This window comes from Euprymna scolopes, chromosome 25, assembly GCF_053919585.1.
Source record: "Euprymna scolopes isolate OS-2025 chromosome 25, ASM5391958v1, whole genome shotgun sequence".
Classification (NCBI taxonomy): Eukaryota; Metazoa; Mollusca; class Cephalopoda; order Sepiida; family Sepiolidae; genus Euprymna; species Euprymna scolopes.
The window spans coordinates 87,610,882-87,733,381 of NC_136506.1; the positions used below are offsets into that span (position 1 = coordinate 87,610,882).

At 34.4% G+C, this 122,500-nt stretch overlaps 1 protein-coding gene and 1 non-coding gene across 2 annotated transcripts; both read right to left on the bottom strand.

The window, feature by feature from the left end:
• Positions 1–53,024: 53,024 nt before the first annotated feature.
• Positions 53,025–104,235, bottom strand: LOC145247233 (beta-hexosaminidase subunit alpha-like). Its single transcript, XM_080108858.1, has 9 exons — positions 104,130–104,235; positions 100,372–100,473; positions 99,069–99,207; positions 92,331–92,523; positions 87,851–88,013; positions 83,275–83,470; positions 78,426–78,516; positions 66,368–66,472; positions 53,025–54,226 (listed from the first exon to the last, which is right to left on the bottom strand). Exons 2-9 carry the CDS (start codon positions 100,465–100,467, stop codon positions 54,067–54,069), a joined length of 1,143 nt encoding a protein of 380 aa, XP_079964984.1. The 5' UTR covers positions 100,468–100,473; positions 104,130–104,235; the 3' UTR covers positions 53,025–54,066.
• A 3,683-nt stretch (positions 104,236–107,918) lies between these two features.
• Positions 107,919–107,991, bottom strand: Trnar-acg (transfer RNA arginine (anticodon ACG)). The gene has a single exon. It is a non-coding gene; the product is annotated as a tRNA-Arg (tRNA).
• Positions 107,992–122,500: the final 14,509 nt, after the last annotated feature.

Genomic DNA, 122,500 nt, shown 5'->3' on the forward strand with positions numbered 1-122,500 from the left:
ATGAAATCTGCATGAATTAAAATATATTTAAGCGTATTTTACCACCGGGGGGGGGGAAACCCCAGACAAGGCCACCACTCTCCCCGCTAGTATAATAGAATAAAAAGGTGAAAGTAACAAATAAAAAGAAAAAGGAGAAAAGCAAAAGACAGCAATGACCATGGTCTGACCCCCAATAAGAAGGGTAGAGGTGGAACGCACCCGTGAAAACATTTAGAATAATTTACAGACATTTCAACTGCTCGGGAAACATGTAACCAAAATGGCTGCGAAAATGCTTTTATACATACTGAACACATTTTAAATATATTTTAAATATTTTAACCTTTGAATAATTTCTGAACAGGACGCTACACAGAACGTTTGAAACGCGTAAAAACTATTCCAATGATTTCAAAACATTATTACAATGATCTAAATATGATACCTTTTTATATAAAAAATCAAAACACGGAATAATAAAATAATGTTAAAAAATGCATACCAATTGTTGGTGACCCTTCTTATTTATATATACATACTAGCAAAAGTACCCGTCGTTGACTGGGTTCAAAAACAGCCTACAGAAAATGGACTCTGATTTATGAAAGTATGATAGGTTATGAAAAGGAAGGGTTGTAAATTTGGATTGAATTTGGGGGCATCAAAACCAAAGCAAAATATGTTGAAAGTAAAAATAAAATAGATAAACCCCATCATTTATTATACCATACTTGTTCACACTGAAACACTTATCACAATATTCTGTGGATCTATATTAAAAAACCTTGTTAAACTTTGTGACATATTTCCATTCTATGGAGGTCAGGCGCGAACGAACACCCCATGATTTTATTATATCATATTTCTTCAAACTGAAACGTAATTATCAAAGTATACTTACGCAGATAGATATGAAAAGTCTTTATTAAAGTTTGTGCTTATTTCCATTCTATGGAGGTCAGGCGGGGACGCAGACCCCACAATTTTATTATACCACCCCTATTTAAGTTAAAACATAATTATCAAATATTCTCATACACATCTATATCAAAAACACTTGTAAACGTTTTTTTTTTAATTTTTAAATTTTTTATTTCCATATTTTGTGGACTAGGCGCAAACGCAGACCCCACAATTTTAATGAACCACCGTTCTGCCAGATCAAACATACCCATTCCTGTGCCTCGATGCATCTTCTATCATTATATGTAATCAGTTTATTAAAATAGTCAACCATATAGAAGCCTATTCGTGACCACACACGCACACACACACACACACACACACACACACACACACACACACACACACACACACACACACACACACACACACAGAGCTTTTTATATATATACTAGCGGGGGTACCCGGCGTTGCCCGAATGTTTGTTTCCGGGACGGGGGGGGGAGTTTTAAAAAATGTTATGGTAGGTAAGTAGGAAGGATCAAACCCGGAGTCATGAGTAAAAGTAGGAAAATAAAGTGAAAAAAAAAACAAAAAAAAAACATCTGCAACGTTAACAGTTCGGCCACCAAGAAAAGTCCATTCCAATTGTTTAGGAAAAAAAAACAAAAAAAAAACGACTACGGTAGGTCGGCGCGAACGTGAAAATATAATGTGAATTGTCCAGCACGCTAACCACTACGCCACAGAGCACTGCAGCTTAGTTTAGTGATTTTAAATAACTTCATATGAAAGAACTACGAAGCCAAACCGGTGTTCTCTTCTCAACTGTTCCTTGTGAACGATCCCCAAACGGTGTTAAGTGGTGGCAGGGGGAGGAGGAATTTATTAGAGAGAAAATATTTTACCACTTCCATTGATCTTAACCGATTTTGGCCGTGACTTCTCAGCAGAAAAAGTATAGAAATCTAAGATTATCGAGGAATTTGAGAAATAATAAGCCTATAACACACCTCAGATATTGTTCTGCCGTTTGTGCATATTATATTTGCATGAAATATCTTGATTTTTAATCCTATTAATGTCAAAATCATATGGGGAAAAATGAGTTCATTTTATTTATATAGATAGATAGATAGAAGAAGATAGAAGATAGAAGAAGAAAGATAGAAGAATAGATAGAAGATAGAAGAGAAGAAGAAGATAGAAAGAAGAAGAAGAGAAGAAGATATATATATATATATATATATATATATATATATATATATATATATATATATACTAGTAGGACCCGTTAACCAGCGTTGCCCGGTGGAAGCATGCCTCCACCCGCGTAAAAAATATAAGTATGGCTGTTGTTGTTGTTGTTGTTGTTGCTGTTGCTGTTGCTGTTGTTGTTGTTGTTGTTGTTGTTGTTGTTGTTGTTGTTGTTGTTGTCCAACCCCCAAACTTTCTCATGTTCAGATCGACTTTCGGAATGGACACCGCTAACCTCCCTATGTTAAGAATGACTTTCAGAATGGAGACCCTATTTTGCGAGTGGGGTGGGATTTTCGAAAAATTTGCCCGAAATGTAATCTTTATAATCGCTGTCAGGAATCCCTTGCACAAATTATCTGAACAAACAAACAAACCAATGAACAAACAAACAAACAAACACACAAACAAAAGGTAATCATTGCAGTGTGTAAGTTAAAAATTTATATTAAAAAAAAGAACTGGTGTAAATGCAAACATATAACAAAAAAGTATTATCTTATGCAAATTAAATAAGTTTGGAACCTGCATGCATAAAATATTGGGTACAGGGTATGTATATATTGATCAAAATACAATGTGCGTGTGTGTGTGTGTGTGTGTGTGTGTGTGTGTGTGTGTGTGTGTGCGTACGTGCTTAAATTTACACAATTACGCGTGCGTTAACATGTTAGCACCTGGGACCCAACATGTTGTAGATTCAGTCGCAAAGGAGACAAAGAATAATAATAAAAAAAAAAAACTTCAATCTCTATTTCAGGTTTTAAGAAAAGATCTTTATTTCCGGGTACTTTCCCGAATAAAACGTGATTGCGCTCCTTGTCACTGACCTCTATCCTCTTGAACGTCCTTATCGGCATGTGCACACGTTCTTTTTATAGTCTTTTTCTTTTTCCTTACGGTGACGTCACTTCGCACATGGCTCGGTATTTGCATAAAGCCGCCATACCTTGTCACACACACACACACACACACACACACACACACACACACACACACACACACACACACACACACATATATATACATATATAAGTAAATCGCGATATATCCAGATAGTCATGCGAGATGGGTCAGGGGTAAGAGGTTTAGGCTCATTACCATAAGGTCCCAATTTCGAGTCTCGATAGATTCAGCCACTCTTATGAGTCGCAGATGACGAAACACGTGTCAGTTGATATGTATATATATATATATATATATATATATATATATATATATATATATATATATATATATTATCCAATTTGGAATAGTATCTCACAAGTGAGATTTTTACAATTGCTGACTTGAAACGGCTGGTATCAGCTTTTTTTTAACTTGGCCTTCGGCAACACTATATATATATATATATATATATATATATATATATATATATATATATATATATATATATATAGGTTAAACATTTTATTTAAACGTGTTTAATTTATACCAATCGTAATGGATTAAAAAATCATTTTTACCTAAATAAATCTTTTTATAATGAAAAAAAAAAAATTATATACATTTGAAAAATTTTGAAAAACTCTAAGCTCAATGAATGCATTTTTTTTTATTTTTAGATGTCAGAGCATATATAATGTTGCATAATAATTCTCCAAGTTCCAAATATCAAGTTTTCTTGGTTGGTCATTTATTAGTTTTTAAAAGGTTGCCATTAAATTATTGTTTCGTATTACGACTGACAAGCTTGCAAAATTATGTTATTGCTACATATTTAGTCACATACTCTTCAGATGTTTTCTTAAAAAAAACTTACAAACACGCCACTATGTACAACTTACATGATTAATGCAACCGAAATTTTCCTTCTAGCAAAATTAATAGATATATATATATATATATATATATATATATATATATATATATATATATATATATATATATATATATATATTAATTTTGCTAGAAGAAAATTTCGGTTGCATGAATCATGTAAGTTGTACATAGTGGCGTGTTTGTAAGTTTTTTTAAGAAAACATATTTATCGTTTGAAAAAAACAAAAAACATATATATATATATATATATATATATATATATATATATATATATATATATATATATATGTTTTTGTTTTTTTCAAACGATAAATACGGTTAAATAGTGGCTTTGCCTCGAAGCTCATTTTTATATTTATTTTGAAAGTCGCCCATAATTTGTTTGGACGTATATAACATTTTATTCATTTATTATTTGTAAAACAGTAATCTACGTACACGCGTGTTTCAAGGTAACTACCTTTCATCAGCGTAGCTTGACTGTTTCTAGGAATCGAACTCCAGACCCTGTTTACCACAGTTCGGCGCGTTTACCGTTGCCTGGTCGTAAATTACGCTTAAATATGATATTTAAATTTATTCAGATTTCGTGTTTATTATTATAGAGCAAATTCTCTATTAATTATTATATTATACACAGTACATAGAAGTGGTTCTAAATGTTGCACAATTATCCATAATGTAGAACATATGCACCAATAGAACCGAGTGTCATAGTTAAATGAAACCAATCATTTAATAAGAAACCATAACAAAATGTAGAATCGATCAATTAAAGTTCGTTTTTTTAAAACATGTACAAATCAGTTAACCTTTATGAAATCGCCCGCATATTCACGACTGAGTATATTAAGAAGTTCATTTTAATAAGACACTCAAGTTAATAAATATAGAGCAAACTTTTTTATACTAAAGCAATTTTTTTCCTACTTCCAGAGTGCCCCTTCCTGACGAGCTGGTTTCCCACCACATTAAAAACGACCTTGTATTGCATTTTGCTCTTGTTGGGAAGCAATTTAATAGCAATAGAAAAAGTAGACCGAACCTTCAGGCTAAGATGAGAGTGTAGTATCTAATCTGATGATACAATCAAATTAATTTATCCTCAGTCTCGTGGGAAAGCAATTATGCACAATGTAGAAACTACACATAAATAGAATTAAGTGTAATAGTTAAATGAAATCATCTAATAAGGTACCATAAAATGAATAATTAATTAATGAACGCTAGTTTTACAAATGAATATACAAATAAGTTAACATTCACGTAGTCGCTCGCATATCCATGACTGAGTATATTAAGTTTGTTTTATTAATTTGCAAATAGAAAAAGTAGCGTTTGGCTTTCGCACTGAGATCCGAGTGTAGTTTCTGTTCTCATGCTAAAGTTAAGTTAATTCGTCCTTAGTCAATGTAGGGGAAACCCTTCTATACTATGGCCATTTTTATTTTTGCCTACTGCCAGAGTGCCCCTTTTTAGGGAGCCACCCCCCCACACACATTAAAAACGACTTTCTGTCATATATTGCTCTCCTTGGAAAGCAATTAAATGTTAATTAAAAAAAAGTGGGCTTTTAATATAAATGTTTGTATGATAAAAAAAAAACACTCAATTTTATAAACAAAAATAGTGGAAAAAAAATAAAATGAGGCTGAAAAAGAACAAAAAAAAGGGGGAGAGAAAGGGGAAGAGGTGCTTGCTTAGAGAGAGTCGACAAATTAATTTTTTTTAAATATATCGTTTTAAGCAAAAACAATGTTACGTACTTAATTGTCATGTCGAAAATAGTAATATAGCCAAAAATTACGAAAATTGAGAACAACTGCTGTTGTGTTTTAGTAAAAAAAAGTCTATAGTTAATAGACAACAAATATTGCAGGCATGACACAAGTAATCTAAAATATTCGTTCCGAGTTATGTCCCCTGTGTGTGAACTCTTCATCGTCTACTTTATAACGTCTAAAAAAATGTGATTTTACCCAATTTTCCGTAAAATTACTTTTAACTATAAACAGCTTTCTACTCGATGATTTTTCAGAATTTTTGGATATATTACTATTTTCGGCACGGCAATTAAGTAAGTAATATTGTTTTTTGCTTAAAACGACGTATTTAAAAAAAGTTCGATCTGTCGACTGTATTATAACAAGCAAAAAATAAAAATAAATAAAAAAGTTGGAAGGGGTGTGGGGGGGAAGAAAAAGAAAAGAAAGAAAAACTTTATAAATATTCACCTTTTCTGATCAGATTGAAGGTTTTCTTCCATGACAATCTCAGCGTGGCTTGTGTATTTTTGTGTCCTGGTGTGAAGTAGGTATTACTGGGAAAGTGCGCGTTTTCGGGGATACATTATTCCGCGTCTCGTAAGCGTTGAGATGGTTTGAAAAGTGTTTAATAGTTGTAGCAAGAGCCCAAACGAAGAATGACACGCGCCATCTGTTTTCATTGTTATTATTATTATTATTATTATTATTATTATTATTATTATTATTATTATTATTATTATTATTATTGTTGTTGTTTGTTGTTGTTGTTGTTGTTGTTGTTCTTCTTCTTCTTCTTATTATTATTATTATTATTATTAATAATAATATTATTAACTTTGGATATTTTAATAGAAGTAACTGGTTCTTGCGGATTTAAATCGTACAATGAAGAAGCAGCAAGGTAGAAACGCTGGGCTGGGGTTGGGTTCGTATGTGTGAGGATTTCCACTTATTGATCTGTATAGATTAAACGAGAAAACTAATGGACATCCCCCTTTCTTTCCCTTTCTCTCTCTCTCGTTCTCTCGACCCCCTCTCTCCATAAAACCTTGTTTCTTCCCAGTTTCTTTCGCCTCATTTTTTCTCCTCTCATTTCTTTCTTTCTTTCTTTCTTTCTTTCTTCTTCTTCTTCTTCTTCTTCTTCTTCTTCTTCTTCTTCTTCTTCTTCTTTCGCTCTCTCATTCTCAATTTCCCCCTCTCTCTCTGTATGTCGTCCCCCTTTCGATTTCTTTCTTTTATCTCTCATCCCTATTTTATCCCTTTAAATTTTTTTTTTTATTATACTTTATCTCTTTCCTCGTTCCCTCTGTCTTCTTTTTTCCTATTTTCTCTCATCCATCATTTTTTTCTTTACTTTTCCTTTCTTCTTCTTCTTCTTCTTCTTCTTCTTCTTCTTCTTCTTCTTCTTCTTCTTCTCCCTTTCACTTTCTTTTCCTTTTTTTTTTATAATTTATTTTATCTCATCCTTTCCCACCTTACTGATCTGCGCAGTCTGTCACATAAAACAACAAAATGACATACGTAAATAATTTGATTAATTTACAATTCTTTGTAATGGATTTGCTTACTGGTAGGGAACCCTGCCCTTACCTGGGAATGAGTGACAACCTTCTCTGCACTCTGCCTCCACTCCTCAACCCAATAAAACCATTTAATTTAAAAAGACAAGAACAGTTTTCAATTAACTCCCAAACAAGGCATATCACTAAGACATAAGGGACTAATGTGATGAACAGAAATATTTATTTATAGAGTTGTGTAAATAAACAAAAGGAATTTTTTTTTTAACTTTTAATATATTGTTACTATCTTCCTGTGTGCAGTCCTTATGTGTGAAGTCCTCCTATGTGAGTATGTCAATCACCCTCGTTACAACCTCTTTCATCTCCTCAGTCATCTCATAACGACAGCCTCTAAGGTTTTCCTTGAGCTTAGGGAATAACCAAAAGTCACAGGGAGCAAGGTCTGGACAACAGGGAGGATGAGGAACGCATCTTGTTAAAATAGTTTGTGATCTTCTATGAGCACCCTTGGGACAAAGTTTGCGCAAATCTTCCGCATCTCTGGTGTTCTGACTTCCTTACTCCTCCCACACGTCTCATCATCCCTCTGAGACTCCCATCTGTGACAATCAGGCTTTAGTAGGATGTATTCCAATTCTTGCTGTAGCTGTTCATTTAATTTCAAATCATAAAAATTCGTCAGTCATCTCATAAGATGTGTAGCCATAGTATATTGAATTTTCAAGAGTCGACAACAATTTTAAATGCCTGTACAAGAAAAAAAAAGCCCTGGAAACTTATTATTAACGTACCTAACTTATATATATATATATATATATATATATATATATATATATATATATATATATATATATATATATATATATATTAATGAAACTTTATTGATCCCACAAGCCCGTTGCTTTGATGCTACACATTATAAAAAATAAATTTCTAAATTATTTATTCAAAAGCTTATGTAATGATTATAAATTACACCCAATACTAATTAGGTATGAAACGAGGATTTTAATCTATATATAATACTCCCTATGTCTGTCTGTGTGTCTCTATTTTTTCTTCAAAGTGCTCTCCCTTCAACACACAAAATCGCGAAACGGCGCGAGGCGAGTCAAATGATTGCATTTCTTGTGAACCATCGTTTGATTACTTTTTAGCCAGTAAAGCAGTTTAAATTGAAATGAATAAATAAATAAATAAATAAATAAAGAATAGAACTTAACAGGCGTAAGTTGACTAAACGTGTTATTTGTATATACATTTATACGTTAAAGTCGGTTCATTTTTAACCATTTCTTATCCGTCTAATGATAGCTTAAACGATAAAAGCTGAAGCGCTGTATGCTTTGGTTCGAGTCTGACTGATGGCACCCAAGTAATATATATATTTTTTAACTTTGGAAACCACTACTATATATTGAGTACAACATAATATTCAATAGATTATTCTCTATAATAATAAATACGGAATCTGCATGAATTAATAATATCATATTTAAGCGTATTTTACGACAGGGCAGTGCCTACACAAATAAAGCAGTAGATGCATGCATGTGTCTGTGTGAAAATATTTAACCGACAAACTCTTAAACTACTGGTTGTTATAGAATGGATTGAGAGAGAGAGAGAGAGAGAGAGAGAGGAAGAGAGAGAGAGAGAGAGAGAGAGAGGTGAGTAAACGTGGAGTGTAGACACATTTATCAGAACCGAGGGTCAGCTGACCAGATTACGTATGAGTGACGTGGTCAGGTTGGCTAGATCAGAGAGACTGGATTTGGGCGTTGAAGAAGACGGACGGCTTAATAGCTGTTCCCTCCCCTTCACTGGGAGTGGGGGACGCTGACGTGTTCAAAGCAAGCAAGATTTACTTCCATATTCTGTGTCGACATCTGGGAGGTAAATAAAAAACTATAACACCCATTCATCGTCTTGGAGTGATAAATCTTCGTCTAACAGGTACCAGTCTCCCGCTCAAGAGAAGATGAATTCCAGATGGATCACATCGACGACACATGAAGTAAGGTATGTCGAAGAAAATGCATGTAACACACACACACAAAAGCATATGAACAATTAGAGATGAACACACACAACCGCATATGAAACTAGACGATCATACGCACACGGAGTCCTTTTATGTTGTACACCAAACGTCAATTTGGTGCCCCTCTATGATAACCCTAGTGAGAACTTCAATGAGAACTCTATGTAACACTGGTCACATAACACCGAAATTAACAGGGAATAGTAATCATACACCAAGGACGGTTTATAATGAGAAAAATCTTTGTTTGGATGGATGAATAAAGCATACAGAAATATGTGGCATCTTGAAATGTAAAATATTCATTTCAACTTGCCGACATATTTCTATTACTTTTGCGTATACGTAAATCCATTCATAGTTTGAAATCTTTCTTGTTTATCTGTCGGTAGATCAAACGGTAGGGAACGCAGCTGGAGCGCTAAAAGTTTTGGTTACGATTCTAGCTGATAGCACCCAATTCATTTTTTTAAATAAGCATGTTAAATCAATATTATATATTAGGTGCGATATAATATTCAGTTGAGAATTGGCTCTGTAATAATAGGACCAGGCGAGCTCTAACCCCGCTAGTATAATATATAAATAGAATTGGACGCATAGGAATTGTAATAATTTCATCTCATCATAAAGGTGAGAAAACGTGTATTTACAATTTTATAAGATTACATTAAAAACTTCATAAATTGATACAATTATACAAACTTATAGTACCATATTTAAAAGTCACAATTTTATCAGATGCAACGATTTCATCGGAACATATATATATATATATATATATATATATATATATATATATATATATATATATATATATATATATATATATATATAAAGCACTTTGTACAGCACAAATGTACTGCAGGTGTCTGGTAGTGTTCTTAGAAAGGTTTTCTACCGGCATACCTCCGATAAGTATTAAAAATCGATGATCTAAAAAATCCCATTAAAAAAGGGAAGCCCGATTTTGATCAAAGTTAAGATTTTTGTACAGCATAATATGACTAGTGCATTTTAGAAGTTTTATCACCTAACAAGTAGAAGGGCCTGGCGTACAAAATCAACAGCAGATTCATTGATAAGACAGGGATACGTTCTAAATGTTTGTGTTTAGAGCACAGTTGAGTAGAGAGGGTGCTAGATAACATAATAGGGACGCGCTGTCAAGCGATAGTTGCATTGGGAGCGAAATATATATATATATATATAAGGCTGAATGTGTGTGTGTGTGTGTGTGTGTGTGTGTGTGTGTGTGGTCACGAATAGGCTCCTATATGGTTAACTATTTAAAAAAACTGATTACATATAATGATAGAAGATGTATCGAGACACAGGAATGGGTATGTTTGATCTGGCAGAACGGTGGTTCATTAAAATTGTGGGGTCTGCGCTTGCGCCTGGTCCACAAAGTAAGGAAATAAAAAATTTAATAATTAAAAGAAAAAACGTTTACAAGTGTTTTTAATATAGATGTACATAATAATACTTTGATAAGTATGTTTTAACTTAAATAGGGATGGTATAATAAAATTGTTGGGTCTGCGTTCGCGCCTGGCCTCCATAGAATGGAAATAGGCACAAACTTTAATAAAGACTTTTCACATCTATCTCGTAAGTATACTTTGATAATTATGTTTCAGTTTGAAGAAATATGATATAATAAAATCATGGGGTGTTCGTTCGCACCTACCTCCATAGAATGGAAATATGTCACAAAGTTTACCAAGGTTTTTTAATATAGATCCACAGAATATTGTGATAAGTGTTTCAGTGTGAGCAGGTATGGTATAATAAATGATGGGGTTTATCTATTTTATTTTCCCTTTCATCATATTTTGCTTTGGTTTTGATACCCCCAAATTCGAAGCTATCTCTTAACAACCCTTCCTTTTCATAATCTATCATACTTTCATAAATCAGATTCCAATTTCTGTAGGCTGTTTTTGAACCCAGTCAACGACGGGTACTTTTGCTAGTATATATATATATATATATATATATATATATATATATATATATATATATATATATATATATATATATATAGTCTAAGTGCTTCCACTGCATTGACTGGGCTTTGGTCTCTGGATCATAGTGATGGACCCAGGTTTTGAAAAACTTTGACATCTTCTTAGCACATCTCCAAATTCATCCTCGAGCACTCGACGCGTTCTCGCTTCTGGAGTGGTGTAAGCAACCTGGGAATCTATCTGGCAGACACCTTATACATATGCAAATGGTCATGAATGATAGTTTCACAGACCCTGTACTAATCTTGACACCTTGGGCTATTTGGCGAATAGTAATGCGCCGATCTTCCAAAATGGCAGCCTCAACTTGACGGACAGATGCCTCATCAATGACAGAAGGGGTGAGGCGACAAGGTCTGAGAGCTGTCTCCACAGATTTCCGGCCATGTTTGAATTCACGATGCCAGCGTTTTACAAGGCCATGTGATGGGACATTATCACCATAAGTTTCTTTCATTGCATCAAAAGTCTCCTGTGGTGCGCGTCCTTTCAAATACAAAAACCGGGTCACTGCTCGACAATAAACAGGCTCCATTTCACACCTGACTCAGTTCAAACACCTGTAAAACAGAAACCACAATTAGTTCAGAGCTGTAATTTGCTACATAACCCGTAGAGATATTAATCATTGTACATGCAAAATTTCAGCTAGATCAGACAACTGGAAGTGGGCCAGGGGTATTACTTATTGCACGCCCCTCGTATATATAATGGTTGTATAGATTGGTTTCCTAGATGTAAATCCAATGAAAACCGCACGATTATTAAAGAGTGCTCAATGTAAGACTGTAGTCTGTTTATTATACAAACGTTATGTGTTGCATATGTGCATACGTGTTTCAGCGGAATCTCAATTCAAATAGACCACCTCATCCGGCATACATTCGTATACTTGGGCAGCATTCTTTCATTTATACAGGTCTGGTTGAAGATCAGCGTTAAGCTCTGCATATTCTTTTTTTTTTTTTCAATATGCCGCATCATCTTATCAGTCAATTTATCAATGAACATTCACTATGCCATTGTACATGAAGACGACCCATGCAGGTTGAAAACATTAGTACGTTTGGCGAATTTCTCTACTCTCTTGCGGAAAATGCCAGAAAGTTAGCCCGTCAAATTGAAAACATGGACAAAAAAAAATAAAGAAAAATATACAGGGCTTGCCGCTTAAATTCACACACACACACACACACACACACACACACACACACACACACACACACACACACACACACACACACACACACACATGTATATATAGTCTGTTTATCATACAAACATTATTGGTTACACATGTGCATACATGTTTCTGTGGAATCCCAATTCAAGGAAAACACCTCATCAGACTAAAAAAGAATCGATATTGAAATGAGAATTACAGTGGTTTTATAAGCTATTTGCGTGTGATTTTGTATTATAAACAGGCTATATAAAGCTCTGTCCTGCATTGAGAACTCTTGAATAATCACGTGAGTTTCACTGGATGAACATCTAGGAAACAAATCGATACAACCATCACACACACACACACACACACACACACACACACACACACACGTATTAAGTATTAAGAAAACTACATAAATCTCTTGTTTCTCTCTGTCATTTATGACGCGACGAACACTCTTGTATATAAATAAATTCACAAGTGATATCCGAACAGATGGAATTACCATTGCGAATAGGCCAATAAAATCAGCAATCGATTCATTTTACGCCCTAAAGAGATCAATACGCGAGAGTAAAACATATTGATTCTCCTCATTCATATTTTATTTGTTTACAAAAAACTTCCTCTTGCTTGCGTTGCCATGTTTAGACGACAAGACAAAGGTTTATTTACGTCAAACTTTTTTTTTCTAATTTTGCGTCAGTGTAGTCTGGTGAAAGTTCCTTATCGTATGATATTTCGGGAAAATGTCACTTCTTCAAATATGTGTCCGATTTAGATCCAAGCGTGCATATGGGGGACTCTTGTAAAAAAGAGCAGTACTTGAATCGGATATGGAATTATTATTTTTTAATTTTGTTTTAAAGTCTTTGTGCCTTAATAATGGCGGTCAGTGTTTATATATATATATATATATATATATATATATATATATATATATATATATATATATATATATTATCTCACTCATTTTTTTCTTTATTTTTTTTCGTATTTATAATTTAACCATTTTTTTTTTTTTACATCAAATAGTAATTAAGAGTTACTTTACTGGTAGCGGTTTGTTTCTTAGGCGAGACGGATTTTTGCGTAAAGCTCACGAAGATTGTGCCTAAGGATTGCTGGTCTGCATAAAGTCATCCTCCGTATCTCCAATATCTTACAACCAGTATTGGAGCATTATAGTAAACACTGCCTAAAAAATTAATTTTATTTTGATAATCTTATTATGATTATAAATTTATGTGTTCCTACAATATTAGTAACCTATTTATTTGTGTTCCTATTTAAGAAACTATATATATCTGCTGAGGTTTAAATATCATAAGCAGTTATCGGCTATTTTCATTCCTGGAAGAATATTCGTTGAATTGATGAAATTTGCTATTACATCCTTTGAATTCAGTTTTAACGATGTAAAAGCAAATTAGATCATGTTTGTTTGTTTGTTTGATCGTGCACCAGGATGGTATGGTCTGCATGAACTACTCCTCATTGGTCGCGACTGTTCGTTAAACCTGCAGAATTACGGGTGTTTATCACTAACACAGAAAAAAGCTTTTTGGTAGCATTTTGTTTGTTTGTTTGTTTGTTAGGCGAGTCGTAATTCTGTATAGAGTTCACGAAGTTCGTGGTTTAGGATTGATTTGTCTGCATTAAGTCCTCTTCGTTATCTATAATATAAATCTCACCTGTCTGTTTAAATGTATGTATGTATGTACGTAGGTAGGTATGCTTGTATGCTTGTCTAAAACTTTCGACAGAGGCGATGGATTTTCACGAAATCAGTATCGTTTTGAAGCTTGACCCTTCGAACGACAAATGTCGAAAAGTTGGCTAAAACCATTAATTCCTTCACCCTCAACTGGGCACTTTTCTAGAAGGAGGGGTCGCCTTTTTCGCCGATATTTTCGAAAGTCATCCACTCTTTTCGATTGACTAGCCTTAATTTAAACCTTCGTCACTTCCGGTTTGGCGATGGACGCAACAGCAAACACATAACGTTTTTTTTTTTCATATTCTTTGCCTCCTTCGCGGTACGGGTTCGAGCCTGTCTGCCGATTTCCACTTTTTTTTGCTCAAACACCCGGGAAACGCCGGGCATCCAAGCTAGTCGTCAATATTTTACAACCAGTATTAGAGCATTGTGGTAGATACTGCCTAATAGATTAATTTTATTCTGATAATTTTATTTAAAAATCTTAGGTTGCTAATAAATGTATGTGTTCTAACGATATTCACTTGTGTCACTATTAATACATACTAGTCTACCTGTTGGCCCTTAAAGGGTAAGATGAAAAATGTTCAAATTGAAAAAATGATTTTGAGATTATATTTGTCTTTTATTGTCTTGAGAAAACGTTTTTCTAAATGATGAGTTTGAAAAAATAAAACCCAGGAAGCCCCCAGAAGACTGCTGCAAGCACTAATTAAAATTAGGGAGGCCCTACCAAAAACACTACTAAAACCAAGTTTCTAATTCCCCTCCTTAGAGAGAAAATATTTTAAGTATGGGCTGAAAAAAAAATCGTCAGAATCCACAGGAGCGCTACTAAAAGCAGTAAATATTGTTATAAATATGATTATAGTTATGTATTGTATATTTATATTTACATCAGTTATTTTTTTTTTTACTCAACAGGGTTAAATTACATTTATCTGTAAGGAAAACACGTTAAAATAAGTTAAATCAAAAAAAATATTGACATTGTGTATGTTTTGAATAGCATCAGTGGCTTTTAATATTAGACTTAAGACAGGGCGGCCATGAAATAGGAAAGCAAACGAATTTTTTGAAACCGGAAGTCAGAAACCGGAAGTCAAAAACCGGAAGTCAAAAACCGGGTACACGGTTTAAACGCCCAAGCAAGCAAGCTGATCTGAGTTTTATAATTATATAGATTTGTGCTGATTTTATATATTATAGCTAATTATCACCTCCTCTCCTTCCTGAAAGCATATGCGTTGAGTTGAATGAAATTTGCCACTACATCCGTTGAATTCAGTTTCAACGACGTAATGCGTATGTAATTCATTAGTATTTATGAGCTATTTCTTGGCAATAACAGTGGCGAATATATTTGTGGGTTTCTATGTGAAACAATTATTATCTTGTCTCATGCTTGTTGATTTGTTAGTGGTGTGACCCTGGGAAAGGCGTGATAGAAAGAATATATTGTATACATAATCTAATATATAAACAGTCATATGTTTGTCTGTCGGTCTGTCTGATTGTCGGTATGTCTGTCGGTCTGTCTGTCGGTCGGTTCCCTTATTTTCAAACTCTATCTGCTCCGAAACTAAAAGTCGCAGAGCTGCGTTAGGGCCCTCAAATTATTGGATTTTTTGACGGCCCGTTCTTTTAATTGTTTTTAAGGAGTCAAAAATGAGTAAAAATTGAAAAAATCGTTAAACATTTTTGGTACAGTGGTAACGTCACCAGATTTGAATGCCTCGCTTTCGATTTTAGCTTATGGCACCTAAATACTTCTTTTCTTTACTTTTGAAAACACGACTCTATAATAATATATACAAAATCTGGACAAATTAAAATATCATATTTAATCGTATTTTACGCCCGGGTAAAGCCCATCCCCGCTAGTCTATTATATAAATTTCACCTGTCTGTTTAAATGTATGTCTGCCTAAAACGTTTGACAGGGGCGACGGATTTTCACGAGATTGGTGTCGTTCTGAAGCTCAATCATTCGGACGACAAATATCGAAAAATTGGCTAAAAACATTAATTCTTTCACCCTCAACTGGGCACTTTTCTACAAAAAGGGATCGCTTTTTTCGCCGATATTTTCGAAAGTCATCCCATTTTTTTTGATTGACTAGCCTTAATTTAAACCTTCGCCACTTCCGATTTGGCGATGGACGCAACGGCAAAGAAGTCACGTTTTTTTACGTTCTTTTCCTCCTTTGCGGTACGGGTTCGAGCCTGCCTGTCTAGTACCTTTTTTTTTTTTTTTTGCTCAACACACACTTCCAAACACCCGGGCAACGCCGGGCACTCAGGCTAGTGTAACTATAAAGAAAGGTTGTCGGTATTTCTGACTGTTAAGTTAGATGGTCTGTAGTCTTGCGTCACGTTAAGTCGCGATATCTCCCACCCCTCTACGAGAGTATTAATCTCGTAGTTTATATAATGTTTAGCAGAATTCACTGTGAGTGAATCCCATAACTTGAAATTCTGCATAGAGCTCACAAAGATCGTGGCTCAGGATTGTCTGGTTTATACCGTTTGCCTCGTGTTCAAAAAGCAGTTTTTTTCGTAATACCAAGTGTTCCAAGTGGAACGATAAAATTGTCGCCCTAGAAAAGACGACATGATTCCATTTCTGTTTGATGAAAATCGGTTTTCGTTGTTTGTTGAATACCATCTACTAGCCGGTCAGTTGTGTACCAATTCCAAGAGAGATAAGAGCCTTCGATCATGTCTGAAAGTAACACAATATTCAACGAGCGAGATCGGAGATGTCTCGCTGTACAACTCATGTGCTCTACCGATCTAAGTTATGACAATAGGACCATTGCCAGCACCCTCAAAATGCAAAACCGGTGGGTTCAACGCTTGATGGACACAGCTCAACGTGTCGGACGACCTATGGTTATGGTTTTGGTGTGGTTTCAAGTGATGGCTACATCATGCCACCTCACATCTGCTGAAGAGTGTGGCGATACCCTGGTGCAATCAGGTGGCCGCTGAATGACCCTGGGTATAGCAATAGGACTCGGCACCGTCCCACAAGTCCATAGAGACCCAAACGTGGCTTCAGAAGGACTTTGTACCTTTCTCTCACTGACCCACTCCCCCTCCCTGCTAGACTACTTCATTTGGTCATCGAGAACATCACTAGCATGACCTCCCACAACAACCTGATCGACGCCATCCACCGAGTATTCGCCGAGCTCCCGTCGACGTTTGTGGAAAAGGCATGCTTCCATTTCCGGACCCGTATTGAGGCGGTGATTGAGACTGAAGGCGGCTACATTGAAGAGATGTCAGTTCTACTACATACTCAAGTTACTTGAATTGACTTTTTCAATAAAAGTTTTAAAATAAAGCTGTAGTGTTGTTTTCTTTAGGGCGACAATTTTATCGACAATCTGTATTTTTCCCATTCTTTTTCGTTTCATCCATATAGTATTTAATACTTACCAGTCCTTTTCTTCCTTTCGCCCCTTCTTACGTAGAGTCGATACATTTTGTCGTTCGGGTGTAGTGCATTGTACATACTCATTAATTTCCTAGTCTTCTCGTGAATATACTTAAGTTCTTTTCTTTTGGTCCAACCTATGAATGGACCAGAGTATATTTCTTATGATGCTGTCGAGGCATTGATTACTATTATTAAATTTCTACTATATAATTTAGTTTCTAAGAGTTTTCTTGTTCTTTTCGGGTATTCTTTTTCTAATCTTCTCTGTTATTTCTGTTAATTTGATAGTGTCTGTTTCCAAACCCCCCCACCTATTAGTTGAACACTTCCATGCTCTCCGATGTCTCTAATTTCCCCTCTTCATTTCAATAATGCACATTTCTCCATTCCGAGTTCCATTTGAAGTCACTGTCTGAAGATTCTAGAAAATGCTTATCAGTTTTTCTAATTCTTTTTTCCAAACAGATCTAGGTTCTCCATATACATTATATTGTTTATTCTTTGTTCTGTGTTCACAAACTTATATCTGACATCAAATTTCCTAGGTATATTGTTAAGTGGCACCATGGCGATGATTAACAATAGTGGGGATAGAAAGTCGCCTTGGAAGATGCCCCCCACTCTCTCTCTCTCTCTCTCTCTCTCTCTCTCTCTTTTATCTCAGTTAGGTTTTGTTTTCCAGCTGTCAGTTCCAGTCTCCATGTTCTCACTGCTTCCTTAATAAAATTAATAATCTTGTGGAATGTTTTCTAACTTCTCAAGCACTTAAATATCAAAAGATTATATCGTAGAATTTCTTGTGGTCAATCCATGCCATGGCTATGTTCTTTGATCTGCTTTTTACTTTCTTCAGCAATCGTTTGGTCAATGTATAACATTATGCGTCACTAAAAAGGACATCATGTAGTCGAGGAGAAACAGTCGACGCCAAAAGAGACGTACATGTAAAGTGAAGAATGGGCTGGCTGTGGTGAGCATGCGGTCGGAAGAAATAGAAACGCATGCTAGGTATAGTGCAGCAGAAGCGAGATACTTTTAAACTGGTGTCGAGACGGAGAGAAAGAAAAACGGTAATAAACGACTTTAGTTACAAATAAATGAAAAGCCGACTCGGATTTTCTTTCTTTCTTTTCTTTTGTTTGTTTGTAACGGGCACGTTGCACTTGTAGGTTTCCCTATATTTCGCCTTAGAAGTATTCTGCTTCTGTCTGGTTTGGTTGTTCTGTTCATTTCTTCATCCGTTTATGTCTTTCATTGTTTTATTTATACTGTCCAGATTTGTATCGGCATCGTCTTTTTTTCTTGTTGTTTTTGTCGATATTTTTTGTTTTAGTTCTTTGTCTTTCTTATTTAATATTTATTCTAATTATTGATCTCCAATCCCCAGTTTCTGACAGTTCCGTAGTTTCTCATTCTTTTTGCATGCTAAGTTGATGTTATTTGGGCAAGCCGCAATAATTTGCCATTCATTAGTCTTTTTGTTCACAACTACAATATCCAGTTTCCTGTGAGTTATCTCTTGTTCACACTGAACCATGAAATCTCAAAGAATCTTAACGTCCTCATTTATCACTAACATTTCTGGGTGATGTTGGAATCACTTGTCCGTCACTTGAATTTAAAACATTTAGCAGCACTCGCCACGTCTTTTGATAACCTTTGCAAATGAATTTGCCTTATTGCAACAGCTGCTTATCATTGATTCCTCATTGGCAATGACCATTGGTCTTCACTGGAATTTGGATAGCAATAAGCCTCCCCAGGGTCCCAATCTACTTTGGACTCATCCAGCGGAGGTCTAGCTAGTGATTTCTCTCCTAGGTCTTTCTATTCTCCTTGACCCTTCTCGTTTATTTGGTGTGGTATCAGTTTTTAGTGACACACAAAAAAAGGGGAGGTAGGGACAAAGGGTGTGTGTAACTTACAATTTCAGTTTTCATGATTCCATGTGATGCTCCTTTGCGTTTCACATCTGTAGCATTTTCTGTATTTCTGTATTTTGTGCCTATAGCTTATGTGTGTTAGTTTCCGCATTCAAGGATTTTCCTTAATATTTCGGTCGTCATTACTGTCATCCGTTGTATCTTGTCAGCCGCCCCTTTGATCTCAATCTTTCCCATACTTTTTTCAAAGTTTATTATTATTATTATTGTTGTTGTTGTTGTTGTTGTTGGTGGTGGTGGTGTTGTTGTTGCTGTTGTTGTTGTTGTTGTTGTTGTTGTTGTTGTTGTATACGGTATAATCATGTTGACACATCGGTTCTCGTCAGATCACCGAAGTTAAGCCACGCTAATCATAGTCATTACTAAAATGGGTGACCAATTTGGGAATTTCAGGCGCTGTATCTGGGAGGGCGTCGACACCTCCATGCAAGAGCCGCAAAAACCTAACGTCGTCATTTACCCTAACGGGGATGTACATGTGACTGGGGGAACGCTCGTGAATTTCATACTCCCATGGAACTTCCTCCTTTGGAGGAAGCCGGTTAAAACGCATAAGGTTAGTGCCGTTTTCATTTTCATTATTATTATTATTATTATTATTATTATTATTATTATTATTATTATTATTATTATTATTATTAAGTGTAATCAGTTTTCTAGTTTTAAAACGCATAAGGTTAGTGCCGTTTTCATTTTCATAACTATTATTATTATTATTATTATTATTATTATTATTATTATTATTATTATTATTGTAATCAGTTTTCTACTGATACTGTGTTGGGTGAAAGCGCTGAGTCATTCAATTTTGAAGCTTACGTTTTAACGTAACTCTTTAATTCACTGAGACGAAACTAAACGCGTTCGATTTTCATTTGAATGTCATTCATTAGTTAGATGAGTTGATGAGTGTTTCGTCTTGACTTCTTTTGCTGTTGGTAATTGATCCTTTGTTTTGATGACGTCAGTAGTTAATTATTCAAACTTTTTCCGATATAATTTTTCTTTCTTTCTTTCCTGTTGTTAATTTATGTCTGGTTTTCCTATTTCGATTTTCTTTTCTTTTTTTTTTTTTTTTTAATTCTTTTTCTATATTTGTTATTCTTCAACTTTGTCTATTTCTATCTTCGTTTTCCAAGTGTTTCCTCTTTTTCCCTTTTTTTTTTTAACTGTCTTTGTTTTCATTTTCCAACTTTTCCATTTTCTTCTATTTTTATTTATTGTCTTTGTCTTTTTTCTTTTTTTTTCTTATTTCTTCCTCTTTTTTTCTTCCTATCATTAAAAGTGTTCATTTTATTTCCCTATCTCTCTTTTTAAAACATTATTTATCTTTTCTTTCTTTCTCGATTTCTAGTCTTTGTTTCCTTTGTTTCCCTTTCTAATCTTTTTTTCTCTATTGCCAATTTTCTTTATTTCGTTTAAAATTTTTTTAAATATTCTCAAAATGTTTTTTAATGATTCTTTTAACTTCGTTCTACAGAATGGAACGATAAAATTGTCGCCCTTAAGAAAACAACACTACAGCTTTATTTTAAAACTTTTATTGAAAACATCAATTCAGGTAACTCGATTATTCGATATATCCGCCTTCAGCCTCAATCGCCGTCTCGATTCGGGTCCGGAATTGGAAGCATGCCTTTTCCACAAGCGCCTGGGGGAGCTCGGCAAATACTCGGCGGATGGCGGCGATCAGGCTAGTTTTGGTGTTGTGAGAGGTCATGTTGGTGATGTTCTCGACGTATGACCAAACGAAGTAGTCTAGCGGGTTCAGGTCGGGTAGGAAGGGGCCAGTGAGGGAAGGGTCAAAGTCGTAGCACTCCTTCTGAAGCCAAGCCTAGGTCTCTTTGGATTTGTGGGCCGACGCCGAGTCTTGCTGCTACACCCAAGGTCTGCCAGTGCTCCCCTGATTGCACCAGATCACCACAATCTTCAGAACATCCAGGCACACTTTGGTGTTGACTTTCAAACAGACTTCGAAGATGTGAGGTGGCATGATATGGCCCTCACTTGAAACCACACCAAAACCATAATTATGGGTCGTCCGATACATTGAGCTATCTCCCTCAAACATTGAAGCGTCCGGATTCGCATTTCGATGGTGCTTTCTGTTGCATCGGCAGAGAGCAAGAGTTGTAAAACGGCGCATCTCCGATCTCGCTCGGTGAACATTGTGTCACTTTCAAACATGATAGAAGGCAGGAGCCTTGAAATTTGTAGACAACTGACAAACTAGTAGATGGTCTGCACCCCCCCCCCAAAAAAAAAATCGGTCTTCATCAAACGGAAATAGAATCATGTCGTCTTTTATAGAGCGACAATTTTATCGTTCCACTCCGTATTTTCCATTTTTTTTATCAATTTTATTTTTTTTTATTCCGTTTTATTATTTTTCTTCATTTTTCTTCATTTTTCTTTGATTTAAATTCTTTCTCAATTTATATTTTATATTCTTCATTTTTCATTTTCTTTCTCATTTTTTTTATTATTACTATTAACGTTTTTTAATCATTTTTCTTTCTTACTTTATTTCTCAATTTCAATTTTCTTTTCTCTCTTTCTTTTTGTTAGTTCTTCCTTCTTCGATTCTTTTCTTCTTAATTTTTTGTTCTTTTTCATTTATCTTTCTTCCTCAATTCTTATGTTCTTCCCCCTTTCTCTCGCTTTCTCTTTCTTACGTTTGTCTTTTTCTCTTTTTTTTAAATTATTTCTCTTCCGATTCTTGTTTCGTTTTCGACGGTTTTCTTTTTCTTTTTCTATTTTAATTTTTATTTTTCTACGTTTTCTGCCTCTAATTCCTATTTTATTTTCTCGCGGTTTTTTTTTCTTTATTTTTTTCTCTTTTCGTTCTTTCTGTCTTGAATGTTGTTTTGTTTTCTCCGGTTTTCATTTCCTTTTCTTCTTTATTTTTCATTCTTTATTTTTTGTTTGTTTTTGTTCCTTTTTCTTTTTTCATTTCTTTTCTTCATCATTTCTCAATTCCTATTTTATTTACGCCTTTTTTTCTTTTTATTTCTCCTCCTATACTTTATCTGTTCGTTCTTCCTTCCTCAATTACTTTTTCTTTTTTCTTTCCTTTTTCTTTCGTATTTCTTCTTTCTTCTTCTTTCATTATTTCTTCTATTCATGTTTTCTTTAAGGTTCTTTTTCTTCTCTCTATCTTTTTTCCTTCTTAATTTTTCCTATCTTACTTTTTTCTTCCGATTTTTTTAACGTCTTTTTATTTTCATATTTTCCCTTTTTTCATCTATTCTTATTTTTTTTCTGTTTTTTCTTTTCATTGTAAAAAAATATTTTCTCACGAATCGAGTTTTTGAGTTTTTACAGATATATTTTTTTCTTCTTCAACATTGTCATTTTCATTCTTTCACTTTTCAATCCTTTACATTTATGTTGTCTTTTTTTCTTTTTTATTTTTCTTCCGTCTTTCTCTCGTCCTCTATTTATCAATGCACAGCTTTTGTAGTCTTGGATTATCAAGGGAGATAATCTATATTCAAAACACCACCATTTTGTTTTTAATTCTAACTCGACAGGCTTTATATTTAAGTAAAAAAAAAAGCGTTAAATAAGTTAAAATACTAAAAAGAAAACTTATCCAAGTAAGTAGAAAAGTTAGTCATTGTTACAGACCTGTTAAAGGATTACAAAGAAAAACAAAACGTCAAAATTAAGTAACAACATGCATACAATAGGTGGGTTATTCGTCGTAGTGGGCAAACGACTTAGATTGGTCCACCGAGTATCGACTGGTTATTTATTTGTTTCCCCACGAAAACAAAAATGTGACACAACGTCGTTTTTAATGTGGTAGGAAACCAGCTCCCCCAGAGAAGGGCACTCTGGCAGAGTGCAAAAATAAAATCGTCTCAGTATAGAAAGGTTTTTCCTGCCACTCCGTCTGTTCTGTCAGTCTTTTTCGACTGCACCCAGATATAACTGGTTATTTATTTGTTTCCCACGAAAAAATATGTGACACAACATCGGTTTAATGTGGGAGATATCCAGCTCCCCTCAAAAGCGGATTCTGCAAAAATAAAATTGCCTTATTATAGAAGGGTTTTCCCTTCCATTAACAATTGATTTGAGTGCAGCATCTGTGCAGACATCACACTTCAGTGTCCAACCCAGTACAAGTACCGGGTGTCGCCTGACACTTTATGGCTTAATCTTCTGGTAATTATTGAGATTGGAATAGTCTACTAGTAGGTAACACAGGTTAATTCCGTCACAACATCTTGTTTTATTGTTTTGAATTAATTTTTTTTCCTTATTTATGTTTTTCTATCTCATACTTTCTTCCTCGTTTCTTATATTTTTAACTTCTTCTATTCATATTTTTCCCTTATCTCTTAAATTTAGGCCAAAGTAAACACCTTACACAGCCTAACATCACAAGTGCATCTGAGATGTTTTATTACTACACAAGCTGAAATGCCAAAACAAATAAAATCAACAGTAGTTTTTGACATTACAGGTGCGCGTTTTGAATGAATGTGACACAAGGCGTAATTTCACAGTGATACTTTTTTCATTTTAAACTAAAGTTCAAGCCATTATCACTGCGCACCCAGTAATGCCAGGCCTATAAAATCAACAGTAGTTTTTCATATGACAAGGGTGCGTTCGAAACGAATGTTTCTGTTTATATTACAATTGAACCATGATACTTGACTTTTGCATTTTAAACTTTAATGCAAGCCAGTATATACAAAAATAATTTTATAAAATCAGCAGTAGGTTCTCTACAGTGCAATGTAGACTACAATATATTGTGAACTTAATTACTGTGAGAGGCGTGTCTAGATTCATCGCGATGAGTTTTCAATTATAGTAGGCAATCAATCGATTTGATTGAAAAATGGGTTATTTCATCGATTTCGATGACGATAAACATATAGGAGTGCAGAAATATTTGCTGATCATCATTCAATTCCAGGTAACGTCGGCCACCTTGCTTTTTTATAAGTTCTGGTTTTTGGTTCCTTCGTCTTTTCATTCTTTAATTTAAAAATTTTTATTACATGAATTGAGATTTTACATCTATTTTTCTTTTTCTTTTTTCTTTTTCTTTTTTCATTTTTTCTTTTCCTTTTTTCTTTTCCTTTTTTCTTTTTTCATTTCCTTTTTTTCTTTTCCTTTTTTCTTTTCCTTTTTCTTTTTTCTTTTTTCATTCCCTTTTTTCTTTTTCTTTTTTCATTTTTTAACTTTGTCTTTTTCATCCATTTTATTTTTCATTCTTTTTACATTTATTTTTTTCCTTTTTCTTTCTTTCTTTTTTTTTTTTAGATTTTTCTTTTCTTACCTTCTTTAATTAATATTAGCGAAATTGAACATCGACCATAGGGAAATGGATTACGTGGTGAAAGTAAGGAAGAAAGTGACTTACACAAACGCGTATCATGTCAGGTGATGGAATGAGGGAAGGAAAGCGAAAGAAAAAGGTTTTCCTTTGTAATATGCATATGGCATAAAGTAATAAAAAGTCTAGTGTTATAAGCACCATTGATATGGAATGTAAAATTCAAAATGTAACGGGTTTAAAGACAAAAAAGCAAGTACATATTTTTTTTTAAACATATATAAACATATTTATTTATTAAAATTAAATTCAACATTTCGATTAATAATAGAACTTTCATCAAGAAAAACAAGCATTAATTTACATAGGAAGATAGAAACTGCTATGAAAAGGACGGGTTGGAAGCACGAGGTGGTTTTTAGCTTTTGTTACGTTCATGGCTTAGTATCAGAATGAAGACGACACAGATCTAAGTATAATCGCAGCTTTATTAAACGCCCATCTTACAATAAGAAATTCACCTCTTTTTATTATAGGAGAGTTATATAGAGGCTAAGGAGGGCAGTGGAATTTGAACAAATATTTTTCTTCATTTAATTTCCTTTTCCCCCCTTTATTCACTTACTAATCTATTTCTTTTCTGCGTTACTTTCCCCCTATCTTTATTTCCTTAATTTAATTTTCTTTATTTTTTTCTTTTTCACCTTTATTCTTTCTTTTTTATTTTAATTTATTATTTATTATTTATTATTTTCGCATGGGCGAATTTTGACTTTGTAAAGATATAGGATACTTGCAAATGTAAGTAATTTTCTAGCACGATAGAGGGATCCCAGCTTCTTTGCAGCAGCCTTGGTAATGCCCTCAATGCTTTGTTCCAATTCATGTGTCGATTTCTATTTTCTTTTTTCATTATTTTCCTTTATCTATTTTTATAATTTTACTTCTTTCGCACTATTTATTTCTTTCTATCTGATTATTTTCAATTCTTTTTTTTATTTTCGTATTTATTTAATTTTCTTTCTCAATTTCTATTTTCTTTTTCATTCTTTTTCTTTCTTTAGTAATAAATATTTTATTTCTATTTTCTTCCTTTTTATCGTTTTTTTTTTTACTTTCCTTAATTTTCATTTTTGTCTTATTTTGTTTCTATTTTTTTCCGGATTTCCTTATTATTTTACGTTTCTTCCTTTCTTTCTTTAAAACTTTTCTTTCGTCCTTCCTTTCTTTAAAACATTTCTTTCTTCCTTCCTTTCTTTAAAACTTTTCTTGCTTCCTTTCTTTCTTTAAAACTTTTCTTTCTTTGTCATTTTTACTTTTTTTTAAAAATTCTTTTTCATCTTTTTTTCGTTTTTGTTTCTCAATTCCTATTTTATTTTTCTGTTTATTTTCCCTTTTTTTCTGCAGGATTTTGAGGTACACTTTTTTGCAGCATCATTGGCAATGTCCTCAATGCATTTACTCCAGTTCATGTGTCAATTTCTATTTTTCTTATTTTTCATTCTTTTGAAATCTCTATTTCATTCTGATTTTTTCAATTAATTTTTTAACTTTCGTATTTTTTCTCAATTTCTAATTTCTTTTTCATTATTTTCTTTCTTTTTTTCTTAATATTTATCTTCCTTCTTAGTTTCTATTTTTTCATGTTTTCGCTGTCTTTTCTCCTTTCCTTTTTAATTTCTTTCTTATTTTGTTTCTTTCTTATTCATTTAAATTCTTTTCTTGCTTGAAAACGTTCATTTTTGTTATAACTTTTTTTATTGTTTTTTTTTTAATTGCTTTTCATTGTCCTCTTTGGCATTTTTATTTCTCAATTTCTATTTTATTTTCCCGTTTTTCTTCTTTTTCTGCGGTATTTTGAAGCACACCTTCTTTGCAGCAGCCTTGGCAATGTCCTCAATGCATTCCCCCCAATTAATATGTTGATTTCTATTTTCTTTTTATATTATTTTCCTTTCTTTATTTTTATATTTTGTCCTTCCTTTGCAATTTCTACTTTTTTTTTCTGTCTGAATATTTTTAATTCTTTGAAAATTTTATATTCTTTTTTTTTTCTAATTTTATTTTCATTATTTTCCTTTCTTTATTTTTTAACACTTATCCTTTTTCTTTCTATTTTCTTTCTATTTTCTTTCTTTTTTCTTTCTTTCTTTTCTTTCTATTTTCTTTCTATTTTCTTTCTATTTTCTTTCTATTTTCTTTCTTTTTTCTTCCTATTTTCTTTCTTTCTATTTTCTTTCTTTCTTTCTATTTTCTTTCTTTTCTTTCTATTTTCTTTCTTTTCTTTCTATTTTCTTTCTTTTTTCTTTCTTTCTATTTTCTTTCTTTTTTCTTTCTATTTTCTTTCTTTTTTCTTTCTATTTTCTTTCTTTTTCTTTCTATTTTCTTTCTATTTTCTTTCTATTTTCTTTCTTTTCCGGTCCTGGATATGACCTTAAACTATATCCGATGGTGAGGTCCTAACTTGCGGGCTTTGGGGAGTGTGGAGCCACCCTTTAATTGCCATTGCTCCAAGGTCCACTCTGACCCGGACTGGTAGTTAAAACTATGGGTTAAATAGAAACCGACTAAAAACAAAAAAAACAACAACAAATATACTCTTTTAAAAAATTGTTCTTCAAAATCACTGGATTCGGCATTAAATAACCTGAAAAGGGTTGATATGCCATAAAACAAAAACAACCACCCAATCTTTTTTTCTTCTTCTTTTTTCTTCACTTTCCTTAATTTTCATTTCTTTCTTATTTTGTTTCTATTTTTTTTTTTTCTGATTTCTTTATTATTTTTACTTTTCCTTGTTTCTTTCTTTAAAACTTTCCCTTTTATTTGTCATAACTCATTTAGTGTTTTTCTTCAGTCCTTTTCATTTTTCTATTTTTCTTTTCGTTTTTATTTCTCAATTCCTATTTTATTTTCCCGCTTTTTCCTCTCCTTCTTGTTCACCCTTTCCTTTATTTCCCGATCTATTTCATGAATCATTAATCAATCGGATATCTCCGTGCGATTTTGTCTACAAACGAACCCTAACAGGTCACGACTTGTTACTCCTACCTTTCAACATATCCATACGCCATATTCATACGCAAGACCTACTTTCATCCGATCGATTTTACTGATATTATTCACGAAAGCATGTGAAACGCGTTTCCGCCAATAAAAACTAATATATATATATATATATATATATATATATATATATATATATATATATATATATATATATATATATATATATATATATATATATAATTCAACTTTCACCCAAAACAAAGCACAGTGGTTTGTTGAAGTAGGGGCTACTATCGGGGACATAAGTTGCAGGGACATTATGAAGGGGGATGAGTAGCAAGATGTCTGTTCACGTTACACTTGAACTTCTGCATGTCAGTACATCTGGGGAAGCAGCATCCCGGAAGGGAGTTCCAAAGTGTAGCAGTTCTGGGTAAGAAAATATTGGAGTAGAAGGGTTTCATACACCTAGGGATCTCTACTGCGTAGGGGTGGGATTTAGCTGCTTGTCGGGTTTGACGGAGGTATTTCCGTCGAGGAGGTACCAGTGCTTGTAGTTCGTCAGAGCATTCACCATTAAAATACTTGAAGAACAAATAGAGGGATGCAACATTTCGTCGATGGGACAGAGGTTGAAGCTTAGATGACAGTTCAGGACCTATCAGGTTGGCAATTCTCTTTTGAACCCTATCCAGGAGAGGAGGGAGAGACTAGTAGCCGATGCATCAGCCCAAATGTGACAACAATACTACACACACACACACACACACACACACACACACACATATATATATATATATATATATATATATATATATATATATATATAGTAAGTTATGAAATATTTTTTTTACATGGAGGCAACCACTTATCAATACCCAGAAGCCACTCGGGGAAAAGGGTTATTGTGTGTACAGTAATCAATGGGATAGTATCGTAGTAATAGTTAGTATTGGAGATTTGATAAAGTGTCATTACTTAAGGGGGTGGTTCATCAGGAATTTGTTTGTGTTGGACTTGAAGACATCCAAGTTGAAGTCGGGAGGGAAACAGGCAAGTGGCAGAGAGTTCCACAGGCGTGCAGTTCTAAGAAAGAAGCTTTGTTCATGGAATCCACGTTTTGATTTAGGCACAGATAAAGAGTGGGGGAAATTTTTCACAGTGGATTCAGCTAGACGGGTGTTTTTCGTGAAAGATTGGCGAGGGGGACCAGAGAATGGAGCTCAGACGAGCACTTGCCATGGAAATAACGATAAAACAAGGATAGGCTCGCAACGTCTCTTCTGTGGGAGAGAGGTTGCAGGGAAGAGAAAAGGGCACCCCCTCACCAAGCCACGAAGTCTATTTTGTACTCTGTCAAGGCAGGATAGGCTGTTTTTAGCAGCTCCTGCCCAGATGTGGCAGCAGTACTCCATCCTTGGACGTACTTATACTTGTTGGCTTTTATATAGATAAAGAATTGCACCAGCAGTGAGATATCTTCTGGAGCCACAGACTTGATGTATGTGTTCCATTTCAGATCAGGAGTAAAGGTCAAACCCAGAAGCTTATCAAAACATGGGGCCTCCCCTAGAAGAGAGCCATCCATTTCAATTGATGCCAGATGGGGGGATCAGAGCGTTTATGATGTAATGATAGGAGCTTGGTCTTCGATGCATTAAAGGTAACTAGCCACCTTTTCCCTCACTGTACCACGCGCTCAAGATCTGAGGAGAGAGAAGCAGAGAGAACATTGTCATTTACGGCCTTTGATGTGTTGCCATAGAGAGTCGTGTCATCAGCATAGATGTAAACGAATGATTTTAGTATGTGTTTTGGGGGATCATTAATGTAGATCAAGAAGAAAGTTGGGCCCAGGATGGACCCTTGAGGGACTCCAGCATTAATACTGTGGGCCTCTGATTTCTGCCCATCAACCACTACTCTTATGAGCCTATCAGAGAGAAATGATTTAATAATTGAGAAAACATTTCCAGTTATACCGTAGCTGGAAATCTTGTGAAGTAGGCCCTTATGCCATACCTTATCGAAGGCCTTTGATGTGTCAAGAGCAATTGCCCTAGAAATGAAGCCTTTGTCGAGAGATTCGCTAATCCTATGAGATATAACCGTTAGAACATCTGCTGTAGATCTAGCAGTGCAGAAACAATATTGCGTGTCACTAAGAAGATTATTTCTGCAGAGGTGGTTAACTACTTCTCTATTTAATATGGATTCCAGCAACTTACTCATAACACACAGGAGACTTATTGGTCTGTACTGAAAGGGAGATGACTTTTCACCTGAATTTTTAAATACGGGGCATAGTGATGAGGTTTTCCAGGGTGTTGGAAAGCACTTCTTAAGGCAACGCTTAAACAGTTTGGTAAGTATGGGGACAAGTTCTGGTTGTAGCTTTTTTTAACACTATAATTGGAATACCGTCAGGACCAGTTGCTTTACTGGAATCAAGGTTCTTGATTAGCTTGGCGACCTCATGCACAGATATTTTTATATTACCTAGCGTGTTGTGTGTTTTAGGAGGAAATACGGGGAGTTGATGGCCTTCGTCGCATAGGGTAGAATTTGCTGCAAAGTTCTTGTCAAATAGTTTGTGACCAACAGTTTAAGAGTTTATCGGTTAAATTTTACACATATAAACGCATCTATTGTTTTATTTATATAGAATATGTTTATGTACGTATCTTTTTTTTCAAGTATTTATTTATTATCCCTGTGAAATTGTGTCTGTAAATAAACATATTAAAAATTTACGTAAATAAAGATTTATTTGGGGGAAAAAACATATATGTCAAAAATTTATAAATTTAAATAAACATATTTATTTCAAAAAGGGTGGGGTTACGAATATTCTTATTTATTATATTTAAAAACAATATTGAAATGAAAGAAACAAGAAATCGTGGAACGTAATTGGGCGGAGATCCCCAACTTAAATAACACCGTTTATTTCTTATGGCATGTCATGACGTAGACAACAAGCAATGACTCGGGTAAATTAATATGCGTGATTGCCAATGCATGCTGTATTTGGGGTTGTTTTACAATGCACATTGGTACGAAAAATGGTAAAAAAAAAAAACAACAACACATAACAAATAAATGTTACCAAAGGCAAGATAAGTTACTCCTCTACCTATCTGGAAGAAGTTTTACGTGGTTTTACTTACTTTAAAACGTTTATTCGATTCGGAAAACAAAGAATGTTTCGCGTTAAGTGAGAACAAGAAAAATATTTGCCAATTGATACCTAAATATTTAAAATTTTAATAATGACTTAAAAAAAAAAAAAAAAAAGAAGCATACTCATAGAAACCCACCCAATAAAATGCATGGTAACATTTATTGGTTGGGTTTGTAGCAGTATTTTGGTTTATGTTTATTTTTAAGTCATTATCAAGACTTCAATTATTAAGGTGTCAATTCGCGGCCACTTGTTCTCAAATCACGCTCGACATTATATGTTTTTCGAATCGACTTAGTAAAACCACTAAAAACTTTTCCAGATAGGTAGAAGAGTGACTTATCTTGCCTTTGATAACATTCATTTGTTATTTTTCCCCCCAGAAAATTATACAACAAATACTTTCTAGCAAACAGTAATTTTTAAACATTTTCGATCGCCCTGTATAGTTTTAAACTTTTGAAACTGTTTGTAAGTTTTTGTTATTTCGAAATTAGTTTCGTTCCTTTCACTTAGTCGTCAAACAAACATGGAGATCGATACTTTTTAGACGGTCGCTAAATTTAACTGAAAACATTGCAAAATAAGCTTACCCCAATCCCACTGGAAATCACCGTCAGATTTAGCGTTAATATTACCGTAAGTTTATGACTTATTTAAAAGTATCTTTGAAACCTGAAATTTGTGAACCACCTCAAACAAAAAAAAAAAAAAGAAAATATAAATAAGCAGACAGAAAAAATAGAGATTGTAAACGATAAAAAAAAAAATAGAGATTGCAAACGATAAAAATGAAGAAAGAAAAATAATGAAAAAAGAAAAATGAACATTGCCATTTCGATACAATTACCGATTCCGATACAATTACCGATTCCGTGCTAAATTCCCGATTCCAATACAATTACCGATTCCGATTCCAAATCTCTAATTATTTAATTATAAGATTGTTATTTTCCCCGATTTTCGTAAAAACACATGTTAAATATGCAGATATTTTCCTGAACGTTAAAATGCACTTGTGGAGGATGACATATCGATTTTAGCTTTTGACTTGTATGTTAAAATTAATGAATATTTATTAATTTATCAATATTACTAGCAATAGAAGATTTTACTTGAAACGAAATCAGGTAATAAAAAAATTAAAAGAATCGATTTCGTAACGGAAAATAAGTACCAATGATTCCACCAAATCTTCCGATTTTTACCATTCCCGATTCGGATTCCGATTAATCGTTCCCACACTAATATATATATATATATATATATATATATATATATATATATATATATATATATATATATATATATATATATATATATGAACCTAGTCAACGACGGGTACTTTTGCTAGTATATATATATATATATATATGTATATATATATATATATATATATATATATATATATATATATATATATATATATATATATATATATAAACACTTTTACATACACAAGCCTTCACCATTATAAACAATTCATCTGTGTGTGGACTTCATAAGTTTAAAATCTACACACACACACACACGCGCGTGCGCATATATATAGTTTAGTCTCATTAATATATATATGTATATATATATGTATATATATATATATATATATATATATATATATATATATATATATATATATACTAGCAAAAGTACCCGTCGTTGACTAGGTTCCAGAACAGCCTACAGAAAATGGAATCTGATTTATGAAAGTATGATAGGTTGTGAAAAGGAAGGGTTGTAAAGAGATAGCTTCGAATTTGGGGGGGGGGGTATCAAAACAAAAGCAAAATATGATGAAAGTAAAAATAAAATAGATAAACTCCATAATCTATTATACCATACCTGTTCACACTGAAACGCTTATCACAGTATTCTGTGGATCTATATTAAAAAAAACTTGTTAAACTTTGTGACATATTTCCATTCTATGGAGGTCAGGCGCGAACGAACACACTATACTATACCATTTTCTTCAAACTGAAACATAATTATCAAAGTATACTTACGCAGATAGATATGAAAAGTCTTTATTAAAGTTTGTGCCTATTTCCATTCTATGGAGGCCAGGCGCGAGCACAGACCCCACAATTTTATTATACCATCCCTATTTAAGTTAAAACATACTTATCAAAGTATTATTATGTACATCTACTTGTAAACGTTTTTTTTTAATTTTTGAATTTTTTATTTCCATATTTTGTGGCAGGCGCGAACGCAGGCCCCACAATTTTAATGAACCACCGTTCTGCCAGATTAAACATCCCCATTCCTGATCCTCGATACATCTTCTATTATTATATGTAATCAGTTCTTTTAAATAGTCAACCATATAGGAGCCTATTTGTGACCACACACACACACACACACACACACACACACACACACACACACACACACACAGAGAGAGAGAGAGAGAGAGTGAGAGAGAGAGAGAGAGAGACGTTCAGCTTTATATTATATATATATATATACATATATATATATATTGAGAGAGAGAGAGAGAGAGAGAGAGAGAGCGATAGATAATAAACCCCACATCAATGATATACGAGTTTTTTTGTTTTTTTTTAAATAAAGCATTTCGAACCCTTTGATACCAGCTGTATCACACTATCATGATGTTGCTTCCCAGCTGACTACAGTATGGTCGATTTCAAGTTCATTATAAACAAATTCTTGTAAAGTCGTCTTCGTAAATCTTAGATTCCCACATTTGGCCCAGTTTCAAAACTTCATTAACCTTTGCCCTCGTGTGACCTTTGGGTATTGATAAATGACGATTCATTGGCACATAAAAAAAACGGCAACAATGGCAACGGCAGCAGCAGCTCAAGGAGGAGAATACAAAAGAAGGGGAGGTAATATCGCTTAAACACGCCATGCATGAAAGCAGCGAATTAATCGCTTCTATAAATAGACAAATTCTATGTTGACAAACATTTGAAGTAGATTAAAGTTAGTTTTGCATTGTCCAATAATTGTTAATGAGTTGTTATTTTATTCATAGACGGAAATTAAAAAAAAAAAAAGAAGAAAAAGGAAACTAATTGTAATATTGTTGATAGGAAAAGGATCCGGTTATTCAGGGTAGGGGAGAGAAAATAGGACCATTAAAATAAAGAAAGCTGGTTATTGAAGCAATAATGGTATCAATATGAATAGAAGAGATGAATAGACTATTATTACTGGTTTTATAGGTAACGTTAGTAATTCTACAGGGTGAAACGATAAAATTATAGGCATAGAAAAGAGGACACGATTCCATTTCCGTTAGATGAAAATCGGCGGCTTTTTTATTTATTTTTTGTTTTTTGTAGACCATCTACTAGTTGGCTAGTTATGTACAAATCCCAAGAGCAATAGGAGCCTTCTATCATGTCAGAAAGTGATACTATGTTCAACGAGTGAGATCGGAGATGTGCAGCTATACAACTCATGCTCGTTACCGATCAAGGTTATGGCAACAGGACCATTGTCAGCACCCTCAAAATGCAAATCCGGACAGTTCAACACTTGAAGGCACAGCTCAACAAAGTTTCCGGCCACGGTTATAGTGTTTGGTGTGGTTTCAAGTGAGGACCATATCATGCCACATCTCCGAAGTCGGCTTGAAAGTCAAAACCAAAGTATACCTGGATGTGCTGAAGAGTGTGGTGATCCCCTGAGGCAATCGGGTGGCTGCTGGCAGACTCTGGGTATGGCAGAAGTATTCGGCGCCAGCCAACAAGTCTAAAGAGACCCAGGCTTGGCTTCAGAATGAGTGCTCCGACTTTGTACCCTTCTTTCACTGGCCCACTCCTCCCTCGACCAGAACCCACTGGACTACTTCATTTGGTCATACGCCGAGAACATCACCAACATGACCTCCCACAACACCGAAGTCAACCTGATCGCTGCAATCCGCCGAGTATTCGCCGAGCTCCTGCTGGCGCTTTTGGAAAATTCATGCTCGCAGTTCCAGACCTGTATCGAGGCGGTGACTGAGGCTGAAGGCGGCTACATTGAAGAGATGTCAGCTCTACTACATAATCAAGTTACTTGAATTGACTTTTTCAATAAAAGTTTTAAAATAAAGCTGTAATGTTATTTTCTTTGGGGCGACACTTTTATCGTTCCACCCTTTATCCAGATGTGTGCGCAAATGTAGAGAATGTGCCTCACATACATCGCACATATTTGGAGCGAAACGGTAAGAGGAAATAAACAGAATTTCTCTCTGTTTTAGCTCAAAAACAAACACACAAAATTAATGTTAGGAATCCACCAAATAAATATCATCATGAAATCTTGTTGCGTGGGCGGGGGGGGGGGAGAAGGGGTTTCTGTTTATATTGCGCCAATGTTTACTTTACGGCACATCAGCCCTTTTGAGGGGTTTATAAAAACGAAGCAGAACTTATCTTTTATATCTTCTTCGCATCTCTTGACTGTGTCCTCGCGTAGTTTGCGTCCCGACGTCGGCTCACCTGGAACAAAAGTTCTCTCATTCTCTTTTTTACAAAGGAATCACCACTTATCAAGGCCAAGAGGCCACTTGAGGATAAGGGTTAAAGAGTGTACTGTAGTCCAAGGGACAATATCATAGCAATCGTTAGTAATGGAAATTTGGTAAATTGTATTACTTAAAGGAAACGGCTCATCAAGAACTTGTTTACGTTGGACTTGAAGACGGCCATATTGTAGTCAGCTGGAAAGCAGGCGAACGAAAGAGAGTTCCACAGATGTTCAGTTTTAAGAAAGAAACTTTGTTCATGGAGTCTCATGCATAACAACAGACGCAAGTCTCATTTCTCTGGACAATTGAATCTTTATTTAGTTGCATGGTTGAAGTTATGTCCCTATTCTAGCGTCATTCTTAGAAGGAGGATGGGAATTTTCTGCCATCCACTCTCTCTCCTGTCGCTTTTATGAAACGTCTTCTATCTTCTCGGAATTGTAACAGACTAACTACCTGCGATTAACTGTAGACTGTCGAACTCTGTCTGACTAGAAAATGCATGTGCGACCCAATTTTTTTAAGGTGTCTGTGTGGGGCAGTAACCCCCATTAACCTGCTTGTACTCAAAACACACTGACCTGCCTCGTGACCTCTTGCTGCATGCAGGTGCACGCGTTATGAATGGAAGTCAATGGGTTTGAAATATGTCAGCCTTAATCCTTCCACCTCTGTGCACTTAAGTTAGAACACAAACCAGTTGCGTTCAACTCGTACCGCGTTAATCACATTATTGACGCAACAATTTATTGGATAAATTTCTATCAGTAGTTTGTTATATCTTTGAGTTTTGAACAACTTTCAAGATTCAAAGGTGACAATCCAATATCTGCCGTTTTTGTTTTCATTTGAACTTAAGTGCTCGGCACTACTTGCGTTTCAAACTTAATAAAGATTTTAAAATTAGTTTAAGTGCCAAAAAAATATCCAGTTAGGTAGAAGAGTAACCTATTTTTCCTTAGGTAACATTTAGTTGTTATATTTTTTTTTCTTGACGATTTTCAGTTTGTTGACCATAGTGAAACATGCACGAAAAATATTTAATATAGATTCATTTTCAATGTAAGATATTGCTTTTAGATATTGCTAAGATAAAGAAATGTAAAGTGTGTCGATTAGTATTTATTTGTCATTCTGTAATTCTGTTATTCTGGTAAGCGAGATTCACAAATGCAGTCATTGGTCAAAGGAAAAAAAGAAATGCTAATTATCCAATGAAAACGTGGCTCGAAAAGAAAAATGTATGTGGAAGAAGCGTTTCATATGAAAATATGATGTATTTAAGGTAAAATCGCAACATTCAAATACGGAATAATAATAACAACGGTGTTACAGAAATATGTGTCTTAAAAATATGTTCCCGGTGTATATTTGTGACAGTGCATTATTTTAATGTTATTAACGAGGATTTTTCTTAAATTGGAGGGATGAACAGTTATGTTTTTATAGATGTTAGTAAATTGTCCTAGAATTTATAAGATGCATTGTGAGGCGGTGGGAAAGGTAGTGTTCGTAAAACCAATGTAAGTATAGGCTTCAATATTATTATGAGTTTCTTTGAGTTCCGTTCTTGGAACGACTTTTAGTGTGGGAGTGAAAAATCTTTATGCACTAACTTTTTTTTTTAAAGAAAAATATCACACATGACTAAATAATAAAAATGGAAGAAAGCAATAAAAACTAAAATTTCATTCTCCAAAAATCATCGTCCGCACTGAGAATTGAACCTTTAATCCGCAAAAGCGTATCACTTCCAACTGAATTTTACCGTGACCCAACGGACAAAGTAAATTCAGTTTTAAGTGACACTCTTCTAGAGGTTGAAAGTTCAATAATCCGGTGTTGGCGATACTAAAAAAATTACTTAGGACTTCTATCCGGTTACAACTGACGGAATAAGAACATGCGACTGCCGAAGAATTAAGCAAAGAATTCCATTAAAAATTGCGTACAGATTCCCGTGTTTGACAGAAACATTCCCGCGTTCAATAAGGCGCAACTGAAGAAAGTTGGAGGTTACATCGGCTGAAACGTTGTAGGAATGATATCCACGATAAAAAAGAGTAGTTGGAATAATACAAATAATACAGATTATCAATCCTTATCTAAAAAATCCGAAACGCGAAAAAGTTCAGGTATGTGACTTTCGTTGTTAACCCCCCATGTAGTGGTGACAACTGTGTATATGAGATATCAGCAGGGAGACCTGACGTTGCCTGGGATTTAATAAGGATCAGCGAATGTTCCACACTTCCAATACTTTTATTGTCACCGAAATCAGTGAAATCGAACAGTTTCCAATTAAATCGATTGATTGCCTGCTCTAGTTGGGCACCGACCATCATGAACCGGGAGAAAGCTTCACATGCCTCCTTGCATTGACTTAGTCCACAGTAGATTGTAGTCTATATTGCACTCTTGAAAACCTACTGTTGATTTTATAAAATTAGTTTTTTTATATATATAATGGCTTAAATTAAAGTTTAAAATACAGAAGTCAAGTATCATGGTTCAGTTGTGCTCTAAACATAAACAATCATTTCGAACGCGCCTCTGTCATATCAAAGAACCCACTGTTGATTTTATATCTCGGGCCTTTCGACCTTTGTAGTAATAAAACTTCTCAAATGCCCTGTTAATGTTAGGTTGTATAAGGGTGTTAAGAAATTTTCCTATTTTAATCGAATTTTTTTGATTATCGATTTTTAATACTTATCAGAGGCATTCCAATACAAAACTGATCTAAGAACGTTGCCAGGCACATAAAATATCTTCATGTGAAATTTCACAGACACAAAAATATCAGCCTAACCGTTTCAGAGATCATAGAGAACGAATTCGCACACACACGTAGAGACTAAGTGGCTTTTATATATAAACTAGCAGGAAGACTCGATGTTGCCTGGGATTGAACGATGATCAACGAATGTTTCACCCTCCCATATTTTTATTGTCATCGTAATCGATGAAATCGACCAGTTTTCAATCAAATCGATTGATTGCCTGCTCTAGTTGCAACCCATCGCGGTGCACCGGGAGGAAGCTTCACATGCCTCCCCATAATGACTTAGTTCACAAAACATTGTAGTCTACATTGCACTGTAGAGAAGCTACTGTTGATTTTATATGCCTGACATTACTGCTTGTGCGGTAATAATGACTTGAATTTAAGTTTAAAATGAAAAAAGTCAAGTATCATGGTGCAATTGTGCTTTAAGCAGAAACATTCATTTCAAACGTGCCCCTGCCATATCCAATAATCTACTGTTGATTTTATATGCCGGGCCTTTCGGCTTGTGTGGTAATAACTCTTCTCAAATGCACTTGTGATGTTGGGTTGTGTAAGGTGTTAACTTTGATCAAAATTGCCTGTTCCTCCTTTCGTCGGATTATTTCGATTATCGATTCTTATCGTAGGCATTTCGATACAAAACCTATCTTAGACCACTGCCAGGCGCATAAAGTACATTTGTGTGAAATTTCATAAAAATTGGCTCAGTCGTTTCGAGTCCATATGTTACAAGAAAGGTCTCCCTTTTCTTGTAAGAAAACATTAGATAAGTAAAAATGAGATTAGATAGACTGAGAATCGAACCTCGTAAGCAAGGTTCAAGAATGGAATTTTCGCATTGTTCAGTTTTCACATGAAATAGTTTAGATATGTTGTTTGAAAAGGAATTTAATTATTCAATTCTTTTTATGAAAACTGAATTAAAATAAGGTCAGTTAGAAGAACGAACAATAACAAATATGTTGAAAAATAAGTTAGGTCGAAAAATAGGTTAGAGAAAATTCATTGTCTGCAACATTGGGTTGGAAACGTGCCAAACAAAGTATTTTTAGGCCACGTGAGTTCTCCACGAGGTCGAGCACGTTTTGAACATGCGTATGACGTCATGGCAGAAATGAATTCTCAATATAGGAGCTAGAGAGAAGACAGCGTTGGACAGACGGGAGCCAGAGCTGATATTGGTCAGAAGAGGGTCCCCCTTTGGAAGCGAAGGGTTAGAAAGTTTTAATGATGTAGTCAACTTTTGAATTCCTGGATGTCATCATGAGAAAAGAACACATCATAATTTTGTAACTGCGTCTTCGTGTTGTGTCATTCTTCAACAATTAAAAGTAATCTGAAACATCCAATATATGAACATTGTGTCCACTCATCGTTATAATGAACTTTGTGTATAAACCATCTAAGTAATGTGTCCCCCTCTCCATCTAAGTAATGACTGTCCCCTCCTGTATCATAAGAACTGATAACCCTCCTCTCTAAATATATGTTATAAGAACCATAGACAGTAAAATGTATAAATGTCTCTTCTTCCCCTCATCAATATGTACCCCGTCTCACTCCTCTCTCTTCTCCCCCTCATCAATATACATGTCCGCCGTCTCTAGTAAATATGAATGTCCCCATCTGACTCTCTCTAATAATGTCACCCTATGCAACACATAGGGAACGAATTCACACAGACACACATACACACAGGCACACACACAGACAATATTCCTTTTTTTATGCAACACATAGGGAACGAATTCACACAGACACATATACACACAGGCACACACACACACATACAATATTCCTTTTTTTATAACAGAATATAATGCAGTCATCGGTCAAATGAAAGAAAAAATGTAAATTATCCAACGAAAACGCGGCTCAAAGGAAAAATTTATGTGGAAGGAGTGTATATTTTTCCATATGAAAATATAGAGTATTTAAGGTAAAGTTGCAACATTCAAATACGGAATACTAATATTCTCCGTATAGATATATTTTATGGGAATACGGTTTTTGCTTCGTCATATATAGGATCAGTCATTAATAACGACTTGTTAGTTACTCAGAAAAGCAACATTGATTAATATTTTATCAATGGTTTCTTTTTACCCTCGCTCTTCTCGGTAAACAATTGTTTACAATAGATTAACATCTCTGGCATTAAAACTAAGCAAAGACTCTCGTGCAAACGTCAGTCCTCATTTTTTAAAATGTAATAATCGAAGTGTTTTGCTTGTGTAGGAAAAACTATTCGAGAATACAGCTGGGACAAGGTTTCAATATTTTTACTGCACGGGTCTATACCCAATGCGTAGATGTCAAACCAGTCTTGGTCTTTTAAGGTAATTATCAATACCAAAGCAATGGAATATATAACAAATATGCATTAGCAAAAGTGTATGACAAAAAATATGCGTGCGGTTCTGGGGCTATAACTGCAATCAGTAACGACGCTTACTCATAAACTAGCAGGGAGACCCGACGTTGTCCAGGATTGAATGACGATCAACTACGTATTCATTGTCATCGAAATCGGTGAAATCGTTTAATTTTCAATTAAATCGATTGGTTGTCTGCTCTAGTTGGAGACCCATCACGGTGCACTTAGAAGAACCTTAACATGCCTCCCGAGATATATTAGTCCACAATACATTGTAGTATACATTGGACTGCAGAGAATCTACTGTTGATTTTATGAAATTATTTTGAATTTAAGTTTAAAATGCAAAATTCAAGTATAATTCTTCAATTGTGCTTTAAGAAGAAACATTCATTTCGATCGCGCCCCTGTCATATCAAAGAACATACTGTTGATTTTATATGTCGGGCCTTTCGGCGGGTGTGGTAATAAAACTTCTCAAATGTATATTGATGTTAGGCTGTGTAAGGTGTTTACTTTTATCGAAATCGCCAGTTCTTTCTTTCATCAGATTATTTCGATTATTGATTATCGATACTTATCGAAGATATTCCGAAAAAAAATAAAATCAGCCTCGCCGTTTTCGAATCCTAGCAAACAAACTCAGACGCACAAACACACACAGACGAAATTCCTTTATTTATTTATTTTTATTTATTTATTTATTTTTAAATAACATTAGAGATTAGAGATGTATTCATTATGCTTGGATTAGTGCATTTATTACCAAAATCGGTTGATCAATTTACACGATAACACCTATTTCTTAAGCCTTGTTCTGTACGAATGGACATTTTTTTTTCTCTTGGAATTGACTTCTATGAAGTCGGTATATTTTCTATTATTTTTAGATGCACAATTTTTGACAAACTACAAGCAGAACTGGTAATTCGAACACAGCTAACACGATGTCCAGCAATTCTTCTTCTGTAGTACTGTCTTATATAGCATCGGAATATCTTTTCCTGATTTGGTTTAAAAGTCTATTTATAACGTTGAACACCTTTTTAAAAAAAGAAAACGGTCATTAGATTTTAACGAATCCAACAACTCTGTCGTAAGGAAACAGAAGAAAGGGGGGGGGGGGAAAACAAAAAAAACTTGACCCACGTTCTTTTTTTAAACAAAAGCCTTTATTTCTGGTATTTCCAACAACTAATTTTTTTATAAACCTTTTAAGCAGTAACATTTCTTCTTCTCTGGCCACGTGTGAATTTACGCCTTTTCTGTGGCGTCACCCACGTGTCTTGAACCCGTGTTTTTCCGGACACTTCTCTTTCTCCAGACACGTCTTGAATACCTTTGCTTCTCCGAACACGTCTTCAACATGCGCTTCTCTGAACACCACTTCTTCTTTATCCTTTTATCTCTGTTGTGGTGTCACTTCGCACAGCCGGCTTGGTCATTTGCATATGCTGCTGCCGTTCCCATCGTTGTTTATCAATTTGTTCCACCAAGAATTCATATTTCACTTCTTTTAGTCTGTAACCATAATCTTGAATTCTCTGGAATATTTAATGTATGTCGCTCCGCCACTTTACTAATTATCAGTAGTATATTCGCTTTCAACTCAAATTTTGCAATTATTTTGTAGCCTCTACCAAACCCACCAGATAGAAAAGAAAAATAAACTTGTGAAAAATTCTTTCAATTCTTTTACGTTTTCTACTATGGCATATTTAGTTTTTACATCTGGCAGAAGGGATTTATCGATAAATCCCCCAGGTAGAACTTCTCTATCCAATCTGTGCTCAGCAGGTGACTTGAATTAATCATCACAAATACTTTTAGTTTTAGCGTTTTTTTTTCTTCTACAGTGACTGTCGATATAAGTTCACCTTCGAATTTTATTTGCTATTCCATGGCGTTTTTGATTATTTTATTAGGTTGTATTGACGATTTGCTTTCATTTTGCAGATTTATAAGAGACACATCGAGTCCTGGGTCGATCTGCATTTTCCATAACCCTAACCCTAACGCTTACCCTAACACAACCCCACACCCTTACAATAACCATTACAATAAACCTAACTCTAAACTTCATCCTAACCTCAACACTGACACTAAACCTAATCCGTACACTAACCCTTACCCTAATCCTTACCCTAAACTTTACTTAAACCTAATCCTAACCCTAACTATAACCCAAATCATTACCCTAACTCTAACCCTAACCCAAAGTCTAATCCTCACACTAACCCTAACTTAACCCTAACCCTAACCCTAAACCCTATCCCAACCCCTAACCCTAGCTCTAAAACTAAACATAACCATAATGCTAACCCTAACACTAACCCTAACACTAACCCTAATACTAACCCTCACCCTAACACTAACCCTAACCCTAGCCACAACCCAAACCTAACCCTAACCCTAACACTAACCCTTACCATAAGTATAACCCTAAGAATCCTAACAAAAACTCTTGACCCTAACCCTAAACCCATACCTAAGCCTAATTCTCAGCCAGACCCTAACCCTAACCCTTACTTAACCCTAACACAAACCTTAACCCTAGCCCTTACGCTAACCCTAACTCTAACACTAACACTAAATTTAACCCTAACCCTAACCCCAACCCTAACTTGACACTTCCCCAAACCACATCTCTAACTCTTACCCGGACCCTGACTCAAACCCTAACTTAACCCTTACACTAACCCTACCTTAACCCTAACCCTACCCTAACCCTAAGCCCGACCCTAACCTGAAACCTAACTATAATCCTAACCCTAACCCTAACTCTTACCCTAACCTTTACCCTATTCCTAACCCTAACCATATCCCCAACCATAACACTAACCCTAACCCTAACGCTAATCCTAACCCTAACAATAAACCCTAACCACAACCATAACCCTAACCCCAACCATAACCCTAACCCTAAGCTTAACCCTTACACTAATCCTAACTATAAGCCTAACCCTAACCCTTACCCTATCCTACCCCTAACCCTAAAACCTAACCCTAACTCTAACCCTGACCCTAATCCTTATCCTAACCTTAACTCTAACCCTAACCCTGACACAAAAATCTAAGCCTAGCACTAAGCCTTACCATAACCATTACCCTAAACATCACACTAACACTAACCCTAACCCTAACCCAACCATACCCCTTATCCTAACCTAAAATCTGCAACCTAACCCTAACCCTTACCCTAACCCTAACGTAACCCTAACCCAAACCCTATCTGTAAATCTTAACCTTACCATAACCCTAACCCTAACCCTAAACCTAAAATAAACACTAAGGCTAACCCTAACCCTAATATTACCCCATAACTGTAACCCTCACAGAAACCCTAATGCTAATTTAACCCTAACACAAACCTCAACCATAACCCTAACCCTAACCCTTACCCTAACCCTAACCATAATCCTAACCCTTACACTAACACTAACCCTTACTCAGAGTGAGGGTTAGGGCTATTGTTAGGGTTAGAGTATGTGAACCTTACCCTAACTCTAACCCTAACACGGAAACCTAAGCCTAACCCTAACACTAACCCTAACCTTGACTCTAACCCTTATCCCCAACACTAACCCTTTCCCTTACCCTAACCCTAAACCTAAACCTAACTTAACCTTAAACAAAACCCTAACCCTAACTCTAACACTAACCCTTACCCTAACCCGTACACTAACCCTAACTTGAACTCTAACCATAACCCCAATGCTAACCCTAACCGTAACCCGTATCCTAGCCCTAACCCTAACAATACCCATAACCCTGACATTAACCCGAACCCTAACCTCTAACCCTATGCTGGACCCTAACTCTAACCCTAACCCTTACCCTAACTCTTACCATAACCCTAACCCTAACCCTCTAACCCTAAATCTAATCCTAACTCTAAACCAAACCCTAATTCTAACCCTTAACTTTAACCCTAACCTAACCCCAACACCAACTCTAACACTAACCCCCTAACTCTAACCCTAATCCTAACCTGAACCCGAACCCTAACTGTTACTCTAAACTTCATCCTAACCCTAACCCTAGCCCTAACCATAACCGTAATCCTAACCCTTACTTCATTATAACCCTAACTTCTCCCCAACCCTAACCATGACACTAACCATAACACTAAACCTATCCTTAACCCTAACTAACCCTAACCACGATCCTACCACTAACTATAACCCTAACCCTAACTTTACCGTAACCCTAACCCTAAAAATAACCCTAACTCTAACCTTCGTCCTAACACATACTCTAACCCTAACAATAGCCCTAACCCTCACCTACCCCTAAACCCTAATTCTAACCCTTGCCCTAATCGTAGCCCCTGAAACTAACCCTAATCCCTAACCCTAACTCTTATGATTACCCTAGCCCTTACCCTAACCAAACCCTTATTCTAACCGTAACTGTATCCCCAAATCCTAACCCTAACCCTAACACTAACACTAATCCTAATCATAACCCTTACCCTAACCCTACACATAACCCTAACTCTTACCATAACCCTAACAATGAATCTAACCCTAACCCCAACCATAACCCTTACCCTAATCATAACCCCTAACACTACCCATAACCCTAACCCTCACCCTAAACCCTACTCCTAACAACAAGCTTAACCCCTAATCCTAACCCTAACCCTAACTCTAACCCTTACCGGAAACCCTAACTGTAAACCTAACCCTCACCCTAACCATCACCCTTGCCATAACACTAACCCTTACCCTAACCTTCATCCAAACGCTAACCCTGATCCTAACCCTAACCATATGCCTATCATTTAGGTCGGCCGTGCAATGTGGTAACGCCCCTTCCGTAAATACCTCTACGGCGCTCAGACGCCAAGTTACACCATCCCAGCCAGTGATGGTGTTGCATTTGTTTTTTTTTTTCATTTTCTTGTTTATTTTCCTTTACCATGTTGCACATTAATTCTCTAACCTTCATCCTAACCCTAACCCTAACACTAACACTAACGCTAAACCCTAACCGTAACCGTAACCCTTTAACCCTAACTCTCAACCCTAACTCTCAACCCTGACCTTAACCCTAACCCTTCATCCTAACCCTAGCCTTCATCCTTACCCTCATTCTAACCCTAAGCCTAACCCAAACACTAACCCCAACCCTTAACCTTAATCCTAACCCTAATAATAACCCTTACCGTAACCCTACCCATAAACCTAACCCTAACCATAACCCCAACCCACATCGTAAATCCTTAGATTGCCATCAGACTGTATATCGAACAATTCAGATCTTTTGGCGACAAGTTTCGGGCTGAACAAGCGTTCCATAATCCGTACTAAAATCAAATCAATATTAATTAAGTCAATATACCTAGCAATATGAAGAAGAGGGTGAAGGAAGGTGTGTCGACAATAACCAAGATCAGGAAACAAAGAAAACTAATCCCGTAAGAGAATTAACGAAACTCCTGTAATGATCCAATCTCGGTTCAGTTGTTCTGCTCTCTTAGTTATCAACAATTTAACTTCTTCATATTTGTCTTTCTTAAAGTTGTTTTCCTCATACGTGCATAAATTCCAGCTACAAAAATTTAACTGAAACACGCAGGAGTAATAATAATTGGAGAGAGAGAGAGAGAGAGAGAGAGAGAGAGAGAGAGAGAGAGAGAGAGAGAGAGTTGGGAAGAATATATATAGGGAGAGAGAGGGAGGCGAAATAAAACTAATGTTGACGCTGTGAAATATTTGTTGATTGTTCTTCGGCATAAAAAGAACATTACACGCTAAACAATATCTACACCGGTTTTTATTTCCTTTCTCTCTCTTTGTGCCCCTCTATCCCCCCCCTCTCACTGTGTCTATTTTCCCAACTCTCTTTCTCTCTCTATCTCGCTCGCTTTTACATTTATTTTATGCATAAGAAAAAAAATTTGATGGCGAACAATATGTACACCAGTTTTTATTTTCTCTACTTGCCCTTTCCCTCTCTCTCTATACATATTCTTCCCAACTCTCTCTCTCTCACACACACACACACACACACACACACACTCATATTCGAAAACCTATGTGGACAACGTAAGTAACAGGATTGAAATCGTAGGAAAATATGTAAACAATTGTATGGTCCACATTAAAGTAAATGCAAAAAAGTATAAAACGATTAAAAAAAAAACCCGCCCCGCTATAAAACAAACAAACAAAAAACATACATAAGCCGCCCCGAATTCGAAAAAAAAAAAAACGATTGTACCGGTACATATTTTTTCAGTGCTTGTTTTTTCTTGGGGGGAGGGGGAGGCAGTAGTATATTGTTAATGTGTGCATAGGTAAGTGTAAGGTTATTAGTATTTTATTTTCTGTTTATGAGCGGTTGTATTTGGTTTATTTTTAAACGATTGCCTTTGCAGAGAGTGCCGCCATATTTTAAAAGTTCTGGGGGTGTTCGTTTATGTATTAAGAGGTAGATTCCAGAATAATCGAATTGTCAGCCCTCAGCCAATAAGAATGGGTGGAATTTGAAAAGGGAGAATTTATTATTTTTGGAATCGGAAAATGGAAAGATCATGTTATGTCTATGAGTTTATGATCCAGTCATGAATGATGCAAACACAATATTTGTAAAATGTGTATATTTCCTCCCGATCTTGACTGGGAGCGGTAGGAGGACTTAATATTTAGGGAGAAAAATAGGAACTGATTCTTCTAAAGATGCTTCGATTGTGATGGTGTTGCTCCTAGAAAACAATGTAGGATTTTATTATAACGACTTAATGTGTCTTAAATGTCGTTCTAAAGTTACTTAAGATAGTGACTAATAGTCTAAACATAATAAATGTGGCAACAGTACTCCATCCTTGGACGTACCTGGCTCTTATATAGATAGAGAATTGCATCAGCCGTGAAATATCTACTGGATCGATAGAAGAATCCCACCACCGGCCTTTGCAACAGATTTAATGTACGTGTTCTTTTCAGATCAGGAGTAAAGGTTAAGCCCAGAAGCTTGTCAAAACATGAAGCCTCCTCAAGACGAGAGCAATTCATTTCAATTGATGCCAGATGAGGATCAGAACGTTGATGATGTAAAGATAGAAGTTTTGTTTTAGATGAATTAAAAGTAACCAGCCACTCTTTTCCTCATTGTACAACGTGCTCAAGATCAGAGGAGAGAGAATCAGAGACAACTTGGTAGTTTACTGTCTTAGATGTGCTACCATAGATAGTAGTGTCATCAGCATAAATGTCTACGAATGATGTAAGGATGTGATTTGGAAGATCATTAATGGATGGACCCCTGAGGAACTCCAGCATTAATACTGTGAGCTTCTGATTTCTTCCCATCAACTACTACTCTTATGTACCTATCAGAGAGAAATGATTTAATATTTAAGAAGACATTTCCAGCTATACCATAGCTGGAGATCTTGTGAAGTAAGCCTTTATGCCATACCCTATCAAAGGCCTTTGATATGTCAAGAGCAATTGCTGTAGAAAGGTTGCCTCTGTAGAGCGATTCGCTAATCCTATGAGATATTACAGTAAGCACATCTGTTGTAGATCTAGCAGAATAGAAACCATATTTTGAGTCGCTAAGAAGGTTATTTTTACTGAGATAGTTGATTACTTCTCTATTTAACACAGATTCCAGCAACTTACTCATGACGCACAGGAGACTTATTGGCCTGTACTGAGAGGGAGATGAGCGATCACCTGAATTCTGAAATACAGGGCATACTGATGAGGTTTTCCAGAATGATGGGAAGCAATTCTCCTTAAGACAACGTTTAAACAGTTTTGTAAGTATGGGCGCTAGTTCTGGTTGAAGTTTTTTGAGCACTATAATTGGAATAGCGTCAGGGCCGGTTGCTTTACTGGAATCAAGGTTTTTGATTAGCTTGGCAACATCACGAACAGATATTTGTATATCACATAGTCTGTTTTCTGATACAGGAGGAAATATTGGAGGTTGGCGGTCTTGGTTTCAAAGGGTAGAATTAGCTACAAAGTTCTTGGCAAAGAGTTTGGCTTTGTCTGAGTCTGACGAGATTACCTCAGGTCCATTGATGATAGTTGGGATAGAGTACACGTTTCTGTTCAGAAATCTGTTTGCTATTTGCCAAAACTGGTGGGAACCAAGCCGCTGCTCAGCTACTTTGGACTTTACGGACTGAGCATACGACTCTCTTGCGCTCTTTATTACTTTTTTTTACAGTGGTTGCTGGCACTTCTGAAAGCGGCTTTCATCTCAATACATTTATTACGTTGGAAGCAATGGAAAAAGTGATTTCTGTGTGAAATGGCAGCAGCACATTCTGGAGAGAACCATGACTGGCTGTTAGTTTTTTTTTTTATAAAAAACTTTCGTGAACATTTACAATAGTGTTAGCAATGATGGGAAAATTTGGGTGATTTAATATTTAAGATTTTGTAAAATAAAATGGCATTCTAAGTACATTAAAAAAATCGTTATTTAATTGTGATTTAATTTTTTTTACCAACAAATGTGTCGGATATATATATATATATATATATATATATATATATACGTGTGTGTGTGTGTGTGTTTGTGTGTGTGTGTGTGTGTGTGTGTGTGTGTATGTTTACATGTTTCAAAGCTGGTAAGCCTAAATTTTTTCACTATTGTTTAATTAAGTAATTTTTCCCTCGTCTATTTGCTAAACAACGCAAGTTTAATTTACAAATGTTACTTATTTTGTAAGGACCACATCCCTTGTTCGAGAAGAAGCGCCGTAGTTTGCTTGAGCTGTGTTAGTTAATAGACTTTCTTGTGTGTGGTGCATTTGCACAGGTGGCAGAGTGCTCGCTTCGCATGCAAGAGGCTTGAGTTTAGAATTCCGCGTTCGGACATGTCTAACCGATGAGCCCAAATGAGGGCGAAACTCGAATCTTGGACTTCCGGTTTGTTCGCGATCAAGGCGCTTGTAAGCTGCGGCGTTGCTTGACTCTGGAAATAATTATATAATCTCTCACATTCTGAATATATATATATATATATATATATATGTATGTGTGTGTGTGTGTGAGAGAGAGATTTGTGTGTGTGTGTGAGATTTGTGTGTGTGTGTGTGTGTGTGTGTGTGTGTGTCTACATATTTCACAGCTGGTAAGCCTTAATTTTCTTCTTTATTGTTCAAGTAGGTACTTTTAATCCTCGTTTATTTGCTAAACAACGCAAGTTTAATTTGTGAGAACCAGCAAAGTACTTTTTTAAAAATTAACGCGGTTAATAACAAACTCAAATGATAAATTCACTAATCTATATAATAAAGTAAAGCCAGTTTGTTTGGCAATTTTTGTCATCGATAGCTTTCTTCCTACAAACTAAGTACGTAAGTTTGTTTTGATAAAAAAAAGATCCGTGTTTAAATAAAATTATATTTAGTAAAAAAAAAAAAAAAAATTACAGAAAAGTTTATATGACGTACATAGTTGTCATGGAACAAAAAATGTCATATACTAAAAACTATGTAAATTGACCGGATAGTTTATTTTTAATTAAGAAAATTATAATTCAAATTCATAAGGAAGTGAGGAGGAGGCTGAGATCGGGCATATTGATTTAGTTTTTCTCAAAATTCAAGGGCGACAATCCAGTTTGAATAAAGAGCTTTTGTTTGTATTTTTAATCGCTACAAATCGTAAAATTATATTTTCCTTATTAAAAAATTACTTGATTAATTTACGTTCTGTGATGAATACATACGTCATAAAGATTTTTTGGTACCTATGCATCCTTTGAACTCAGCGTTTGGCTCGGCTTTTCTCGAAACACGACGTTAACAGCTCGGGTTTAGTTGCTGTCTTACGTAATATAGCGATCAGCCAATCACAACGCGCTGAATTTCAACTCAATGCGTATGCGCACACCTGAGGAGCAGACGAGAATTTGGAAGAGGAAAAAAAATCCACCATTTCTTACATTTGCCAGGAATTCAATGATGCATTTCAACTTTGGACGCACATCCATGACAGAGGTTACTTTCTTGGAGTCTTACACCGCCAATATCTGCAACAGAGATATGGAACTGTGAAATCATGATTGTATAAGTTCAGTCATCACAACAATGCAATTTGCAATCCCCTCTGATCGATTCGGATGGAATAAAAAAATAGGAGAACGCCCCTCGTACTATTCTGTTACCTGATATGCACTCTCATCAACCATTCTTTATAAACTATTGTATCTGGGAACGATAATACTGTTTACACGGTACAAGTAGCAAGGTCTGGATTGATATCGTGTTTGCTATTTGTATCACGTAAATAGTCCAGACCTGACTTTAGCAGACCAGGCTCAGACCTGACTTTAGCAGACCAGGCTCAGACCTGACTTTAGCAGACCAGGCTCAGACCTGACTTTAGCAGACCAGGCTCAGACCTGACTTTAGCAGACCAGGCTCAGACCTGACTTTAAAATGTTTAATATAAAATAGACATATGCGTGTACTGAAGCCTGTAACCTGATCCGTCTCAAGTGCAAGGGATGAAGATATTTCATCGATCGTTTTCTTGGGACGCGGTATTTTATTGAAGAAGACAGCGACATTCTTTATTGAGGACTAAATTTTATTTACTTAATTTGATGGAGCTCTAAGTTTTTAAGCTCAGAGTTGGTTCACAAGAAAAGACAAAACACCGTTATTTTTCGTAACCTTACATGACGTGTGTCTTCGATGAAATTCTAGCAGCAACTTTATTTAATTTTAATTTTCAATTTTATAACTCAATGTTACACAGAGTCAGATGAGAGCAAGATGGAAATTAAATGCAAATTGAGAAATATGAAAAAAAAAAATTATTACGTTTTTAATTTTTCGTATTACATCATAGGTTTCACTATCCTTTTCTCAAATAAAAATATGGAAACGATCTAAATAGATAATTATTCTATTAATAGGAAGAGGTAATGCGTGGGAATATGTCCTCCTTAGACAGAATAAATGCTGCATATAATATTTCCATTATATTAACATTAAAATATGGAAACAATTTTAATGGATAATAGTTCTAATAATTAGAGGAGGTAATGCCCGGGAATATTTCCTCCTGAGACAGAATAAATACTGCAAGTACTATTTCCATTTAATCAAATTAAAATATAGGGACACTAAATAGATTATATATCTGATAATGGGAGGAGATAATGCGTAGTACGTCCTTCTGAGACAGAATAAATTCTGCAGATACTACACATTGATCCTAACTCGAAGGCATGGCAGGGAAAGTCTAACAAAGCATTTCCTTTGTAGTATTTAGATTATTCGGACTACTAATCTCATTTTGTGTGTTATCCCCTCAACGTTTTGACCGATGCAACCTCCGATTTTTTTTATTTTTTGTGGCATAACAGCTACGGTACTAAGTAAAATTCTGTTCTAAGTTGAAGGTTCGATTCCCTGTCGGGGCGATACTAAAAATACAATAGTGAATTACTTGAAATTTCTACCCAGTCATGTCTTATGAATTAAGAGTATGCTACATCTGTGGAATAATGCCATTCAAAATATTGTACAGATTCCCGAGTACAACAGTCAGATTATCGAAACAATAACAGCAACTATGAAGATGAGGATAACAGTCCGCAAATAAATAAATAAATAAATAAATACACAAATTACTTATCTCAAAGATTCCAATAAAAGAATAAGATAAAATAAATAAAATCTTATATATAAAAGGCGATATGTCTGTTTGTCTGTCTCCATACTTTCAAACTCTATTTCTTCCGAAACTAAAAGTCGCAGAGCGGCGCCAGGGGCTTCAAATGATTGGAATTTTTACGAACCGTCCTTTTATGTGTCTTTTGCCGGTTAAAATAGTTTTTAAAAGGTAAAAAATGGATCAAAATTAAAAAAAGTCGTTATATATTTTGTACATTCATCTCAATTTATTTTCAATTTAAAATTTTTAACCAGTTCATATGCGAATCACGTTGGTACAGTGGTAACCTCACCAGCTTTGAATGCTACAGTTTTGTTTTTGGTTTCGATTCTAGCCGATGGTACCTAAATACTACTTTTTGGTGTCCCGACAGGAGGATGGACCTGTAAATTCACCATTGTCCGTGCGTCCCTTCGTCAGTCCACACTTTTCTCAATAACGCCTTGGAATATTTTTGAAATTTTGCACAAATATTAAACATGATATGAGTAAAAAAGTAACAGAACGGATTTTCTGGGGAAAACTCTGCCCCCCCCCCACCCCCCGGGGGTGTCTTTCGGGTTAAAATGGCTAAAATTGACACTTTTGTGCTTATTAAAAAAAAAAAAATTGATGCCTTGGATTTTTATAAAACTTTCTGAAAAGTTGTAACTAACTGATTTTTATATAATTTTGTTTGTCTATACTTCACGATAACTCTTGTGTGTCGCAGGGGCTCTTTTAAGGCTAATAAAAACACTCCATTTTTCGGACTATTTTACTATATTTGTACAAAAATTTCTGTTTATGTCTATTTAGCAATTTTGCATGGTGTTGAACTCAAATTTAAATATGTTAAGGGCCTTGGGAACTTTTGGGGCTAAATGGGGAGGGGGGTAGCAAATGATGGAGTTAGTCATTTTTTATTTTTTTTTTGCATGGTGCAGAACTCAAATTTACATATGTTAAGGCCTAAAACTGGACTGTTTGTTCATTTTTACCAGGATTTGACGTCCCCTGGGACTTGTTTATGCCTCGTTCACAGTGCACTCACGGGGGACCATGCATGCTTCACTTGTTTTTCCTTTGAAATCATGATTCTATAATGAAATACGAAATATAGACAAATTAAAATATCATATTTAAGCGTATTTCACGACCGGGAAAAACCGAGCCCCCCCTTCCCCGCTAGTAATATATAAGATTATTGAGTTTGACAAGATGCACCTGAAGATGGTCGGAAGTTGCATTGGCAAAGACGTTATGCGAATAACACTCAATACGAAAATAGGAGTTTGAATAATCCAAGTCACAACAATTATCGATACTCGTCTAAAAAAAAATCATAAATATAAAACAATATCTATTTACTTTCTTTTTCACGGTTCAGTTTTTAATGTGATAAATATGTGTGAGAAAACCAGCTCTTAAAAAGGCCATTCTGGATCGGAGAATTGTTTTTTTCATTTACTTAGTCGAGGATTTCTCCTTCAAGAACATATACTACGTATCGATCTTAACCCAAAGACCAGTATAACAAAAAATAAAACAAAACAAGACAAAGACTATCTTCTTCTTCTTCTTCTTCTTCTTCTTCTTCTTCTTCTTCTTCTTCTTCTTTTCCAAAACAACATTGTCATACTTCTTCCTCTACCAAACAGGCTAAATAATTTAATTGCCGATGAAAACGAAAGCAAACATCACATGAACTGATGGACTGCAAGAATGCTGAGAGGTGAGAAAAGACTGATGCTTGTGAACCGATCGGCGCATGACCAAACAACCGCCATTTTCTTGGTGGTATCTGTTCCTCTGTCTTCGCAGTATCCGTTCAAAATTGGCTGCGCAGGAATTCCTCTTCTGAAACAGGAGAGTAAACACAAAATTAAAAAATTACACCACGTGTAGCAATATTTAGAAAATCGAGAATTTCTCACGTGAGGTTAAAATCAAGCAGAGAATGGAAAATTCCATGGTTAAGTTAAAGGTTTAGAAGTGCGACTGTTACGTTGCGAGTTCCATATTTATAATAGAAGCAATAGACAATGGAGATGTGTAATGGACGTCATTTAAACATGGAGTGAGGTGATGCATTATCGGGGGTACGGACAACCTTTGGAAGGAGGCTTTCAATACAAAGTGCATTATATGAGACGATGTAAAACAAAACACATTACCTTGCGGTTGATGACAAATATCAAATGTTAAAAACAAAACTTGCCAAGAAATTTCTAGATCTTATCGAAAAGAACATTACCGCAACCAACCCCTTACACAAAATTTTCAATAAAAATACCCTGAAGTTATCTTACAGCTGCTGCGAAAATTTAGAGAGTGTAATTAAAGCACATAATAACAAAATATTAAATAAAAACAATGTAAGCAACAACAAAATATGCAATAAAAAAGTAAACACGGTGACAAACATAAAACTAACACAAAGGACACATATATTTTTTTACAAGGTAGTCACCACTTAGCAAGGCCCGGAAGCCACTCGGGGATAAGGGTTATTGTGTGTACAGTACGTTAGTTTTGGAGATCTGATAAAGTGTCTTACTTAAGAAGGCGGTTCATCAGGAATTTGTTCACATTAGACATGAAGACATCCAGGTTGTAGTAAGGTGAGAAACAGGTAACTGGAATAGAGTTCCACAGGCGTACACTTTTAAGAAAGAAGCTTTGCTCATGGAATCTACCTTTTGATTTTGGCACAGATAAGGAGTGGGGAAAATTTTTGACAGTGGTTTCAGCTAGACGGGTGTTTTTCGTGAAAGATTGGCGAGGGGGGGGGGACCAGAGATTGAAGTTGGACGAGCACCTGCCATGGTAGTAACGATAAAAATAAAGACAGGCTCGCAACGTCTCTCCTATGGGAGAAAAGTTGCAGAGAAGAGAAAAAGGCATCACCCACTAAGCCACGAAGTCTATTTTGTACTCTGTCAAGGCAGGATAGGCTGTTTTTAGCAGCTCCTTCCCAGATGTGGCAGCAGTACTCCATCCTTGGACGTACTTGGCTTTTATACAAATAGAGAATTGCATCAGGGGTGAGATATCTTCTGGAGCGGTAGAAGGATCCTACCATTTTTCCAGCGATTTTTGCAACTGACTTGGTGTACGTATTCCATTTCAGGTCAGGGGTAATGCCCAGAAGCTTATCAAAACATGGGGCTTCCCCTAAAGGAGAGCCACCCAGATCAATTGATGCCAGATGGGGATCAGAGTGTTGATGATGTACAGATAGGAGCTTAGTTTTAGATGCATTAAAAGTAACCGGCCACATCTTCCCCCACTGTACCATGCGCTCAAGATCAGAGGAGAGAGAATCTGAGAGAACTTTGTCATTTACGGCCTTTGATGTGTTGTCATAAATGGTCGTATCATCAGCATAGCTTTCAACAAATGATTTAAGTATGTGTTTTGGGAGATCATTGATGTAGATCAGGAAGATAGTTGGGCCTAGGATTGACCCCTGAGGGACTCCAGCATAAATATTGATAGCCTCTGATTTCTGCCCATCAACTACTACTCTTATGAGCCTATCGGAGAGAAATGATTTTATGATCGAGAAAACATTTCCAGTTATAACTGTAGCTGGAAATCTTGTGAAGTAGGCCTTTATGCAATACCTTATCGAAGGCTTTTGATATGTCAAGAGCAATTGCCCTAGAGAGGAAGTCTTTGTCAAGATATTCGCTAATCCTATGAGATATAACATATGCTGTAGATCTGGCAGAACGGAAACCATATTGCGTGTCCCTAAGAAGGTTATTTCTGCTGAGGTGGGTGACTACTTCTCTATTTAATATGGATTCCAGCAGCTTACTCATGACACACAGGAGACTTATTGGTTTGTACCGAGAGGGAGAGGATTTATCACCTGAGTTCTTAAATACAGGGCATAGTGATGAGGTTTTCCAGGGTGTTGGGAAGCACTTTTCCTTAAGGCAGCGCTTAAAGCAACGCTTAAAGAGTTTTGTAAGTATGAGGGCAAGTTCTATAACTAGCAGAAATAATAATAATAATAATAATAATAATAATAATAATAATAATAATAATAATAATAAACCAACTCCGGACAACAACAACCATACTAGAAATAAAATAAAAATACTAATAACGAACAAGATAAATACAACTGTAGATACCGCACATTTTGCCCACTTCAAAATAAATGTCTAACCAAAAGCATAGTTTACCAGGCCACAATATTTGCGAAAGAAAACCCGAATAACAAGAAATATTATGTAGGTATGACTTCCTTAGATTTCAAAACTTGATATTATGACCACAAAAGTACATTCAACAATAAAAAACACCGTTCGAAAACAAAGCTTGCAAATAAATACTGGGAACTCAAGGAAAGCGGCCGTTCGCCCGTAGTCGAATGGAAAATAGTAAGACAAGCAAACACTTCAATCTATGGTCCCCCCTCGCCAAACTTTCACAAGAAACACTTGTCTAGCTGTAAACACTATCAATAATTTCCCCCACTCTTTATCTGTGCCTAAACCTAAACGTAGATTCCATGAACAAAGCTTCTTTCTTAGAACTGCACGCCTGTGGAATTGTCTTCCGTTTTCCTGCTTTCCGGCTGACTGCAATATGGTTGTGTTCAAGTCTAAAGTAAATAAGTTCTTGATGAGCCGTTCCATATAAGTTATTAAATTTACCAAATTTTCATTACTAATGATTACTATATTGACCAATTTCTACTGTACACTCTTTAACCCTTATCCTTGAGTGGCCTCTGGGCCTTGATAATGTGGTGATGCCTTTGTAAAAAAAAAAAAAAAACCACCTGTAGAGACCTAGACAACCCATGTATATTATGCCTTCATGAAAAATTTGCTATCCTGTACTTTAAAGAATCCCAACATCTATTACACTGCAGGAGAGAAATAGCGAACAACTGTGTTCACAGGATAAAATTTACTCTAGGATAGAGATAAAAATAACTTTAAAGCTAACAAAAACAATACAAAATAAACAAATAAATAAATAAAATAAATAAACATGCATATACATAAACTATCATACACACACAAACAAAAAACCTAACCTTGGTTTAAAACAGGGCAAGACACTAGATATCCAGGCTAAATAGAACACACACAAGGAATCAGGTCAGCCAGAGGTCAAATGGGTCTTTGATCCTGTAAGTCCATGTTCAGTGGCTGATAGAAAGGGCGCATTTGATACTAGAGTTGGATAGGAACTTTAAAGCCTCTCATAGATATAATAAAATATTCAATAAGTATACAATCAAAGTGTCTTACTCTACTATGCCAAAGCTTCATCAAAAAATAATTAGTTCTAACAATAAAAAAATAATAAGCTACAAAATACAATTATACAAAATATAGCAGGCTGTAACTGTAGAAGAAAAAATAAATGTCCCCTACATAAATATGTAAAATAAAAAATGTAGTCTATAGCTGCACAGTATCAAAAACCCTGAATCTAAATGAATTTAATAGCAATCATAACTCAACCACCCGATTAATTAATTACACCAACTTTAACCAATCTACCAATAAAATACAGACCAACCCACCATATAATAATCCAACACCAAAGCTACTGGAAAATAATTACACTAAACAAGAGGCAATATATTTTGGTTCCACATCTGGCTTAATAAAACATAGAATTTCAACGCACAAATATTCATTTAAAAATCACTCCCTGTTAAACTAAACTACCCTATCCAAGCATATTTGGCGACTCAAAGATAACAATATTTCTTTCAATTTGAAATGGCAAATAATAGGATCTTACAAAGCATACAAGCCAGGAGATAAATTCTGTGCACTTTGTACAAAAGAGACCCTAAAAATTTTAAAATATAAAGTTATAAAAAATAGAACCACCCTATTAAATTCAAGAGAAGAACTTATTTTCGCATGCAGTCATAAACGTTGGTTTAAATTTAATAAATATAAACCACCTTTAATTATAAAAATGTTACTTATTAATATTCAATATTAAAATTAAACTATAGCTTGACATGCTTATTAATAAAAACTTTTGATCATCAATATTATTGTTATTAATTGATCTGATATATCGACCATTATTATATATTATTAAAATATATTCTTAACCTTAACCTATGATATATTTTTAATTTCAATAAATATATAAATTATCAAATATTAAATTCAATAATTTCAAAATAGATTATAATATATTTGTTGCTTGATTTATTATTCCTTAATAATAAATTAAGTTAAACACTAATTATCTCCCTTGCATTGTTTAATTAAAGAAATAAGATTATCTTCCCTTTTCTTTCTTCGGTTTTAAATTTAGCGTTTTAATCAAACGTATGTTAACCGATATAAAATATTCCATTAGCGTTCTTTTTGAAAATTTATCATTTCATAAGTTGAAAAGCTACAATAAACATCCATATGAATGCTTTGACCTTAATTGCTGATTTCAAAAGGCGAAGAATTAAAAGGTAAATAATTATATATATTTATATATATATGTATGTATGTGTTATATATATATATGTATATATATGTATATATATGTATATATATGTATATATATATATGTCTATGAATTTTATTAGAAATATATTATAATATTATATTTAAACCAAATTCAGATTTATAATTTTATTCTATTTTATTTCTATCTTTAACCCATATTAATTTTCTTATCAAGTAAATACATACCTTTATTTTAATTTTTTCCAGATACATCTGCCTTACTTTTAATGCTAAGTGTATTATGGTGCCATTTACATATATTAAAAACCCTTCCCGATACTTTTGCTGATGAGGAAACTTTGTTTTTTTTTTAAATATTATATGTAAAAATTATTGTCCGTGGCTTAATGTCTACCACAATAAAAACATTGTTTTCCGAAACGATCGTACAAATTATTGATTTTGTTGTTGTTCCTTCTTGTGAAACAGATTTTCAATTTAATTCTAATTAGAATTTTAAATTATCAATCACATTACTGAATATTAAATTAGCTCTAGGATATTTACCTATCGAGCTTATTATATATCTAAATTGCACCGAACACTTTTTCTTTCCCTGTATTTTAATTAAATTAGTAATTTTACTATTACATTAAAATACACTCTGCTCTTTAGACTATTGTTCTAATCTCCTTTATATATATATATATATATATATATATACATATATATATACATACATATATATACATATATATACATATATATACATATATACATATATATATATATATATATATATATATATATATATAGTGCAAAATTTTGTTGAAAATTCGAAGATTCACGTTTTCTTTTTCATACGTAACACCAAAAGATGGAGGAAATGAGGAAGCATGGCTGTGGAAATCTTTTTACCCGAATACGATGTCCATCATGTTAAAAATATACCATTTGTTGTAAAAATCTAATGGATAAAGATCTGAAGAAGTTGATGAGGATAGGATATTTTTACGGAAAAATAAATCGCAAAATTGCCAACCTATTAATGATACAGCTGTAATGGAAAACTCCAGGAAATAAACGAAGGTTATAAAAAAGAAAACGTGAGTCTTTGAATTTTCAACAAAATTTTGCACTATATATGCTCTGTCCCTATTAAATAGACATCTTGAGCTTAACTCAAAATTAACGGTGAATGGTTTTAAAATAACAATCTAGACCCGTTAAACGAAAACGGTATACATTGAAAGTAACGATATTTCAAAAACAAACTTCAAAATATATATATATATATATATATATATATATATATATATATATATATATATATATATAATATGTGTGTGTAAATATATACATATCTATATGTAAATATATATATGTAAATATATATATATATGTAAATATATATATATATATATATATATATATATATATATATATATATATATATATATATATATATATATATATATATACAGTGATGATCATATTTATTGGCACGGTAAAATAAAAGTTAAATTTTGTCTAATAAATTCTAAAAAAGGGATTAAATTAAAGAAAATAACAAAGTATATTATGTATTTTTAACTGGCCTTTCCGATGCAGCAATCGGATTTTAGAAAAAATAAATAACAAAGGAACAACAAACATAATTGCAAAAAACCCCTGTTCAAAATTATTGGCACGGCTTTGTTTTTCTTTTAGTATCAGTATAATATCAATCAATTTCCGGTTTACGTGCTTTCTGAACTTTTTTATAGCCATATTATGCTTGTTTAACGCTAATTCAGTGAATAATTTTTTTCAGATAATTTTTAGATAGCGATTTATTTAAACTATTATAAGTGACTAAATTATAATTTTCAATCGCCATGGTTAAAACTAAGGAACACAGCGAAGATGTCAGGAAGCTTGTTGTAGCATGCCATACCAATGGGGAGGGCTATGATAAGATTTCAAAGAAGCTAAACCTTCCACAATCCACTGTTAGAGCCATAATAAACAAGTTCAAATCGCAAGGCCACGTTATGAGTTTAGAGGGTAGAGGGAGAAAAAGGATTCTTTCCCCAAGAGATGAACGGAAAATTGTTCGACAAGTAAAACAAAACCCAAGGATCTCTGTTGGGGAGATTGTTGATGAACAGAGCACCTCTGGAGTGAATGTATCTCGACATACAGTTGGTAGAGTTTTGAAGAGAGCTGGTTTAAAAGCATGTCGTCCGAGAAAGACTTCCTTATTGAAGCCTATGCACCTGAAAGCAAGGCTAGCCTTTGCAAAACGTCATATTGATAAAGATGTTGCATTCTGGAAACGTGTTCTATGGACTGACGAAACGAAAATAGAGTTATTTGGCCATAATAAAGTGTCTTATATTTACAGAAAATCTGGCGAAGCTTTCCTGCCTAAGAACACCATACCCACAGTGAAGCACGGTGGAGGCAGTTTGATGTTTTGGGGATCCTTTGCTGCCTCTGGACCAGGGCGACTTGTTAAGGTCACAGGTAGCATAAAAAAGGAAGATTATGTTAAAATATTGGATGAAAACCTGAAAGACTCTGCTAAAGAGCTCTCACTTGGTCGTCGTTGGTGGTTCATGCAAGATAATGACCCAAAGCATTCGGCTAAACTGACTAAGAAATGGCTTGAGGACAATCATATTAATGTTTTGGAGTGGCCATCGCAAAGCCCAGACCTTAATCCAATTGAAAATTTATGGAGAACATTAAAATTGAGGGTAATGCAAAGGAAGCCTAAGAATCTTATTCAATTGGAGGATTATTGTCAGGAAGAGTGGGCTAAAATTACTACTGAAGAGTGCAACAACTTGGTTGTAAACTATGAAAAGCGACTGAGGAAGGTAATCAAGGCCAAAGGCTATACAATTGATTATTAAATAGATCGTGCCAATAATTTTGAACAAGGGTTTTTTGCAATTATGTTTGTTGTTCCTTTGTTATTTATTTTTTCTAAAATCCGATTGCTGCATCGGAAAGGCCAGTTAAAAATACATAATATACTTTGTTATTTTCTTTAATTTAATCCCTTTTTTAGAATTTATTAGACAAAATTTAACTTTTATTTTACCGTGCCAATAAATATGATCATCACTGTATATGTAAATATATTTATCTCTCTCTCTCTCTCTCTCTCTCTCTCTCTATATATATATATATATATATATATATATATATATGTGTGTGTGTGTGTGTGTGTGTGTGTGTGTGTGTGCGTATATATATATATATATATATATATATATATATATATATATATATATATATATATGCGCGTGTATATGCAAAAGTAAAAAAGAGGGAAATACTTTATCGTACATCAATAGTAACACTCGTCATACATTACCGAACAATTCATGGTCCAGTAAACCACGTAAAAACGCTCAGAAACATTTCCAAAATATGTTTTAAGACCTAATCAGCAAATTGCATGAGGCAAACCAAAACAACTTTATGGCGATATCGAATCGATATTCTCATTTCCTTCTTAACGATATATTTTTTTCTTTTGTTATAACGAAATATTGAAACGGTGAAGGCTCTACTAAACCATTAATTGGTTTAAAAAAACGCGTTAAATGTGCAAAAAGTCCATATAAAACTAGTTACCTTAATGTTTTTTATATATTTGTATGCATAAGATTCACTCGTAAACTAATCAAACGACCACTTTGAACACAGCTGCTGGACGTAAGTGTGGATAATGCGGACTATATTTAGATTAATTTAGTTCTATACAAAGGAGGCAAAAGAAAGGTTAAATAAATATATATATATATATATATACATGTGTGTACATATATATATATATATATATATATATTATACACTGAACCAATAACTTGTATAGTACTAGCCTATAACACACACACACACACACGCACACACACGCACATATATATATGTGTGTTATGGCTATATATGTTATAGATATATATATGTTCTTGGTTATGTTATGTATGTATGTATATATATATATATATATATATATATATTATGGGCTATATACGTTATAGCTATATGTTATGGGTTATGTTATGTTGTGACGGGTGTGTGTGGATTTAACACACACTCGAGGAGAAATATTTACGGCACTGATTCGTGGTTCGATGGTTACAGCTACCGACTGTCATCGGGACGGTTGTTGGTTCGATCTACAGCTGGGGAAAGGTGTATGTCTAACCGCACTGATGAGTTGTGATACAACGAAACAGTACTGTATGTTGATGATGATGATGATGATGATGATGATATATATATATATATATATATATATATATATATATATATATATATATATATATATATATATATATATAAGAGCAAATAGTTAATAAAACATGTTAAAAACACTTTGAAAAAGAGTTAAAAACATATTTAATCTGTTAAGGAAACATTTAATAAGTGGATAGTCCTTAATCCACGGAGTTTCTTTACATATATATGTATATATATATAAATACATATATATGTATATATATAAATATACATATATATATATATATATATATATATATATATAAACCTTATCAAAACACTTAACAACAAATAAATAAATAAAAATATAAACAAATAAAAAATAAAAATCAAATAGAAAAACCGAATCGTAGCCCCCCCGCCTCCCAGCCTAAGCGAACACCGACCAGGTCAAGACATACTTACCAAGAAATCATCTCACTAACGAGACGACAACAACCTAAACCTAAGAACCCGAAATTTAAAGTAACCCCCTCTGTTTACCCCTACATATTTCCCTCCCCCTCCATATATCCCTATGTCATTAGCCACACCAGAGAAGAACTTCCCAGACCCCCCCCGAAACCACCTAATGTTCTTGAACTCCATAACTAAAGCATTACCGACCGACCAAACATCCCGCCTCCAACCTTCCCCCTTTTCTCTTTCCGCTTTTCTCGCATCCTCCCCTGACATCATTCATTCTTTCATTCCACCATAAAGAAACTTTTCTGTAAAATCTTAGAAGGCTACATAACAACCAAAAAACGGTCGTGTATCTGAAACAAAAATGTAACTGAACAGAAAAAAACCGTAATAAAAAATAAAACGTATATATATATATATATATATATATATATATATATATATATATATATATATATATATGCATATATATATACATATATATATATATATTTATATATATATATATTAAGAAATCCTTTTTATACCATCGTTTTAGGGCAGGTAATTAATTTACATGCTTATATAATATTATTGTAGTTTTATATGCATATATAATATTATTGTAATTTGATATGCATATATAATATTATTGTAATTTGATATGCACATACAATATTATTGTAATTTGATATGCATATATAATAATATTGTAGGTTGATATGCAAATATAATACTATTTTAATTTGATATTTATATATAATATGATTGTAATTTGATATGCATATATAATATTATTGTAGGTTGATATGCATATATGATATTATTGTAGGTTGATATGCAAAATAATATTATTGCAATTTGATATTAATATATTATATCATTGTAATTTGATATGCATATATAATATTATTGTAGGTTTATATGCATATATAATATTATTGTAGTTTGATATTTATATATAATATTATTGTAATTTGAAATGCATATATGATATTATTGTAGTTTGATATGCAAATATAATATTATTGTAATTTGATATTTATATATAATATTATTGTAATTTAATATGTATATATAATATTATTGTAGGTTGATATGCATATATGATATTATTCTAATTTGATATACATGTATACTGTTATTGTAGTTTGATATGCATATATACTGTTATTGTAATTTGATATGCATATATGATATTATTGTAATTTTATATGCATATATGATATTGTAGTTTGATATGCATACATGATATTACTGTAGTTTGATATGCATATATAATATTATTGTAATTTTATATGGATATATGATATTATTGTAGTTTGATATGCATATATAATATTACTGTAGTTTGATATGCATATATAATATTATTGTGGGTTGATATGCATATATGATATTATTTTAATTTGGTATTATATATAATATCATTGTAATTTGATACGCATATATAATATTATTGTAATTTTATATGCATATATAATATTATTGTAGTTTGATATGCATATATAATATTATTGTAGTTTGATATGCATATATAATATTATTGTAGTTTGTAATGCATATAAAATATTATTGTAGATTGATATGCAAATATAATATTATTGTAATTTTATATGCATATATGTTATTATTGTAGATTGTATATGCAAATATAATATTATTGTATGTGCATATATGCATCTATGCATATATGATATTATTGTAGTTTGATAGGCATATATAATATTATTGTAGATTTATATGCATATATAATATTATTGTAATTTGATATGCATATATAATATTATTGTAGTTTGATATGCATATATAATATTATCGTAGATTTATATGCATATAGAATATTATTGTAATTTGATATGCATACATAATATTATTGTAGTTTGATATGCATATATAATATTATTGTAATTTGATATTCATATATAATATTATTGTAGTTTGATATGCATATATGATATTATTGTAATTTAATATGCATATATGATATTATTGTAATTTTATATGCATATATAATATTATTGTAATTTAATATGCATATATAATATTATTGTAATTTGATATTCATATATAATATTATTGTAGTTTGATATGCATATATAATATTATTGTAATTTGATATGCATATATGATATTATTGTAATTGGATATGCATATTTGATATTATTGTAGTTTGATATGCATATGTAATATTATCGTAATTTGATATGCATATATAATATTATTGTAATTTGTAATGCATATATAATATTATTGTAGTTTGATATGCATATATGATATTATTGTAGTTTGATATGCATATATAATATTATTGTAATTTGATATGCATATATAATATTATTGTAATTTGTAATGCATATATAATATTATTGTAGTTTGATATGCATATATGATATTATTGTAGTTTGATATGCATATATAATATTATTTTAGGTTGATATGCATACATGATATTATTGTAATTTGATATGCATATATGATATTATTGTAGGTTAATATGCATATGAATGCATATCGAACTACAATAATACTTAAAACAACTTCAAAACAATGAAACAATAACATTTTATTTATTATTATATGCAAAAAATATTTAAGTATATTTCGAATTTTTTTATTTGACAACGTTTGCAGCGAACTTCAAGTCACCTAATCTTCTGAATCACCAAAATTGTTTTACCACCTTTTAATGCGATGAGGAAAAATCGTTGTATATAAATATCTGAAAAATGATACTCTTTTGTTTTGCTTTGTTTTGTTTTTTGTTTGTGTGATCGGTACAGAACAAGTGTTTGGAGAGATGTTAAAATATGACTCTCTTCATTCATTTTGTGCACCGAAATGACATAAAAAATATATCAACATCCATTAAATCAGACGGACGTGTTATTCTCACCTGAGTAAACGACACCTTTGTTGGTCCAACCGGAACTGAGCATCGTTGACATCATTCACTTCCGGTCTACTCCATAATCGCTCCGCAATGGCCGACGCACGAGGCCTGCAAATTTCAACCAGATCATAAAGATAAACAAAGCCGGTTGCTGCATGATCAGATATAACAATCGAATCAGCTTAGAGTTACCTCCCTTGAATCAAGTGAGGAGTGTCTTTATTTCTTTTTGTACAATAGAAGATAAACCGAATCAATAATTATTTAACACACACACACACACATACACACACACACACACGCACACACGCACGCACCCACACAAATGCGCACACATACACGCACGCATATATGTATTATATTAATGTTAATATTTTGTGTTTCTAATGTTTGTAAGTCCATTACATTTTTCTTGATAACTACTGGGTCGATTTGGCTTATATTTTGCATGGATATTTAAGCGAACTAAGTAGTATCGTATCCGTTCCCTGCACAGTTAGAGATTACTCTGAATAAGTCACCACGATACCACATTTATTGCAGACGTTTTTGTCTTTTTAAATTGTTTTCAGGAATTATGAACCAACCTGGTTGAAATTTTGTACGGGCCTTTGTTATGATAAGGTGCAGCGAATCAAATATTATAGTATCCATCTGGTGCATAAATAGTGATTAATAGGAATTAATCAACCAACATGCTAACATAGTGAGCAATTAATAATAGAATTTTCAGAATGTGAGAGATTATATAATTATTTCCACAGCCAAACAACGTCGCAGCTCACAAAAGCCATGATAGCCAACAAATTGGAAGTCCAAGACTCAAGTTTCACCCTCATTTGGGCTCATCAGTTAGACATATCCGATCTCGGAATTCGGAACTGGAAACCCGAGCCTCTTGCATGCGAAGGGAGCACTGTGCCACCTGAGCAGACGCGCCACACACATGTTAGTTAACTAACACTGTGCTAGATAATAGACTTTCTAGTCTATTAACTAACACAGATCAAGCAAACCGCGGCGAAATCCGGCTATGGAATGGACCTATTTCTTCTAGTTCTAAAAAATGCTCCTTCTTAAATGTTAAAATAGAATTTTTTTTCTATATTTATCTATTAAAATAATATGCGTTGTTCGTTTATTGAATACAAGGTTTAATTCTTGCAGCGAACGATCCAAGCGCCGATAACTCTCTGGGGAAATTCCTTCTACTAATGATGGCCAATGACGCCAAGAACCCGATAGAAGATCTGAAGAAAAAGACCCGTCAAGCATACGTAGTCGACGTCATATCAACCCCTTGATCTAAATGAGGATGTGTCTCCCGTTATATCGTTCATTCCCCTGGGGAGCTGGTTGCCGTGCCTAGTATGTAACAGCCTTTCAAAAGACGTCCCCATGTTGCTCTCTCTGGTAAACGATCTCATCATAATGCTAGTTTTTTTTAGAACTGTGAAAATTAAAGGATTTATCTTTTCGAGAAAATAAACTGTATCTTCAGTTACAGACACACAATTTCCGTTATTGTAGTAATATAATATATGGGTTATATTAGATTATTGGAAAAATGAAATTTCCACACTAAAATTTAGATCACATAGAAATGTGAAATTTCCACTAGAAATTAAGATTAGAATTTAAATTATATCGTGAGCGAGAACGTGACGTCATATACAGGAAGTCTCGAGTGAGATGTGGTAAATAAAGAATTCTAATCTACTCTCTTGAGATTTTGTTATGAAATAAACCAGACTTTTTTTTCAGAGCTCTACTGTTTCTCTGCGGAGAGCAGACGAGAAGAAGGCTAATATTGTTACTAGTATTTGGTTTCTTTCAAACTATTGTTCTCATTTAAAGTGTTATTTTCACAACATTTCGGTCGATGTAACCTCCGACCTTCTTTAAATGTATTCTGTCGAACTTAGAAATCTTTCTGACGAGTTTGGGAATCTGAATAGAATTTTAAACACAACCCTTTATTTAATACTTTCGTTCCGTCATCCATGGCAAGATAAAAATCCTAAGCAATTCGCAATTGTATTTTGAGTATCGCCCATAATGAGGATTGAACCTTCAACCTCCAGAAGAGTGTGACTTTACAACTGAATTTTAATAAATACCAAGTAAACGTAATATTATTCGGTTGTCTTAATCATTCAGTTTGATGTTTCTGGTGAGTCATGACTTATCTAGGTTAAAAATTACTCAAGGACAAGGATCAATGAGAATGATTGTCAATTGAAAGATGAATAATATTATGGAAGTATTAAAAAATTAATGGAATGAACTAAGTTTAATATAGGGAACGTTTTTGACAATGATGTGTTAACGTTGAATTTAATGATGGTTGTGTTGTAATCTGCAGAGCAGAAATCATAGATGAACTTGCTATGCAACCCTAATCTAAAAATGTCAAAAGAAACTCTGAGAAAATAATGGTGTTGTTGTTTTAAATTGTTAAGAAGAAAGAAACAATTTACACACGACTATGAGTACTGTCAGTGTTGGATATTAGTGAGTGTATCAGCTAGCGAATATATATTAGTTAATTATATCTTTGATCAGTTGATTTCATAAACAGGATGTGTTATAGATAAAGGGAATCAAGCTACTGATAAGTTTAGCAGATGTTACGCCAGAAAAGCAATTGAGATCGTAATGGTTTATTTCGGAGAGTTAGGGTGGAATCTTTATATCAACCTAACGTATCCTAAAATATTATTTTTGGATTTTTGAAATAACGATTGTTTACCCGTATTATTTGGATTCTTCGAATTACCATTCTCAAGAACTCATGGCGTAGTGGATAAAGTACTTGGTAAAATTCAGTTGCAAGTTACATTCTTCTGGAGAAGTGCGCCCAACAATGATAAAAAAATAAAATTGCGAATGACTTAGGACTTAAATCTAGCTGTTGTTGACTGCACAAGAACATGCTATCTCGTGGATTAAATAAAAAGTTCTGTTCGAAATTCTGTGCAGATTCCCGAGTTCGGCAGAAAGATTCTGAGTTCGACAAGATACATCTGGAGAAGGTTAGAGGTTATATCGACTGAAGCGTTTTAAAAATGAGACTCAAGACGAGAACAGTAGTCCGAGGAACCCAAATAATATAAAGTGTCCTAAAATGTTCTAGACGATCAACGAGTTGAGGTGAATAAAATTTCCCCACCATTAGAATTTGTTTAATTAATTGAGGTAATTAATGTTATTTGTTTAGGATAGTTCGATTGCAGGTGACGATAAAGCCTCGATCCTTCGAAGCGATTAGGTCCAGTGCTTATTGCGGACATTATAATGTACCATAATAAACAGGATGTAGTGTAGACAAAGGGGTCAGCAAAGATCAAGCAAGAAGCCATTGATAGAAAGAGGCTCTGCCATAAAATAAGTTTATTCGACGCTATGTCAGGCGGACTATTGAGAGGTTAAAGGTCACTAAGGGAGAACGAAAATTTATCAACTAAATGCGAGATGAAATATTTAAACCAGTTGTAACGATAATTAGCCATAGGATTGTAGATAGATATCTCTTGTTGCTTCTCTTTCTTTCTTTCTTTCTTTCTTTCTTTCTTTCTTTCTTTCTCTCTCTCTCTACCATTCTCTCTATCTCTCTATCATCTCTGATTTTCAGCATTAGACAGTCAATAGAATTATAGATAGGTATATCCTTTATCTTGTCTCTCTCTCTCTTTCCTGCTCTTTCTTACTCCCTCTCCCCCTCTATTATCCCCTTCTCTCTCTCTCTCCCACTTTAATTTTTAAACAATCAATGGGATTATAGATAGATTTTTTTCTTGTTTCTCTCCACCTTTCTCTCTCTCTCTCTCTCCCACTTTAATTTTTAAACAATCAATGGGATTATAGATAGATTTTTTTCTTGTTTCTCTCCACCTTTCTCTCTCTCTCTCTCTCTCTCTCTCTCTGCCCCCTCTCTGAGTAACCCCCTCTCTCTGTCTGTCCGTCTGTCTCTCTCTCTCTCTTTCTTTCTCTCTGTCCACCTCTCTCTTTCTGTTATCCTTCTCTTTGATTTTCAGGATTGGACAATCAATCTACTGATATGAATAAACTCTCCCTATTCAGTAGAATGTGTTTAGTAAATTAATTGATGTAATTAAGCCTATGTGCTTCCTCAGCGGTCAGAGGATGACAATGCAACGAGACATGATTTAAATTAAATTAGAACTATTGATTATTCTAACGATTATCCGACAGGCACAGGTTAATATGTAACTACAACAAAACGTGTCAACGAAACACAGCTGATGTCTACATGCGCACTAGTTATCTGTTTCCTTGGTGAACAGCTTTTTGTGGCAGCTCTGTAACATTACTCTTATGGCATGATGGTGATTTACCTTAGTTCGTCACTAAATGGACTCTTCCAGACACTGTGGATAAAAGTTATCTGTTTCCTTGGTGAATAGCTTTTTGTAGCAGCTCTGCAACGTTACTCTTATGACATGATGGTGATTTACCTTAGTTCGTCACTAAATGGACTCTTCCAGACACTGTGGATAAAAGGGATTACAACAGAGCCTGGAAGCGGTCTGGTCTGACGTGGCCTTCAAGGTGGGATCAGAGTGAAGCAAATGAAATTATTTTAATAAAAATGAATAAAAATGATTTATTCATTTATATTTATATTTATTTAATAATAATAATAATAATAATAATAATAATAATAATAATAATAATTATATTATTATTATTATTATTATTATTATTATTATTATTATTAATAAAAATAATAATAATAACAACAACAATAATAATAATAATTTTAAAAAATCCATTTGGGAATCTTAAGTAGGTCAACCCGTGGAGTATATGGAGTAAGTGTCAATATGGCGTAATCGAAAAATATAAAGGTGTTTGTAGCTTCTCTTCCAATTTTCGGATTTTAATCATGTCAAGTCACACTTCATTTCCTTTTGACGGATTGATTGTTGCTATTTCTTCTGATGAGTTAAGGGCATAATAGATTCACTGAATCATATGATAATTAAGTGATTGGTTTTGCGCTACGAAAGAAATACTGTAAAGAATTGTATAAGTCAACTGAATTAAAGGAATAAATTATAAGATGGTCAACATCATGAATTTTGGAATATATCTTTTGTCATTTATTCTCTATGTTGCTCTGTAAATACATTGATCTTCTTAAATAAGGATTGATATATATTATAAGAAAATATATTTCTACAAATATATATATATATATATATATATATATATATATATATATATATATATATACTAGCTGTACCCTGCTACGCATTGTTGTGGCTCAATTTGGTGTAATGGAAAAATCTAATAAAAAGAGAAAATGCATGTTTCTTATATTCTTAGTACAGCAATCCACTCCATAAAGTAAAAAAAAAAAAAAGGCGAAAATAAAAAAAGAAATGGTACTCTTGCAGAATTTGATCCGGATCCTCAGGAGTTTCCGTCAATCATGGTTTGGGCTCAACCAACAATCAGTAGATGAAGCCGAACGTAGCAAAAATGCTGAAACGCTAAATGCTTTTTTTGTTTGTTTTCTGTATACAAAAATGTGAGTTAGTAATTAATATTGGAGTGATGGGGGGGGGGGTTTACTATACACAGATTCGAAAATGTTATCCAAAAACAAATAAATGAAAGCAAAGTCAATTTAAGTTACGTTTCTACCTAACTGGATAATTGTTTAGTGTTTTTATTTAATGTAAAATGTTTAATCAGCTCGAAAAACAGAAATGGTCACGGACTCTGTTGAATACGTTAAGTTTGGGAAAGTAAGTTGAAAACTAAAAACTATACAAAACAGTGTCAGAAACCCACTGAATATATGTTACCATGACATAGGCTGACATGATCGGTGGATTTGACAGTATTTTGTATAGTTTTTTAATTTTAACTCACTTTCTAAAACTTAACGTAATCAACAGTGTCCGCCACCATTTGTATCCTTCAAATACACTGATAAATACTGTTTTTCGAGCCGACTACACGTTACATTAAATGAAAAGGTTTGTATTACTAAACACAGATACAAAGAAGTTGTCAAAAATACATATATAACAAATAAATGTTATCAAAGGCAAGAAAAGTAAATGTTCTACCTAACTGGATAAGAGTTTAGTGTTTTTATGTAATGTATAATGTTTCATCGGCTCAAAAACATGCAGTGTTTATCGGTATATTTGAAAAATACAAATGGCGTCAGACTGTATCGAACATGTCAAGTTTGGGGAAATTTTGGGAAAATGAGTTTAAACTAAAAAAACTATACAAAATACTGTTAGGAACTCACTCAATATATGTTACCATGACGTAGACTGACATATAATCGGTGGTTTTAAACTTTTTCTCAATACAGGTGACAACTTTTTAGAGTCGCTTTTAGTGATTACCTGGTTTGAGGATATTTGTACAACTAAACGGCAAATCTGCCCCAAAGAATCCGGTATTATTTTACTTTAAGGCCCGCAGAATTATTTATTGGTCATTCCCTTTGTCCCCCCTTAGTCAAGGCGAACGCATGCGCACATAACATTTTTTTTAAAATTTATTTACGTGCGTTGCCTTTCGCACTTTTACAAACATTATTTACATTGCCTTAACTCTTTTCATAAATAATAAAAAAAGTAACTAAACCATTTATTGATAATTTGTCACGTGTACAAACTGTTAGAATAAATTGCTTTGACTCTTCCGGAAATAAAGGATCATAGTTATTCCCCTTGGCCGGAATTAAGGATTCCGCCATATTGATTTCTCGAAAACACGTGTATAATTTTAAGTTGATAAAACCTTTACGAAAGGCATTCCTGTTTACTCTTCTTTTATCTCGACTTATCAGTTCACAAATATTTATTTATTTATTTACATTGGCTTAAATCTTTTCATGAATAATAAAAAAAAGTATTACACTTAAAGAATAATAAAAGGAAAAAGTTACTAAACATTTATTAATAAACTCTCACGTACTTACGTTGGCTTAACTCTTTTCATGAATTATAACAAAAAAGTAACTAAACCGTTTATTGATAATTTCTCACTTACAAACAATTTTAATTTACATGAGCGGATAAGTCTGCTGGCCGCCACGGAACTCAACGCCCACCCAAAAAGTATTTTGTTATATACGAACGTGAGACGGGCTTTAATGGAAAATTTCATCAAAATTCCGGGATGCTATTTTTTTTTTCAATAACATAAAAAGTGAAGAATTAGACAAATTTATTTTAGGTAGGCTTCGCCAGGAAAGCTTTAAGCCCCCCCCCCCCAAATGGATTCTTGGAAATCGAGATGTCGTGAAAAAAAATAAACAATTAAAACGTAATGTTTGATGGGTGGGAAGCCTTAAGATAAACAAATGAATTTAAAAATAAAAAATTAAGATAAACAAATTAATTTAAATTTAAAAAAGTAGAAATGTTTTTTTTGTACTTATCAATTAAGTAGATAATGAAATGTTGTGATTCGAAAGTCGTCAAATCGTGGTGCAATAAGTGAAAGGCTCATTTCTACCGGAAATGAAATAGCGGACAGTCTCGCAGTTATGAAAAATAATTTAATTTAATTTAATATTTTTATAATTCGCAATCTTAAATTATTTTAATAACATAAAAACATTCCTTGACCCTTCCAAACTAAGACAATTTTTAATTTTTGTCTCCTAATCTATAGTACCCTTTTATGGGGAGCTGGATATTTCCCCACATTAAAAACGACGTTGTGTTAAATTTTGCTCTCATGGGGAAACATATAAGGCTGGCTTCCACTGTCTTACTGTGACGCCATTCTTAACATTTTGAGCCGCCCCGACCGGATAATGCCGGCGGGGCTAACCAGGAATTTTTTTGTTAGGCTATAGTGTTTCCTCTTTTTGGGGCGCTGGTTTAACTTTCCTCCACTTTTCTGGCTTTGTGTCACATCTTCCGATGATGTGAAGGAAATGAATATTCGATCTCAGAACAGTATTTCTGCAATGCATTGTTCTGTACTTCTCTAAATCCACATGCTTGTTAGTATACCGCCGAGTTGTCTTATTTATTATTGGCCATGCAAAGTTAAAACAATATATAGCAGGATATAATTTTTAGTGCAAAATTTGAGTTTTGAAATTGAGGGGAACATTCTATAATATAAGGAAGAGATACCGGCCAGAACCACTGTAACCCTTAGCAACGATAATCTGTAATATAAATTTCATCTGTCTGTTTAAATGTATGTATGTATGTTTGCATGTCTGCTTAAAACTTTTGACAGAGGCTATGGATTTTCACGAGATCTATATTGTTTTGAAGCTCGACCCTATGGACGACAAATGTTGAAAAATTGGCTAAAAGCATTAATTCCTTCACCCTCAACTGGGCACTTTTCTACAAGGAGGGGTCGCTTTTTTTCGCCGATATTTTCGAAACTCATCCCCTCTTTTCGATTGACTATCCTTAATTAAAGCCTTCAGCACTTCCGGTTTAGCGATATACGCAACGTCACATTTTTTTCACGTTATTTTCCGTCTTCGCGGTACAGGTTCGAGCCTGCCTGCCTATTACCACATTTTTTTTTGCTCAACACACACTTCTAAACATCCGGGCAACGCCGAGCACCCAGGCTAGTCTATAATATAAATGTCACCTTTCTGTTTAAATGTATGTATGTATGTATGTATGTCAAATGTTTAAATGTATGTATGTATGTATGTATGTATGTATGTATGTATGTATTCAAAAACTTTCGACAGAGGCGACGGATTTTCACAAGACAGGACCGGTATTGTTTTGAAGCGCGACCCTCCGCTTAGTATATATATATATATATATATATATATATATATATATATATATATATATATATATATATATATATACTCTCTCTATATATATATACTATACTATATATATACTATATATATACTTTATATATACTATATATATATATATATATATATATATATATATATATATATATATATATATATAAACTAGCATGGGTACCAGGCGTTGCCTAGGTTGACATGAAGTTCCATTTGAAACACGCCTGCTATACTAATCCTTTTCACCATGGGTAACGTGGATACCACCACAACAATTTCTAAAATAAAAGAACGGATAAAAACATGTAAATGTAATCGCCTTCAAAAAGAAGTATCTGATACACTCTCCACCAGATATTTCGGCAGAAGGGATCACTGTCCTAAGAAAACTCACGATTTTGTGAACCTAAAAAAATAAGGTTTATAAATATTAATGCGGGCATTTATTTTGGTAAATGTATAGTTTAGCGGCGTAAATTATTTGCTAGATAAAGAAATATAAAAACTATTTATTTTTATATACATCGCATTGTTAGACCCAAAGGCTGAAATAAAACCAGAAAAAATTTCATTTTTATTATTTTTTTATAATTTATATTTAATATTCGAGGCCGCTATATTGTTTTTTAAATTTGGCCTTTCTAAGGTTTGGCAGATTGGCCTTTTTAAGCTCTTTCATGAACTATGTCTTAGCCGCCATATTTTCTTTTGTAATGAAAGAGCGTAAAAAGGCCAAATTTGGCCTTAAAAAAGCCAATCTGCCAAACCTAAAAAGGCCAAATTTAAACGTGTAAGGCGTGAACATTTAGTCTAAAAAATTACAAAAGAAAAAAAAAACCATAAAAATGATTACTTTTTTTTATTTCAGCCTTTGGGTCTAATAATATTTTATATAAAAATAAATAGTTTTATAATTTTTTTGTCTGTCAAATAATTTACGCCGCTAAACTACACATTTACCTTTATTTTTTGTACGGGCACTTTTTTTACTGGCTTTATTTTTATAAATAAAGGAAATTTTATATTTACTTTTTTAGTGGGGGGGGGCTTTTCGATTTGCTTTTTATTTGTCGTTTTATGTTTCTAATGTACCCCCCCCCCAAAAAAAAAATTGAATTTGTCATATTTTGGGCTTTGTTTTGTTTATTAAATTGTTAGGTGAAAGTAGAGAATGGTCTCATAAAATAAGTAAATTTATCGTTATTTTATGTTTCCAATGTTATTTCTTCCCAGTTTTTCCCTCCCTCTCAATCGCCAAATTTAAAAAAAAAATGCTAGAGGTTACATGTCTCGTTGAACGCTGGGTGGCCAAAAAGTGGGTGCTCATTTTACGTTAAATTTATATGGAAAAGTGATCCGCCGGTCTGACATGTCATTTTTAGTTATTTATTTATTTTTTTTCAAAATTTCCTTTCTCATAATATTTATAAAGGCTGTTTACATGTATTAGGCTGAAGAAAAGTAGATCTCCATTTTTTTAGGTGTTAAACGCCGCTTGGTCACGTCGTATAAAGTTACCTTTTTAATTAGAAAATTAAGTTTGTAATCGATGAAATTAACGTGAAAAAAGAAAAAAAGTGTAAATTGTGGAATTTAGAGGGGGCAGTAGATCTTCATTTTTTTTTAGGTATTAAACGACGCTGAATTACGTGGTAAAAATTTACCGATGTCTGTATTGCTGTAGGGAATAAAATAAAACAAACAAATGAAATCTTTTTTGTTTTTTCTTAAAGTGTTTTTCTTTTTAATATTTAAAAAAAACACACAATAAAAGCCAAACTTTTATTCTATCTGCACGGAATTATTTTTCCAGCTAGAAACTTAATGAAATCACCAAATAATATTTGGTAAACTTTTTTTATGGATAGCATCTTGGGGCAAATAACTCTAAAACGTTTTTTTAAAAAGGTTGCTGTTGGAAATATTAATTCCAAATTAAATTAAATTAAATATATTACCAATATAATTCTTAAAATTTTATTAAATAACAATTTTGAATAGAATACTTAAAATAATTCTCTCGCTAAAAACATTAACTAAGATACCGCTATTTAATAAAATCAATTTTTCTTAATGCCATATGCAAATAAGGTGATCTCTTAATTGTATATTTTTCCAAGTATCATACTATATATAAAAATAAATGAAAGATTAATGTAAGAAACGTTTTGTATATATTAATCAAATTGTGAACAACCAACCAAACAAACAGACAGGAATATAAATTTATATATATATATATATATATATATATATATATTCATAAGTTTTGGTTTTGGTTTCGATCCAAGCTGATGCATCCAAGCCATATGGATATATTTTTTTAATTTTTGAAATCAGAACTTTATAATATATAAAATCGATAGAAAATTAAGTCTATAATAATATATACGAACTCTGCAAGAATTGAAATATCATGGTTACAACAGGGCTATGCCGGGCATCCCTGCTAGCTTAGATCAATGCTTTTGCAGTTTTAACAAAAGAGCTACAATGATATTAGAGCGTCTCTGTTTACGCTGAACATATACAGAATCCCAACATCAATACATTACATATGAATGAGTCTCCTGCGGAATTTCCACAGATCCCGCTAATTAATATTATTATGTTATCAAAGAGTAAATCTTTAGCAAAACAAAACTCCAGACAAGGCATAACACAATTTGATGTAAAGAGCTAAAAAGAAAAATACAATAAAATACATTTCACGATAAATAAAATTAGCCAAGGATAAGGGTTAGGCAGATTGATTTCGACCCAAAAAGCAGCAATTCTTTTCCTTTTGTCAGAAAAATTGCTCATGGAATGTGAGAACTAAAGGACAAAATAAGGAAAGATGTCCCTAAACTTTGATAAGTGGTAACCGATTAGAAAAAATATTTGGAATATGACTGGATGCATCACTAATTTGGATACCATTACTCCGACCGCACCCCTTCCCCTGCATAATACTAGTTCATAATTTTATACTGCATTTAAATTCTATCCTTATTTCATTGGCACGTTCTTCGGCGGACCTAAACGAGAATCACCCCCTATAATTTTAACCGGTATTCTGCGGTTGGCATTTTTTTACAACCCAACCCAGCATTATATATAAACAATTCCACACTCTCCATGTTAAAAATGGCTTTCAGAATAAATACATCCAACCTCGAAAACTATACTACATACTAAAACATACTATAAAAATTTTGGGGGTGCGATTCTCGTTCAGGTCCGCTCGTTCTTCCATTTTTTATTATATATTACCAGATTCTGGACATAATGTTTGTTTGATCCACGTATTCCGACCACATGCATGCTTCTCCGCCGACGATCAACTCCTGTTTCTTCGGATCATCTGTAAATGAAATGGGAAACATTGGACTTACCTCAAAACAAACATATTCATTTAAACTAGCAGAACCCGTGGAAATTCCACTGCAGTCGAAAAATTTTAAAGCACATTATAATTAAAATGAATAAAAGATAAAATAAAGCAAATAACAACGAAACAATGACCAAAAAGTGGAGAATTACTCACAGAAATACGAAAATATCTACTGATCCAGTAATTTTTTTCTTTCTTTTCCAAACAATGACCGAGGTTGTAAAAAAAATTTCTCGAAATGCAACTTTGATAATCGCTGTCAGGAATCGAACGCGTAAATACTATGAACCAACAGAAAAATTTGGTGGTTGTAGTGTTGGTCAGCTCGTGCGTACTAATCTGGGGAGCAGGGTATGGTTCAGGGTATGGTATTTTTGTTGGCAATACTGGAGTTTAGGTGGCAAAATACTTTCGAACCCTCTATCACTTAAAAAGTTGGTTGGTTGTTTTTGTTTTACGGCATATCAACCCTTTTCGGGTTATTTAATGCCGAATCCTGTGATATTGAAGAACATTTTTTAATAGAATATATTTGCTGTTTTCAAGTCGGTTTCTATTTAACCCATAGTTGGAAGCCTAACAAGTACTACCACTCTGGGTCAGAGTGGACCTGGGAGTAACGGTAATTAGAGGGTGGCTCCACACTTCCCAAAGCCCACAAGCTGGGGCCTCACCACTGGATATAGTTTAAGGTCATATCCAGGACCCCCATTGAGGGACTTTTACCCTCTGCAGGGGGGGCAGTCGGTGTATTCTAATGCCCCACCGACAGGACCACACTTAAAAGGAACTAAATGAAACGCTTTAGTCGACTGACCCACGGTGAACTTACGATGTTATCGTCCTTCGAAGTAATGCCAATAAAACGTACGCATGGCGAGGCCTGGATGACTTTGCAAACGCGCGGTCGCAAAAACTGACCCCTCTTTGCAAAGAACGACCCAGTTAACGGTGAAATTAAGAAAAGGAAAGTAACAATTGGTTTATTTGTGATTGTGGTTTACTTTAGCACGGCTACGATGTTGACAACGCTCACTCCTCTTTTCTCTCTCTTTCTATATATCTAACTATCTATCTATCTCTTTATCGCTATGTCGGTATATATTAGTTACCATAGCGTAAATTGTAGTAAACATTAAAATAAGTAAACGAAGCATTGTATTCATATAAAAAACAATTGGTTTTTGTGGTTTACTTTTGCACGGCTATATGGTGACGACGCTCTTTTCTCTCCCTCTCTCTCTCTCTCCCTCTCTCCCTGGTTCTTTCTCTCTCTCCTTATCCATCTCTCTATTTTCATCTCTCTTTCTCTTTCTTTCTCTATAGCTATGTCCGTGTATATAATTTTCAATACTATGGCACTCGCTTGCTCCTCTCGAAAACCTCCAATTTTGTGGGTATATTTGTTTATCTATTCAGAAACCGTAAAGTGTAGTAAACAGTAAAATAAGTAAATGAAGCATTTTCTTCATATAAATAATATATAAAACAATCGGTTTGTTTTTTGGCTATAGCGGTTTTAGCGCGTAGAGAAAGTGGCCATATTTGTAAAGGTCTAGTGTGTTCGCTTATTTAATAAGAATGTGTAATCCCGATTAAACGATTTGTCGGGGGGGGGGTAGCCAATGAGAATGGCCGGAACTTGTAGGGGGCGGGAAGAAATTATTATTTTTGAACTGTTGAAAGTAAATGTAACGGTTTGTCCATGAGTTCATGATCCAGTTACGAAAAGTAACAGGGAAGTATATGTATAATGTGCATATTTATACCCGGTGTAGACTGGTGGCGGAAAGAAAACTTTAGAATTAAAGGGAAAAATAGGAACTACTTCCTCTAAAGATGGGGCGAGTGTGATGATGCCGCTCCTATGATAAAATGTAGACTTGTATTATAATTACTAAATATGTGTAAAATGTCGTTCTAAAGTTAAATAGGGTAGCGGCTAGTAGTGTAGACAATACATTTATATGTGGCTTATGCTATTGCAAACCTACGGTACTTTAATGCAAAGGGGAATTTCTGCAATGAAAATATTAGACATGGAGATTATCGACTAAACAGCGCTGATGAGTGGTCGATATTGAGGTGTGCGGGGAAGAGCGGGGTGACTCAGATATGTCTCACGGCTCGATCGCTGTGATTTCTTTTGTTTACATTATTCTTTTTTTGCGTCATCCAAATCAGCAATCGGCCGATATCTGGAATGTGTGTGTGCACATACATCTGATATTTTCCGGTGTTGCTCCAGAACTAATATTCAACAATTGGATACTTCGCGAAATAGCATACGATTTCTCACCCTCTTTATTCCCCCCTCCCACTACTTTTCCTCATAAAACAACAATAAAAACTATTCGGAAAAAAAAAACTCATTCACATTTGAAACCAACTGAAACTAGTGGCTTATAACTCTGGATTTCGGGAAAAATCACAGCTGATACATGCATATATGTAGACAATAATCTCCTTTATAAATGTTTGTCTGTCTGTCTCCATTTTTTTCAAACTCTATTCCCTACGAGATGAAAGATGAAAGAGAAACACGTATTTTTTGTGGGCCGTTTTTATGGATCTTTAGCCAAGTAAAATTGTTTCTAAATTGATTGAAAAGTTGCGTCCCCTATCGGTCGTTCAATGAAACCCAATAAAATAAAATGGCTCCGCCTACATAATGCATAAGTGCCTTACATTTTGATACAATAAATGTTTTTACAATTTTATCTTGAACAAATAAATGTTATTTAGTGCTTTTGTATTTAACGACCCGCGTCATTTGTTAAATAGCATTTACAAGTTAAATTTAAGTTTTATATCATTTTTATTAAATTGTTTTCTTAAATGTTTGATCTTGAAAAATAATCATAGTCTGGCAACTGTGTATCTCGGCCCGTGTCATACATATACATAAGTGCTAAACCCCGTTATAACTTACTCTTTTTAATCATTTCCGTATCATATTTATAATTATTACAAACATGGTTTAATAGAGATACTTTGTTTGGAAGAAATGACAAAATTATTTCACTCTATAGAATTTATGTGACAGAAATAGGAATAAACGCAGCAATCCGGCAAATTATTCATTTATTTTTTTCATTTAATAACAATTATCAGCATTATTCGGTTTTCAAAATTGTCAAATTTATTTCTTTTCATTTGAACAAAATTTCTATAAATTTGATGCATTACGGTTAGATAATGTAAAAAATTGTAAAAAAAAAAAAAATACCACTTAGCAAGCATATAGTGTAAACCATGGCGTCTCTTCGAGCATGCATTGACTCCCATGTCACGTTTATATTAAAAAATTGACTCCATTATCAAAAGCAAGGGATATTTTTAACAAACGACCAGTAACCTTTTTATCATTTGTGCTGGAAAAATACATCTCGACTTCAGCTTCAACATTGGGGATTAAACTAAATAAAGTATATAAATAAATAAGTAAATAAAAGTAAATAAATAAAATAAATATAAATATACATACATGTAAATCAATATAAATATAATAAATAAATAAATAATAAAACAATACACTGCGGGCTTGTGGAAGTCTCTTGTCGCTGACTGAAAAATACATCTCAACCCCAGATCCCATATTGTGCATTTTTTAAATTATTTATTTTATTCACTTGTCTCTGGAAAAATGGCGGGATCGTTCTACCGCTCCAGTAGATATCTCACTGCTGATGCAATTCTCTATCCACATAAAAGCCAAGTTCGTCCAAGGATGGAGTATTGTTGCCACATCTGGGCAGGAGCTGCTAGAAGCAACTTATCCTGCCTTGACAGAGTACAAAATAAACTTCGTAGCTTAGTGGGGGATGCCCTTTTCTATTTCCTGCAACCTCTTTCCCACAGAAGAGACGTTGCGAGCCTGTCTGTTTTATCGTTATTTCCATGGCAAGTGCTCGTCTGAGTTCCAATCTCTGGCCCCCCCCGCCAATCTTTCAGGAAAAACACTCGTCTGACTGAAACCACTGTCAATAATTTTCCCCACGCTTTGACTGTGCCTAAGTCCAAACGTAGATTCCATGAACAAAGTTTCTTTCTGAGAACTGAACGCCTGTTGAACTCTCTTCCGTTTTCCTGTTTCCCACCTGACTACAAACTGGTTGTCTATAAGTCCAACATAAACAAATTCTTGATGAACCGCCCCCTTCAGTAATCCAATCTACCAAATTTTTACTGCTAACGATTACTACGATATTATCCCATTGATTACTGTACACTCAATAACCCCTATCCTCGAGTTGCCTCCGGGCCTTGATAAGTGGTGACTCCGACGTAAAAAAAATTAACTTGTTTATTATATTTATATTTGTTTACATATATGCATATTTATATTTATTTATTTTTATTTATTTATTTATTTATTTATTTATATTCGCTTATTTATATATATTGTGGAATTCTGTTGCTTCTGGCTGGAAAATACATCTCAATTCCAGCTCCAAAATTCATAATTAAACTAAATAAAATAATTAAAAAATACACTACGGTCTTGTGGAATTTTGTTGTTGCTGATCGTTTTCCTCCTACATGTAAACTTAAATGTTCTAAGACTAAGGCCACTAGGAATCTCCTGTCTTTGTGTTAATTAGCGCTTGTTTTTTTTTAGTCCCTCATATCAAGCAGCTTTATGCCTTGTCTGGAGCGACTTCCATTAAAAACACAGAATTAAAAATATGTATATTGAGAATGTGTGACAAGGCGACAATTATTTACCTGTAAAATCAAATGGTTCACATGCGTACAATTCGTGCCAGTCAGGCCCGTAGTTTATATAATTCAGATACCAACATGATGAGAGGATCATTTTGTATCCCTTCTCGGCTACCATAGTTGAATAATTCTGCCAGCTTGAATAGACATCCCATAGAGAAGTGTCTTTCCAGATTTGAATCAATGTGTCTGATTTGGGCTGAAATAGAAGGAAAAAACATGCGTATATTTGCATGTAGTCTTAGAACTTGTTTCACTGTTTTTGTAATTTGTTGTAGGCAAACTTTTAAGAAATGAAATCTATGTATGCCTGGTAATGTGTCTGATTTGAGCTGAATAGAATAATAAAAATAAATAGTTATTTATGAAATTATATTTCTTATGGAGAAAATCGTTTCTCTAGCCCAGAGTTATGTCCTTTAGTAAAACGTTTGTTGTAGACAAACTATTAATAAATGAATGTATGGATTAGTGGTAGGACGATTCCAATAAAATTACCGATTCCAAACTCAATTCCCGATTCTGATTGCGGTTCTTTATAAATCTCTAAATATTTAACTATAAATTTGTTATTTTCTTTTTTTCGATTACCGTAAAAATACATATGCCTATATTTTCTCAAGCGTAAACACACACTTGTGGAGGTGGTGATCTATAGATTTTAGTTTTACTGGAAGTTTAAAATCAATAAATATTTATTATTTTATTTTTACTACCAGCGGAAGATTTTGTTTTAACAAAAATACAAATAACAAAACAAAAAAAAAAAATTCGTTTTTGGAATCAGAAAATAGGCACAAATTTTTTTCCGGTTCCGATATCGATTCCGATACCCCCACCTGTCCTAATTTTTCTAATTCCCGATTCCAATTCCGATTAATCGTTCTAACATTAATATGTATGACTGATTCCGGTTGAAACAGAAAAACAAAACAAAAAACAAGCCAAAAAAAAAAAAACGTAATTATTTCATGAAGGTGTTGAGATGCGAGTTATCTTTCTTAGAATTTTGTCTAGCTCAGAGTTATGCCCCTTAGTAAAAAGGCTTGGATCTTTGTATAAAAGCGATAGGATCTAAATCTTATGTTGGATACAAGACTTTGAAGAAAACTCTCATACTAGCATTTGATCAAGAATCAAGAATAGAAAAATAAAATGCCAGACGTCTTCATTATGTCTTTTTATGCAAATAACTTATTCTATATGGACACAGAAAAGTGTCTTTCAAGATTAGAATTAATGTATGTATGTCTGCGTGTAATCTTAGACCTTAATTGTATGTTTTTATAAATTGTTGTAGGCAGTGGCATAGCAAGGGAGTGGCGGGGGTGGCGGTCTGCCCCGGGCGGCACGAGCCAGGGGGCGGCATTTTGAGAGTGTAAAAAAAGTAAATAAAAATAAATTAAAGCTAACAAAAAAAATTCTTAAATTTTATGCCGAAAAGGTTGTAAAACATCGGGACTTTTAGGGATATCGGAATCAGAAAAATGTGCCCTTATTTTATGAGCGGTACACACGCCAGAGGCGGCATTTTGAGAGGTTAAAAATAGAAAATAGTAAAAATAAAGAAAAGCTAACAAAAAAAATCTAAATTTTTTTTTTTTTACCGAAAAGTTTTTAAACTATAGTATAGTGCTTATGCTGGTTATGTATGCACTTTCATGCCCAACGCTAAACTCTTTTGAAATCAACTTAATGAAAATCACTAATCAATGTTTGCTTGGTAACACATCTGCTACTGACAGCGAAATTGGCAAAATTAGCGAAATTGGCGAAATGGCCACGCCCCTTTTTAACGAAATATCATCACCCACCAGCATTGTATCTCTGAAACCGTCGGGCGTAGGTGGCCATGTGACCACTCAAAATGTCCGAAATTGCCACATTAGAGGGGGGGGGGTCAGTAATACATTATGTTGTCCTAAAACCCGTGGTTTTAAAGATATTTGCAATAAACTAATTTCTGCGTTGTACACCACACTTCGTATTGCATCCTAATCTTTACTTATGTGTATTATCCAAATTTTGCAGCTTAATTTTGTGGATTTCGACACTTCTTTAAATTTTTTTTTTTTATTAGATTTGCAAATTTCTCTTATTTGCTTTTTTTCTGTATTCATACCTCTACAGTCCGTCTTCATCGGTTTTTCCGTAGGTTGAATAACATGATCCAATTTAAACTGAATATATTAGTTTTACGACCTGTTAACAAGTAAACTTTCGTTTTCTTTATTAATAAACTAGCAAGACCCATGGAAATTCCGCCGAATGAGACATATATTTAATAAACAAACATGTTTTGATAAATCTGATATTTTTCTGGATAACGCAAAAAAAAAAGAAGCTTTTTGGACTGAAAAATCAATAACATGCAATAAATATGAGTTTATTAACATTTCTACGCAAACAGTAACCACTGTATTTTAAATATAAAACTGACCCAAATGATATTAAATTAATAATTACTAATAAATAATCAGAAATTAATATTGTGCTACATAGTTCAATACAAATAATAAAATCACATTATAAGAGGCGATCTTTAATTTACTCCTTCAGTCCAGCACCTATTGGCAAACAACAACATTCTTCTATTTTTGCTCTGTTTCTTTCGAATGTTCTCTTTTTACGTAACGTTTTGGTGACTTCTTTATTTGGTGAAGAACCGCTGCATGTTGAAATGACTGTGAGTTTTTTTTCTGACACCATTACAACTTCATAGCAGACGATTCCTAAACGCGAACTTTTCTGTCAAACTCTGTCCCGTCTTTTAACTCTAATTCCTTAGGAACCGACGTTTTCCGGGAACCAACAATATAATAGTATTTCATAAAGCTGTTATCTTTCTTAGGGATAAAATCGGTTTTCTAGCCCAGAGTCGTATCCCTTAGTAAAAAAAACATCCTTGTCACAGACTATTTGATCAAGATGGGCATCAAGACAGTTCGTCACCTTCTGTTTAGTCCTATCCTTTCTCCCTATGATTTTTGGTTATTCCCTAAGCTCAAGGAAAACAATTGAAGAGATGAAAGAGGCTGTGATGAGGGTCACTGACACACTCACACAAGAGGACTTCGATGGAGCTTTCCAGAAGTTGTTGGAACAGTACAACAAATGCATTGCAGCCGGAGGAGATTACTTTAAAGGAGACGAGAGTTTTATGTATGAACTATCAATAAAAGTGCCCATACGGAAAAGTCTGGAAACTTATTGAAGCTGTCTCCTATTTCTTTACTTTCAATACTTTTATAATCCGGTTTTAATTTTGTTAGCTTTTGGAACTCTTCAGTAAATTTTTGAAAAATTATATTCGGGTCATTCTCTAACAGTGACAAATAGTCTAGAACGAATTTCTTGATCGTTTATAGTTTTAATAATTAAACAAAAATTAAACATTTAAATATGTCGGATTTTATATATTTTTTACACTAGCCTGGGTGCCCGACATTGCCCGGGTGTTGGTAGGTGTGTGTTAAGCAAAATAAAATAAAAATTGTAGTAGGCTGGCAGGCTTAAACCCATGCTGCGAAGGAGGAACGTGAAAAAAAAACATAACGTCTTTGCTGTTACGTCCATCGGAAAACCGGAAGTGGCGGAGGTTTAAATTAAGGCTAGTCAATCGAAAAGAGGGGATGACTTTCGAAAATATCGGTGAAAAAAGCGACCTCTCTTTGTAGAAAATTGTCCAGTTGTGGGTGAAGAAATGAATGTTTTTAACCAATTTTTCGATATTTGTCATCCGAAGGCTCAAGCTTCAGAACGATATATATCTTGTGAACAGCTGTCGTCTCTATCGAAAGTTTTAGGCATACATACATACATACATACATACATACATACATACATACATACATACATACATTTAAACAGACAGGTGAGATTTATATAATAGACTAGCCAGAGTGCCCGGCGTTACCCGGGTGTTTGGAGGTATGTGTTGAACAAAAAAAAAGTGGCAGTAGGCAGGCAGGCTCGAACCTTTCCCAAACAATCTCATAAAAATCCGTCGCCTCTGTCGAAATTTTTAGGCATACATACATACATACATACATACATACATACATATATACATACATGCACGCATTTAAACAGACAGGTGAGATTTATATTATAGATGATTCGCACTGAGAGTTAACTCTTCCTGCATAGGTAACGAAATCCTTTACTTCCTGTTTTAAAATGTTTAGGCATTTGTTGCGAGTGTGGAAAATTTTATCCCATTCGCCAAAATGTTGGACAAAACATCTATAATTTCTTTAAAAGAAACCTCCTCTGTGTTGTTTTTTGTTTTGCTTTGTTAGTAGAATATAATTGGAGTATGTTATGTTTTCTTTTGTGCTTAGTTTTTGCAATAAAAATATGATTTTCTTTTCATCCGACCATAAATCATAACTTTTTGTGAAAATGAATTCATACCTTTTGTAATATGTGTAATTACAGTATATAGGAAAAAAAACTTAGGCAAGCAAACGTTGATGAATTTAACTTTAATCATAATAGATAAATAAATATGGACAATTAATACTGCGGTCTATTTGATATAATAATCAGTAACTGTTGAGTAATAGTTTATACTTACTACAGCGCCGTTTTCAATCGGGTCTTGCCATATAATGTAACTGGCCTTCATTTTTGTGACAATTTCCATAACCCTTTCAATATAATACTGCTCCAGTTTAAAGAATTCGTCTTGGCCAAAACCTTTCTCGATCATAAACGCCCTCACCTTAGGATTCGACTTCCTGAAAACGGACAAATTTAGGCAGACACTTATATATAATTTGCATAACAAACCTTTTATTATATGGTTTTCAGGTCTCTATTCCATAGTTAATATGTGGTATCCAAAGTTTATTTGAATGGTGCATAGAATATGGGATTTGTCTTATGAAAGCTGACTCAAGAAGCTTAAACTTTTCTACTTTGAGCGCCAATGATTACACAGTAAGTACTATACTTTGGGGTAATTGCGCTAAGTCTAGGGTAATTGCGCCAACTGGCTAAAAGTGCTCTTTTTACAACCACGCATATAAAGAGCACTTTTTTTTTAGTTGACGCAATTACCCCCGGATTTGGCGCAATTACTCCAAAGTTCGGTACTAAAATGGTTGCTGTATGTGCTCTGAAGCCTGGAGAGGGTCGGTGCCGTCAAACTATTTTTATCCAAGACGTGCTGCGTGAAATAATGCAGCACCCCCTACAACCACAAAAGAGTTAAGGGACCTTTGCACTAAAACTTGGCCATGTGGAACGTTCATATTCTTGGATAAACCGTTGCAGAAACATGAGTTCCTAAATTGCGGGAAGGTCGGCAGGACAAGAAAAGCTTAAAAGCAATTGATTGAATAAGATCGCACGAGGTGTAATTTGAGAAACAGCTGACCTCGTAACCAGTGAGAAGTGGAGAGGAGGGGGGGGGTTGCATGATATCAGAAAACGTTTGACATCTGAACAGGACAAAAGTTAGGTTCAATGACTGGAAGACCTACTGCTGTTAAAAAGCGTGGATGAACCGAGCAAGTTGGTATCATCCTGTCTCGTTGCAAGTCATTTTATGTAGTGAAAAATGGGTTGTGGGATGTTGTCTGCTGGCACTCTCGTTTCCACCCATCTCTGCATGGTTGCAACTACGAGGTATCCATGTTCAGTTGTCCGAGTAACAAATCAGAGTCGCTGCATAATTCTAAGTTCTTTCATAGGAACGCACATACATAGACTTGCAAGAATATCTAGTGATCCTACAGCTTAACCCCCATATAGAACATTGCCCTTAAAAGGAAAATAGCACAAAAATGTTATTATATACTTACCTGCTAGGGAAAAAAACAAATTTATGTAAACTTATCCAGTATTTTTGTGTTTAAAAAATAAATTTAAGTTTTATCGGTAAAGATTAGCAGTCATTTTCGGCAGTATTAAGGTCAAGGGAGATAATTCAAACTTTAATTCAAGCAAATGTGTTTTTATTTACCTTTTTTTTAAATGCCGTTCAGAAAGCTTTTACCGACAAAACTTGAATTTATGTTCTAAAAACAAAAATACTGGATAAATTTACGTAATTTTTATATACTATCTTTTTTTTTACCCTAGCAGGTAAGTGTGTAATAAAGTTTTTGTACTATTTTCTTTTTAAGAGCAGGATTCAATATACGGGGGTTAACCTAAAAAATCACCCAAAATCTTATAAAGAGAACAACAACACACGTTTTACGGTTCACAGATTTATTGATGCTGTCACTCTTGGGCTAGGAACTTGTAAACGCACTTGTCAATCAATACACATGAAAGGACTCCCAAAGGGACGCCGGGAAAATGGTGGGATCCTTCTACCGCTCCAGAAGATATCTCACTACTGATGCAATTCTCTATCTGTAAAAAAGCCGAGTACGTCCAGGGATGGAGTACTGCTGCCACATCTGGGCAGGAGCTGCTAAAAACAGCCTATCCTGCCTTGACAGAGTACAAAATAGACTTCGTGGTTTAGTGGGGGATGCCCTTTTCTCTTCCCTGCAACCTCTCTTCCACAGAAGAGACGTTGTGAGCCTATCTTTGTTTTATCGTTATTTCCATGGCAGGTGCTCGTCTGAGCTCCAATCCTTCGTCCCCCCTCGCCAATCTTTCACGAGAAACACCCATCTGGCATAAACTACTGTCAATAATTTTCCCCGCTCTTTATCTGTGCCTAAATTCAAACGTAGATTCCATGAGCAAAGCTTCTTTCTTAGAACTGCACGCCAGTGGAACTCTCTGCCGCTTGCCTGTTTCTCACCTGACTCTCTCTTTGATTATTAAGGGGGCGGTTCATTAGGAATTTGTTAACATTGGACTTGAACACATCCAAGTTGTAGTTCCCACCGGACTACAACTTGGACGTCTTCAAGTCCAACATGAACAAACTCCTGACAAACCGCCCCCTTAAGTAAGACACTCTATCAAAACCCCCAATACTAATGATTACTACAATACTATCTCATTGATTACTGTACACGCAATAACCCTTATCCCTGAGTGGCCTTCGGGCCTTGATAAGTGGTGACCCCAGTGTAAAAAAAAAAAATTCATCGTCTTTGCAAGCTGTTTTTTGGAAAAGAGGAAAATTGATAGAAGCCCATAATACACATCACCCCCAAACAGGGGGAAAAAAAACCGACCGTTATTTTTCCATCTTAAACTTTCGTTATAACGTCACTCAAGTGATCTTGTCTCCTCTCTAATTAAAAAAAAACTTTTTTCACCTCAAACAAAACCTATTATCACTTGGAACATAAGAGATTGCTATTTGAGAACGTGTTTAACAGTGGACTGTGGGGAGTTAGGCAGCAAGATGTCTGTTCACATTACATTAAAACATCAGCAAGTTAGTACAGTCAGGGAAGCAGGAAAAAGGGAGGGAATTACAAAGTCTGGCAGTCCGGAAGAAGAAACTATTACAGTAAAAGGCTTTCCGGCATCTATGTATCTCAACAGTGAAGAGGTGGGATTTTTCTGCTTGTTGTATTAGTCGAGAGTATATACATCGAGGGGGCACAAGTGTGATACTATAAAGTGGCCCTGGGGTGGATTTGAGCAACTAAGTGCTTAGAGAGGGAATAGACAAAGAAATCGGAAATATCCTACAATAAAAAAAGGGATAGGAAATGGCTTAGAGTAAACAAAGAAAGAGGAAATATCCTACAATCAACCATAACAATAGAAACCGACTTACAAAACAGGGAAGGGCAGCTTCAGGTAGCCAGGATGGGGTGGGCGACCAGTGATACCAACGTAGAGGGGACAGACAGTTGAGATCGAGATGCGCTCGAGAGCGGATGGAAATTGAACAGTGAGTTGACAGTTCGACGCCCGTCGCAGCGGATGGAAATTGGACAGTGACAGTTGAGATCTAGATTCGCTAGACACCGGTTGGAAGTTGGACAGTGATAGTTGAACAGTTATAGAGTTGACTGTGAACTAGAGACGTGGACAATTTTAGAGTTGATTGTGAAACAGAGATAGACAAATGTAACATCGATAGAACGGGGGGGAAGACACACACACACACACACACACACACACACACACACACACACACACACACACACACACACACACACACACGTCCAACAGTCAATTTATATGTGAACATTGGCTTTTGTGTTTTGATTTCTTTGTTCAGATTTCTATTTTGTGAACCGCGTGTGTTCTCATCGGGAAAAGGACGATCCGGCCATAAGAAGAACAGTCGAACGAAAAATCCACGGTGCACGACGTTGGGATCCGGCGATCTGACGAAGGAGCCACACGCACACGTCGGGTTACACAAGTACTAAGAGTTCATCAGAGTATATTCCATTAAAACACTTGTAAAACATTATACAACATTAATAAAAAACTAAATAAAAGTTTAGATCTCTGGCTTTTTATTTGTATTATTTGGATTCTTCGGACTACTGTTATCATTTTGAGTATTATGTTTACAACGTTTCAGTCGATGTAACCTCCGACCTTCTTCAGGTGTATCTAATTGAATTTGGAAATGTTTCTGTTTAAGCTCGAAAATTTGGTCAGAATTTCAAGCGGAGCCATTTATTTCACAGGGGTAGTATGCTCTTGTTCCTCAGCCACGACTAGATAGAGGTCCTAAGTAACTTAGAATTGTATTTTTCGGACGCCCACACTGAGAATGGAACCTTCAACCTTCATGGGAATATCACTTTTATTATTGATTTTTTCCAAATGTTCTAACCACTGCGCCACGGGTTCCGTTCAAAATTCCGTCCAAATTTCCGAGTTCGACAGAAACATTCCTGGGTTCGACAAGATACACCTGAGGAGAATCGGAGGTTACATCAATCGAAATGTTGTGAAAATGACACTCCAGATGAGAACAGTAGTCCAAAGAATCCAAATAATAATTAAACAATCCTCATCTCAAAAAATCAGAAATGGTTTGGCTTTTTAATTTTTCTAATTTTTATATAGTCACCCACAAGGGCCATAATATTCTGACCTTTACATAGTGACCTCACTTAATCGATATATTTTTGAAATTGTGCCAACTTAAATTGTCGTAAACTCACCAGCAAGCATAGTAGACTTCATCCATTCCAAGATGAACGTATGCATCGGGAAAAGTTTCGATGATTTCTCCAAAGAATTCATTAAGGAATCCATAAGTGTCTTCTTGGATTGGATTAAGCACCTCGAAAGAGTGGTGCTCTGTGTAGTTGGCTTTTCCTGGTTGTCCATCCACGTAACACGGAGTCAACAAGCCTGAAAAACAATAATTGTACCTATTTGTTATTGATTACTATTGCAATATTTTTTTATACAATGAAGGCAGATATATAACATGCTTCCCACCACAATATTATATGACACAAGCTCAGAAGGTGGTGTGTTTAAGTCAGCGTCTCTAAAAGATGGGCACTCTGGCCTAACAAAAATTGCCTGGGCAGCTCAATCGACATTCCTCAGTAGAGGCATCTTAGGCAGTGAGCAATAAACATACTTCACCGAAAGCTTGGTGGCAAGGCCTATAAGGGTTCACCTCTCAAGTACTACCCAGGCAGCGTACCTCAGGCTGATTGTCCAGAACGGATTCTTGACTGATACTTCTACTCAGTCTCCAAGCAACCGAAGCACCAAGGAGATCCATCCTCATCAATACAATGAGAGTATGATTAAAGAAGATTGGAAGGTTCTACTTATAAACACTGGCGATAGGAACTGACCAATCACATGGTCACTGCTGTAACTCCTAGCAACCAATCAGAAACTGGAATTGTTCCGTAAAAGTATTGGAGGTTTTAGAATTCCTGTACATAATTTGTCGTGTTCACACGAAAAAAAATATTTGCTCTTTGTTTTAAAAATTTTAAACTCCAAGACATATACAGGTCAGGTATCCACCGAGAACCCTTTTTCATCTCCAGGACTTATAAAGATTAGCTAACCATCGGAAATTCTTTTCATCTCCAGAACTTATACAGATCGGCTACCCACTAAAAACTAATACAGATCAGCTACATATCGGAAACTATTCTGAAATTAAACATGCCCTTCAATTAAAAAATACTAATGGAGATTTGGTATCAGTCTGTCTGAATGCATAACTATACTATTATTTTGATTAATCTAAATATCTGAAGCTGTTTTCATCTTTAAATATCTTCTCTCAGCTGAAAGGTCCAAACCTTAGATATTATTCAAAATTGAACAAACCATCGCTGCCTCACAAAACTAAACCCAATATGGAAAGATAGGAATATATTACTCGAATCAATGATCAGACTCATGCGCTCATTAGTAACATCAAGCGCTGCATTTGGCAGACTTCGCAAAAATGTATGGGACAGAAGAGGCATCACTTCCATAACAAAGATCAAAGTCTACAAAGCTGTCATACTCACCATCTTACTCTATGGATGTGAGTCGTGGACTGTCTATCAACGGCACGCTAGAAAATTAAATCACTTTCACACCTCCAGAATGAGGAAACTGCTTGACATAGGCTGGCAGAAAAGGATACCAGACACAAAATTCCTCACTCGAGCTGGATTCCCAAGCATCCCCACTACCCTGATGCAGGTTCAGCTTCGCTGGGCTGGTCATGTAGCCCGCATGCCAGACTATAGACTACCCAAGAAGCTTCTGTTGGCTGAGCTCCAACATGGCAAGCGCTCCCGTGGCGGCCAAAGAAAACGATTTAAAGACACTCTGAAGGCATCACTGAAGGCCTTCAACGTTGATCCGTCATTATGGGATCAGATAGCTTTAGATAGAGGTAAATGGCGGGCCGCTGTTAATGACGGTGCTTGCAAATATGAAGGTTACCGAAAGGTTACTGCGAAGAAGCGTAGGAAGGACAGGAAGGACAATGTTTTGAAACCCTCGACATCTATGATTCCCTGTTCCCACTACAATAGATCTTTTCAAGCAAAGATTGGGCTTGTCAGCCATATCCGTACTCACCGATGATGATACCCTCCCCCCCCACCCTACAGGATGATCAGATGGTCATCGTTGTTTCGACAGATGAACACACACACATACCGCAAAATACTTGATATTTCCTTACAAAGACTACATCGCAAATGAGGAAGTAGCCAATTGCATAAAGCAAGCTTGTGGGCCCTATGGAAATCTTATACGGTACAAATTACAGTGGTATGGGCATGTAACGAGATCAGCAGGACTTGCTAAAACAATAATACAGGAGAGAGCAAGAGGAGGAAGAAAACGTGGAGAAAAGAAGAGGTGGAAGGATAACATCAGGGAATGAGGCAATAGCACAGAACAGATAAGAGTGGAGACAGTTGGTGAGAGTTTCTGAAGAGACAGATCCTACGGTCAACCAATCTATGGGGATAGATAGATTATTCACACTATTATTATTATTATTATTATTATTATTATTATTATTATTATTATTATCTTTCAATCCTCAATTCAAGGGGAAAGTCGTGTTCTGTTGTAATGCCATGATACACTCTTTTCAGACGTTATGATCTCTTCTTTTTGTTGGGAGGGAGGAAGCATACTATCTGTTCAGTCATCATGAGAACATTCACCCAGGAATTACTTTCTCCTCTTTTGGGGAGTAGTAGCATAATATCTGTTCTATTATCATGAGAATATCCTACTTGGCATTAACCACTAATTTGTGTTGTAATGTACTTCCAGGTATTACCATTTCCTTTTTTTTAAGGGGGGTGGGTAGTTATCTTCTAGCAGGAATATGCTAAATCTGAATTAATCAACGTTTGTTTCCGTATATCTTTTTTTCCTATATATTTTAATAACAGCTTAAATATTCCTGTTTTGGGAATGAGTTATGTTTGAGAAATCTTCCATTTTAATTGTGCTAATTAGGTGCAATTCGCAATTGATTGACACAATTCTTACTACGTTTCATTTTATCACTATCGTCTCCTCTCACGTTTATGTCGTTTGACTGCCCACTTTTATTTTGTATATTATTGATTTCCCTACCCTTCTTTAACTGTGGCACAACGACGTACGCCTTTTTGATGGAGCTGGGGCCTTCTACAATTATAAAACTTGTGCCTAACTTGATCTGCACTTGTGATTTTGAAAATGTTCTGCTATGACTCAAGCCAAGAATGACAGTTTGTTTATAATATTGACCCAAGGCAAAACGATATAAGACCTTAGAATTTTAAAGGTCAAACCTGGAGAACTCGTCAACGAGGCATTTGAAAACAAAACATTGCGTAAACTCTCTCTCTCTCTTTCTCTCTTTCACTCCCCTTCTCTCTCTTTCAATGAAGATAGAGAGAATTAAATATAATTTCATTGTTTTAAACAGTTGACGCTTGCATTCTGGGGTCGACAGACACGGTATAGCATGCATCTGGTTTACACTGGTCTTTATAAAAATATGCTCCTCATTGTTAAATCTTAAATAAATTATATATTTATTTTTATAAAAATGCATTTGTTCGCTATTTTTGTACAAGCGTTCGATTTCAGCATGCCATTAATGCCGACGATGAGAAGATGCCTGCAACGACGCAATGAAGGAGCGACCCATGCCAGCCAGTTACAGCCGACGACATATCGACCCGTTTTTGTTGATGTTTCCAACATGTGCCTATCGTTGGATATCGTTTATTCCCCCGGGGAGCTGGTTGCGTTCCCAAGACGTTTCTCAACCAAGTAACTTTCCTCTTTTTTCTCTCTCTCTCTCTCTCTTTCTCCCTCCCCCACACACTCTCCCCCTCTCTCTCTCACACACATTCTCTCTCCCCCTCTCTCTCCCACACACACTCTCTCTCCCTCTCTCCCTCTCTCTCTCTCTCTTTGATTATTAAGGGGCGGTTCATTAGGAATTTGTTAACATTGGACTTGAACACATCCAAGTTGCCCGCGGAAATTACTACGAGTTTTTTTTTCTTAGGCCATTACAGCAATGATCATATATTATTATTATTATGATAGTATTCGAAAAAGAGACATCAAAGGGATGTCACTCATATTTAGGATTTTTTAAAGCTGTTTGGTCTTTAAAAAAATTTATATTTGAACTTTTTCAAACATACGTACGAACCAAGGGGGGAACAAGCATAATCTATATATCTATAAAAGTTAAAATGCGTGCGTGTGAGGACAGCTCTCAACCTATATACTCAACGAATTTTTTATCTACAGACTTGAAATTTGGTATATAGGATATTCAGACATGTGAAAAAAATGTTAATCGGTTAAAAAGGCTGGTAAGAGGGAAAACATTGAAAAATTGATACTTCGGGGTCATCGGATTTTTATTTTTGTCAAATGTTTCATGAGGTTTTAAAGCACTTTTTGACGATCGGGGCAAGCTGGCCTAATGGTTATCATATTTGATTCACTGTCTTTATGTTTTGGTTTCGATTTCAGCTCGAAATGAACTGTTTTGAAAAAAACATAATATTCGTATGTAAATGCCTCAGTTTCTTTCCGTTTTTTTGTTTGTTTTTTTTTTTACTTCATTTTTCTTAAAAGGAATTTAACGTTATATTTAATACCAAACAACGCCGAGTACATCTTCCTGCATCAGATAGAATGGCATATTTAAGATTTAAACCAATTAAAGAGAAATATTTTATGAAAACGCCATTGCACATACAGTTTTTTTTTTTTATTAGTTGACCTCATATTGCAAATATTATTTTTAACTATTATTTCAAGGAAAAAATTGTAAACGTGACTATATTTGAAATTACGAAGGTCGTTCCAGAAGTAAAGCCTTCCATTTTTTTTTACTCAAAAAGTTTCAGAGCTACAAAGACGGGAGTGATACCATTAGAACGAGTAAATTTTGTGTTCTAGAATTTATTTTTCTACATAGTCACCACTATTCTTTTTTTTTTTTTACACGGTGGTCATCACTTATCAAGGCCCGGAAGCCACTCAGGGATAAGGATTATTGCAAGTACAGTACGTTAGTGTGGAGATTTGATGAAGTGTTTACTTAAGGGGGCGGTTCATTAGGAATTTGTTAACGTTGGACTTGAAGACATCCAAGTTGTAGTCAGGTGGGAAGCAGGTAGACGGAACAGAGTTCCACAGGCGTGCAGTTCTAAGAAAGAAGCTTCGTTCATGGAATCCACGTTTTGATTTAGGCACAGATAAAGAGTGGGGGAAATTTTTCACAGTGGATTCAGCTAGACGGGTGTTTTTCGTGAAAGATTGGCAAGGGGGGGGACCAGAGATTGGAGTTCAGACGAGCACCTTCCATGGAAATAACGATAAAACAAGGATAGGCTCGCAACGTCTCTTCTGTGGGAGAGAGGTTGCAGGGTAGAGAAAAGGGCATCCTCCACTAAGCCACGAAGTCTATTTTGTACTCTGTCAAGGTTCTCAATGCACTTTTGCCAGTAATGAACGATAGCTGTGGATGGGCGTCCCGAGCACGCTTTATCAACAAGGGTCATTTTAGAAGTACATCCTCCTATTTTTTAAGTAAAAAAGCTGAAAAGCTATGAAGACGGGAGAGGTACCATTAAAACGAGTGACCTTTTGTGCTCCAGAATTTATTGTTTTACACATTCACCATTATTCTACATGCACGTTTGCTAGGAATTCAATGATGTATTTTTGTCTCTGACTTAATTATTTTAAAATGATTGTAATTTAAACGATTAAATAGAGCGAAAAACGCCGTTTAAAATGATATATAAAGTAAAGGTATCATAACGAAAATTTATTTGAAAATACATTACGTGGAATCAAAATTTAAAATTCCGTAAGAACTTTCCTCTCAAACCAATAATTACAATTTATGGGTAATTATAGGAAATATGTAATTATAGGAAATATGTAATTATAGGAAATAGTAATTATGGGAAATAAAATGGAATAATTTTCAAACAGAACTCATTCCCAGAACTAAGAATATATTTTAGTAGTAGTTCAGTAGTAGTTTCTGAGCACTAACGCTTCGTTCATATGGTTTCAGCACCTTTTAAGCTGAAATCAGAAAATTTGAAATCAGAAAATTTGAAATCAGAAAATTTGAAATCAGAAATTTTGAAATCAGAAATTTTGAAATCAGAAATTTTGAAATCAGGAAATTGTGTGAATTTGTCTTTTATTCGATCTTATATTCAACGTTTTGAAAAGAAGACATAATTCTTTTAAAATGATTGTAAGTTTTGGAAGTAAACAATTAGATATGGCGAAACATGCTCTTTAAAATGATATATGAAGTAAACCTATTTGAAAATACGTCATTTGAAATGAAAATTATAAATTCCGCAAGAACTTTCTCACCAACCTGCTGATGGCACCCAAGTTATTTTATTTTTAACTTTTGAAATCATCGGTATATATTGTGTACAATATAATAATATTGGCTCTATAATAATAAATATGGAATATGCATAAATTAAAATATAATATTTAAGCGTATTTTATGACCAGGTCACACCGAGCGGCCATTACTATATATTGGGTACAATATAATAATCAATCAAGTATTGGATCTATAGTTATACATTCGAAATCAGCATAAATTAAAATTATCATATTGAAGCGTATTTTACGACCGGGCAACGTCGCGCGACTTGCTAATAGTTAACAGAAAAAGACGAAATAAACAAATAGAGAACAAATAACTTTTACCAAAGGCAATAAAATTTACATTTCTATCTGCACTGATAATTTTTTAAAAAGTATTTTAATGTGTTTTTATTACGTTTTAATAATTTAATCAAAACACGTTTTTGTATAGTATATCTCTTTGGCAAGTGTCTACTGTATATTTGTTAAGTATTAGAAAATAAAAAAATAAAAAATAAATAAAACGGGTGTACCCGGAAAAGCTTTTCCCCAGGAGTAGGTGTGTCCAGGGGTATCGAATTCTGGTATTACACGGATGCCTCTTTTTCGTGCGTACTCGATAACTCTGGCTACATCTTGTTGGCTGTACGTCCGTCCTGTCGAATAAGCTCCCTACAAATCAAAATAAAAAGACGATTACAATTGTGTAACAGGATTAGAGACGGATGTATGACAAAACAGGTTCTCGTAACATAAAGTTACCATAATGAAGAATTCCTTTATGAATTAATAGTTTATAGTTACAGGATATGACGTCATGGGAGGAAACCACTTTCGTCAATTCAGTTCAGTGAAGTGCACTCTAGTCTGCAAAAAAATGTTTCAGCAACCCGTCAGCATTCTCTGGTAAGGGCGTCTCAGGTGATTAGCAAGAAACTAAACTCTTTTCAGGAAGAACGTAATGCCCGGGAGGGTGAACATCCTATGACTGAACAGTGAACAAAAATCAAAAAACATTTTTAACGGTTTATTAATCTTTATTTATTCTCTTATTTTTCTTAATTTTTTATTTATTTATTTATCCCTTTTTTCTTTCTTTCTTTTTACATAAATACCATCAAGTGGGACGTATCTCAGCTTCTTATCTCAACTAGCTTTTCTATGACGTTAATTCATTGCAAATACTTCCTTCCCCAAACTGTATGCTAACTAACGTGTCAATCCCCCCATGACATGCATTCAACAGTCACCCCCTCTCCCTGTATATATATATATATATATATATATATATATATATATATATATATATATATATATATATATATATATATATATATCCATAACTGCCTTATCATAATTAAACGCCGCTCTTCTAATTAACTATTTGCCCCTTTCTTTCTTTCTTTCTTTTTCTATTTCTATCTCAATTATTTATCCATCTCAAGTTTTTCTTTCACTCTTCTTCCCCCCCCTCTCTTTTCCTGTCCGTGTCTGGTTTGATAGTTTAACCCCCTTGCCCCTTGTCATCTCCCAATGACTTTACAATTGATTGCTTCTATTGTTTTGTTTTTAATTCGAATTTGTACATTTTCTAATTCATCTCTTTTTCTCACAATAATAAATATTTATTTCTATGAAGTCTGATGAAATTATTGAATCGTTAGCGCGATTCGATAACCGAAACATATGTAACCAAGCAGATTAAGAACGGTAATAAAAACGCATATATATGTGTGTGTGTGTGTGTGTGTGTGTGTGTGTGTGTGTGTGTGTGTGTGTGTGTGTGTGTGTGTGTGTTTCTTTAACAAATTCTCTCACGGAGAAGAGAAGACTTACCATTTTTGCCAGTCTGGGGAATTTTCGACTTTCATATGGGAAAGATTGGTCATCCACTAAATGCCAATGAAAGACGTTCATTTTGTTGTAGGACATTGCATCCTGAGTATAAAACGAAAGAAAGAACACATAAAAATAAAAAATAAAATATCTTGTTTACTGATTGAGTTGACATATACATTTCTCTCCCTAAGCAGATCAAATACGCTTTGAAACTTATTATATTCATATATTTCACAACATCCGGTTTATTTCCCTCGTGATGTAAAGTAACATATGTTCGAATAGTTGTTGGAGTTCTTCAGGTCCAAGGTTCAAATTCTTCCATTGGCGGTATACGGGTAAGCTACACTAATGCTTGTTATGGAATAGAAAACATATTTCAATGAATTCTTTTAGATGAGGATTGGTTATTCATATTTGGATTCATCGGACTACTGTTCTCATCTTGAGTGTGATTTTTACAACGTTTCGGTGTATATAACCTCCGAACTTCTTCAAGTGTATCTTGTCGAATTTGGGAATGTTTCTGTTTAAACGCGGGGATTTGATCGGAATTTCGAGCGGAACACTTTATTTACTCCACAGGGGTAGCATGTTCTTGTTCTATCAGCCATGATTGGATAGAGGTCTGAAGTAATTCGCAATTGTATTTTTTGCGGTTGCCCACACTGAGAATTGAACCTTCAACGTTCAGGAGAATATCACTTTTTACGATTGATTTTTCCAAGTATTCTAATCACTGTGCCGCGGGTCCTTGCGTTCAACAAGATACACCTGAAGAAGGTGGGAGGTTCCATCGACTGAAACGTTGTGAAAATCACACTCAAGATGAGAACAGTTGTCCGATGAATCCAAATAATACGAATATATTTCTTTCATCATCATCATCATCGTCGTCGTCGTCGTCGTCGGTACATTCAGTTTAACGTGAATTTTACATACTGAAATGTGTTGGACAGCTTTTTATAAATTGACTTCCAAACTGATCTCTGGTCAGTTTTTTTTAGAAGTTATTTCCTTAATTGAGGCAAGAGTTCTTTCGTAGAACTGCCAGTCTGCATAACACAATACCGCAGGGCTGCTTCGAGCTGACTACAACATGGTCATTTTCAAGTCTAATATAAACAAATTCATGTTGAGTCGTCTCCTTAAATAATAAAATTCTGCCCAATCACTATCATAATTACTAATCATCACGGTGTTGTCTACATGTCCACCTGACACTTACTTAACCTTTATCCACGAGTGGCCTTTGAGCTTTAGTAAGTGGTGATACCTTGATAAAAAAATACCCTAGTTTCAAAAATGGCAGGTGTATAATTAATGGGCTTGCAGTGTGTTGATAAAATATTATAAACGTGAAATCGAATAGGCCGGCAAAATGGTTACTGGCGAGGCTTTGGAACCAAGAGTGACGGAAAATCGGTTTTGGAACCTGTACTAAACAAATAACCCCAAAACTAAAAGAATCAACAACCCAAAACATGATAAATTATAAGTGAATTAAGGTGATATGAATGAAAATATACACAGTAAACTGATATCATATTTTTTTAAGTCACTTACCATTTGGATTTTGAAGGGCCGACCATAAACAAGACAATGCAGCGGTATATCTACAAGAGTATATATTTATTTATGTATTTATTTATTTATGTATTTATTTATTTATTTATTTTCTTATCATTTTGTTCAAGCCGGGAATGGGGCATCCTACCAGATTCTAGACATTCACCTGTCATTGCATATATTCCAACTGATATATCTTTTACAGATTCTAACCGTCCCTTTAAGTGCAATTGTTTACATCTCTTGCACTTAGTTCACCGAGTATATTTGTCAGGTAGATTTTGAGATTCGTGTTTGTGAGTTCAGTTGCTCCTATAATTATTGGAATGGCGATCTTGCTAAGATTCCAATTTCACAGTCACAATCGATGGCATATCACTTATTTCCAACTGTTCTTTATCGTACAGAATAATATATAATGATATAATATATATATATATATATATATATATATATATATATATATATATATATATATATATATATAATGATATAATATGCATATAATAGAATAATATACAGGATGACACAAGTAAACCAGTCATCACCTAAACTTGAATAACTTTTGAAATAATTCTTTTTACTTTTCAGATTTAGCAAGAAGATTTAATGTTCTAAGAGTCCTCTAAATTTGACATTCGAAATGCCATAGATTACTGAGTAAAAATATTTATATTTGAGGCATATTTTCGGCTGAAGTCTATCCACACAGCTCAATTGCAATTCAAAGAATGGTTCGGATGTCATGAATTTCCTCTCTCCTAAATGATCTACAGATGGATCAACAAGTTCAGAACCCATGGGACTGTGCATAGCATCAAGAATAAAGACACTAACCGACAACCACACTGGTGATGACCAAAACGATGAAGAGTTCTACCGCCGCCATCTTAGAATCGATTATATCCCTTTATTATAACGTTGACTCTAAACTACATCAAATGCTCTTTGGCCTTTTGGCCAAGATCAAAGTGTAGTATCTGGTCCGGCAGATACTGCAAGCTATGACTAGCAAAGACCAGATGTGGGGGCAACCCCACATGTCTGACCTTTAACCAGCTCCCATTTGCCACCTCTTGGGAGCTGGTCCCCTTTTCCCCTTCCCCCTCCCTTCACTCCTCACATTAAAAATCGGCCTTGTGCCTAATTTGCTCGGTGGGGGAGCAAATAAATACCATCTGGTCCGGCAGATACTGCAAGCTATGACTAGCTAGGACTAGCTATGACTAGCAAAGACCAGATGTGGGGGCAACCCCACATGCCTGACCTTTAACCAGCTCCCATTTCCCACCTCTCGGGAGCTGGTCCCCTTTTTCCCTTCCCCCTCCCTTCACTCCTCACATTAAAAATCGGCCTTGTGCCTAATTTGCTCGGTGGGGGAGCAAATAAATACCATCTGGTCCGGCAGATACTGCAAGCAAATACCATATGTGGGGGAAACCCCACATATAAGACCTTGGTCAATGTAGGGGTAACCCTTCATACCAATTGTCACTATCCAGCTCCCCTACTCCCCGGGGAGTTGGTCCCCATTTCCTCTCCACTCCTCACTTTAAAAATCGGCCTTGTACCTAATTTGCTCAGTGGGGGAGCAAATGAATACCTCAAAGTGTAGTATCTGTTCTTCAGATGCTGCACTTCCATTTCTTGTTCTCTTTCGGTGGAGGAGCAGTCCTTCACGACTGAGACAATTTTTATTTTTGTTCCTTTTCTCCACGTTAAAAAACGACCCTGGTGTCTAACTCTATCCCGTGGGGAGGCATTGTAAATAAGTACATCAAACTATTTTTCTTAAACTCGCTTGCACCCACTCCCAAACAACGCATATTTCCACTTTGAACTCATGGAGCCATTGTTTGGAACCGTGTCTAACAAAGGACTGTGGGGAGTTGAGCAGCGGAATGTCTGTTCGTGTAAAATTTAAACTCTGATCGTATTTGATAAACAGAAACAAAGGGTGTTTTGTAGTACAGACTTGAATCTTTGGAGATGTCTGCTACATGGCATTAGCCTACTGTAGCTGAAGTTTTGTGTCGATCTTAATAACATTTGGGAAATTATTCTACTTTTTGTGTCGCTCTGTATAACAGAAAGACTGCTCTGATGGTATCGTAAGATCTATGCACAGCATCTGGAAGAGTCTATATATTTTCTGGAAATAGCGTTGATCACCGTATAACACTTACCAAGTTTGTGAGAATTAAATGTAGAGGGACGAAATGTCGCGCTGTGTCTAACAGAAGTCCTCGGTGTTGAAAGCGTGGTTTATCTCTGATGTGTGTCCTGTTGATAAGGTACTGAAAAGAGAAAGAGCAATCTTACTGGACGTAAGAGGAATTCTGAGAGTCATGATATTGGGTGTAAGTCTGCAAAAAAAGTGTTCAAAATAGTATTTTCCACATTAGGTTATAGTAAAACTTAGATTAAAGAAGTGGAAAATTCCATTAGATTTGAAAAGTTACTATTTCATTGATTGCTGAGTGGGTTGGGTTTGTATGTTATTTTTTTTTTCAACAGCATTGTTGTGGGGACTCGCCCGTGCTCTAAAGATGAACTCTTTTAAACTGTAGAAATAGACTCTCGTGATGGTCAGTGTCCTTTCGTAGTACTCGTAAGTACAATCAGTCTTTCCATGGCTTTTTTTGTTGTCAGACTAATGCAAAATGTTCTAACCCTAACCCTAAACTAACCTTAAATCCTAGTATAATCCTAACCTTTTTTGTTTTGACAAGCTTCTGGGTTTGACCTTTACTCCTGATCTGAAATGGAACACGTACATCAAGTCTGTTGCCAAGGTCGCTGGAAAGATGGTGGGATCCTTCTACCGCTCCAGAAGATATCTCACTACTGATGCAATTCTCTATCTATATAAAAGCCATGTACGTCCAAGAATGGAATACTGTTGCCATATCTGGGCAGGAGCTGCTAAAAACAGCCTATCCTGCCTTGACAGAGTACAAAATAGACTTTGTGGCTTAGTGGAGGATGCCCTTTTCTCTACCCTGCAACCTCTCTCCCACAGAAGAGACGTTGCGAGCCTGTCCTTGTTTTATCGTTATTTCCATGGCAGATGCTCGTCTGAACTCCAATCTCTGATCCCCCCCCCCGCCAATCTTTCGCGAAAAACACCCGTCTAGCTGAATCCACTGTGAAAAATTTCCCCCACTCTATATCTGTGCCTAAATCAAAACGCGGATTCCATGAACAAAGCTTCTTTCTTAGAAGTGCACGCCTGTGGAACTCTGTTCCGTCTGCCTGCTTCCCTCCGGACTACAACTTGGATGTCTTCAAGTCCAATGTTAACAAATTCCTAATGAATCTCACCCTTAAGTAAACACTTCAGCAAATCTCCTCACTAACATACTGTACTTGCAATAACCCTTATCCCTGAGTGGCTTCCGGGCCTTAATAAGTGGTGATCAATGTGTAAAAAAAAAAAAAAAAAAAACCCTACTTTTATTTCTGTTATTTGTTGACTTTTTTCATCTTTTTTCTCTTCTGTTGGAAATTCTCTCTGTTGGACATCTTGCTGCCCAAATCCCAACATAGTGCCCCAATAGTTGCTGCCCCTGATTGTAGCCCCCTACACCAAAGTGGCAATGTGCCTTATCTGGGGTGAAAAATGTAATAAAAAAATAAATAAAAATTCATGACAATCGCCAACTTACGATTTAATCAATTTACAATTTTTTCACTTTCTGATTGGATAAGCGCTTCGGCATCTTCAAAGTTTTTAGTTATACAGTCGGAAAAGCCTAAAGAAAAGTCGGTTTTTGTCGGGTTCAAAATCTGTATTAGTACCCTTTTTCATACATATTGGCTTGGCAGCTTCAAACCTGTTACGTTATTGGAGGTCCTAAGTGTGACTTTATGATAACTATATATATTTAGCCCGTCTCGTCTGAAAGAAGTAAATACGTTTCTCGTCTTTTTTTCAAGGTTGATATATCCTATAAAATGACATGTGGAGACACTTTGGTGATAATCTCATCAGTATGAGAAATGATCCTGAATGAGTTTTAATGGGTTGATCCTGAAATGGTCTTAATCCTTAGATTTTAATCAGTATATGTATCTCAAAGATAATGTATTTCTTGCTTCAAAGTTGGTATATCCTATGAAATGATACATGGGGACACTTTGGTGATAGTCTCATCAGTACAAGAAATGATCTTCAATAGTTTTGTATACTTAATACGTAGATTTTTTTTTATCGGTAAGGTTATCTCGAATATAATGTCTTTTTTATTCTATAAAATGATATGTGGGGACACTTTAGTGATAGTCTCATCAGTAAGAGATATGATTTTGAATGATTTTTATACTTACTGGTGCTTAATCCATAATTTTTTTTTTTATCTCTGAGATGTCCTGACAGATAATGTCTATCAAAATAACTCACAGGATATTCTGTAACCAAAGAGGACCATTCCGGCAAATATTAAAGTAATGCTAAAAGAGGTGTGCGTCAAAGTTATTGACAATTTTGCACGTCATCATCCAGCTCAGTTTATTATTGAACGGCAATAAAAAGGGAAATTGTTGAAGATTCATAATTGAAAGCCAGTGGTCAAGTCAGCGAGGGGCTGAATTTTATTTGTACTAAATATAGCTGGATTGCAAAATAACCCTTATCCCTGAGTGGCTTCCGAGCCTTGATAAGTGGTGACCACTGTGTAAAAAAAAAAAAAAGAAAAGAATTGTGAATTTTATTAACGATTCCATGGGTGGAATTTGGAGTCACCCAATATATTAGTGCCAAAAAATATGACGTAATGATTTTGATAAATAGTTTTTTATTTTAATGGAAATCGCTCCAGAAAAGAAATGAAGCCATTTGATGAAATGAATACTGTTGCCATATCTAGGTGGAAGTTGCTCGGGGCATCTTAACCTGCATCGACAAAGTTCAAACCCGGCTTTGAAACCTAATAAGTGACGGCTTTTTTCTTCCCTGCAACCTCTTTTCTACAAAAGAGACATTGCGAGTCTGTCTCTGCTCTGTTGTTATTTTCATAACAAGGGCTCGTCTGAGCTCCAATCTATGGTCCCCCCTTGACAAACTTTCACAAAAAACACTCGTCTAGCTACAACGACTATTTACAATTTCCCTCATACCCTATTTGTGCTTAAATCTAAACTCAAATCCTATGAGCAAAGCTTTTTTTCAAGAACTGCCTGGCTGTGTAACTGTTTCACTGATCTGCTTTCCAGCTGACTACAATATGGTTGTCTTCAAGTCCAATGTAAACAAGTGCTTGTGTAGCAGCCCCCCCCCTTAATAATTCATTTCTTCGTCATTTCCACCACTAGTTATTAATATGCTGTCATCCCGGTGTAACAGAGCGCGTATAAGCGTGTATGAGAAAATCAGCAGCAGCTGTAGTATAGCTGGCTAGGAAAAATATTAGCAACAGCAGCCGTTAAAGCATGTATGCAAATAAGCGAAGGTGCACGTATTATATCATTATATATTATATTATCATATATTACATATATTATTACATACTAGCAGCAAGCAAAATCGAGTCCATTCAACATCGTCTTATCATCAACGCTTATCCCGTGAACTCGGAGTTCGGGAAATTCCCATATGCACAAAACAAAATCACTGAATAAACAAAAATACCCTAAGGGTAAGGTGGTCCTGGATATGACCTTAAACTATATCCGATGGTGAGGCCCCAGCTTGCAGGCCTTAGGGAGTGTGGAGCCACCCTTTAATTGCCATTGCTCCCAGGTCCACTCTGACCCGGAGTGGTAGCACCTGTTAGGGTCCCAACTATGGGTTAAATAGAATCCGACTTAAAAAACAAATATACTACATTAAAAATCGTTCTTCAAAATCACCAGATTCGGCATTAAATAACCTGAAAAGGGTTGATATGCCGTAAAGCAAAACAACCAACCAACCAACCAACCTAAGGGTAAGAATAATGAGTAAACGTTGGATAAAATGATGGTTAAAATTATTACGAACTTGCCAGGATTCGAACCTGGAATCTTCTGATCCGTAGTCAGACGCGTTATCCATTGCGCCACAAGTCCTGTCCGTATGCAGAAAGATGTTACCGCGATTCTATACAGACAGTGCTAAATTCAGTTGACATGGGTAGGTAACTTTTTCGAAAAGTTTACGAAACGGCCCAAAACCCCGTATTTCGGGCTTTTTTTGTGTAACTCGGCGTGGTTCATACGAACCATATATAGATAAGGACAATCTAGAGACTCACACCTTTCAGGGAAAAAAAGAATTTTTCAATTCGGTGCATTCGTTCGAAAGTTTTATTGGTATATATATATACACACACACATAAATAAATAAATAAACATTTAGAATTTTATTAATATTATAGATTATTATATATTATGTTATATATTATATTATTATTTTATTATATATTATATTATTTTATTATTATGATATTATATGTTATGTTATTATATATGATATTACTTACCATAGCGTGTTGATGTTGGTACACTAACTGACTGAAAGTTTCAATACCTGTAAAAGTGTAAATGCCATAATAATTTCACACACGTATAATATATATATATATATATATATATATATATATATATATATATATATATATATATATATATATATATATATACTGTAAATACAATAAAACAATACCTCCTAATGGTCTTTTAAATTTTGGGGAGTACAATAAGTAAATTTTTTATTCTAAAATTTTTGCAAACATTAAAAGATCTCCATTTTCTTTTATCGACATATTTTTCACTAAACTCTTTTTTATTCTAAAGAAAAAAAAACTCTCTAACGATTTTTTCCGACGAGTGATTTGGTGAACTTCCGCTATTCAACGAAAATCGTGTCAAGAAGTACTACATACACATATGAATTAAATCAAGACCGTCTTAAAAGACAAGATGGCCGGTGAGCAAAAATAATTTAATCTGCTGACGTCATCACGGATAGTCCATACCGGTGACACCGGTAGTCACCGGTAGGCATTCGTAACGTCTTGAAGTCAGTGTAATATTTCTTTTTTTATTAAAATGCCTTCACGGTGCATCGTTCCAACTTGCTGAGGAAATTATCGTAAAGGACCAAAAAGTGACAGTATTTTCATTTCCGAAAGATAAAGAATTATAATGCAGTAAAAAAAAAAAAAGATTTTACACCATCTCCATTCAGCAAAGTAAGTTTTAACGTGCTCCCCCCCCTGTATTTAACACGATGTAACTATAATTTAATTCAATATTATCATCCTAAATGTTCTACCATTCAAAAGAAGAAGCTTCAAATAAATTGCTAATATTATAAAAAAATTTTTTACAGCATACAAAACTAATGAAAATGCGAGACAACATCGACTCTTTAAAACACGATTTTTTTAAGCTGTTGACACACGTTTAAAAATCTAACAAAAATTAATTTTCCTGAAATTTTTCAATATTTAAAAATAAATTATGCCGGCTGATAAAATTTTTAAACTTTTTTTTAAAGCTAGAAAGATAAAATTTAAAAATACTTATTTTATATATATATATATATATATATATATATATATATATATATATATATATATATATATATATATATATATATATATATATATATATATATATATATGAAACTAAACTAAAAAAAAAAAAAAAAACGCGCGTTCACTCGTGGTCTTAAACAGTCTTGGCCTTCGGGGCCAGATCAAAGTGTAGTATCTGTTCTCCAGATGCTGCATTCTATTTCTTGTTCTCTTTCGGTGCAGGAGAAATCCTTCACGACTGAGACAATTTTTATTTTTGTACCTTTTCTCCACGTTAAAAAACGACCCTGGTGTCTAACTCTGTCCCGTGGGGAGGCATAGTAAATAAGTACAATTCATTTCATTAACGTAATTGGGTTTGTATTACTGTACACATAGATTCGAAAAAGTTGTCAAAAACAAATATATAACAAATAAATGTTATCAAAGGCAAGATAAGTTACTTTTCTACCAAATATTTTTCGTGTTTTTATTCAATGTAACATGTTTATTCAGCTCGAAAAACATAGTGTTTACCGATGTATTCGAAAATTCAAGATGGCGTCTGATTCTCTCTTTAACACGGTAAGTTTGGGATAAGGTGTTATAAATAAAAAAACTATACAACATACTATTAAAAACCCGCCGAATATATGTCAACCTATGTCACGGTAACATATATTGAGCGAGTTTTTAACAGTATTTTATCCGGTTTTGTATTTATAATACCTTTTCCCAAACTTACCGTGTTAAAGAGAGAATCAGACGCCATCTGGAATTTTCGAATACATCGGTAAACACTATGTTTTTCGAGCTGAATAAACATGTTACATTGAATAAAAACACGAAAAATATATCCAGTTTGGTAGAAAAGTAACTTATCTTGCTTTTGATAACATTTATTTGTTATATATTTGTTTTTTGACAACTTTTTCGAATCTATGTGTACAGTAATACAAACCCACGTATTTTAACAAACTGAAAATATGGATATAAAAAAATGATTTTGCATGTTATTTTTGTTATGTGGTGAAATAATCTTAAATAAGAAACATGATTTTTTCTTTAGGTTAATTTTTTTACTGTGCAATATTTCATGAATTTATTAAAAATATTGTTTTTGATTTTGAAAAAAATATTGTAGTTCATTTTGATTTAAAAATATTCATTTTGATTAAAAAATATTCATTTTGATTTTAAAAAATATTCATTTTGCTTTAAAAAAAGTTTAATTTTAATATTTGTTTATTGTGTTAACTCATATCAAATGTTTTGCTTGTGTTCTGCTTCAAATATTCATAATCTTACATGCATAATTTTCATTTAATTATATTAAATAAACTTCAAGTTTATTTCAAATCAAATCGTGTTCCTTCACTTTTTTAAAATGTAATTTATAAGTAATTAAAGAACGCATTCTAATCTTTAAAATCTATAATACAACGAAATATTCAATTGCTTATAATATACTTAAACAAATAACTTGTGTTTTTCTTTTATTATTTTTTTATTATTAATATTATCTAATATATAATAAAATTTCAGTATAAATCGTGTTCTTTCTTTATTTCTTTATTTTAATCCAATTTTGAAGTTTTGTAACGCTGTCTGTAAACATTACTGTTCATTATTGACAGTCTAAGAGTTCCACATATCTTGCTTGTTGGGACCTCGGCGATGACGTCATTTTTTCAGCTGGCCGGCCATCTTTATAACGAAGGCCACGATTAAATACTATGTTAGGTTCTCGAATGATAACTAACAATATATATATATATATATATATATATATATATATATATATATATATATATATATATATATATATATATACATATATATATATATATATATATATAATTTAAAGGAGATTAGAATAATAGTCTAAAGAGCTAAGTGTATTTTAATGTAATAGTGAAATTACTAGTTTAATTAAAATACAGGAAATGCTCGTTGTAATTTAGATATATAATAAGCTCGATAGTTAAATGTCCTAGAGCTAATTCAATATTAAGTAATGTGATTTATAATTTAAAAATTTTAAATGACTAAATGACTACTTTAAATACAGTTCCTGATTTCAAAAAAAGAAAAACTAAAAGGTAACTATATCTATATATTTTTAAATCAAATTTATTATGTAAATTCAAAAAAATATATTTTTCTACTCATTTCTATCTCTAACCTATACCAATTTTCTTATTAATTTTCTTATAAATTTTAAATCCAAACCTTTTACTTCAATTTTTCAGATTCATCTGCCTTACTTTTAATGCTAGGTTTATTTTTGGTGTCTTTTCAATTCAATAGAAATCCTCCTAAATTTGCTGATGAGGAGACCGTGCTTACCAAAAAAACTATATATAATTGTTCTACGTGACTTCATGTATACCACAAATAAAAAGCACGGATTTCCGAAACGATCGTACAGATAATTGACTTTGTTGTTGTTCCTTCTTATGAAACTGATTTTTAATTTAATTAAATTTTGATTTTTAAATTTAAAAATTTTTTTTAAAATTTTTAAATTATAAATCACATTACTTAATATATATATATATATATATATATATATATATATATATATATATATATATATATATTTAATAGTACAGAAGTAGAATGTAGGTATTTAATTATTATAGTAAAAAAAATAATTATATATATATATATATATATATATATATATATATATATAATAGTACAGAAGTTCAGAAAAACATTCGTACCGTCGGTTTCAAGCCCAACATAAAGGGGACCAGTTAATGGTAAAACATAAATGATGTTAGGCTCTCGTCAGCCATGTTGTTTCTGTCTGAGGAAAAAATAATTCTTTCCCCAAAAAACAGTAAACAAATATATATATATAAGTGAACGTGTATGTGTGTGTGTGTTGTGTGTGTGTGTACATTTCCCTACGCAATAACTCTGTCAATCTTTATTCTACAGACTCGAAATTTGATGTACAGGGTACTGAGATTTGGGTAAATCTATGTGATCCGTTTTCGGACAGAAATTTGGCTGTTAAGGGATCTATGTTCAGCGATTTGACCTTTGAAAACTATACCAAACTCGTACGCCAATTTTGGGTCTAAACACTTCAAATTTTAGATATAGGTTCCTTGGACATGGATCTAACTTCATAACTTGATTTGAGCCCAAAACAATAAATGTTCAGGCGTCATAGTATGGGTCAAAGTTTACAAAAATTGACCTTTTTTGTTTGTTTGTTTGTTTTTTTTTGCTCAGCATACACCTCCAAACACCCAGGCAACGCCGGGCACCCATGTAAGTATATGAATCATGAGGGCTCTATGTACCTTTGGGGAACTTTGAATTTTTTCTCCCGCTTTTTTTTCTCTCCCTCGTTGTGCCAATATTTTAATCGTTTTTAAACGTAAATAAATTTAATTAGTGTCCCCGTACGTTTGGCACATTTAATAAGTTCCACATTAGAACTCTTTATTTTCGACACAATATTATTTAGGTTGCTATCGATTTTCTCCTGACGAGATGATAGCCGAAAGAGCTCTCGAGAAACTAGTCATATATATATATATATATATATATATATATATATATATATATATATATATATATATATATATATATATATATATATATATATATATATATACACACATATATATATACATTTATATATATATACATATATATATATACACATATATATATACATATATATACATATATATATATATATATATATATATATATATATATATATATATATATACTTAAGCAGATGAACGATAAAAACGAAGCAGTAAATTGTCTATGGCAACATAGCGCAGTGGATTAGGGCGCTGGACTGACATACATAAGGTCCAAGGTTCGAATCCTACCAACAGTCAAGCTACGCTGAAGAGGAGTAGGGCTCCGAAACACGCGTGTCCGTAGATTACTGTTGTTAAAAATAATAAATAAATAAATAATACGTCCAAATAAAATTAGGCGACTGTCTAAGAAAAACACCGGTCTCCGAGACGGAGACATAAACATTACTATCGTTTAAAAAATCAAAACAAAAACCACTTATATATATATATATATATATATATATATATATATATATATATATATATATATATATATATAGGATCATTTCACAAGTAAAACCTCCTATTTCTTACACAAAAAGTTGAAGAGCTACGAAGACTGAAGTGGTATCATTAAAACAAGCGGACCTTTTGTGCTTCAAAGTTTATTTCTCTACATAGTCAACCACCATTATTAATGCTAGCGTATAACAATGGTTGTGCACGGACGTTCGGCGAATGTTTTGTAATACTGTTAGATATTGATCACACAACGCAGGGTAACTAGGTCGATTATTATAATTAGAAAAATTAAAAAAATGTGTATGTGTAGCTCGGAATGTTTGGTCAGGAATTTAAGCAGAAATCAAATAAACAAAGTCGATTTATGAATTTTCGGAATAGTTGTGGAATTTAGTTAGAATTAAAAATATTTTGTCTTACGTGAGAGGTCGCCTGGTTTGTCCTTGGATACGTAGTTGGGATTTGCTGACGTAATAGTTAGTCAGCAGAGATCAAACTAATGAGTTTGCGAGAAACAGACGTGTGGACAACCATGTTAGAAGCAGAAAAGGGAACGAGTAAAAATGTAGAAAGAGACTCAGCGTGCCCAATTCTGACAAAGAATCAATAAGGCAAATAAAACCCGTGTAAACTATAACTAGTTGTTATGACGTTCTTGTAGGGTTTACACAAATAAGAAGGTATGTGATTCCTTTGGTCTGAGACAAGCTGACATATAGTTATCGTCTGATTGTAAGAAAAGTTGTTGGTAAAAGTGTATGTGCCACGTTTGTTCACAACGTGTATTTGTGAAGAAGCTGCAACACTCACAATAAACAATGAACATTTTACACACATACGACAACAGAACATTTTAAGCACTAGACGAACACACATATATACACACGTCATATAGATGACTGTAACACGTATATATCCTCTTATACAATCTAGCCATTAAGTGACAGACTGTATATATCATAAAGTTAAAGAGAATCTGCTAAGCAGATGTGTTTATATACAATCACCCCGCTATATTACAATACGAGGGTTGTTCCAAAAGTAAAGTTCTCTATTTTTTAACTCCAAAAGTAGAAGAGCTTCGAAGACAGAAGCGGTATCATTAAAACGAGTAACCTTTTGTACTCCAATGTTTACTTTTCTACATAGTCATTACCATTCTCAATGCACATTTTCCAGAAATTCAGTGGCGCATCCCTGTTGCTTTCTTAGATTCTTACATTGTCGATATCTGCAAGAGAGAGGTGAAACTTTCAGGTCATAAATTGCAATTTCCTTTAATCCATAAGGCAGAATAAAATAGAGAAGGCATTATTTTAGGAACGCCTCTCGTATGTATCTGGAGAAAGATCACCCTGATGCTACTGAAGCTAAAACCTGCTTTTCACAGATAATTTTTCTCGGTGCTTCTATAATATAGCAACGAAAAGTATTGGGGGAGGGGTCGTGTTTTAAAGGTATAAAATCATTCAAGTAATGCAATTATATTTTTTAACAGTTATAACAGAAGAATTATTTACCTCTTAACGCTCCCCATATCGTATCGGCGTTGAGCAAAGCCTCATTGGGAATTACTTTCAATTCATCTGAAAAAAGACAAAAAGCTATTTTATCCAAATAAAAAAAAAAACCGCTAGGCAGAACAGTATCCACAAACGCACGCATGTATATGTATGTGCGTATATGTGTATATATATGTGCATGTGTGTATGTGTAAATGTGTGGATGTGTACGTATATGTATATGTGTGTATGTGTACGTATGTGTATATGTACGCGTGTATGTGTGTATGTGTACGTATGTGTGTATGCATTTGTGTTCTTCTGTTTATATGTGTTTATATGTGTGTTTATGTGTGCATGCGTGTGTATATGTACGTAATGTGCATGTGTACGCATGCATGTATGTGTGTATATATGTGAATGTGTATGTATGTGTATATGTATGTGTGCGTTTGTACGTATATGTGTGCATATGTGTGTATATGTGTGTATATGTTTGTGTGTATATATGTGTGTGTGTATGTGAATATAAATATATATATGTATATATATATACATACATATATATATATATATATATATATTTAATATATAAATATATAAGACTATGATCCACATAGATTTCATCCTAATGGGATCTTCAGTGTAAAACTTGTTGCACGATTCAAACCCTGGAAAACAAGTCATAATTAACTCAAATCTGAGTGCTCTGACATCCGAGACCAATTCAAACCGTTATATGACAAGCAGAGAAACAAACTCTATTTATGTTAATTCAGGCGAACAAAATAGTCAGCCGTTGAATAATTCACGGAGGGAGAAACTTACATTTTGCAGAGAAAAAAATAAGCTAAATATTTCGTCATGTGATAAAACACACACACACACACATGTGTATATATATATATATATATATATATATATATATATATATGTGTGTGTGTGTGTGTGTGTGTGTGTGTGTGTGTGTGTGTGTGTGTGACGAAATATTCAACTTATTTTTTCTCTGCAAAATGTAATAATTATATGGTTTATGTAACTGATACAACTTGCAGACATATATATATATATATATGTCGCTACAAACAGCTATCTGTTTCAGTCAATGAGACTTCCTCAGGCGACCCTGAACTCATCGATGCTACAAAGAAAAAGGGGAAAAAGGGAGCTCTTCAAAAAAAAAAGGAGGGGGGCAAAAAAGGGACCTCTTCAAAAAATACAAAAATTTGCGAGCTCTCTAAAAAAGGAGGATAAAAAAAATGGAAAGACCGCATTTAAACCTATTGGAAAATTGTTCAAAAACAGTTTACAGATGGATATAAATATTAAATGATTAAAGTGGGTCATAATTTTACTGGAACCGTGGATTGTATAGGAGGGTGGGTATGAGAGGTTCTGTCTATGAACTGATTTTCACGTGTCAGGAAAGAAGTTTGCAAATGTGTTCGTTGACATAATGAGTCGCATGTCCGGAGAAGGTTGAAGTTAGGTAGGGATAGAGAGATTAATGAAAAGTAATTGAGAGAGAAGACAAAGGTCTCTATGATGGAGAATGAAACGTTAATAGACTTATGCAGATATATTCATACTGAAACACAAATCCATATACATACATACGCACAACACATACACATACATCTATACATACAAGAATATACACAACACACGAATACACATCTATATGTATACATACACATACATATAGATGTGTATTCGTGTGTGACACCCCCATACCCACCCTCTTATACAATCCACAGTTCCAGTAAAATTATGACTCACTTTAATCATTTCATATTTATATCCAGCTGTAAACTGTTTTTGAACAATTTTCCAAAAAGTTTAAATGCGGTCTTTCCATTTTTTATCCTCCTTTTTTAGAGAGCTTGCAACTTTATATATATATATATATATATATATATATATATATATATATATATATATATATATATATATATTTAATAGCTCCCTTTTATCCCCCTTTTTCCCTTTTTATTTGTAGCGTCGATGGGTTCAGGGTCGCCTGAGGAAGTCTCATTGACCGAAACAGATAGCTGTTTGTAGCGACATATATATATATGTCGGCAAGTTGTATCAGTTACATAAACCATATAATTATTACATTTTGCAGAGAAAAAATAAGCTTGTAGCGTCGATGGGTTCAGGGTCGCCTGAGGAAGTCTCATTGACTGAAACAGATGGCTGTTTGTAGCGACCATATGTAACTGTTTACTCTCTCATATATATATATATATATATATATATATATATATATATATATATATATATATATATATATATATATATTATCCAGGGGATTAACTAATTTTAATCTAAGAGTTCAATAAGAATTTTCTATCTTACAACTAAAATTTAATTTCGTTTTTTTTTATATAAATTTTAAAATCTGTAAGCAAATAAAATTTTTGTATTAATTGGATTAAAAAAAACGGCGTAACGGATAAAATACTTAGTAAATTCAGTTATAAGTAATATTTTTCTGGAGGGTTGATCCTCCCTGCGGGCGATATTCAGAATACAATTGCTTAGGTCATGGCTGATGAAATAAGAACACGTTCCGATCGAAATTTCGGGTAAATTACTGTATTCCACAGGAAGATTACCGAGTTCAACAAGATACACCTGAAGAATATCCAAGTTTGTGAAAATAACACCCAAGATGAGAACAGTTAGTTTGAATGATCCAAATGATATGAGTTATCAATTTTCATCTAAAAAATTTTTTAAAAAAATTCAAAATTAAAATGAATTCACTTCACGCGGGCAACACCGGTTACAGCACTGATTCGTGGCCCGATGGTTAGAACATCCGACTGTCAACTCGACGGTTGTAGGTTCTGGAAAAAGCTGGAGAAAGGTGTATGTCTAGCCGCACTGATGAGTTATTATACATCGAAACAGAACAGTATGTGGATCACAAATAAAACGCCTCCCTCTTTGGATTGAGCACTTCGTAAATATATTTTCACCTGGCGCATAATTAAGCTATTAAGCGAAGCCTACTATTAATTTGTTTGTAAACAAGCTTATGGTTTGAGCACTGTAAGCGACGAGTGGGTGTGGATTTTTTTTTTTTTTTTTACAAGGTAGTCACCACTTATCAAGGCCCGGAAGCCACTCGGGGAAAAGGGTTCTTGTGTGTACAGTACGTTAGTTTTGGAGATCTGACAAAGTGTCTTACTTAAGGAGGTGGTTCATCAGGAATTTGTTCACATTGGACTTGAAGACATCCAGGTTGTAATCAGGTGGGAAACAGGCAACTGGAACAGAGTTCCACATGCGTGCACTTCTAAGAAAGAAGCTTTGTTCATGGAATCTACGTTTTGATTTTGGCACAGATAAGGAGTGGGGAAAATTTTTGACAGTGGTTTCAGCTAAACTGGTGTTTTTCGTGAAAGATTGGCGAGGGAGATCAGAGATTGGAGTTCAGACGAGCACCTGCCATGGTAGTAACGATAAAACAAAGACAGGCTCGCAACGTCTCTTCTGTGGGAGAGAGGTTGCAGGGAAGAGAAAAGGGCATCACCAACTAGGCCACGAAGTCTATTTTGTACTCTATCAAGGCAGGATAGGCTGTTTTTAGCAGCTCTTGCCCAGATGTGGCAGCAGTATTCCATCCTTGGACGTACTTGGCTTTTATACAGATAGAGAATTGCATCAGGGGTGAGATATCTTCTGGAGCGGTAGAAGGATCCTACCATTTTTCCAGCGATCTTGGCAACTGACTTGATGTACGTATTCCATTTCAGGTCAGGGGTAAAGGTCAAGCCCAGAAGCTTATCAAAACAGGGAACTTCCCCCAGACGAGAGCCACCCATATCAATTGATGCCAGATGGGGATCAGAGCGTTGATGATGTAAAGATAGGAGCTTGGTTTTAGATGCATTAAAAGTAACTAGCCACCTCCTCCCCTATTGTACCACGCGCTCACGATCAGAGGAGAGAGAATCTGAGAGAACTTTGTCATTTACGACCTTTGATGTGTTTCCATAGATGGTCGTGTCATCAGCATAGATGTCAACAAATGATTTAAGTATGTGTTTTGGGAAATCATTGATGTAGATCAGGAAGAGAGTTGGGCCTAGGATGGACCCCTGAGGGACTCCAGCATTAATATTGATGGCCTCTGATTTCTGCCCATCGGAGAGAAATGATTTTATGATTGAGAAAACATTTCCAGTTATACCGTAGCTGGACATCTTGTGAAGTAGGCCCTTATGCCATATCTTATCGAAGACCTTTGATATGTCGAGAGCAATTGCCCTAGACAGGAAGCCTTTGTCAAGAGATTCACTAATCCTATGAGATATAAGAGTTAGCACATCTGCTGTAGATCTGGCAGAACGGAAACCATATTGCATGTCACTAAGAAGGTTATTTCTGCTGAGGTGGTTGACTACTTCTCTATTTAATATGGATTCCAGCAGCTTACTCATGACACACAAGAGACTTATTGGTCTGTACTAAGAGGGAGAGGACTTATTACCTGAGTTCTTAAATACAGGGCATAGTGATGAGGTTTTCCAGGGTGTTGGGAAGCACTCTCCTTAAGGTAACGCTTAAAGAGTTTTGTAAGTATGGAGGCAAGTTCTAGTTGAAACTTTTTCAGCACAATGATTGGAATGCCGTCAGGGCCAATTGCTTTACTGGAATCAAGGTTCTTGATTAGCTTGGCAACATCATGCACAGATAATTACATGTTGCAGAGCGTATTGTCCGTTATAGGAGGAAATACACACTTGAGGAGAAATATTTACGGCACTGATTCGTGGCCCGATTGTTAGAACAGCCGACTGTAGGTTTGATCCACGGCTGGGGAAAGTGTATGTTTAGCCGCACTGATGAGTTTTGATACAATGAAACAGTGGATCACACACACACACACACACACAAACACGCACACACACATACACATATATATATGTGCGCGTGTGTGTGTGTCATCCACTGTTTCGTTGTATCACAGCTCATCATATATATATTATGCAGACTGAAAATTGTGTGGGGAACCATGTGCAATAACTGGGAGGTGGTAATGCCTGGGGTTAAAAAGTGAAGAACCATCACTATAAATTGGCTACAACATCGTTAATAAAAGTAACTTACATGATTCATCAGAGTTTATGGTCGGATAGACGTCACACTTCTTGCTGCGTATTGTTAGTTTCAGTTTACGAACAGCGGGCAAGGCATCTTTGAAACGGCGGCCATGATTGCGCGGGAATATAAGGCGGAAATACCGTGAAATGGCGCTGTCTATTACGTCACATGAATTCATGTTCGCTACGATCTCGAAAGAATCCGGATGCAGATTCAGAACACTGGAAGAGTTGCTCCATAGAAACGGCATTGGCCACGGCGAACCTGGAACTGCTTTTTCGCCCTGGTAGGGGAAAAATAAAAGAATACTAGAAAAACATAATCAGTTTAGCTAGGATTAAATTGTTTATCAGAAATCTGTTTGATTCGGATTGAGAGAGGCATATTTCTCTCTATTTGTTCACCCTGGCAATACGTCTAGTTTTATTGTGTTGATATAATCACCGTAGCCCCCCCTTTAATAGCAACATCGGCAAATGTCACATACTTCCACATTTTATATATCACTTTCACTGTGTTCATATATATGTGTGTGTGTGTGTGTGTGTGTGTGTGTGTGTATGTATGTGTGTGTGTGTGCGAGAGAGAGAGAGAGAGAGAGAGAGAGAGAGAGTATTTATATCTGTGTATATATATATGAAAGTAGTTAAATTTTTTTCCAAAATATGATTTATAACATTCATTGTCCGTACATAAGGTGTACACGATCAAGTTAATTATTTTCTTATTCCATGGAGTTTAAAAAATTTAGCATTTTTCTTTAGAGGAAAACAGTTAGCAAACGGTTATGTCCAATAGCAAGATTTATTTAGATAATGACAATCTCTAATCATTGATGTTGATTGAAAATTGGTAAAATCCGTAAACCCATTGCTGCTATATACATGTACTTGAATTTGAATATTCTGTTTTTTATATATAATCTTTCAAACATTTTTTAAAACTTTGAAGTTTTCAATTTTTGTGCTAACCAGTAAAATTATAGCTAGTTTATGTAAAATTTCTTCGCTAATTGTTTTTCTTTGATGAAAAAGGCTAATTGTTTTTTGGAAACTCCACAGAATAAGGAAATAATTAACTTTATTTTGTGTTTCTTATGTACGAGCAATAAATGTTGTTAATCATAATTTGCAAAAATTTAACTACATTCATATATTGATGCTCTTTCTCGAATATTGAGCACTTTTTTCTGGATAGGATTACGCTATAAATATTAATATTAATATTACCATTTTAAAATATTTAATTTAAAATTATGAATACTTACATCTAATATATAACGGAGAACCGTCTGTTTAAATATATGTATGTATGTATGTATGTATGTATGTATGTATGTATGTATGTATGTATGTATGTATGGTCGGCAAGTCAAGTGGAGGTCTGATGCGTCATGTGAATGCCCATCGTAAGGCAGTACCGGTTGACGTCTCTCAAACGCAGCTAAAGTGTGACCTCTGCAATAGACTGTGTAAGAGCAGGGCTGAACTAAAGAGCCATCTTCGTTGCCACAGAAGATAGAAAATGCATCTTCATCACACGTCCACCCCCACACACACACATGTATGTATGTGTGTATAAATGTATGTATGAAAAATTCAAATAAAAACAAATTATAAAACGTATTAAAACAAAAACAAAATGTTTTAAAAAGTACATAAAGTGGATAAATAGTCAACAATAAAAGCAAAGGATGATGGTCTTCTTCTCTCAAAAAGTGACGATCACTTATGTATGCATTTTTATCTGTCCAGATAAAAGTCAACAGTACAAAGCGGACTAATATGAAGTTGGTACCATCTGATAGGCGATGGACTCGGACATATAATATGTAAAATTAAGAAAAAAATATTCATTCTGTGAGGACAAATTTCTGAGGGGGGGGGGGTCTGGACTTCTAATGTTATGCATACTTTAAAAAGAAAACAATATATTTATGTTTTGATTTGGAATACTTGCTGCCTCAACTTTTGAAAATGACATAATTTCTTTTAAAATCATGGTGTCGATGTACATGCGTGGATGTGCGTGGAAAAGAAACGCGATAATGTTGGTTATAAAAGTGCTCTGGAGGCCTTTGTGGATTAACAAGTCTTCTATTTTTAGGCCGGATGGGAAGTAGTGTCTGCTTTGTTGTCACAACGCAAACTTTTCTCCCAAGCTTTATCTTCTCCTTCTTTGTTTAGTAATAGTTAAAATGTGATGTCCATGCTGACAGAGATTACCAAAACTGTGTGGGGAGGATAGATGAGGTCGCTGAATTGCTGAGAATAGATACTACACGTTGATCTTCGCCAAAAAAGCCCACTAAAACGTAATATACAGTAGTTTCCTCCCATATAGATATATGTGCGTG

What these genes read in the sequence shown, in the direction of transcription:
- LOC145247233 (XM_080108858.1), bottom strand. Translation starts at nt 100,467, where the DNA reads ATGTCCTACAACAAAATGAACGTCTTTCATTGGCATTTAGTGGATGAC. An exon ending in TCCCCAGACTGGCAAAAATG is followed by an intron (nt 99,208 to 100,371) that starts GTAAGTCTTCTC and finishes TTTGATTTGTAG; the next exon opens with GGAGCTTATTCGACAGGACG. An exon ending in GAAGTCTACTATGCTTGCTG is followed by an intron (nt 88,014 to 92,330) that starts GTGAGTTTACGA and finishes GTCCGTTTTCAG; the next exon opens with GAAGTCGAATCCTAAGGTGA.